The 144179-nt window shown below is 42.9% G+C and overlaps 2 protein-coding genes and 2 non-coding genes across 6 annotated transcripts; all 4 read right to left on the bottom strand.

The window, feature by feature from the left end:
- Window positions 1-46195: 46195 nt before the first annotated feature.
- On the bottom strand, window positions 46196-96611 carry TRIT1 (tRNA isopentenyltransferase 1). Of its 3 annotated transcripts, XM_007527084.3 has the most exons (11): window positions 96423-96611; window positions 72865-73005; window positions 65314-65412; window positions 63547-63692; window positions 59777-59919; window positions 57173-57284; window positions 56394-56506; window positions 56074-56151; window positions 51218-51327; window positions 49625-49742; window positions 46196-47275 (listed from the first exon to the last, which is right to left on the bottom strand). In XM_007527084.3, exons 1-11 carry the CDS (start codon window positions 96594-96596, stop codon window positions 47106-47108), a joined length of 1404 nt encoding a protein of 467 aa, XP_007527146.1. In that variant the 5' UTR covers window positions 96597-96611; the 3' UTR covers window positions 46196-47105. The 3 variants fall into 3 exon arrangements, with proteins under 3 accessions (XP_007527146.1, XP_060062143.1, XP_060062144.1); XM_060206160.1 differs by lacking the exons at window positions 56394-56506; window positions 57173-57284; XM_060206161.1 differs by lacking the exons at window positions 65314-65412; window positions 72865-73005.
- Window positions 96612-105467: 8856 nt separating this feature from the next.
- On the bottom strand, window positions 105468-105574 carry LOC132532477 (U6 spliceosomal RNA). Its single transcript, XR_009544432.1, has one exon. It is a non-coding gene; the product is annotated as a U6 spliceosomal RNA (small nuclear RNA).
- A 2833-nt stretch (window positions 105575-108407) lies between these two features.
- On the bottom strand, window positions 108408-108541 carry LOC132532537 (small nucleolar RNA SNORA70). The gene has a single exon (XR_009544481.1). It is a non-coding gene; the product is annotated as a small nucleolar RNA SNORA70 (small nucleolar RNA).
- An 11773-nt stretch (window positions 108542-120314) lies between these two features.
- MYCL (MYCL proto-oncogene, bHLH transcription factor) lies at window positions 120315-126989 on the bottom strand. The gene is made up of 3 exons (XM_007527083.3): window positions 126432-126989; window positions 125556-126060; window positions 120315-122693 (listed from the first exon to the last, which is right to left on the bottom strand). Exons 1-3 carry the CDS (start codon window positions 126510-126512, stop codon window positions 122095-122097), a joined length of 1185 nt encoding a protein of 394 aa, XP_007527145.1. The 5' UTR covers window positions 126513-126989; the 3' UTR covers window positions 120315-122094.
- Window positions 126990-144179: the final 17190 nt, after the last annotated feature.

The raw sequence follows: 144179 nt of genomic DNA, 5'->3' as shown, positions 1-144179 counted from the left end.
ATGGAGACACATTGATGGCTGGAAGTCTGCATGCACTGCTTTATACACTCCTGAGGGTGAGGTTCCAGTGTCAGACAGGACTTCATACCAAAGCTCCACACCAGCCCTAGGACACTGAACCTCTCTGAAACTCTGACTCCTCTTAACTGCTGGGAGACTCTGAGCTTCACTTCCTCTTTTTCAGAAAGTACATGAAAGACATCTGCCCATCCACTTGTTGGGCAACTTCTTATTAATAATAAAAAGGGCAGCAGTGGCAACAATACAGGCACCAGTTGTTGAGGACTTCCTCTGTGTTGAGTGCTCTGCATGAATCCTCACAGTAGTCCCAGGAGGGAGGTGCACGCCCATTTTACAAAGAGTTTAGTGATTATGAATGTTAGCAGGAAGTCACAGTTGTATGCTTGCTTTCTTTTAAAATTATTTATTCATTAACAAGACTGAGAGAAAGAGAGAGAACTGGAGCATCTGGAATATGCGATGCCCGGGATCAAGTTCACGACCTTATACATTTATTTCTTTATTTATTTTATTGATTTAGTTAAGATCAAGTCCTTTGGATAAGAGGGGTACAAGTCCACACAGTTCCTACCACCAGAGTTCCACATGCTATCCCCTCCATTGGAAGTTTTCTTATTCTTCATCCCTTTGGGAGTATGGACCAAAGATCTTTATAGGGTGCAGAAAGTGGAAGGTCTGGCTTCTGTAATTGCTTCTCCACTGGATATGGGCGTTGGCAGGTCGATCCATACTCCCAACCTGATTCTATGTTTCCCTAGTGGGGTAGGGATTTGGGGAGGTGGGGTTCTAGGACACATTGATGAGGTTGTCTGCCCAGGGAAGTCATGTGGCTGTCATAGTAGCATCTGCAACTTGGTGGCTGAAAAGCACTGATAAAAAGCAGAAAAAAAAAAAGTTTAATAATCTGATAACCTAAAGGTAAGAATATAGCAGATGAGATTTGGAGTCTCCATTTCGGAAAAAGCTAGGAAGTCTATTTTAGGTATATTCTATGACTTTACTAATTTTTTCCTGAGCCCAACAGCTAACATGCAGTTGGGCTAAAGGTATTGTCTGGGGAGATGGTGTCAGAGTTGGAAATAAGAGTAGAAAGCTAGACTTCCGGAGGCGGAGCTACGAGCAGCAGATCGCTTTCTCTCCTCTCCTCTCCTCTCCTCTCCCGGATCAACTAGGAATACCAAAGGAGACCACCCTGACCGAAACAAGACAGGACTAGAATGACCACAGAAACCCAGTAAATCACCCGTGAGTACAAACACGCGTGGCTGGTGACAGAGAGGAGAGAGGGGCCTAAGGAGAGATTAAGTGACTGCTAACAGTTCGACAGTTTGTCAGTGGAGACACCACCTCCAGTCTGCTCCACCAACAAGGGGACAGCTGAAGGGAGGAAAGGACTCCCCAGAGACTCACCAAGTACAACTCTGAGTCTCCATTGCTACTACCCTCAGAATCTGGAGCAGCAACAGGGAGGGACACTAGGGTACAGAGATCTAACCGGGAAACTCAGGAGAAGACCTATACCTCGGTGGCATAGCTGAAGGGCTGTGAAAGTCTCTTTGCATAACCACTGGATTATCTCTGCCACACCCTGCTTTATCTCTTGGTCAGGAGTCATTGATTAAGCCAAGAAACCTATTGATAGTTTAAAAGCCCTCAGGCTACCATAGCCTACAGGGGAAAAAAAAAAAGGCTTTTACACCACTGAACTCCAACTCAGGGATTGAAAAACCTCTTAACTTATATAAAATGGTTAAAACAACAAGAAAAAATAATGGAGACTCGAACCAGGACAAGAGTCCAGCTAAAAGTCCTCCAGAGGGCAAAGCACAAAACAACGAGTTCAACATCCAAACATTAGCTAAGGAAATAATAACAGGAGTGAGTAAAGAATTTGAAAAAATTGTAATCAGAACTGCAGGAACAACAAATGAGAATATGGAAGAAAATTCTAATAATCTCATGGTTATTAGAGAGCTGAAAGCTGAAATTGCTGAGCTAAGAAGGCAACTAGCTGAACAAGCTAAAACAGTATTAGAGCAGGGCAACAAAACAGATGAACTCCAGAAAGCAGTAGAGGGCAGAGAGAACAGAATCAATGAGGCTGAAGACAGAATTAGCAAGACTGAGGATGAATTAGAGACAACTAAAGAAGAAGTAAGAGATCTCAAAAAGAGATTAAGAGATGCTGAAAACAACAACAGAGTCCTATGGGATGACTTCAAAAGAAACAATATACGCATTATTGGCTTACCAGAGGAAGAAAGAGAAGGGGAGGAAGAAAGCGTTCTCCAGGCCATAATAGCTGAAAATTTCTCTAGTCTAGACAACACCAAAGACATAAAGATTCAAGAAGCCCAGAGGGTCCCAAACAGAATTAACCCAGACCTAAAGACACCAAGACATGTCATACTTAGATTGGAAAGGAATAAGGATAAAGAAAGGATCCTCAAGGCTGCAAGAGAAAAACAAAGAGTCACCTACAAAGGAAAACCCATAAGATTAGCAGCAGACTTCTCCATACAAACACTACAGGCCAGAAGAGAATGGCAGGATATCTATCAAGTGCTCAATGAGAAAGGCTTTCAGCCAAGAATACTATATCCTGCTAGACTGTCATTCAGACTAGATGGAAGCATCAAAACCTTCTCAGACAAGCAACAGTTGAAGGAAGCAACCATCACCAAGCCTGCCTTGAAAGAAGTTCTGAAAGGTTTCCTATAAACAACCAGACCACCACAAATAGAACATATATCAAAACACTCTAAAACTCTACAAGAATGGCGTTAAAATATCTTCAATCTTTGATATCAATAAATGTCAATGGCCTGAATTCACCTATTAAAAGACACAGAGTAGGAAGATGGATCAGAAAACACAACCCAACAATATGTTGTCTACAGGAAACTCACCTAACGCAACAAGACAAACACAGACTTAAAGTGAAAGGATGGAAAACTATCATTCAAGCCAATGGCCCACAAAAAAGGGCAGGAACAGCTATTCTCATATCTGACATGATAGACTTTAAAATACATAAGATTTAAAAAGATAGGAATGGACACTACTTAATGCTCAGAGGATCAGTCAATCAAGAGGACTTAACAATTATTAATATCTATGCACCCCATGAGAAGCCATCTAAATACATCAAACTTCTACTGAAAGAGCTACAGCAATATATTAACAGTAACACAATCATAGTAGGGGACTTCAACACCCCACTATCTCAACTTGACAGATCATCCAGGAAGAAAATCAGTAAAGACATAAGGGAGCTAAATGAAGAGATAGATAACCTAGAACTATTGGACATTTTCAGAGTCATTCAGAGCAAGTTGTGGTATATATACACAATGGAATACTACTCAGCTGTAAAAAATGGTGACTTCACCGTTTTCAGCCGATCTTGGATGGACCTTGAAAAAATCATGTTGAGTGAAATAAGTCAGAAACAGAAGGATGAATATGGGATGATCTCACTCTCAGGCCGAAGTTGAAAAACAAGATTAGAAAAGAAAACACAAGTCTAACCTGAAATGGAATTGGAGTATTACACCAAAGTAAAAGACTCTGGGGTGGGTGGGTGGGTGGGGAGAATACAGGTCCATGAAAAATGATGAATGAAATAGTGGGGGTTGTATTGCTAAATGGGAATCTGGGGAATGTTATGCATGTAAAAAAAAAAAAAGAAGTAGAAACGCAAAGCAGAAATTGACTGAGTTTGGAGTATGGCACCAAAGTAAGAAAGCAGAAGTATACTAGAGTTTGCAGTGAGTACCTCCCTAATACTTCCTCTCCACTTTTCCAAGCTTTGGGTCCATGATTGCTCAACAATTTGTTTGGCTTTGTATGTTAACTCTCTTTTCAGTCACCAGGTTCCAGGTATCATCAGGATGCCGACCAGACTTCCCTGGATTGAAGACACCACCAATGTGTCCTGGAGCTCAGCTTCCCCAGAGACCCATCCTACTAGGGAAAGAGAGAGGCAGACTGGGAGTATGGACCGACCAGTCAACGCCCATGTTCAGCGAGGAAGCAATTACAGAAGCCAGACCTTCTACCTTCTGCAACCCTCAATGACCCTGGGTCCATGCTCCCAGAGGGATAGAGAATGGGAAAGCTATTGGGGGAGGGGGTGGGATATGGAGATTGGGCGGTGGGAATTGTGTGGAGTTGTACCCCTCCTACCCTATGGTTTTGTTAATTAATCCTTTCTTAAATAAAAAAAAAAAACAATAATAACTATAACAACAACAACAAAAAAAAAAACAAGGGCAACAAAAGGGAAAAAAATTTTTTAAAGTTGGTGTATTTCACCAAAGTAAAAGACTGGGGGGTGGGGGGGAGAGTACAGCTCCAAAAAGGATGACAGAGGACCTAGTGGGGGTTGTATTGTTATGTGGAAAACTGAGAAATGTTATGTACAAACTATTGTATTTACTGTCTATTGTAAAACATTAATCCCCCAATAAAGAAATTTAAAAATAAAAATAAAAAAAAAAAAGAGTAGAAAGCTGGATCAGGGAAGAGAGTATCTCCCAAATCTGGGAAAAGCATATAAATACCATTAACTGTAATCTCCGTTGAGCTCATCTGGGGCCCATGTTAAGCACAGGAGCCTGTGTAACCTCTGCATCCCTTTAGGTCTGAGCTCGCATTCCGTGATCATAGCTAGGAACAGTCTAGGCTGCACTCATTTCAGGACCAGTCTTTCTTGAGTGGCAGAGTATGTTGACCCAGCTTCTCACCAGAGAGTGGAACAGTCCCTACTATTGTTGTTACACATTGAGGGCAAGGGCTTTATACTTTTTTTTTTTTTGCCTCCAGGGTTATTAATGGGGCTCAATGCCTGCACTATGAATCCACTGCTCCTGGGGCCTACTTTTCCCCTGTTGTTGCCCTTGTTACTTATTGTTGTTGGATAGGGCAGAGAGAAATAGACACATTCAGAGAGAGAAATAGACCCCTGTACAGGTGGGGAGGGGGCTCGAACTGGAATCCTTATGCCAGTCCTTGCGCTTTGCACCACTTGCGCTTAACTTGCTGCATTACCGCCCAGCCCCCTCCTTATTCCAGTGCTTTAGCCACTGTGCCACCTCCTAGGCTGCTTGTTGTTTTACTTGATAGGACAGAGAGAAATGGAGAGAGGAGGGGAAGACAGAGAGGGGGAGAGAAAGATAGACACCTGCAGACCTGCTTCACCACCTGTGAAGCGACTCCCCTCCAGGTAGTGAGGCCGGGGGCTGGAACCGGAATTCTTATGCCAGTCCTTGCTCTTTATGCCATGTGCGTTTAACCCGCTGCGGTACCGCCCGACTCCTTCCTCTCTGCCTTCTTTGATTACTGCAAAGTGAAAGCCAGTGGTCTGATTCCTTGCTTAACATCTCTGACCACAAAGAAAAGCTAAGAGGGAGCTCAGGAAAACCCAGAGCCTGTGTGTGGATTCCTGGCTCCTCTCTGCCCTCTGGTGGACACTAGCAGCCTAGTGCCTTGGGAGAAATAAACCTGAATGCAGTGGCTCCCAGGGACTTCGGGACTCCTTTGTGACCTTACCAAGGCTTCCACACCTCAAAGCTCTAGCCTCATTCTATGTGTTAAATGGAGATAATCATAACAATACCTACTACCACTCTGGACTGCTGTAAATATGCAGAGATAGTACATGAAAAGTGTTTGGCAAGGGACCAAGCATGAGTGTAGCAAGTTGAGCACACACGTTACCATGAGCAAGGACCCAAGTTCATGCCCCTGGTCCTCATCTGAATGGGGAAAGCTTCACAATCAGTGAATCAGTGCTGCAGGTGCCTCTCCTATCTTTCCCCCCTATTTCTCTTTGTCTCTGTCAAAAAAATAAATAAGTAAATAGGAAAAATGGCTGCTGGGATGACAGAGCCCCAGCAATAACCCTGGTGGCAAATATATATATATATTTTAAATATTTATTTTATTTATTCCCTTTTGTTGCCCTTGTTGTTTTATTGTTGTAGTTATTATTGTTGTTGTCATTGTTGGATAGGACAGAGAGAAATGGAGAGAGGAGGGGAAGACAGAGAGGAGGAGAGAAAGATAGACACCTGCAGACCTGCTTCACCGCCTGTGAAGCGACTCCCCTGCAGGTGGGGAGCCAGGGTTCGAACCGGGATCCTTATGCCGGTCCTTGTGCTTTGCGCCACCTGCGCTTAACCCGCTGCGCTACAGCCCGACTCCCGGTGGCAAATATTTTATATATGAAAAAAGAAAAGGGCATGGCAGAGGCAGGTACAGATTGGCCAGTCAACAGAAGCCAGACCTTACAACTGAGACTACAGACTTGGAAGAGTTGTTTGTTATTGGGAACCACAGTTGTCTGCTTATGTCATAAATGGAGTATGTATATATATTAAAATATATATAAACTCTAAACCCATCTGTGTATGAACTCTCTCTATTATGCCTGTATCCAAGTATATATAGGCATTGCAGAAACTAATAGAGTTCTTCAAGTTTATTGAATAATGTAGCTTAGGTGGTTAGCTATATCTTGATGGCTTTTTTTTCTTTCGCTTTTTATAATTTTATGTCTAATCTTTTCAAAATACAGTTCTTCCCCAATTCCTGCCCTGATTTCTGGAAATTTAGGCCTTTTCACAGACTCTAAATATCTTCAGGGGGAATGTGGTGGTCTGCCATGCTCCTCTCCACACACACACCCTCCCCCAGCATCTGTTTCTGCATATCCTTACATGCAGTGTGACAAATTTCAAGGATTATTGTCAAAGGCCATGTCTCGGGGTATGTAGCATCTGATTATCATTTAACTCCCTGAAGAGGAGGGATTGACATTTTTAATGCTTGTTATAAAAGCTACTGGAAAGTTAAAACCGCAGTGAGATAGCACCTTGCTCCAGTGAGAATGGCTAACATCAAAAAGGATGGAAATGACAAGAGTTGTGACCGTGGTGGGACTCTCTTTACACTGTTGTTGGGACTGTAAACTGATGCAGCTCCCAAAGAAAACAGCATGAATAGTCCTGGAAAAATAAAGATGGAAACAGTTTATGACCCAGAAACATGACTCTTAGGCTTATATCCAAAGGACATGAAAAGACTAGTGCAGAAAGACATAATGACCCCTACCCCTATGTTCATAACCATTCGCAATAGCCAAGGTATGGAAGCAACCTAAATGCCTAACAACAAATGACTGGGTAAGGAGGCTAGGGGACATTTCTTTCTTCCTTCCTTCCTTCCTTTCTTTCTTTCTTTCTTTCTTTCTTTCTTTCTTTCTTTCTTTCTTTCTTTCTCTTTTTTGTCTCCAGGGTTAATGCTGGGGCTCAGTGCCTGACCACGAATCCACTGCTCCTGGAGGCTATTTTTCCCCTTTTGTTGCCCTTGTTATTTTATCGTTATTGTGGATATTATTGTTGTTGTTGTTGTTATTGATGTCGTTGTTGTTGGATAGAACAGAGAGAAATGGAGAGAGGAGGGGAAGACAGAGGGGGGAGAGAAAGACAGATACCTGCAGACCTGCTTCACTGCTTATGAAGCGACTCTCCTACACCAGTCCTTGTGTTTTGCACTATGTGTACTTAACCCACTGTGCTACCGCCCGACCCCCAGGGGATATGTATTTAATTAAATACTACTCTGCAATCAATGAAAAAAGACAAAGTGGATGGGACTGGAGGTGTTTATGTAAATAAACTAAGGAGGTAAAAGACAAACACCAGGTGGTGAAGCAGGTCTGCAGGTATCTGTCTTTCTTTCCCCCTCTCTGTCTTCCCCTCCTCTCTCCATTTCTCTTTGTCCTATCTAACAACGACGACAACAATAATAACTAAAACAACAAGGGCAACAAAAGGGAAAAAAAATTTTTTTAAGTAGCAGCAAGGAATAAACTCAAGATATTGCTTATACCAACTTCCATGGCCCTTTTTTTTCTCTATCCTTTCAATATTTATTTATTTATTTATTTATGATAGAGGAAGAAAGAGAGAACCAGAGCATCACTCAAGCACATGTGATGCTGGGAACTGAACTCGGGACTTCATGCTTGAATCCAACAGCTTAACTACTGCACCATCTTCCAGGCCACTTTTTTTTTTTTTAATAAAAAGGAAACATTGACTAAACCATAGGATAAGAGAGGTACAATTTCACACAATTCCCACCACCAGAACTCTGTATCCCATCACTCCCCTGATAGCCTTCCTCTTCTTTAACCCTCTGGGAGTATGGACCCAAAGTCATTGTGGGATGCAGCAAGTGGAAGGTCTGGCTTCTGTAATTGCTTCCCTGATGAACATGGGCGTTGACAGGTTGATCCATACTCCCAGCCTGTCACTCTCTTTCCCTAGTGGGGAAGGGCTCTGGGGAAGCAGAGCTCCAGGACACATTGGTGGGGTTGTCTGTCCAGGGAAGTCTGGTCGGCATCATGCTAGCATCTGGAACCTGGTGGCTGAAAAGAGAGTTAACATACAAAGCCATGCAAATTGTTGACCAATCATGGACCTAAAGGCTGGAATAGTGCAGATGAAGAGTTGTGTGGTCCTCCATTTTGTAGATAGCTAGTAGGCATATTTTAGTTATATTCCAAAGGGCCTGTGGCTATACTAGTGTTTTTTGTTTGTTTGTTTGTTTTGTTTTGTTTTGCTTGAGCTTGAAATCTGATATGCAGGTGAATCCTAATTATTGTCTGGGGAGGTAATGTCATGGCTGGCAGAAGGACCAGAAAGCTGGATCAGGGAAGAGAGTAGCTCCCAAATATGGGAAAGGTATATAAATATTGTTGACTGTAGACCCCATCAATTTGATGTGATCTGGGGCCCATATTCAGCTTAGGAGCCTATGTGACCTCTGCATCCCTGTAGATCTGAGCTCACATTCTGTAGTCATGAGTAGGAACGTTCCAAGCTCAATATCAGGACCCATCTTCCTCAGGAGTAGCATAGAGTATGTTGTCCAGCCTCCCTTTGGAGGATGGAACATTCTCTACCATTGGTGATCCAAGTTGAGGGCAAGGTCCTACAGGGGCCCATAAAGGGGTCTATTGTGTTGCTCCTGATAGAAATGACAGGTAACAATGGAGAGAGGGATTTATTCAAGGTCTAGGCCCATCATGTCTGTTTGGGAATCTCAGGACTCCCCTATAAGGGTCCCAGCTGAAGGAGTGGTCAGGCCACTTTTTATGCTTTGAGAGGGAAACACCAAAGCATCACATACATGGAGTTCTTCTTGTGCTGTCCATGGTACTGGGGACTGAACCCAGGACCTTGTGCATGGTGGGGCAAGCAGTAAGTCACTTCCCAGTCCCCTTATGTCAGCTTTTATAAGAATACCAGTTATGGGAGTCGGGTGGTAGCACAGCGGGTTAAGCGCATGTGGCACAAAGCACAAGGACTGGCGTAAGGATCCTGGTTCGAGCCTCCGGCTCCCCACCTGCAGGGGAGTCACTTCACAGGCGGTGAAGCAGGTCTGCAGGTGTCTATCTTTCTCTCCCCCTCTCTGTCTTCCCCTCCTCTCTCCTCTCATAATAACTATGAAAAACAACAAGGGCAACAAAACAACAACAATGAAAAACAATAAGGGCAACAAAAGGGAAAATAAATAAATAAATAATTTTAAAAAGAATACCAGTTATACAGAAATAAAAATACACTTTACTCCAATGTGGCCATATCTTAATGAACTCTATATATTATTTACTTATTTATTTTTAGCTAGAGCTAGAAAAAAGAGAGAGAGAGAGAGACTACAGCACTGCAGCCAGGAACTAGTTCAGTGGGCAGTGCTCAGGACTTGCATGCATAAGAGACCACAGCACCAAAGCTTCCTTCAGTGCAGTGGGGGCTGGGCTTGAAGCTGGGTTGTGCACAATGCAAAGCAGCACACTAAGTGAGCGGTCTTATCTAACCTCTTAATGGATTATATTTCTAATGATCCTAAATTCAGATGGTACTGAAGAATGTTCTGAAGGACACAATCCAATCCATAATACTTCCCTTTGGTTATTTTCTTTTTCTTTTTCTCTTTCTTTTTTTTTTAGATTCAAACAAATGAGAGGTTTAATCATAAAAGTCACTGTGAATGTGAGAGGAGAAGTCTAGCTAAGAGAAAGCATGGAATCCAAAAGTCCTTAGACTAGCTACCCCAGGCACCAAACATGAAGAGGTCAGGAGGAAGATCAACCAGGATCTACAGCAGCAGGAGAATGCCTCAAAGGAGATGTTCCAAAGAGCCCAAGCTGCTCCAGGTCCTCGCTAATCTAGTCTCTCATACCCACAATCCCTTGTGAGTATGTTCCTTAGTCAAGCTGATACCATCCATATGTCGTGTCCAAATTCCTACTGTGAGCCGGTGTGCTTTGTCACAATTCCCACTTCATATCATAAACATGGACAGGATGCTCAGAGTCTGTATGAATATAGGAGAAATAAGCAAATCTTCAGTGTCTCAAGGTTTTCCTCTGCAAGCCCTTACTTTACTGCCAAAAGTGCAGACACAGAAACTGGGTATCAGATCCAAGCCTTTTTAGCCTAGAGGGCTTTTGGTCTGGGATCTGTGTCTGACCCAGAGATGGCCCAACACTTAAGAAAGCTCAGAGCACTCTTCATTGTAAATGTTAGGCACAACAGAAAGTAGTACCAGCAATTAAAAATAATAGGTCTCTCTCCAAGATGTCCAGAACAAACCTTCCAAAGACCCATTCATCATGTGGATCCTTTCTAGCTAAGGTCAATTTTGAGCTGAGTGCAGAACTAAGTACTCCTTATGTACCTAGAAGAATGACGATTAAAAAGTATTGTGCAGAATTGGGGTTTTCCCATAAATAACCTTCCTACCAGAGAAACATACATACATAGTACATGGCAGGACAAGCAGTGTGTTAAAGAGTCATGTGAGTGCCCCTGTCCTCATCAGGAGAGTCCCCTCCTTTCTCTTTGAGTCCCAGGTTCCTACCCCACTCTTTAGCTCTAGATATAATTCCCCCATAAAAAAAAAAAAAAAAAAAAAAAAAAAAAAAAAAAAAAAAGAAAGCTCAGAGCAGAGATTTACAGAGGTAGCCCCGAGTTCAGGTGGTTCCCAGGTGGCAATCATGGCATATCCAGGGTTTTGGACTACTGCAATCCAGGATTCAGCTTATTGTGTTCTTTTTTTATTATTATTAATTTATTTTTTAAATAAACCAGAGCACTGTTCAGCTCTGGCTTATGGTGGTGCAGGGGATTGAACCTGGGACTTGAGAACCTCAGGCATGAGAGTCTCTTTGCATAACCATTATGCTATCTACCCCTGCCTGCTTCTTGTGTTCTTATCAGGAGTTTGCAGAGGAATAATAAAGTTTCATCTTCAGGGAAGATTCTATCCTTAGCAAGGACATCTTCAGGATGGGGGTGGGGCTTGCCTTTGGCCAACTCAAGAAAGGGTTTCAGTGACGGTAACCATAGTACACCAGACTTTGGCATGGGCTAGTCCAATCTCTCTTAGGCTTGTGGAGTTGGGAAGCATAAATCCAAAGTGGAAGTGAAAAAACAGCAGACAAAAATAAAGGTGATATAAAAATTGGAAAAAAAATGAAAAAAGGACAAGTCAAAAGCTAAGCTGAGGGAGTCGGGCAGCAGCGCAGCGGGTTAAGCGCATGTGGAGCTAAAGCGCGAGGACTGGCTTAAGGATCCCGATTTGAGCCCCCAGCACTCCACCTGCAGGGGAGTCGCTTCACAGGCGGTGAAGCAGGTCTGCAGGTGTCTGCCTTTCTCTCCTCTCCCCCTCTCTGTCTTCCCCTCCTCTCTCCATTTCTCTCTGTCCTATCCAACAATGACGACATCAGTGATAACAATAATAACTACAACAACAATAAAAAACAAAGGCAACAAAAGGGAAAGTAAATAAATAAATAAGTAAATAAACTTTAAAAAAAAAAACTAAGCTGAGCTGCACCAGGCAATAAGGAGTGGGTCCAGAAAGGAAGTGGCACGTGTGGTGCCGATTACTGTAAAATCAACACATGGCTTTGTCTAGGGATAAATAAATGAGAAGTTCATTCATAAAAGTCACTGTGAATGTAAGTGAGAGGAAAAGTCTAGCTAAGAGAAATGGTGGAAACCAAAAGTCCTTAGACTAGTTACCCCAAGGCACCAAACGTGAAGAGGTCAGGAGGAAGATCAATCAGGAGCTATGCTGGCAGGGCAACGCCACAAAGGAGATGTTCCCCCCTTTGGTTATTTTGGTTATTTTCATAGGTTTCTCAGTTCTTTGCTGAAATTCAGGCTTGCCTTTTATCTCTTTGAGTGTAGAAAGTTATTTAATTATCTGCCTTAATAACGATATCTAAACTGCTGGGAATTGCTTTTACAAAACTCATAAAAACATCTCAGGCCTATGCCAGTGTTATCTTCCTCCAGAAAACTTACTTTTTCTTCAGCCTGGCACCTTGAGGGGCTGGAATATTCTCAGTAGAATTTCAGAGTTTGTGGTGGTGCAGAGCTGAGGCACATTCTTTTTTTTTTTTTTTTTTTTTTTGCCTCCTGTCACTGGGGCTTGGTGCCGGCACTTTGAATCCACCTCTTCTGGTGGCCTTTTTTTTTTTTCCTCTTTCCAATAGGGCAGAGAGAAATTGAGAGAGGAGGGGAGACACATAGAGGGAGAGGAAGACACCTGCAGACCTGCTTCACCGCTTGTGAAGCAAACCCCCCCGCAGGTGGGGGGCCAGAGGCTCAAACTGGATCCTTGCGCTTAACCCAGTAAGCAACCAACCAACCCCAGAGCTGAAGCACATTCTTTGTAAAGGTCTTTTTATTTTTAATTTTTATTTTTTTAATTTCTTTATTGGGGATTAATGTTTTACAGTCAATAGTAAATACAATAGTTTGTACATACATAACATTTCTCAGTTTTCCATATAACAATACAACCCCCACTAGGTCCTCTGTCATCCTTTTCCAGGACCTGTAAGGATCTTTTTAAAATTAGAATTCCCAAGGACAGTGGGACATAGTGCACCTGGGAAAGAATCTGCTTTGCCTTGAGTGACCCAATTTCAATTCCCCAGTACTCCACATGGGAGTATTACAGCACCGGGGGGAGCTTTGATGCAGTAGTCTTCCTCTCTCTATTTCACTCTCTATCAGACTAAAAAATTAGGTCTAGAGCAGTGAAATAACGCATAACGCCCCTAAAATGCAAGATGAATAAAATAAAATTGGAATCCTCACTTTAAACTCTTAGAGTTTAATCTTTCAGGGCCTTAACTCACAGTAAGGAAGAGCTCACCAAAGAGCCCTTCTTGAAGAGTCCTTATCTCCAAATTCAGCACCACTTACTTTGCTAATTTGTTAAAGTCCTACTCAGCCTCTTAGCTGCCCCTTGAAGGCAAAAAACAGTCTCAAACACAAGGCTCACCTCCTAGTCAGAGACAGATTAGGCCCACTGCCCTTATGGCATGTTCAGCCCTGGTGTCCCTTATCTATTGACGAATAGCAAGTTACAACTAAAGTTAGCAATTTAAAAGAACAGACACTTATTATGTCATAGTTTCTGGCAATTAGAATTCAAGAACTACTTCTGAGGCTTAGGAAAACTGTCAGCATGACCTGACTCTGTCAGCAAGGCTGGGACAGAGGACTCACTTCCCAGCCAGTGCACTCCCACCTCCAGGACAGTGCTGGCTGCTGGCCAGAGGCCAGGGCCCAGCCACCCTGTACCTCTAGTCATAGGGCTGCCTTACAGCTTGGCTAATTCTCCCAGAGTGAGTTATTGGGGGTGAGGGGTGGGCAATCACAGTCTCTTGAATGGCCCAGCTGCTCACCATCATCTCCACTTTATTCCAGCTATTAAGGGTGAGTCTGGGGGCTGGGCAATGCTGGTTAAAGTGTACATATTAGGGAGTCGGGTGGTAGTGCAGCGGGTTAAGCACACGTGGCGCAAAGCTCAAGGACCGGCATAAGGATCCTGGTTCGAGACCCCCACTCCCCACCTGCAGGGGAGTCGCTTCACAGGTGGTGAAGCAGGTCTGCAGGTGTCTGTCTTTCTCTCCCCGTCTGTCTTCCCCATCTTTCTCCATTTCTCTCTCTCCTGTCCAACAACAACAACAACAATAATAACTACAACAATAAAACAACAAGGGCAACAAAAGGGAATAAATAAATAAATAAATATATTTTTTAAGTGTACATATTGTTCAAGGGCCCAAGTTCAAGCTTCTGGTGCCCACCTGCAGATGGGTGAAGCAGTGCTACACATCTCTCTCCCTCTCTTTCATATGTAAAACTGTTTCCCATGTAGAATAAATATAATAAATTTTTAAAGTTTTTACTGGACAGCTTTAGTTCATAACATTGTATTTCAGGAGTATAACACTATGCTCTGACATCTATGCTATTATCACTTCCAAAAATCTACTTCTATCCACCTATATGAGAAGGTTTTGTTGTTGTTGTTTTATTAATTTTTGGTTTTGCCTCTAGGGTTATCAATGGGGCTCATTGCCTGCACTAGGAATCTACCACTCCCAGCAGCTATTTTTTCTTCTTTTTTTTTTTTCCCTTTCTATTTTATTTGCTAGGACAAAGAGAAATTGAGAGGGGGAGAGGGGTAGAGAGTGAGAGAGAAAGATAGACACCTACATACCTACTTTGCTGCTTGTGGGAAGTGGGAATTTAAACCAGGTCCTTGCACTTAGTACTATGTGCACTTAACTGGGTGCACCACCACCAGGCCCCCACGAGAAGGCTTTTTACATTGTTTTGCCCATATTTTCTAGTTATCCTTGTAAATAGGATTGACCAAAATTACCCAGTCCATCGTAACCTGAAGTGAAAGTGTAAACTGTCTCCCCCCACCCACCACCACCACCACCACTACCAAATATAAGTTATTTTGATATGGCCCTGTTTTTTTGCACACTAGTAAATATTCTAGACTCCCCAGGCTTTAGCACAGTGATAAATTCTATTCCAGGTGGTGATTTGTTATTTTTATTACTTCATCTACCCTCCTAGGAATAGGAGGTTTATATTTAAGCTATTTAAAAGAAGCAGCCAGCATTTCTTTGCTCTTAGTTTTGCTGTTTGTCTTTAATATTCTCTTATAAACCTTAATTTTTTAATATCAAAGCACTGTATTCATCCTACTTAAGACTTAAAATGAGCCAATAAAAGTGCAATAAAAACTAAAGTAGCAACTAGACAATCAGAGGATAATGGTAAGCCAGAGATTTTCCTGAAATACAGAGAGCTCTGTAAAGAATGCTCTGCGCAGTCACAAAGACTGCTCAGCCCAGCATTGGCCACAGCCCCTTGATGGTTCTGATGTTTCTGAGAGTTTGATGCCGCATGGCAGGAGATCCCCTGAATCAAGTCCTGATGTCCTGTAGCCACAGCTTGGAATAGAGTTTATTGCCCCTGCGGGACCCAGACTATGACCCACATAGTCAACAACTGCCACCTCTCCAGATTCAAAGGAGGTCTCGAAACTTGACATCAGGCTCAACCTGACGCTGTTGACTGGCTACGGAAGAAGGGCAAACGCTAGAAGAAGAAGAATTGTAGAATCCACATCACAACATTGTCAGCTGTTACAGTTACAATTATCCTATTTACAAAACGCCATGACAGTATTTTAGTATTTTAACATCATGTACAGCCAGGCTCCTTGACTAATCATACCCTATACACATAAGGGTTCTCATTGCAGTTTTGTTTGTGACAGAAGAGGTCTGGAGATAGCCCGAGTATCCATTGGTAAGGAAGGAACTGGCAAAATAAACTATGGCACCACAAAGGAATACTGGACAGCTGGGTGGAAAAGAAAAGAAATTTCTCTATGGAGGTAGGGCTGTAGCACAGCGGGTTAAGTGCACATGGCGTGAAACTTGAGGGCCAGCATAAGGATCCCAATTCGAGCCCCCGGCTCCCCATCTTTAAGGGGGTCACTTCACAAGCGGTGAAGCAGGTCTGCAGGTGTCTATCTTTCTCTCCCCCTCTGTCTTCCTCTTCCTCTCTCCATTTCTCTCTGTCCTATCTGGCAGCAACAACATCAATAACAACAATAGTAATAACCACAACAATGATAAAAACAACAAGGGCAACAAAAAAGAAAAACAAATAAAATATTAAAAAAATGTTCTGTATGGGCTAAGTCACAAAGACTATGAAGTTAAATCGGTAAATGCCAAACATAGGTGGCCTCTTTTGAATACTAGGGGTGTGGATGAATGAACACGAGAGCTTATTCACATACTTATATGAAAGGGATACATAAAAGAGTAATAAAGTCGATTATTAAAAAGTAAGGGAGTGGGAGTCGGGCTGTAGCACAGCGGGTTAAGCGCAGGTGGCGCAAAGCACAAGGACCAGCATAAGAATCCCGGTTCGAGCCCCGGATCCCCACCTGCAGAGGAGTCGCTTCACAGGCGGTGAAGCAGGTCTGCAGGTGTCTATCTTTCTCTCCCCCTCTCTGTCTTCCCCTCCTCTCTCCATTTCTCTCTGTCCTATCCAACAATGACAACAACAATAATAACTACAACAATAAAATAACAAGGGCAACAAAGGGAATAAATAAATAAAATAAATATTTTAAAAAGAAAATTAAAAAAAAAAGTAAGGGAGTTGGGCGGTAGCACAGCAGGTTAAGCGCAGGTGGTGCAAAGCGCAAGGACTGGCATAAGAATCCCGGTTTGAGGCCCCGGCTCCCCACCTGCAGGGGAGCCGCTTCACAGGTGGTGAAGCAGGTCTGCAGGTGTCTGTCTTTCTCACCCCATCTGTCTTCCCCTCCTCTCTCCATTTCTCTCTGTCCTATCCAACCACAACACAACAATAGTAACTACAACAATAAGACAAGACAACAAAAAAGAATAAATAAATATAAAAAACTTGTAATAAAAAAGTAAATAAATCAAGCTGACTATTTACAGGGACTGGATGAGGCAGATGAAAGATTTCAAATTCCTCCTCCCCCTCCTCCTCCTCTTCCTTCTCCTCCTTCTCCCTCTCCTCCTCCTCCTTCTGTTTCCTCTCTTCCTCCTTCTCCTCTTCCTTCCTCTCCTCCTCCTCCACTTCATCATCAGGGCTTCACCAATCTGGGATGATGTTTTTGAAAGAGACAGAGACACAGAGAGGGAGACACACCATGGTGCCAAAGCTTCGCCCAGTGCAGTAGTACTTCCACAAGACATACCAGGGGCTCAGACCTGGGCCGTGTGCATGGCAAAGCAGGTGCCCTTCCAGGTGGGCTATGTCAGTGACTCCCAGGGAAACTTCATGAAGTCTCCCATGTTCTCTCCATGGCTCCTTGGACACTGTGAATGTATTACTTAGCCAGACATTAAATAGAATAAAATAAAATGGATTGGATTGAAGAATGCTCTGTATAATCCTATGAAACTTATCTTCTTGAAATTTATTTTATCTTTTACAAATGAAAGTTGCACATGAGGCAGAGAGGAGAGAGGGCAGGAGGAGGAGAGAGAGAAAAGCCAGAGGACCACTCCAGTACATAGTGCTGAAGATCAAACTGGGAACCTTAGGCCTATGGATTCCATGCTCTACCATCTAAGCTATTCCTCCAGTTGCTAATTTGTTTTGGATTTTATTTGTTTCACGTGAGAAGCCAGAGCACCACTTGCATACATTGAAGATTGTACCAGAAGCCTCAAATATGCAAGTTCCACATTCTACCAATTGAGCTATCTCTCCAGTTGCAAGGAAATTTTACCTTTTAAAGATTGATTTATCAATTAATGAGAGAGAGAGAGAGAGAGAGGGAGAGAGAGAGAGGGAACGAGAACACCAGAACATAGAGTGAGAGCCAAAGCATCACTCTGGCATATGAGGCACCAAAGTTAGAACTCAGAACCTCATCCTTGTGTGATATGCTACCCAGTGGTCACAGTCCTAGGGAATTTATTTCTCCAATCTTGACCTCAGTTTCCCTAAGTGGACTGGAGCATAGCCCTATCAGTGGTTCCCTTATTTATGCACAGACTCTAAGGTGCTGGCGCACTGATTTGCTCTGGACCTGCAAGTATTAGAAGGGGGTTGCCCCACTTCAAGGATCTCCCTCTCCAATAAGGGCCTAGGGCAGTGCTGCAGGGAGAAGGGATTCTGTTTTTTTAATTATTATTATCTTTATTGGACAGAGACAGCCAGAAATCAAGAGGGTGGTAGAGAGAGAGACAGAGAGAGACAGAGAGACACCTGCAGCCCTGCTTTACCACTTGCAAAGTTTTCCCCCTGCAGGTGGGGTCTGGGGGCTCAAACCCAGGTCCTTGAGCATTGTAATAAGTATGCTCAACCAGGTGTGCCACCACCAGGCCCTAGGAGAAGGAATTCTGGACCTCTGGTCCCTCTTATTCCTGACTGGCTTCTCACCCAGGCCAGTCACTGTCCCTCCCTGCCTCAGCACTTCCTTCTCAGGGCTGCTCCCTGGGGCCACTGAGTCAGGGGCCTCTTTTCTACCTGGTCCTGCAGCAGGTGAGGAGAGCAGATTCCACTGAAGGATCCGCCAAGCTGTGTGCTTTACCTGGGCCTTGTCAGAGCTCAAGTCTAGTTGGGTCTGTGGTGGGAGGGTGCTCAGGGCTCTGGTTTCACCCCACAGCAGGTGTGCCTCCTCGGTACACCTAAGACAGACCTTCCATCCCAGTTACAGGCACCTGGCTTCTCCCAAGTGACTACTGTGGGTCACTTAAAACTATTTATTATCTCTTTTAATCTTTACACAAGAATCTACTGTGGCAGATGAGGAAACAGAGAACTAAGAAGGCTGGGGTTGTGGCAGAGGTGGGGCCAGGGGAAGCAAGCATGGCTGAAGGAACCTTTCAGTTAACTCACTGAGGAGAGAGGAGTACTGGGTTGAGGAAAAAATGGGAAGCTGAGAAAATGGTGTGATGGGAATGTTAGAAACAGACAGGTGTAGAGAGAGGAGACTCTTCGTGTAGGCAGGGCCCCCGAGGCCTAGTCTGAGTAGCCTGGAGGACTGTCTAGGAGACAGCATGTGTAGGCCTAGCCCTGTGGCCTGGGCAGACTGGGTTGTTGAGGAGAGGAGCAGGGGCTGAAGGAGGGAAGGGAAGTGAAGATGGAGGAATCCAAGTGAGGGATGGTGAGGTCTGGCCATGGAGGTGTAGAAGAAGGGCTTGCAAGATGGCTGGATATGGAGGTGGAAAAGAAGGGGGGAGACCCATAATGGTTAGCATTTATTAGGCACAGGGGATGAGTTGAAAATGTTTTTTTGAATTTTATGTTTATTTATTATAGGATAGAGATGGAGAAGTGGAGTGGGGAGACAGGGATAGACAGAGAGACACCTGCAGTCCTGCTTCACTGCTAGTGAAGCTTTCCCCTTGCAGGTGGGGACAGGGGGCTCAAACCTGGGTCCTTGCACACTGTAACATGTGCACTCAATCAGGTGTGCTACCACCCAGTCCTTGAGTTGCAAATGTTTCATATTTGCTATTATACTCAATCCTCACAACATCCTGACGATGCTTGTACTATAATTATCCACATTTAACACATAGAGTGGGTCTGGGCTCTCAAGGCTGAGAGCCTTGGCAAGGTCACAAAACTAGTCCCCAAGTCCCTGGGAGCCACTGCATCCAGGCTTATTTCTCCCAAGGCACTAGGCTGCTAGTGTCCACCAGAGGGCAGAGAGAAACCAGGAATCCACACACAGGCTCTGGGTTTTCCTGAGCTTCCTCTCAGCTTTTCTTGTGGTCAGTTGTTAATCAAGGGATCTGACCCCTGGCTCTCACTTCACAGTAATCAAAGGAGCAAAGGAGGCAGGGAGGGACACTGACTGACCCGGGTGAGGAGCCAGTCAGGAACAAAAGGGACCAGAGGCCCAAAATCCCTTCTCCCTACAGCACTGCCCCAGACCCTGGACTGGGTCCACCTGGAGATGACTGGGTGGGTGTGGATTCTGGGCTGAGACCCAGGCTCTGTCCTCAGATATGAACTCCACAGACAGCCAGAGTGCCACACAGCACCCCAGCCCAGCCTTGCACACAGAAAGGACTGGACTTAAAAATCATGAGGCCCCAAGTTTGATTCTTGGTATCACAAGTACCAGAGTGATGCTCTGGTTCCTCTCTCTCTCTCTCCTCTTCTCCCTCTACCCCCCCCCCCCACCCCTTACTCACTGAGCTCTTGTTCATAAATACTTTTAAAAGAAAGCAAGCATATAACTGTGACTTCCTGCTAACATTCATGACCACTAAACTCTTTGTAAAATGGGCGTTCACCTTCCTCCTGGGACTACTGTGAGGATTCATGCAGAGCACTCAACACAGAGGAAGTCCTCAACAACTGGTGGCTGTATTGTTGCCACTGATGCCCTTTTTATTATTAATAAGAAGTTGCCCAGCAACCAAATGAGGCAGGCATCTTTCATGTCCTGTCTAGGGAAGAGGAGGTGAAGCTCACAGAGTCCCCCAGCCAGTGAGTGGTGGGGCTAGAGCCATGGGCAGTCAGTCCAGCTCTGGTGCCCACACCTGCCTTAGGAGGTCACATTCCTTCAGCTAATTCTCTTACTCACTGATCTCCCCTAGTATCTGTGCAGAAGACATGATGAGTGCCTGCAGTGGGTGTAAGGTGCTGTGCCAGGACCCTGAGGTGAATGACACGAAGTAGAAGGAACAGAAACTGAGGCAGGCCTGATCCTGGCCCTACAGGCTCCCTAGTTCTGGGCACTGACAGTGAGCCATAAGCTCTGGGAGCAGAAAGCCAGGCTGAGAGGTCCAGGCTCAGTTCCTGACCAGGTCTTGCTCATCTTCCACTCAGAAGCACACACTGGAATTCAGAGCGGCTCTAGACAGCATTCTGCCTTCAGCATAGCTTCAGGGCTGTTCCCAGGCTGGGAGCTCCCTCATCAGGGGTGAATCCAGGGTCAGAGGACGACTCCCCACAGTGACACTGGGAGCTGAGGAAAACTCTGGTCTCTCATGAAAATGAATAAATGAATACATCTTAAAAAAAAAAAAAGTAAGGGGCCAGGTGGTAGCACACTCAGTAGAGTGCAAACACTACCATGTACAATGAGCTGTGTTCAAGCTCCCAGTACCCACCTGCAGGGGTGAAGCTTCACACGTGGTAAATCAGTACTGCAGGTGTCTCTCCTTTCTCTCTTTTCTGTTTCTCTCTGGCTCATTCCCTCTGTCAGAAAGAAAGCAAAAGGGGTCAGGTGGTGGTACAACTGGTTGAGCGCACATGTTACAATGCACAAAGACCCAGGTTCGAGCCCCTGGTCCCCACCTGTAGGGGGAAAGCTTTGTGAGTGGTGAAGCAGGGCTGCAGGAATCTCTCTGTCTCTCTCCCTCTCTATCTTCCCACCTTGCTTCTGAATTTCTAGCTGTTTCTATCCAATAAATAAAAAGATGAAATAAAATTAAAATGAAACAAAAAAGTTTTTTTTTAATATTTTAAAAAGAAAGAAAAAGAAAATGGCCACTGGGAACAATGGAGCTATGCAGGCACCAAGCCCCAGTAATAACCCTGGTGGCAATAAGTAAATAAATAAATATAAAACGATAAAGTTGGTTTGAGCCAATGGAGAGAGACAGGCACCTCTAGAATAGCTACCTCTTGTCTAACCTAATGAATATCCCAGTGAAGGAGACAGATAATTGACCCGGGGATCAGCAGTCACAATTTGGGTATTACGGCAGCACAGATTGGGACTGTCAATCTTGAAGAGGAGAAACAATGGTGTTAAGAGTTCAATTCTGGGAGCCAGGTGATGGCGCAGCAGGTTAAGTGCACATGGCATGAAGTGCAGAGACCAGCATAAGGATCCCGGTTCGATCCCCCGGCTCCCCACCTGCAGGGGAGTCGCTTCACAAGCAGTGAAGCAGGTCTGCAGGTGTCTGTCTCTCTCCCCCTCTCTGTCTTCCCCTCCTCTCTCCATTTCTCTGTCCTATCCAACAACAACAGCAATAATAACAATAATAACCACAACAATGATAAACAACAAGGGCAACAAAAGGGGGGGAAAGAGTTCAACTCCACATCCTGCTTTTCTTCGCATTCCTGGGGGGCCTCTGGACCAGGGCTGTGTTTACCTGGAGGAAGCAATTCACCTGGAGGTGAATTTCTTTTCTTGAATTATCACAGGTCCCAAAGGAGCTGGCACTGACCTTGACAGCTGTGATCACTAAATCATGAGGCTGGGGCATGCAGACCTGGGACTAGGGTTTGGGCCTCAGGCTTCAGGGCTAGCCTCTCTGTGAGTTGATTTCTGCCTATCAGAGTGGTCTGAGATGAAGCAAAGACTACCCAGAATAGGGTTGGATTGTGCTTTGCTGCCCTGCCCCTGCTGGTCTTCCTGGACACCTGGTCTTTCTCTCCATATCTCTCTCTCTCTCTCACACACACACACACACACACACACACACACACACACACACACACACACACACACACACATCCCACTGCTGAGAGCATCTGAGGGAGGAGGCACTCTGGGGAGCATCTGCCCTGCTTACATGGGGCTCTGGACGACCCTCCAGGATCTGGATCTTGGAAGTTCCTTTTGTCATACTTAGGTTCTTGGGGCATGACTCTAACTGGGCCATGGGTGCTCCCTCCCATGATTTTGCTGTTGGGAATCAGAGATGCCAGTTCATTTCTGTTGGTCAATGGACCTGAGAGCTCACCATGAGTGGTCATGTGTTAGGGGAAGTGGAGGATGGTGAGGCCCAGAAAAAGAGTCAAGCTTCTTGGATGCTCTGTGGCTTTTTTGTTTTGATAAGGACAGCCAGAAATCAAGAGGGAAGAGGGTGATAGAGAGGGAGAGAAACAGAGAGACACCTGCAGCACTGCTTCACCACTCGCAAAGCTTTCCCCCTGCAGGTGGGGACCGGGGGCTTGAACCCATGTCCTTGTGCACTGTAACATGCGCTCAAGCAGGTGCACCACCACCTGGCCCCTGCTCTATGGCTTTTTAAGATTTGCTTATTTTCTGGAGCTGGGGCCTTGCTCATGATCCATGGCTCCTGTGAATCATTCTTTTTAAAAAATTATTATTATTACTTTATTATCTTTTTTGATAGAAACAGCCAAAAATTGAAGGAAGGGGGATGCAGAGAGGGAGAAAATCAGAGAGACACTTGCAGCACTGCTTCACCACTCATGAAGCTTTCCTCCTACAGGTGGATACTGGGGGCTTGAACCTGGGAACTTGGGCACTGTGCTTTCCTCCTACAGGTGGATACTGGGGGCTTGAACCTGGGAACTTGGGCACTGTAACATGAGCACTTAACATGTGCCACTGTCTGCCTCTCATTCATTCATTCACTCACTCATTCATTCATTCATTCATTCATTCAGAGACCACAGAACTGAAGCTTCCACTGGTGCCACAACAACTCTCATGTGATGTGCAGGCTCAGCTTGGGTCTCCACCTATGGCAGAACATGTGCCCTACCCAGCAAGCTCTCTCTCAGACCCCACCCCATCTGAAAAAAAAAATTATTATTATTTTTTAACCAGAGCACTGCTCAGCTCTGGTTTATGGTGGTGTTGGGGATTGATTTTGGGACCTTTGGTGTCTCAGGCATGAAGTCTTTTTTTTCAATTTCTTTACTGGGGGATTAATGTTTTACAGTTAAGAGTAAATACAATAGTTTGTACATGCATAACATTTCTCAGTTTTCCACATAACACAACCCCCACTAGGTCCTCTGTCATCCTTTTCCAGGGCCTGTACTCTCCTCCCCCACCACCCCAAAGTCTTTTACTTTGGTGCAATACACCAACCATGGAAGTCTTTTTGCATAACCATTCTGCTGTTTCCCAAGCACTACCATTCCAATTTTTTAAATATTTGTTTATTTATTTATTTATTTATTTACTTATTTATTTATAGAGTGAAAGGGGGAGACACACAGAGAGTGAATCAGAAGATCGCTCTGTATTTAGTGCTCTGTACTTCATGTCTGCAAGTCTGTTGCTCTAGCCACTGTACCATCTCCCAGGCCCCATAACTCCCCCCCCCCAAGGGCCCTGAAACGTATATATTTCCCTCCATTTTATGGAAAAACAATCAACATACATCACTGTGTCAGTTTAAGGTAGCAGCATGACGGGTTGATCTTTGTATATTAGGAAATAGTTCCTGCAGTAGATTCAGATCCACGGCATTTAGGATCTTCATTCTTATTTCTCCTGAGGCCTAGTTATCCCTTACCCACGAGTTTTGTGAAATGTCCCTGAAGACACGTGCTAAATTCCTTCCTTTGGCTTCAGCTTGTCCCAGTGCTTTCTGTTTTGTGCAGCCAAGAATTCTGACAAACACTGTCCTCATGGATGTCACCGTCAGAATCACAGCAAACAGTTCCACAGCTCTTACAGTACCCCAGACTTTGTTCTGAGAACTTTACATGTAAGAGCTTGTTCAGTCCCCATGGCATTCCTGTGTGTAGGTGCAACTGTCCTCTCTAGTTTTCAGATGAAGAAACTGAGGTTAAGTAATTTGCCACAGTCATGAAGTAGTAAGCAGTGTTGCTAGTGGAGCTAGATTCATATCTAGACAGAGCCTATGTCTGTCATTAATATTTTCTGAGCAAGAGTTTGGAGATACGTATATGTTTAAAAGACTCAACATTTATATCTCTTTATTAATGAGAAAGACAGGAGGAAAGAAGGAGAGGCAGACATTGAAGATGTATTTGTGCCTTCTGACTGTGATGCACAAGGAATTCAGGAGAGAATTAGGCAGCATGCATCAAAGGTTGTAGGAAATTTATTGGAATAAACAAGTTTTAAAAAGAAAAAGAAAAAAAAAAAAGACACCGTGAGAAGAACGGACAGTAAAAAGGAGCACTCTGCCTCAGAGTTGAGGCCAGAGCCAACTGCCTGCTTGCCAGGCAGGAGTGCACTGGCTATATACATTTCAGTTGAAATTGGGCTTTGTGGGAAAACTTTGTGGGTGGGGTGGAGCAGGAGGGGAGAAGTGTTGGGGGGCTTTCTTGTCCTACTCAGTTGCCAAGTGTGGAGCCTTATCTTTTGATATTCTCATTCAGAATGACAAGAAGCTGACTGATAATTTTTTATTATCTTTATTTATTGGGTAGAGACAACCAGAAATCGAGAGGGTGGGGGTCACAGAAAGGGAGAGAGAGAAAGACACTTGCAGCCCTGATTCACCACTTATGAAGCTTTCCCCCATAGGTGGGGACCAGGGACTTGATTCTGGGTCCTTGTGCACTATAATGTGAGTGCGTAACCAAGTATGCCACCATCTAGCCCCCTGACTGATAATTTTTGCACTTGCAAATGTGTTAAGCCTGGGGGTTTTCACTGGCCTGCCTCTGAACTATTACTATTATCTGCCTAGCAAAAAGCCGTATTTATAATTTTATGCCACACCAGACAATACTCTGGTACATATGATGCTGGGGACTGAACTTGACACCTCATGCTTGAGAGTCCAACACTTTATCCACTGTGCCACTTCCCCGGTCGCACATTTTCTTCTCTTTTATTTTATTTATTTATTTTTCTACCACCAGAACACTGCTCAGCTCTGACTTATGGTGGTGCCTGAACTTGAACCTGGGACCTTTGAGGCCTCTGGGGCTTCAGACATGAATGTCTACTGCCCTACTAATGGGGCTTTCTCTCTAACCCTTGGATTTTTATATATTGGGTTGTTGGAAATTTCATGCCACATTTTTGCATAGAAGTATAGAGACTTAAATTTTTTTTTAATTATCTTATTTATTGGATAGAGACAGCCAGAAATCAGGAAGGAAGGAGGTGGGGGGGGGGGAACACCTGCAACACTGTTTCACCACTACTGAAGCTTTCCCCCTGTAGGCAGGGACTGGGAGCTCAAACCCGGGTCCTTGCATTTTGTAACATGTGCGCTCAACCAGGTGTGCCACTACCTGGCCCCTAGACATTTTTTAAAAAATGTTTTATTTATTTTATTTTATGAGAAAGATAGGAGGAGAGAGAAAGAACCAGACATCACTCTGGCACATGTACTGCGGGGGATCAAACTCGGGACCTCATGCTTGAGAGTCCAAAGCTTTACCACATTTAAAAAAAAAAAGATTTTATTTATTCATGAAGAAGATAGGAGGAGAGACAGAGAAAGAAAGAAGAACCAGCTATCATTCTGGTACATGTGCTGCCAGGGATTGAACTCAGGACCTCACACTTGAGAGTTTAATGCTTTATCCACTGTGCCACCTCCTGGACTACATAGACTTTTCTAACAATCCAATACTAACCCATTTACCTGGAGGAGTTTAGCTCTTAATGCAAGACTCCATGTTAAGCCCTGAGTGACTCCTTTTTGGAAGGAGGCTGGTGGGCTGGGAGCCTCAACCTCTCACTGTGCCCCCAAGATCCTGCCTCTCACTTTACCGGGCCTGGCAGAGCAAGCGCGGGAAAGAGCTGTGGAGCCAGGTCCAGGGCTTGGCGGCAAAGCTGCTTGTGAGGCGGGAGGCCAGAGCCGCGCCCTGGCACCTGGCAGGCAGCCCAGCCCCACCGTTGAGAAAATACCTGGAACAAAGGAGCCCTCCCGCCATGACTGGCTGCCTCTTCTTGTTTCTGCCGCTCCTCAGCTGAGCAATCTGACCTCTGAGCCAGGCCAGGTTGGGTCCTTACACAGCCTCAGGAGGCTGCGGAGAGGTCTCCATGTCCAGCCAACAATTCTTTCTTGGCTGCCTCAGCCCAGCATCCCAGAGAGAGGCCCTCAGCTCACCCTGTGCTGTGTGGCTTCCAGGCCAGTTCCCACACAGGAACTCTGCTGGGCTGCCCACATTACTTTAAAAAATCTTATTTAGATTATTAGGTGCGTAGAGGGAAAGAAAGACAGAACTAACTAGGGTATCGCTAAGCTCTGGAGTAAGGTGGTGCCAGGGATCAAACCTGTAGCCTTCCCTCTGGGGCTTCGGGCATGTAAACTGGTGCTGTAACAAGCAGATCTATCTCCCTAGTCCCCAGCCTGAACTTGTTGTTACTGTCACCCTCCCACACGGTGTCCAGGCCAGGTGGCTTTATAGCTGAAGGACCTCCTAGCAGAACTTGTCAGCTGTGCATACCAGACAGATTTGTGTCTATTATGAATGGCCCTGGAGAAGTCTGGGTTCAATCATTGACAGGCATTTGGAAAATAAACCTGAAATAAAGGCCTGGGAAGATGAAAAGTGAAAACTCAGGAGGCCTGTCGGGTGTTGATCTGATTCTCCATGATATCTGAGCAAAGCACTAGGAGCCATTCAAGCTCTTGAGAAACAATCTTCAGGGTAGGGTGGTGGGTGGGTGGCACACTGGTAATGCACATATGTTACCATGTGCAAGGACAGGGCTCAAGCCCCCAGTCCTGACCTTCAGAGGAAATGCTTTACCTGCAGTGGAACAGTGCTACATGTATCTCTGTCTCTCCCTCTCTCTCTAACTCTCTCTGTTAAAATAAAATAAAATAAATAAAAACTTCACTCAGCACTTTCCAGTTTCAATTATAAATAAATAAATTTGCCTCCCGTGGCTTATCAGATCCCACCTGGTCTAACTCTAGGCTGCTTCTCGGAAGCTAACTCTCATTAAGTTTCTGCTGTTCACTCTGCTGAAACTAACGGCCTTCTCCTTGCTCCTTTGATATGCCAAATTCATTCCTGTCTCAGGCCTTGGACTTCAGGTCTTGACTCAGCTGATATTCTCTGCTCAGAGGGGACTTTCTTGGTGTCCCTTCTTCCACTGTAGGAACATCCACTTCCTTCAACTCACACAAGTCTGAATTACTGTCAGTTTTTTTCTTCATGGGGCTTGCTGACGTTTTTTAAAACAAACCTGAGCTTCCTGCATGTGTGATCTCACCACTCTCAAGCTGCTTTGTCGTTTAGAGGGAAAGACACTATAAAGAAGCAGTTTCCCTTAGTGCCGTGGTACTTCCATGTGGTACTGGGACTTAAACCTGGCAAAGCAGGTTCTCTGCCAATGAGCTAAAACTCACCAAGTATAGGCTTAAAACTTGTTGAAATATCTTATAAGTTAGCTAGAGAGCTGGGGAGAAAGCATACTGGTTATGGGAACAACTTCATGCCTGAGGCTCTGGGGTTCCCAAGTTCAATCCTACACACTACCATAAGCCAGAACTGTGTAATTCTCTGGTTAAAATAATCATAATAAGTTAATTAGTATATTTTCTTTCTCTCTAAATTAGAATATGAGTTCCACTTGATTAAGGACCTACCGTTTCTCTGATATTTTTCCAGCAGGAGAGCTAAGTAGAACTTAGGTGACACCAAAACCAATGGAATTAAGGCTGAATTTCAGTGTTATATCAGGAGTCAGTCCCACTACACTAACTAGTTCAGTTTGTACCAGGACACGAGGCAGTGCAGCACATGTCAGAGCAAAGGCTTTACAGTCCACCCACCAGAGCTTACCAGCTCCCTCACTTCCTGTGTACACTTGCGTAAGTGGTTTGACTTACTTGTTATAGTCTTTCTATGTACAAAAGAATAAGAGAATAGTGGGAGTCGGGCAGGAGTGCAACGGGCTAAGCGCACGTGGCACAAAGCCCAAGGGCTGGTGTAATGATCCCTGTTCGAGATACCAGTTCAAGCCCCTGGCTCCCCACCTGCAGGGGAGTCGCTTCACAAGCGGTGAAGCAGGTCTGCAGGTGTCTCTCTTTCTCTCCCCCTCTCGGTCTTCCCCTCCTCTCTCCATTTCTCTCTGTCCTATCCAACAACAATGACATCAACAACAATAATTACAACAACAATAAAACAACAAGGGCAACAAAAAGGAAATAAATAAATAAAAGAAGAAGATAATACCTATTCCATAGTATTGTTTGAGAACTGAGTTCACACAAATGAAGGACTTACAAAGTGCCTGCTACAGAGTAAACACTTAGCAAGTTTTCACTTATTCATTAATCGAGAGTCCATTCATTTTTCTTCTTTTATGTGGTACCAGGGGATGGACCCAGGGCCTCATGTGTGCACAACACCATCTCCCCACCAGTCCAGTTTTCTATCCATTTTATTTATTTATTTTAAATATTTATGTAATTTTATTAGAGAGAGTGAGAACAAACCAGAGTATCACTCTGGCACATGCAATGCTGGGATTGAACTCAGGGCCTCAAGCTCCCAAGTCCAATACTCTAACCACTATGCCATCTCCCAAGCTGCATTTTTGTTCCATGAGGCAGAGAGAGAGAGGCAGAGAAAAAGTGAGAGAGACAGACAGAGGTCAGAGCAGAACTTTGACATATGCAGTGATGAGGATCAAACTTAGGACCTCATGCTTATTAAGCCCAGCATTCTATTGCTGTGCCACCTTCCAGGCCACCATTCATATTTGTTTGTTTGGTTTTTGGAATTTAAGGCATAATTTTATTTTATTTTTCAAACCATCTTTTATTTGTAAGTAATAGTGGTTTACAAGATAACTAACATAGTTCTTTAAAAAAATTTTTTTTATTACCTTTATTTTATTTACTGGATAGAGACAGCCTGAAATCGAGAGGGAAGGGGGTGATAGACAGGGAGAAACAGAGAGACACCTGCAACACTGCTTCACCACTTGCAAAGCATTTCCCCTGCAGGTGGGGACTGGGGGCTCGAACCTGGGTCCTTGTGCACTATAGCATGTGTGCTCAACCAGGTGCTCCACCACCCGGCCCCACTATCCTAGTTCTTATAAAGTCTTCGTTTCAGTTCTTTAGATCCCATATATGAGTGAAACCATCTGGCAGTTGTCTTTCACCTCTTTGTTTATTTTGCTAAGCATAATCACTCTTCTTCCATTCATTTTGTCCCAAAGGACACAATATCTTTTTCTGATTGCAAAGTAGTATTCTGTAACATATTTTCTTTTTTAGAAAGAGAGGAAATAAAAGGAGAGACAGAGAGGAGAGACACTATAGTACCATTCTAACACCATGGTGCTAGGGCTTGAGCTCGGCGACTCAAAGACAGCAACATATGCACTCTACTGAGTGAGCTATCTCCTGCCCCCAATTAAAAACAATTTTTTAAATTATCTTTATTTATTGGATAGAGACAACCAGAAATCGAGAGGGAAAGAGATAGAGAGAGAGGGAGACAGAGAGACACCTGCAGCCCTGCTTCACCACTTGCAAAGCTTTCCCCCTGTAGGTGGGGACTGGGGCTTGAACCTGGGTCCTTGTGCACTGTAACATGTACACTCAACCAGGTGCACCACCACACGGTCCTCCAATTTTTTATTCTTAAATTCATTTGTCATTGTTTTGACCTTCATAGTTCTTTTCTTTAAAAAAAAAAAAAAAAGGTTTATCAGGAGATAAGAGAGAGAGAGAGATAAGGAAGAGACCAAGAGCATCACTAGGATCTGTAAAGTCAGGAATGCAACTTGGGACCTCATGCTTGAGAGTGCAAATTCTTATCCCCTGTGCTACCTTTGGGCCACATCTTTTATTTTCATATCTATAACAGTTTTCTCTGCGTTCTAGGAGACCAACTGAAATTGTTTTTGTTAACTTAAGATTTTAATTTTATTTCATATGACAAAGAGTTTCATGAGGTATTGCCAACATCCGCCCCTGTTCTTTACCGTGGGTCTTTTTCTGAGGCAAACACTCAGAGGAATGATAAATCATCTTCTCTGCACTTGCAAAGGGAAGACCATGCTTAGGGTAAGCAACCATTCTGGTTTTCTCAGATTCAGGGGATTCCCAGGACATGGGGCTTTTAGAGTCCCAGACAAGACAAGATGGATGGTCACCTACCTCTAGCTGTAGACACCACCAAGGAGATTTCCCTTCCAGTCTTTCACAAAAGGAGAAAACCAAGTTCTAGAACTCAAGAATTACTAGTCCCATCTAAGTAGGCTTAAACATGTGGACATCTCCTAGAAATAAAGAAAAACAACTTTCTTCAGTTGCAAACCTCCCTCTAGCAGCTACCTTTTCCCTTTCCTTTCAGAACACAAGGAGAAACACACATTTACTGTATCAGCTCACTCTCCCCACATACTCTAGCAGTGGAGCTGTGGTTTCCATTTTCCTGACCATTAGTTGAAGTATCACTTACCAAGGTCTTAACTAGTGTCCTTGTCACAACAAAAGCCTCTCATTCCTTATTTTTTATTTCGTTATTATTTTAAAATATTTATTTATTTTCCCTTTTGGTGCCGTTTTTTTTTTTTTTTTACTGTTGTTGTAGTTATTATTGTTGCTGTTATTGATGTCATCATTGTTAGATAGGACAGAGAGAAATGGAGAGAGGAGGGGAAGACAGAGAGGGGGAGAGAAAGACAGACACCTGCAGACCTGCTTCACCGCCTGTGAAGTGACTCGCCTGCAAGTGGGGAGCTGGGGGCTCATCCTTAGCTTTGCACCACATGCGCTTAATCCGCTATGCTACCACCATTTTATTTATTAATTTATTTTCCCTCCAGGGTTATTAATGGGGCTTGGTGCCTGCACCACAAATCCACTGCTCCTGGAGGCTATTTTTTCCCCTTATCGCCCTTGTTGTTTTATCATTGTTGTGGTTATTATTACTGTTGTTATTTATGTCATTGTTGTTGGATAGGACAGAGAGAAATGGAGAGAAGAAGGGAAGATAGAAGGAGAAAGAATAACACTTGCAGACCTGCTTCACCGCTTGTAAAGCGCCCCCCTGCAGGTGTCAAGCTGGGGGCTCGAACTGGCATCTTTACACCAGTCCTTGCACTTTGTACCATGAACACTTAACCCGCTGCAATACCGCCGAACCCCCACGTTATTATTTTTTTAAGAGAGAGAAAGGCAGAGAGAGAGAGTGAAAGAGCCCACAGCACTGAAGCTTCCTTCAATGTGGCAGGGGCTGGGCTATGCACATGGCAAGCAGCAGACTATCCAAGTGACCTATTTCACTTGTCTCCCTTTTTTTTTTTTAATTAGTGACTTCATAATGATTCACATTACTATAAAATAACAGGTAGATAGTTCTATACAACTCCCACCACTAAATTTCTGTGCCCCCAACTACCCAACAATAACCACCACAATTATCCCAATTATCCCAAGGACCTATGGATTGACTTTTTTTTAAGTTCCTGTGTTTCAATTCTCTGTGTTCCACTTAAGAGTGAAATCATCTGGTCCTTCACTTCCTTACTTCACTAAATATAATCACCACCAGTTCCATCCAGTTTGTACCCAAATGATACAATGTAGGCTTTCTTAATTGCTGAGTAATACTCAACTATGTCCCATAACTTATTCTTTTTTTGTGTTTATAAGACTGAAATGAATGCTTTTTATTCCATTCTTAAATGTTTTCCCCTTCTTACTCTCATCAAAGTGTTTCTCTTCGCATCATTCTTTTTGTTTTTTTCAGGTATCTTAAACTTTTAATCAGGAAAATGAAAAGGCACATGCCAGAGAAGTTCACCGACCATTTGGGAAAAGATAGTTGACCCCACGTGGAAGTGATACTCATTTCTATTCACTTTTAAGGCCCTGCTTTTACTTCCTTTCTAAGCCACACCTATACCTATTACAACTTCCAGGTGTCCTTCCTTTTTCCTCTCCTCTCTCAGGTAAGGGAGACAGGGCCTGACTTCCTCAGTGTTCTCCAAATTCTCTTTCTTCTCAGTGATGGGGCAAAAACAAAGGTTTTTAGTCACAAAAGTTCCAGGTCCCATTGGAACTGGGGTTCAGAGCCCTCTGGTCTTCTTCTTCTAACATTTCCCCCTCTGGGAGTAAAATTGTTTTGGGATGCAGGAGGGGGTTTTGCTTCAGTAATTACTTCTCCACTAGACATGATGTTCTGGCCCTCACTCTTTATTTCAGATGGACATGGTTTCTCTATACATAGTTCCCTGCTCCAAGCTCTTTCTCCTTGGCCTTCATCACACCAGCCTCCTGCTTTTTCCCTCCTCAGTGTTTGATGCAAAACTTCTGCAGTTGCTGGTGTTCCTCCAGGTTCTGTTCTATGCTGTTTTTCACTACAGTTCTTATTCAAGTGACCTCACCTTCCACAGCTTCAAATACTATCAATGCTGATAAGTTAGGGATGCCTATCTTTGACTCAGAATTCTCTCTAGGCCCAAACTGAATATTTAGTTCCTGCATTTTCCATTAGGGTTCTCTGTAAGTGCTCCAATCTGATATAAGTCCCAAACTGAACTCATGCCCTGTCCTCAGCTCAGTTCTGCTCTTCTTCCAGTGTCCTTTATCTTAGCCAAAGGACTGAGCACCCTGAGCTGCATTCTCACCTCTGCCTCTCCCTCACCACTAACATTCAACCAACTATAAATTCTACCTGCTACTTACTAGTAGTATCTGTCTATCCCACTGCCTCTGCATTGTCTCCAGTCAGTTCATTCGCTGAACTGCACCAGAGTGATTCTCCAATAAGCAAATCTGATGCCGTTACTGAGGGGAGAATGTTTCATAAGGTCCTCTGTGCCCCAGTTGCTGAAGACCTCTAGCCTTCCTCTTAACACTCCCCTACCTGGTTCAGTTTCCTTACATCCCATTTCCTCAGAAAGTCTTCTCAGACTGGGTCAGGTATAACTGGTACAACTGTGCATTACATTTCCATTATAGCATTATCACATTTTCTGAAATAGCATGGGAGACTTGAACTCTTTGAAGACATGAACTGTCTTGCTCACCGATGTATCTCTAGCACCCAGAACGTTGAATAATAAGCACTCATTAAGTCTGTTGAATAAATTAACACAGACATTCCTAATTATAAAGCTCTTATCTGATTCCCAAAGTCCTCTACTTACCTTCATGTTAGTCCAGGTCAAGTTATTAGGCACCTGAAGCATTTTACAGTTTCTGTCTTGGGTGGTCACTCCAAATAGCAACGCAGCAACAGAATGCGGTACAAAGAGCGTAACTCCTAAACCAGGTCAGGTGCCAGCTAACGTTGTCATTCTGTGTGCTGCTGCAGGTCATTCACTTTCACTTCTCTGTGCTTCAAATTCTCCATCTGCAAAGGAGCTCAGCAGTTTTCAGAGTGTGTCTGGCTCCGGAAGAGACTGGAGGGTCCAGAGGCCTTTGTGACCATCCAGATCCCAAGTCACTCTGCTTGAACCTTTGTTATGTATTTGCTATCAGGTAAAGTTTTGTTTTTTTTTTAAAAAAAAAGATTTTATTCATGAGAAAGAGAAGGAGAGAGAGAGAGAGAGAATCAGACATCACTCTGGTACATGGGCTGCTGGGGATTGAACACAGGACCTCATGCTTGAGAGTCCAATATATATTTTTATTTATTTTTATATTTATTTATTCTCCCTTTTGCTGCCCCCTTTTTAAAAAAAAATATTTTATTTATTTTTTAGGAAAATAGAAGGAGAAAGAGAGAGAAAGAACTAGACATCATTCTGATACATGTGCTGCTGGGAAATCAACTCAGGACCTCATGCTTGAGAATCCAACGCTTTATCCACTATGTCACCTCTCAGACCACAGAGAGTTCAATGTTTTATCCACTGCTCCACCTCCCGGACCTCTCAGATAAAGTTTTACTAGGTGGGGGGAGGCACAAAAAGAAATCCACAGCCGAGACAAGTTTGAAAAGAAGTAAGCGAGGTGATTACTTAATTCGCTGCTTCTTGACACGCAGACAATGAACACAACTGAGAGTCATCATGACTATATTAAACATGCACTTTCTTGTGAAGATTTTGAAAGTCTGTGAATGTTGTTAGAGGATGGGCTGGCACTTCTATTTACCATCCAGAATCCACTGGCCTTCACAAAACTCTACCTCATTATGCAGACCCTGCAGGACAGTAATTTTTTTTAATCCAAAAGCAATACTGACATAAAAGTTTTTATTTCCTTCAAGCCCCTTCATACTAACAAGGAAACTCAAGCAGAAGACCCTTACTTTGGTGACTCAAAGGCAAACCAGCCAAAAATGGGTGATAGAGCAGTGCTTTGGTGTTTCTTTCTCCTCTAAAACTATAGACTAAAACCTGGGTCATTGAGGGGCCAGGTGATAGCACAGGCTTGAGCACACTTGTTACCGTGCTCAAGGACCTGGGTTCAAGCCCCCAGTCCCCAACTGCAGAGGGAGAGCTTTGTGAGTAGTGAAGCCTCACTCCAGGTATCCCTCTTTCTCTCTCCTTCTCTATCTTTCCTTTCCCTTTGTAATTTCTGTCTCTATCCAATACATAAATAAAATGTATTTTTTAAATTGGGTCAGTTGGCATCTCAGTGCTGTCACACATGCTTGAAGCCCAGAGTTTATACCCCAACGCTAGGGGGAAAAAAGGCCTTAAAGAAGTGCCACTGGAAATGAGAGCAGCCTAGAATGTTTCTAACTATAATCATGGAAAGTGACCTCAGACCAGTTGGGATGTAGAGGTTACACAGGCTTCTGTGCTAAATATGAGTAGACATGGGCCTGAGGTCAGATGAGGTTTATATAGTGGTATTTATACACTTTCCCCATATTTGGGAGCTATTCTCTGCCCTGATCCAGCTTTCTAGTCCTATTCCCAATTCTGACACCATCTTCCCAGACAACACTCCTAGTCCACCTGCATATTAGCTATTGGGCTCAGGCAAAAATTAGCAAAGTCACGGACTTCTTGGAATATTCCTATAATAGACTTCCTAGCTTCTTCCAACATGAAGACACCAAACCTCACCTACTATATTCTTACCTTTAGGCTCCTGATTATTAAACAGTTGGTTATACTTTATATTTTACTGCTTTTCAGCCACCAAATTGCAGATGCTACCATGACACCAACCTGACTCCCTGGGCAGACGACCTCACCAGTGTGTCCCGGAGCCCCACCTCCCCAGAGCCCTGCCCCACTAGAGGAAAATAGGAACAGGCTGGGGGTGTGGACTGGCCTGTCAACATCCATGTCCAGCAGAGAAGCAGTTACAGAAGCCAGACCTCCCACCTTATGTATCCCAGAAGATCTCTGGTGCAAACCCTATAGGGATAAAGAGTAGGGAAACTCCCAAGGAAGAGGAAGGGATATGAAACTTTAGTGGTGGGAGTTGTATGGAATTGTACCTCTCTTATCCCAGTCTTGTCAATCATTATTAAATCACTAATAATAAAAACAAGCAAACAAAGATACTACCATTGGATACCAGATGAAAAAAAAAAAGAATAGGTGCCCTTGGAATAGTACCAGTACCACAGTTAGACTATGGGTTTGGAGTTGGCCCAAACTGGTTTTAAATCCCAGTTCAATGAATGTCAGTTGAGTGCTCTCAAAGAAGCAGGCACCTTGCAGGTGCCAGGCTAAACAAAAGACACCAATCTCTGCCCCTTAAGGAGACCCCTTTCTAGTACTCAGTAAGTATTCCTGTGTCTGTTCTGTGCCAGTCACCACTAAGCTATCTGAAATGTATGCTGTTTTTTAAATGGGGATCTACAAATTACCTAGTCCCTTTGTTTTCAGAAATCATCATAAGGTATGTATGTATTTAACACACAATGCTAGGCACATGGCAAACACTTAGCAAAGTGCTTCCAGATATATATTTTTTTCAGGCATAGAGTTCTTTCTGCCTCACAGGAACTAGTTTCAGTACCTACTGGGTACCCATTCACATCCCGTATCAGTGCTTTTTAAGAAGTTTTTTTTTTTCCCCCTTTTCCCTATTTAAACAATTTTTTTTAAACCAGAGCACTGCTCACCTCTAGCATGTGGTGGTCTGGAGGACTGAACCTGGGACTTCAGAGCCTCCGTTGTGAGTCTTTTGCATAACCTCTATGCTATTCCCCCCACGCATTAAGAAAAGGGAACACGGTCTTTGGAGCCACCCACCTAGTTTCAAATCCCAACTTGCTCTCAGGAAGATCACTTAACTGTTCTACTTGGTTTACTTCATTATAAACTGGAGCTAACAACAACGACACGTCTACTTCAGAGGGCTGTTGTGTGCAAAGTACTTAGAACACGCCTAGCTCTGAGGGCCAAGAAGGAAGAGTAACTAAGGCTCCCTAGAGGAGTTTAGGAAGTTTTGCCTTCCTAAAGGAGAGGACATCAGATCTGGGCCTGGAAAGATGTGCAGAAGCTTACCAGGTGAAGAGTCGGGGCAAGGGACTTTCAGAAAGAAACAGTTCAAGCAAATGAACTAATTTATAGAGAAATCATACACATATGGACCTGGGCAGTGGTGCACCTGGTTAAGCACACACATTACAGTGCGCAAGGACCCAGGTTCGGCCCCCGGCCCTCACCTGTATGGGGAAAACTTTACAAATGGTGAAGCAGTATTGAAGGTATCTGTTTATCTCCCTCTCTATCACTCCCTTCCCTCTTGATTTCTGGCTGTCTCTATCCAAAAATAAATATAATTAAAAAATTATATTCATTTTATTTATTTTCCCTTTTGTTGCCTTTTTAAAAAAATTTTTGTAGTTATTATTTTTGTTGTTATTGATGTCGTTGTTAGATAGGGCAGAGAGAAATAGAGAGAGGAGGGGAGACAGGGGGAGAGAAAGACAGACACCTACAGACCTGCTTCATCGCCTGTGAATCGACTCCCCTGCAGGTGAGGAGCCGGGGGCTTGAACTGGGATCCTGATGCTGGTCCTTGCGCTTTGTGCCACATGCACTTAACCCACTGTGCTACTGCCTGACTCCCAAATAAATATAATTTAAAAAATAATGATGGGAGTCGGGCAGTAGCAAAGCGCAAGGACCAGCATAAGGATCCCCACCTGCAGGGGGGTCGCTTCACAAGCAGTGAAGCAGGTTTGCAGGTGTCTTTCTCTCCCTTTCTCTGTCATCCCCTCCTCTCTCCATTTCTCTCTGTCCTATCCAACAATGATAACATCAATAAAAACAACAAATACTACAACAATAAAACAAGGGCAACAAAAGGGAATAAATAAATAAAGTTTAAAAAATTAAAGAAAAGAATGAGGGGAAAATTTGGAAAAAAAAAAAAAAGAGAGAGAGAGAGAGAAATCATACACATTAAACAACAACTAAAAGCTAAAGCCTAGTTGGGTGACAAAGCCTGAATGTTTTAGCCAATAGCACTATGGACCACCACATTAGTTAAAAAAAAAAAAAAAAGAACCCGTAAGTTCAAGAGAAGCTTTATTTATTTATTTGCCACCAGGGTTACTGCTGGAGCTCAGTCTCTGCACAACAAATCTACCACTCCCAGTGGTCATCTTCTTCCTTATTTGCCTCCAGAGTTATCACTGTCAGCACTGGCACTATGAATCCACTGCTCCTGGTAGGCATCTTTTCCATTTATTTGATAGGACAGAGAGAGGCTGAGAGAGAAGGGGGAGGCAGAGAGAGAGAGAGACACTTACAGACCTGCTTCACCACTTATGAAGTTTCTCCGTGCAGGTGGGGAGCAGGGGCTCAAACCCAGATTCTTGTGCAGGGTCTTATGCTTAGTACTATGTGTGCTTAACTGAGTGCACCACTGCCTGGGTCCCCCTTTTTTTCTCTCTCTTTCCTTATTCTTGTCCTTTTTTTTTTTTTGAAAGAGAAAAAGACATTGAGAGAGGGGTGAGAGGAGAGATATTAGCAGTATTGCTTCACCACTTGTGAAGCTTCTCCCTTGCAAGTAGGTATAGGGATTTGAACCTGGGTCTTCGTGCATGGTAACATTCAAGTTCTAAAAGGTGTGCCACAGTGTGGTCCCTCCCTCCCCCAGTTAGTCAGTTTTAAGTTGGTGCTCGTCTTAATAACTTTTGAAAACTAACACCATATTATAAACAATACTTTAGTAGAATTAACACATTTTCTCTAATGAGGCAGGTAAATCCAAGTTATATCTACCATGTATCAGGTGCTTCATTGCCAAGCACTATGCTATTGATATTTTCAGGAGCAAATCATTCAGTCCCTACGATATGGCCTTGTGCAAAAGAAATAGCTCCATTTTATATATCAGGAGACTTGGGCTTCCTGTGCAATTTTCCCAAGGTCACATAGAGCCTATACTACTTGATAAGGAAGTGTCTAGTTACTAGTACACAAATAGCACGGCTCTTTTATTTTCTTTTCCCCTTCTCTCTACATAAAAACAAGTCTGACCTGAACTGGAGTTGGTGTATTACACCAAAGTAAAAGACTCTGGGGGGTGGGCGGTTAAGTACAGGTCCTGGAAAAGGATGACAGAGGACCTAGTGGGGGTTGTGGAAAACTGAGAAATGTTATACATGTATAAACTATTGTATATTTACTGTTGAATGTAAAACAGTAATCCCCCCAATAAACAAAAAATTAAAAAAAAGAAGTCTGGAGATAGCTACAGTCCTTAGTTCAGTTATCTCAGCATCACCAAAATACCTTGTCTTTCCTCCCTCCATCTTTAGAGTGTTAGCTACTGGCCCCTAACACCACATAAAGTATCATGTTCCCGATAATGCCTTCACTATTCTCATTTGAAGATCTTACCAGTAGAGGTATTTTGTAAGCTTTACTTTTTGAAATATTTCAGAGGTCAGTTCAATACAACTCACTGACTTCAGATGGGGAAGGAGATTTGCCCTTAGCAAACTATCAGAGCTAATTAGTTAAACCAGCCTGGAATTCAGAGCTCTTTCCGCGACACTAATTTAGTGGAGACTGCAAGTTGTCCACCAAAATCTGTTCTCTCATTCTTTCTTGGCACAGAGCTTGACTCTGCTTCTCAGCCTCCTTTGTATGTAGGTGTGGCCATATGATTAAGTTCCTGCCAAGGGAAAGTAAGCAGAAGTATGCATGTCACTGCAGGACATAGGCCTTGAGGCAATGGGTGTGACTTCTCCTTGCTTCTTCCCCTTCCCACTGGCTAGTCAGTGATGACCCAGCTTCAACTAAAGCCGAAGGATAGAGAGGCAACATGATATATGGAAGTTGTGTCCTTGAATAACTGGAGCAGAGCTGCCCCACTGACCTGGAACGTTCACTTGAGAAATGCTAACTGGCCTCAGACTTGTTATGTGAGAAACAAACGTCTCAATTCTTTAAACCACTGTACTGTTGACTCTTTGTTACAGCAGCTTACCTTTTTACTTTAATACAACCAAGCAGTTTCCTTTGTACATATTCAGAAAAGCTTTACACATGACCGGTCAGCCATCTTTTTAGAAAGCAACCCTTAACAGTCCATGTAGGTGATACTCAAATAATGAAATGCCTTTCTGTGGTTATTTCTTCATCCTGATTAAAGACTATTTAATGATTAAGGTAAAGACTCACTTAGTTTTCATGCTGTCGTGTAATTAGTTCAACAAATATTTGACTTTGTCTAGAAATTTTCTAAGCCAGGGCTTTCTAGCATTTGTGTGCTGTTTTAAACGAGAAAAAAAGTTTAAAAAGTTCTCTTTACCCAATGTGGAATACAAATAACTACTACAACTGGTAAAAGATCAGACTATAGATGAGCTGTTCTCATGCTGAGCTCTAAAAATTAGTCAATCAGTTTAATGATTAAGAATCTAACTAGTCAAAATATTTCCCAGGGCCAGGTGGTGGCGCACCAGGTTAAGCATATACATTACAGTGCGTAAGGACGCAGGTTCCAGGCCCTGGTCCCCACCTGCAGGGGGAAAGCTTCATGAGTGGTGAAGTAGGACTGCAGGTGTCTCTCTATCTCTCTACCTCCCCCTCCCTTTCAATTCCTCTCTGTCTCTAATAATAAAAAATTAAAAAATATATTCCCCACACTGTTGTATGGGAGATGTAGATTAAGCACTGGACCCTCAGTATGAGGTCTCAAGTTTTATCCCTAGAATCTCATGTGCCAGAGTTGATGCTCTGGCTCTCTCTGTCTTCCTCTCTCATATAAAAAAAGAAATAAATCTATTAAAAAGGAGGAGGAAGAGAACGAGAACAAGAAAGAAAGAAAAGGAAAGAAGCCAGAACACCATCCCAGTATGTGCAGCATACTGGGACATAACCAAGTTTTAGCCATGCAAGTATCAGCTGAGTTATCTCCCCAGTCAAACTCAAAAATAGGGCCTTATGTATGAGTCCTTAGAAGCATACCTAAAATAGGTGCCTTAGCTTTTTTCTATCCTAGGGTCTCCATTCTAATCTGCTCTATTCCTAATCTTTCATTAAACATTTTGTCTGCTTAATATCTTACTCTCAGCCACCAAGTGGCATTCTAATTTTTCTGGGCAAATGACCTCACCAAGAAACTCCAGAACCTCACTTCTCCAGAGCCCTACCCCACTAGAGAAAGATACAACAGGCTGGGGGTATAGATCAACCTGCTAACATCCATGTCCAGCAGAAAAGCAATTGTAGAAGCTCTAACTCCTTCATCCTACGTCCCAAAAAGAATTTTGGTCCATATTCCCAGAGGGGGAATAGAAAGGGGAAGATGACTAGAGGGTTCTGGACCCCAATTCCACCAGAAGCTGAAACACGTGTCACTGGAAATCTTGTTTTTACATTATCAGTGAAAAGGAAGAGAATCTGCAAAACACCAGAGGAAATCAGGCACTGTTTCATTTATCTGCGAGAGAAGAAAAATGAAGGGCACTCAGAAGTAGTGATCAGTGTAGATATGGTTTAGAAAGGAAGTGAAGGCTGTAGAAAAGATGGGCAAAAATATAGAGAGAGGTGGTCCAGAAGATGGTGCAGTGGATAAGCATTGGATTCTCACCATGAGGTCCCGAGTTCAATCTCTAGCAGCACATATACCAGAGTAATGTCTGGTTCTTTCTCTCCTATCTTTCTCATGAATAAATAAATAAATTCTGAAAAAAAAAGTATATAGATATAGATATAAAGTCAACCCACAATCTTGTCAATCATTATTAAATCACTAATAAAAAAAAAAATCCTGATTTTCAACTGCCATATGGATAGTTCAATGAGAAGCTGAGTTTAATGTTGGCGCAGTTACCTATTTGTTTTCTTTTTTTTTTTTAATTTTTTTATATTTATTTTTTTATTCCCTTTTTTTGCCCTTGTTTTATTGTTGTAGTTATTATTGTTGTCGTTGCTGGATAGGACAGAGAGAAATGGAGAGAGGGAGGGGAAGACAGAGAGGAGGAGAGAAAGATAGACACCTGCAGACCTGCTTCACCGCTTGTGAAGCGACTCCCCTGCAGGTGGGGAGCCGGGGTTCAAACCGGGATCCTTATGCCAGTCCTTGTGCTTTGTGCCACCTGCACTTAGCCCGCTGCACTACTGTTTTCTTAAATACTTATTTATTTGTATGTGTGTGAGAGACAGAGAGATACCACCAAGGCACTGCTCTGAGATGCAGTGCTGGAGATCAAATCTGGTGCCCTAAGCATCCAAGTTCTTTTTTTTTTCTTTTTTTTGCCTCCAGGGTTACTGCTTGGGTTCAGTGCCTGCACTATGAATTCACTGCTCCTGGAGGCCATTTTTCCCATTTTGTTGTCCTTGTTGTAGTTGTTATTGTTGTTACAGCTGTTGTTGTTGGATAGGACAGAGAAATCAAGAGGGGAAGACAGAGGGGAGGAAGAAAGATATATCTGCAGATCTGCTTCACCGATTGTGAAGTGAACCCCCTGCAGGTGGGGAGCTGAGGGCTCAAACTGGGATCCTGTGATGGTCCTTGTGCTTAACCCACTGCGCTACTGCCTGCCGTTCCCCCCCATCCAAGTTCTATCTCTATCCGGTGAGCTACCTTCTCTCAGCCTTTGCTCTAGGTATTTCAGATGGACAGATTAAAGGCCTTCTGAGGAAGGATTATTAAAACTAGTTTTTCCTGCTTGTCCACCGAAACATTTTTGTAAGCTTTAAAATGTATTTAACAACTTGAGTAAAGAGCACTTCGGCAACAAAGGTCCCTCCATAAGAGCTGCCAGTAACACAATGCTCATGTCTGAGCTCTGAAATTTGCCACCCTCACCTGGCTGATACATATTAGCTGTATTCTTTTGCTGAGCCTGTTTTCTTACTAGTTAAATGGAGTAGAAACAGTATCTCAAGGCTGTCTGAAAAGGGAATATATTGATATATAAAATGCTTAGCCCTGGTTGGTTCACAGTTAAATACTCATCTCTATTTCCAGTGGGAAGACATGGCTTCTCATCTTATTAACTCCCGAGGTGATTAATAATAAATTGATCGGAAAAATCATAGCATGTAAAGAACTACAAGGCGGGGGGTGGGTAGGGAGGTGGCTCAGTGGAAGTCTTCCCACATGGGAATACCTTGTACAGGGGAAGCCTCACGATGGATCAGTGTGTGTTGTGTCTCCCATCGGTATCTTCCTACTGTCTTTTTTTCTTTCTCTCTCTCTCTCTCTGATATTGAAAGGAAAGTAAGAGTCCAAGGCACATACCATGAAGCAGGTCTGCAGGTGTCTTTCTTTCCCCTTTTTCTTCTCAATTAATTTCTCTCTGTCCTATTCAACAATAGCAGCAGCAGCAATAGGGAAAAAAAGATAGCCTCCTGGAGCAGTGGATTTGTAGTGTAGGCACTGAGCCCCAGCAATAACCTTGGAGGCAAAAAAAAAAAAAAAAAAAAAGTCCAAGGCTGGGAAGACAGCATAATGTTTACACAAAAGACTGAGGCTCCAAGGTCCTAAGTTCAGTCCCCTCACTACCAAATACCAGAGCTGAGCAGTGCTCTGGTTTAAAATGCAAAAAATAAAAAGGGCCCACTGGGAGCAGTACAATTGCACAGATGCAAAAAAGTCACAATAGTTCACTTGGTGATGTATATTCCTTCCCATGCTCAAGGACCCAGGTTTAAGCCCTGGCATCACATGGGAGCAACAGGACAGCAGCAGGGGAAGTTCAACAGATGGTGAGTGGCACTCTGGCATTTCTCCTCTTTTTGCCTACTCCTTTCCTGATCTGAAAGGGGGTGGGGGGCTGCCACACCCAGTTGAGTGCACACATTACCACATCCGAGGACCCAGGTTCAAGTCCCCAGTCTCCACCTATGGTGGGGGGAAGGGGAACTCAAGCAATGAAGCAGTGCTGCAGGTATCTTTTTTTTCTCCCTTTCCTTTCAATTTCTCTGTCCTACCAAAATAAAAAAGAAAGAAAAATAGTCCACAAACAGTGGAATCATGCATGCCTAAGGATTCCAGGTCATCCATCAATCAATCACGTTTAAAGGCTTGGGAGATAGCTCACTGTAAGTAAAGAGCCCACCTTACTCTAGGGTAGGCCCCAGCTTGAGATCTACCATATGGGAGGACCAGGGGGGTAAGCGCCATAGCTGATGGAGTTGGTCTCTTTTTGGAAAAATAGAAAGTTGGCCTGGGGGCAGTGGAATTTCACAAAACCTACCAGATGCCACATAAGAAAAGAAAAATGCTATAAATTAGAGGGCTGTAGGGGAAAATAAAAAGTCTACACATGGTGGGGGAAAATGAAAGGATCTGGCCTATCTACAAATGCGAATTAAGAGTAGGCAAAATAGCTCACCTGGAGAGTGCCATGCACGCAACCAAGATTTGAGTCTAGCCGCTATCATACTGGAGGAAGCTTCAGTACTATGATCTCTGTCTTTGTCCACTCTCCCTATATAAAAAAGTTGTCCTGGAGCAGTTAAGTCCCAGTGATGACCCTCTCCCCATCAAAAAAAAAGTTGAATTAAGTTCGAGTTTCTTTACTTTACCCTCTTCTCATACCTAATAATATATTTACCAAGAAGTACTTTTCAAGGTCCAGCAAACAATCCTCTGGTCTCCCTCCAAAGGGAAATTTTATACAATTCTTTTTTAGTTTTTAATGAATTTATTTATCCATTAGAAAGAGAAAGAACAGGAGTCGGGCAGTAGCGCAGCAGGTTAACACACCTGGTGCAAAGCACAAGGACTGGCATAAGGATCCCAGTTCAAGCCCCCGGCTCCCCACCTGCAGGGGAGTCACTACACAGATGGTGAAGCAGGTCTGCAGGTGCTTATCTTTCTCTCCCCCTCTGCCTTCCCCTCCTCTCTCCATTTCTCTGTCCTATCCAACAACAGTAACAACAACAATAACTACAACAATAAAACAAGGGCAGCAAAAGGAAATAAATCAGAGAGAGAGAGAACCAGTATCACTCTGGCACATATGATGCTAGGGATTGAATTTGGGGTCTCGTGCCTCAGAGTTCAGCACTATCCACTGTACCCACTCTTGGGAGCCAATTCTACACTTTTCTTTCTTTTTACCAGACCTCTGCTCAGCTCTGGTTTCTGATGGTGAGGGGGATTGAACCTGAGACTTAGGAGTCTCAGGCATGAGAGTCTCTTTGCATAACCATTATATTATCTACCACCATCCAATTCTTTCTTTTTTTTTTAATTCATTTTTTTCCTACTTTTTTTATTGGTGGTTTAATTTACACAATTCTTATAGCTTTTGACATTCTTTGACCTAGCAATTGTTATTAACAAGAATCTGTAATTCTATTTATAATACTTCAAGTTCCTTGAAACTAAGAATACCACTTTATCTCTATATCCCTTTAGCCTAGCCCAGGGCCTCTCACATAGCATATTTGGAACAAATAAATTCTTACTTGGGTAGGAAGGTATTGCTGAATGGGTGGAATTTTTGTCTGATATGATAAAAATCTTGGAAATAGCAATGATAGTTGCAGAATACTGGGAATGTAGCGCTACTAAACCAGAAACTTAAAAATGCCTTATTTTGATCTCACTCATAGACAGAAGTTGAAAATCAAGATCAGAAGGGAAAACGCTAAGCAGAACTTGGACTGGAGTTGGTGTATTGCACCAAAGTGAAAGACTCTGGCAGTGGGGGGGTGGGGGTGGGGTGGAGTGTTCAGGTCCTGGAACAGGATGGACCTAGTGGGGGGTTGAATAGTTGTGGAAAACTGAGAAATATTATACATGTACAAACTACTGTATTTACTGTTGACTGTAAAACTTTAATCCCCTATAAAGAAATTTTTAAAAATGCTTTATTTTGCTGGCAGCTTAAATCACTCCAAAAATATTTGCAACTGGAAATAACTTAAAACTCCAATAAAATATCCTCTCCAGAGGTCTTCCAGTAATATAAGTGCTCAATATGCATTTGCTAAACAAAAGAATAGAGCAAATGGGGAGATGCCTCAGAGGTGCAGCACAGGACTTACCTGTATGATACTTGAGTTAGATCCCTGGCAATACATATGCTGAAGAGATGCCCTGATTCTCTCTTTAAAAACAACAACAACAAATTATATATAGTATATATATGTGTATATATATATATATATATATATATATATATATATATTTTTTTTTAAGTAAATGGATAAACTAGCATGAGCACATGAAGAATGTCAAATCTACAGGAAAGCAATCTTGTTGATAACGGTGTATAAACTATAGTAGACAAGAATAAATGTATTTATTTTCATGTTTTTAACAACAGAAGAGAATCTTATAAACATTTATTTCAAGTTCAATAAAAATATAGATTCCTAACTTAATAGAAAGATAGCAAAATAATAATTATCACAGCAGGTGAGCTTAATAAATGCAGTCTTTAGTTGCAAAGTCCCATGTCATAACTATCTGTATCTCTCACTATCTAACCAGTTTGGCTGATTTAATCTCACTGGGCCTGGTTCTTCCCTGTCATCCATGCAAATATAGAACTCCTCATTTCTGGCTCATAATACTCTCATCAAAAAAAAAAAAAAAAAAGCATCTGAAAACTTTGTTTTTAGTCAGAACCAGGGACATAAAACTTAAAAATTTTAAGGGATATGTAGTGAATCCTGGTATTCATCACCTCAAATGTAAAAAAAAAAAAAAAAAGAAAGAAAGAAAAAGAAAAAAGTGCAATCTGTGCCCCTTTTAAAAATAATATTAATCTTTAAGGCTTAAAAAAAGTCCCTTCTAAAAAAAATAAATTAATAAAATAAAAAGTCCCTTCTAGGTGACCGAGGACCTAGTGGGGGTTGTATTCTTATATGGAAAAGTGGGAAATGTTATGCATGTACAAACTATTCTATTTACTGTCGAATATAAAACATTAATTCCCCAATAAAGAAATTTTAAAAAGTCTCTTCTAGAACTCATCAAGATCAGACATACCAGCCATATAAGGAACTGATGAAACCTGCTGTTTCCATGACAGAAAACATGAGACGTTAAAACCATCCCACTGAATGAATGACGGGAGATGGTGGGAGCTTTCTGCATAGCATTCCTTAGCTCAGATGGAAACAGACAGCCCTCCCTCCCTTCAGAACTGGGTCTCTGCAGCCTTTGCAAAAGCCAGTGGACTTGTTTCTTAAATACTGGATTTCAGCTTTCCATTGTTCTCCCCTGGAGATTCCTTCTCTTTAAGTTCTTTGTCTCTGACTGGGGAAAGAGTCTGACTTTCTATGGTGGTGACAACATCAGAGTCCAGTTTTCTTCTTTTCTTTATTTGGTGCAAGTGGGATTTGGACTTTCTATGTGCTGAAATGAAATGAAACAAACAAAAGCAACTATATTAGGATTTTTCTATAATTAATTCTAGAAGTACATAAAATTACTTTGGTTTGTAGCAGTGTTGAGATTGAACCTGGGACCTTGGGGCCCCAGTCATGAAAATCTTTTGCATAATCATTAAGCTGTCTCCCCAGCCCCATAATCCTTTTCTTTTTAACAATAGTAGGATCACATGTATTGATACAACTGCTTGGCATTCTTAAAGAAAGAAAAGATTGTACCTGCTAATCAGCAAACTAGAGCGAGTGACCATGTAAAATCAAGTATACTCTGCTAGGTGCTCTGTATCACAACTCTCTTAACAGTCTCACAGGTTAGTACTACTCAGCTCACTTTATACAGGAGGAAGTGAGCTCTCAGAGGTCTTAGATTTTGTCTAAGATCACACAACAGGTGAGCTCTCTGCTTAGCTGTAACTCTAAAATGAGACCTAAATTTCCAGATCAACGTTCTAGATCCATTTCTAGTATGAGGCATTCTGCTACCAACCAATACATTTCAACTCACACAGCAAAAAGTTCCAAATTCAAATCCTGAATGCTACTATAGGACAGAGATTCTGTCTAGGCTCAGGCCTACAGCACCCAGAGCAGCTTTCCTTACTTCTTCCCAGCCCACGCAGGGACAAAACATATGCCTACAATAGATAAGCCACTTGAGTGACTAACACACAGGACTCACATAGAGATAACAGGAAGCATTCTTTGATGATGATCCGTTTTGAGGGTCCAGAGAAGCAGTTAAAGCTGAAAAGCCACTATTGGCTGATAGCAACTTCTGACCTCTCACCCCACAGAAGGTGCCAGCTCTCTAACAAAACACATACAAGAGGTGTGTGTGTGTTGTTTTGTTTTCTATCCTGTGCCTTTTCATTTCAAGGGAATCTTATTTTGGAGCACTGACACAGACATATGACTAGGTTAAATTCTTTTTTGAGTAATAGTAAAGCATTTAAAAAAGGGTTTTAGATGCAAAAATAAGTATAGAGGAGGCTAGAAATCAAAGAAAAGTTCATGGTGGGGAGGGGGGTAGTCAGCTTTGTTCTCCAGATAGAGCCTGAGGCAAAAATAGGCTTCTGGACTGGCTCCCCATGGCAGCGGGAGATGGGAGCAAGGACTTGACAGATGGCACTATAGAAGGGCTTACACAAACTAAGCTTACAAAGGCTCACAAATGTTGCTTCTCTAAGGCTATCTCTGAAGACATTCGACAAATCAAACCACTAAGTTTCCTTTATAAAAAACAATCAGACACTCTCTTTCTCTTCCCCTTTCATCATTATAAACCAACAACAATTGAGGCTTCTTCTGCTGTATGGGCAATCACAGCCGGCCCCCATCTCTGACAATGAACTTCATTTTACCAGTTACCAGTTATTACAACTAATCATTCTATTGGTGGGCATGAAGAGAAAAATCAACTTCTCTGAGAATCCCATGTAAAGCAGTACTCTTAACAGGAGGAATCCAGCCACTGGGTAAACTACAGTCCTACTGTGCCTAAAATGAATGAGTTTCTAAATGTGAATTCAAGGCCTGCAGGCTAAGGCCTTCTGGGTTTTTACTGAAGGACTATAGAAATCTGACAGGGGAGTGCAGTGCAACTGTGTGACAGAGGCAGATACAGGGTCTAGAACAGGGATCTACACGAGGGCAAGGGCTGAGCTGGCTTAGGGAGCACCTTAGAAAGATGTTACTTCTGACCACCTTCTTTATCCAAATCTTGACAGCTTTGCTTCTAGTTTCCCTTAACACTGTTGATTAGACAGTTTTAGCACCACCATCATTTCATCTTATTATCTTTAAAAATGACAAATGAGACGCCACTTTCAAAGAAAATATTCACTAGGAGTGACAAATTCCTGCTCTCTCACAGCTGTTTCTGCTTCGTTCGTTACTGGCTGACTGGCTTCCCTTACAACCCTACTGTATCCACACTGACTTCTAAACACAAAAGGAAGAAAACAACAATACATTCCTATGAGGTAGGATCAAGACAATCAAAGGAAGTCTGCAGACATCTTAGTATAAAATATCTATTCTAGTTAAATCTTCCTTTGACACAGAAGTAAACTAATTTTCCAATTTACCAGTTACCAGTTATTACAACTAATTCTATTTATTGGTGGGCATGAAGAGAAAAATCTACTTCATATTTGAAATATGAAAGCCTTCATATTTGAGTTCATGTTCCTAGAGGAACCTGGCCATCCCTTTGCAAATAAACAGACTCTTTATTCAACCTAGTAAATACCTTATATTTTATGAAATGAGTGTGACCCTATAATTTCTCTATGGCCCTCTTCAGACACACTACCTGCCCATTCTCGGTCCCCAATGATGATTCGATCACAGATATCACACATGTGATAACTTTTCTTATTCTCTGTTTCACTGCATAACAGCTTGACTGGAGCAGCTTCAGGCTTGTGGCCCTAGAAGAAAAGAGGGAAGACTATTTGATTAAAAGAGATTTGTCCCAAACCATTCCTGTGAGACTCCTCACAGGAATGGGAGAAGATCTTTACATGCCATACATCCTCCTCTTTAAGTTCTTGTCTCTGACTGGGGAAATAGTCTGACTTTCTATGGTGGTGACAACATCAGAGTCCTGCAATTCCTCTCCTGGGGATATATCCTAAGGAACCCAACACATCCATCCAAAAAGATCTGTGTACACATATGTTCTTGGCAGCACAATTTGTAATTGCCAAAACCTGGAAGCAACCCAGGTGTCCAACAACAGATGAGTGGCTGAGCAAGTTGTGGTATATATACACAATGGAATACTACTCAGCTGTAAAAAATGGTGACTTCACCGTTTTCAGCCGATCTTGGATGGACCTTGAAAAATTCATGTTAAGTGAAATAAGTCAGAAACAGAAGGATGAATATGGGATGATCTCACGCTCAGGCAGAAGTTGAAAAACAAGATCAGAAGGAAAAAAAAAACAGAAGTAGAACCTGAAATGGAATTGGCGTATCACACCAAAGTAAAAGACTCTGGGGTGGGGGTGGATGCGTGGGGAGAATACAGGTCCAAAAAGGATGACAGAGGACATAGTGGGGGCTGTATTGTTATATGGGAAACTGAGGAATGTTATGCATGTACAAACTATTGTATTTACTGTTGAATGTAAAACATTAATTCCCCAATAAAGAAATAAAAAAATAAAAATAAAAGAGATTTGTACATCATTCTCTGATATTAAAGAGAAGTGGGGTTTTTCCCAAGATGTATTTTTCAAATCATCCCAGAGAGCAGATGGACTGTGAACATATTTCAGTAACAGTTTTTCTTTTTTTTTAATTTTATTTCTTCACCACTCCCATAACAAAAGGTCTGTACCCCCACCCCCACACTATAGTTCTCCCACAGTCTTGAAAATAGGTTGATATTTTGTTCTTTTTACATTTCTATATTCAACTTGGTAATAATTTTCCTAAATATAAAGTAGAAATACAGTTTCCAAGAATTTAAAAACATTCAGCCTTTCTGCTCTATTTCATGGAAAAAGCAGACTTGGTTCTTTGACACAGTGACAAAGGTGTCAGCTGAGTAAAGCTCTCTGGAAATCAGATAAAAGACTAAATGTTGGGAGTTGGGTGGTAGTGCAATGCACAAAGCACAAGGACCGGCGTCATGATCCCAGTTTGAGCCCCCAGTTTCCCACCTGCAGGGGAGTTGCTTCACAGTCAGTGAAGGAGGTCTGCAGGTGTCTATCTTTCTCTCCCTCTCTCTGTCTTCCCCTCCTCTTTCCATTACTCTCTGTCCTATCTACCAATGACAACATCAATAACAACAACAATAGTAACTGTAACAATAACAACAAAAAAAAGGGCAACAAAAGGGAAAACAAATAAAAAAATTTAATTAAAAAAAGAAGACTGAATTTTGATTAACAATCACCTGGATGAAGCTTTGCACAATTTCGAGAGCAGGTCGCAAAACAGTCTCCTCCCACTTTGAGACATCAGATACCTCTAAGCCATATACTGGGGGGACATTGGTACCAGGACCTGGTGGTGACAAAAAAGTTATGAGAAGTCAACCTCTAAAACTCAATCTATTCTACTCCCAGGACTCCAAAATTTTCAAGGAGGAGCATATAAGGACAAGTGAGCAAACATTCTGACCTTATCATTCATAATCAGAAATGTGAACCAACTAGTTACATATAACCCAATAAAGACCTAGAAGGCTGCTTGGCCTACAGGCAGCAGGCCCAGTTATCTGGAGACACCGGTGTTGATTTTACAGATCAGTTGGGAAGATGGAAGACTGTAAGACCTCTAGTGACCAATGTGTAGGCTATGATATAAAAGTAAGAGGAGGGGGCCGGGCGGTAGCACAGCGGGTTAAGCACACATGGTACAAAGCGCAAGGACTGGCTGAAGGATCCCAGTTCAAGCCTCCAGCTCCCCACCTGCAGGGGGTTGCTTCACAAGCGGTGAAGCAGGTCTGCAGGTGTCTTTCTCTCCCCCTCTCTGCCTTCCCCTCCTCTCTCGATTCCTCTGTCCTATCCAATGATAACGACTACAAGAACAACAACAATAATAACAATAAACAACAAGGGCAACAAAAGGGAAAAAATAGCCCCCAGGAGCAGTGGATTCATAGTGTGGACACAGAGCCCCAGCAATAACCCTGGAGGCAAAAAAAAAAAAAAAAAAAAACTAAGAAGAAAAAAACTGATGACGTGTTTGTTCTAAATTTCTTATTATCTTACAGTGATGTTGCTCTGTAAGAGAGTTCACAGTTTTCTTTAAGAGTAGAAACTATTCTTGGGTTTGTATCTATTCCTTTAAAAACCTGGAATTCATGAAACTCACTGATCCCATGACCAGAGATGGAGAACAGAATAGTATCAGTCAACAAGCCACAGAATCTGAGAACCAGAAAGAAGCAATAGAATTAAACTAGTTGAGCCCCTTCACTTAGGAGAGGAGTTTTTAAGAAGCACCTCTCTTTAAACATGTCTGCATAAAGATGAGACTGGAGATAGCTAAGAGCACTGCTATAGGCATTCCACCCATCTGAACCAACTAAGTTGAGTCTCTGCTGACACATTTCCCAGTCTGCACACATACCAAATTGCCTTCCACAGTTAGGTTAAGTCGGTTGCCCAAAGGCAAAGAGCATCACCCCATGGACAAAAACATCAAAGTCCACAGGATGCCAACGGCTAGCAGGTGCTGTCCTTTTGATTGTGCCAACCACAAACAAGATTCTTCATAAACCGGACTATGTTGCACCTGCCACCACACGGAAAGGTGAGACTGGGAGGTTGCAGGCAGCATCCACAGCACACCTGGCCTTGGCTAAGCTCTGCACCTGTTTCCAGACCACTCTATATTTTCCTTTCCCCTCTAAGTCTTTTGTTGGGCCTCTGTGCCCTGTCTAAGCACCTTTCAACAAGTTCTCGGCTCCCAGCTGCTATTTTTGGCTAGGGTCCAAGGCCAAGCTGGGGTGGGGAAGTCCCTTTGGCTTCTTGCCAGAACCATATCCAGGCAGGCTAGTCCTGTCCAATCACATACAACTCCTGATTTACAGGGCAGCTGTGCCTTTCACTCTTACACCAGGACTGTGCTGGCATACACATGAATGAGGAACAGGCATATGACACAATGTGCCATCAAACCCCTTCTGACTCAAAAATGGTGGAGTTTTTGTGGCTTAACCAAATCATTCCAATATGTACACACAAATCATTCCAATATGTACACACACACACAACAGAATAATAGTTATCTCTGGGGAGAAGAGAGGCTGCATTAAAAATATGTAGGGGTGAACTTCAATTTCAACTGATATGAAGACTTAAAAAAAATTTTTTTTATATATATTTATTTATTTTCCCTTTTGTTGCCCTTGTTTTTCATCATTGTTGTAGTTATTATTGTTGTTGTTACTGATGTTGTTGTTGTTAGATAGGACAGAGAGAAATGGAGAGAGGACGGGAAGACAGAGAGGGTAGAGAAAGATAGACACCTGCAGACCTGCTTCACCACCTGTGAAGCAACAACCCCCCTCCATACAAGTCGGGAGCCAGGGGCTCAAACCAGGATCCTTACCGGTCCTTGTGCTTTGCTCCATGTGCACTTAACCCATTGCACTATCACCCGACTTCCAATATGAAGACTTTTAACAGGATGCCCAGAAGAAGTAAAAGACAGTGTAAAGAGCCTCTTGGCCTCAAAACTACAATGGAGATCTCTGGCAGAGAGTGAGAAGTGGGAGACAGAACTTTAACCCAGTGACCAACAACACAGATCAAGGTATTTGTGGTCAAAGGCACTAGAAACAGTAGTGGACTGTCTTTATCTATAACTCAAAGTAAAAGTCTAACAGCGAAAAGTAAATAGCAGACGATTCAGAAACATCTGAAGGAAGTGCCACAAGATAAAACTAAGGTTTCACTCATGCTTAATCTCTTTTTAAACTAATATCCTTTTAAGTCACAATTACACAGTTTCTTATCTGCAGCCCAATACTGATGCCATGTATACATGGCTACAAAAACAAGAAGAATAGTATAAAGCAAAAAGAATGGACTTCAAAATCAGAATTGCATTCAATGTTCTACTACTGGGAGGCTGGGGACAAATATTTAACTTTTATTTTATTTTTCATTTATCATTAATAGTTTGTTACAAGATTGTAAGATTACACTGTGCTCCATACCACACCCATCACCAAAGTTCTATATTCCACCCTCTCACCTTCCAAAGATAACCACCACAGTTCTCAGAAACAGTTTACTTGCTTCTGTTGTTCTTTTTTTGGAAAGTTCATGTAAATATATTTAACTTTTTTTAAAAGAAATATTTTTTTGGGAGTCGGGCGTAGCTCAGTGGGTTAAGCGCAGGTGGCACTAAGCACAAGGACCAGCATAAGGATCCCGGTTCGAACCCCGGCTCCCCACCTGCAGGGGAGTCACTTCACAGGTGGTGAAGCAGGTCTGCAGGTGTCTATCTTTCTCTCCCCCTCTCTGTCTTCCCCGCCTCTCTCCATTTCTCTCTGTCCTATCCAACAACAATGACAGCAGTAACAACAACAACGATAAACAACAAGGGCAACAAAAGGGAAAATAAATAAATAAATAAATAAATGTAAAAAATTAAAAAAAGAAATATTTTTTAATATTTTTATTTATTTTGATTATTGGGCAAAGAGAGAGAGTACTTGAGAGGGAAGGCGGCGACAGAGAGAGACAGAGACACCTGCAACCCTGCTTTGCCACTTGTGAAACTTTCCTCCTGTAGGTGAGGACCGGAGGCTTGAACCCAGGTCCTTGTGCAGTAATGTGTGTGTTTAACTAGGTGCACCACTGCCTGGCCCCAATATATTTAACTTTCTGAGCAGTGGAACAGAGCTACAGGCATCGTCTCGCCTCTCTCACACCTGATGATAATTTTTTTAAAACATGGTCCCCCTGGTTAGGGGAAAGGGGGAAGGAAAGGAAAAATAAAAGAAACTTGATTGCTCTTTGGATATAAAATTTGAAGCTAAAAATCACCCTTGAACACAAATTCTGTCAAGGAAATCTTGCTATTCCACTCTGATCTAACGTAGTCAGCATCATCTGTTCAAAGGCTAAGGCAACTTCTTCATTAGGAAAATCTAACTTGCTTTTGGAAATATCACAAGAAAAATATCACTGGGAGCAGGGGTAGATAGCATCATGGCTAGGCAAACAGACTCCCATGCCTGAGGATCCAAAGTCCCAGGTTCAATCCCCTGCACCATCATAAACCAGAGCTGAGCAGTGCTCTGGTAAAAAAAAAAAAAAAAAAGAAAAAGAAAAATATCACTGGATAATTATTTATGCAATACTATTCCTTGGGACAGATATGTTGGAACAGGTCCAGAAACTAAAGTTCATTTTCTTTTAAATTTTTTCTATTATATTTATTTATTTATTTTTAATTTATTTTATTTATTTATTCCCTTTGTTGCCCTTGTTGTTTTATTGTTGTAGTTATTATTGTTGTTGTCATTGTTGGATAGGACAGAGAGAAATGGAGAGAGGAGGGGAAGACAGAGAGGGGGAGAGAAAGACAGACACCTGCAGACCTGCTTCACCGCCTGTGAAGCGACTCCCCTGCAGGTGGGGAGCCGGGGCTCGAACCGGGATCCTTATGCCGGTCCTTGTGCTTTGCGCCACCTGCGCTTAACCCGCTGTGCTACAGCCCGACTCCCCTATTATCTTTATTTATTTATTGGATAGAAACATTGAGAAATTGAGACAGAGACACACCTGCAGCACTGCTTCATCACTTGCAAAGCTTTCCCCATGCAGGTGGGGACCAGGGGCTTGAATTCAGGTCCTTGCACACTGTAACATGCATGCTCAATCAGGTGTGCCACCACCTGGCCCTCTAAAGTTCATTTTCTTTTCTTTTTTAATTATTATTTATTTATTCCCTTTTTGTTGCCCTTGTTGTTTTATTATTGTAGTTATTACTGATATCATTGTTGTTGGATAGGACAGAGAGAAATAGAGAGAGGAGGGAAAGACAGAGAGGGGGAGAGAAAGACAGACACGTGAAGACCTGCTTCACCGCTTGTGAAACGACTCCCCTGCAGGTGGAGAGATGGGCTTGAACCAGGATCCTTACGCCGCTCCTCGTGCTTTGTGCCAGGTGCATTTAACCCGCTGCGCTACCGCCCAACTCCTTAAAGTTCATTTTCTTGATGAGCTGAGGACATCTACATTTGACCAAAAACAGACTATGGAGTCAAGGAAAAATAACATGACTTACGGCTTAAAAAACGGTTTTTCACCCATCGATTCTGCTTCCGGGCATACCTCTTTGTCACTTGTTTCAAAGCCTCAACACCTAAAAGATAAGGTAGATATAATGTCCACATATAAACTTCTCACCCTGCCAAAAGGCAGGCCCTCCCAACCCAGGAGAAATTAAACACCGAAGCAAACAGGTGAACACCTAGTAGGTGAAAACCTCAATTCTGAGCTGAAGATCGCTTGGAACTCTTTCTTTCAGTTCTTTCTCAGACCATACCAGCAGGGTACTCTGCAATGAAGGATGTCCAGCACTAGGTTAGATGGAGAAATCCACACCTTTCTTTAGGAGCTGGTTACTAGTCTCTGGTGTACATTTTCCCTCAGAGATCAGGTATTCGTGAAATTCCTTGAAGCCAATTGACTGGAAGATACCATGTTGATAATCCTGGCTGGGAACAGGAGAGCATCAGCAGATGAGCCACTACATCTGAGAGTTACTGGGGACCTTGGAGATGATCTAGCTGAATCATTTCATCTCAGAGATGAGAACACTGAGATCCTTAGCAGTTACTGTCTTCTCTCTGAAATCCTTCTACCACCCCACACCAACTACCAGGTTACTTCCTCAAAGATGAACTCCTGGGAAGGCCCAATAGATTAGAAAGCTGTACTAGTTTGTAACTGTAATAAAAGACCAACCCTTATTCAAACAAGTCTTGCCAACCCCAAGGAAGAGGCTAATAATACACAAGTAGTTTCAAAGTCAGTATTTATTTATGGCCTTTTGACCTTAAGAAGATAAGTAGTGCAGCAGGTTAAGCACACGTGATGCCAAGCACTAGGACCGGCTGGTTCGAGCCCCTGGCTCCCCACCTGCAGAGGAGTCGCTTCGCAAGTGGTGAAGCAGGTCTGCAGGTGTCTTTCTCTCCCCCTCTCTGTCTTCCCCTCCTCTCTCCATTTCTCTCTGTCCTAACAATGACAACATCAATAATAATTACAACAACAATAAAAACAAGGGCAACAAAAGGGAAAATAAATATAATAAAAAAATTTAATTGCTTAAAAATTAAAAAAAGAAGATAAAGAGTAGGACAAAGTAATAGCCAGATCCTCACCTATTTTCTGAAACTTTCTTCTCATTATAACGCCTGTGAAAACCTCTTAGTTCATCCAAAAGCCCAGCAGCAAGCATGGCATCCACCCTCTTTTCCAACCGTTCATCTAGAACTTGAAGCAAATTAGCTCATTAACCAACAAGACTGTCATAGGTGGCTACTATATCTTTAACAAGATAAACAGACAGACTGTGACAAATTAAAAAAAAAAAAAAAAGGTGTTCAAGTGGAAGAAAGCATTCAGAGCCCAAACATTAGAGGCAACTCATGTTATAGATGGTTCTATTTAACTATAACCCCAATAAAAATAGCTATACTAAAGTCCATCATCTTACTGGTACATAGAAAGAGTACAACAAAGATGTTTAGGAAAGGCAAAATTATTTATTTATTTATTTATTTTTGCTTAAAATTAATACTTTTTTTTTTTTGCCAGAGTACTCAGCTCTGGCTTATGGTAGTATTAAGCATTGAACCTGGGTCCTTGGAGTCTCAGGCATAAAAGTCTTTTTGCATAATCATTATGGTATCTCCCTAAGCCATAATTAATTTTCTTATAAAATGTATAATCAGTGCTCACTTAAGAAGCAACTGAGAGGGAGCTGGGTGGTAGTGCCGCAGGTTAAGAGCACGTGGCTCTAAGCGCAAGGACCAGCCTAAGGATCCCGGTTCAAGCCCCTGGCTCCCCACCTGTAGGGAAGTCGCTTCACAGGTGGTGAAGCAGGTCTGCAGGTGTCTCTCTTTCTCTTCCCCTCTCTGTCTTCCCCTCCTCTCTCAATTTCTCTGTCCTATCCAACAACGACATCAAGAACAACAATAATAACTACAACAATAAAACAAGAGCAACAAAAGGGAAGATAGTCATTCAAATGTGCTTGAAAAGTTTATGAATCAGTTAAACTGAATTTTTGGATATGCTTTTATTTTATTGGGACTCAGGAAGTGGCTCAGCAGGTAGAATGTATGTTTTCCATTTGTGGGACCCTCATTTTGATTCCTAGGATCATATCAAAGTACCAGAGGAACTCCACAGATAGTAGAGGGGTACTGTGGTGTCTCTCTCTCAGTCTTTTATTCTAAAAATACAGAATAAAAGTTGAGTCAGGAATGTCATTCAGTACATTCCCTTACAATACATTAAAAAATAAGTCATTATTGGAAAGTTGTTTCTATAAACTTACAATTGAGGTTAATTTAACAAATTTACACAATTTCAATTATGTTCTGCTACACCTCTCTGCCAGCAGTATTTCCTGGTCTACAGCGATAGCAACCTTGTTTTCCTACTTCCCTAAAATGTTTGCATTTATTGAGGACTCACTATGTGTCAGAAACATTCTGAGTCTCTTATATGTATCATTAATACATATGAGGTATGTACTACTATTATTATCTCTATTTTACATACGAGAAAATTTAAACATCAAGAAGTAAACAATTTTGCCTTACAATTCATATAGTGGGGCCAGGTAGTGGTGCACCCAGTTGAGTGCACACGCTACTACTATGTGCAAGGATCCATGTTCAAGCCTCCAGTTCCCACCTGTGGGGGAAAGCTTCAGAAGCGGTGAAGCAGTGCTGCGACAGGTGTCTCTTTTTCCTCTTTTTTACGTCCTCCTTTCCTCTCAATTGCTCTCTGTTCTACTAAGTAAAGAGGGAAGAGTGGAGAGAGGGAGGGAGGGAAGAGTGGAGGGAGGGAAAGGAAGGCAGGCTGCCGGGAGTGGTGGATTCTTCGTGTAGGCACTGAGTCCCATGATATCTTTGGTAGCAATACAAAGCAAGGCAAAGCAAAACAAAACAAAATGGTGCAGAAAATGGAGGAGCAAGACTATAAATCTAGACAGTATGGCTTAGAGACCATGTTCTTAATCATCATACTCTACTCTCCATCTACATAAAAGTCTCATCTTTCCAGACTTGGTTCTAAAGTTACCTTTACAAATTATTCCCTAGAGGTCTGAGAGATAGACCTGGCTGAAGCTTTGGGGCACTATGCATGAGGTCCCGAGTTTGATCCCTGGCAGTGTTATGTGCCTGAGTGATGCTCTGGCTCTCAGTCCCTTTCACTCTTCTTACTGATAAACTGTTTTGTTTTGTTTTGTTTTTCCAATTGCCTCAGAGGATACATACCATCCTTTATTTGTGGCCTCACAGCATTTTTTTAGTCCAACAATATAGCATCTTTCATGATTTGTCACCCCACTAGACTAGGAAAAGCAGGCAATATCTTATAAATTCATCTCTGAAATCCAAGTACTACACAAAATACTTGACACTTCGTGAAATGATTTCTAGATTATCTGTTGAATGAAGAAGTTACTACTATTACAGCGTATAATTATACTTTAACACACCATCAGGCTAGCTACAGCTAGCTAACCATCACACTCATCTTTGCTTTCTTACCCTCGTTCTACACATTCTCCCTCTCTAAACAGTTACCCAGGACAGTGGTATTTTACCTAAGTCAATGAATAAAATGCTGATGAAGTGTATATCAAAACTTATTTAGTGTTTATTATGATTTATTATGTGCTGAGATTTTTACTACAGTTATTATGAGTCATATCTCAAACAGACTCTAGGGCATCAGAGGGTTTTTACCTGTCTGGTCAGCGTAAAGCCAGAAGATGCAAGGATTAGGGAATCTCAGAGGCCCTCCAAGGGGACCACCACCTTCCTCTGCATGTTGACGATGAAGAAATTCACTATGAGAGATTCCTGTTTCTTCAAATACTTGCAAGCTCCTGAGTCATTTAAAAGAGAGAGGGAAGAATCCCCATAAAAATCATTAGAAAATATTAATTCTATTGGTGTACTGCACCAAAGTAGAAGTCTCTGGGGTGGGGGGTGGGTTCAGGTCCTGAGACATGATGGCAGAGGAGGACCTAGAGCGAGCTGAATTGTTATGTGGAAAACTGAGAAATGTTACACATGTACAAACTACTGTATTTTACTATCGACTGTAGACCATTAATCCCCCAATAAAGGGAAAAAAAAACAAGTGAAACAAGGAGAAACTATTAAAGACATTCTCATGTAGACATGAAAAATGTATGGTTACCCCAATCCTATAGCTATTCAGAGAAGAGTCCTAAAAAAAAAAAAGATTTTAGGGATAGTAAGAAGTAACACTAATCTTCTAGACATAAACATTTTTTTCTGAAGTCAGCTAAACAGGTTCAGAAACAAGTTTCTTCTACATTAACAAAGTGTGACTTACTCACTTTCAGGTAAGTAATGAAAGAACTTGTTTGGGACACTTTGTTATAAGCCAACAAGTCTGGTCTCGCTGGAATGCCTTTCCCACAGTACAAAAGTATGCTGTATATCCAGTTCACCAACTTTCTTTTTAAAAATGTCTAAAATGAATGAAGAATGCTTCTGACTAATTTGGTATACTACCAGCACAAAGGTCACTAAAGAAAAAAAGAAACTCACATATTTACTTTTAAGCTACCATCCACTCCCTGTATCTATTATGTTATGCAGCACTAGGTAATTTAACTCTCAAATCTATACTCTACCACTTTGGGTGATTACAATTTATCAGTCTGAAAGCGATCTTTCTCTTCCTGACCCAATTCTACTTGCTGAAACCTTAACTCAAGAGTAAAGACCCCTTGTCTTTCTGTATCACTGAACACTCAGAGAGAACTATGAGGGGAAATGTAGTAATAAAAAGATAACTAGAGGTTAGAATATAGCTTCAAACTGAAAAAAAAAAAAGATGAAAAAATTCTCCCTAAAAGAGATTCTAGAGTTCTTGTTTAGAACCAACTGATTTTACTAAGACCCAATTCTCAACATTTCTCTTTTTAAAATTATTTTATTATTTACTTTACTATTTTATTTATTAGATAGAGATAGAGAGAAACTTAGGGGGGAGGGGAAGATAGAGAGAGGGAAAGAGACAGAGAGACACCTGCGGACCTGCTTCACCACTCATGAAGCTTTCCCCCTGCAGGTGGGGGCCAGAAGCTTAAACCTGGATCCTTGAGCACTGTAATGTGAGTGCTTAACCAGGTACGCCACCGCCTGGTCCTGAGAGAAACATTTATTATTATTTTTTAAATATTTATTTATTTTTCCCCTTTGTTGCCCTTGTTGTTGTTGATGTCGTCATTGTTGGATAGGACAGAGAGAAATGGAGAGAGGAGGGGAAAAAGACAGAGAGGGGGAGAGAAAGATAAACACCTGCAGACCTGCTTCACCACCTGTGAAGCGACGCTTCTTGCAGGTGGGGAGCCAGGGGCTTGAACCGGGATCCTTATGTCGGTCCTTGCGCTTTGCGCCACATGCACTTAACCCGCTGCGCTATACTGACTCCCGAAACATTTCTATTGTAATGTTTAAAATAAATTTTGGATTATTTTATACAGAGCATACATTCTCACAAGTGGTAGTGTCTCTCTTTTTTAAAAAAATATTTATTTATTCCCTTTTGTTACCCTTGTTTTACTGTTGTAGTTATTGTTATTGATGTCGTCGTTGTTGGATAGGACAGAGAGAAATGGAGAGAGGAGGGGAAGACAGAGGGGGAGAGAAAGATAGACACCTTCAAACCTGCTTCATCACTTGTGAAGAGACGCTCCTTGCAGGTGGGGAGCCGGGGGCTCGAACCGGGATCCTTAAGCTGGTCCTTGAGCTTTGCGCCACGTGCGCTAAACCCGCTGCGCTACCGCCCGACTCCCGGTAGTGTCTCTCATGTGGCAAAACAATCAAAACTTAAGATGATGCAATAATGCAGGATCCAAGGGTAATTGTACTTGAAAACATCTTTTTCTTTAGTAATACATTTAGTTTCACTTTATCTGAAGGACAGAAAAGAACTGAAGGAAAGAGTAGGCATTTTTTCCCCCCTAAAGTGGCTTCTGGTTGGTGACAGGGAAGCAACAGAGAAGGGGAAAGGGGAAATTAAAAAAAAAAAAAAAAGGGCAGGGATAGATAGCATAATGGTTATGCAAACAGTCTGTTATGCCTAAGGCTTCGAAGTTCCAGGTTCAATCCCCTGCACCACCATAAACCAGAGCTGATCAGTGCTCTGATAAAAAAAAAAGATTAAGAAACACTGGTTTAGGTGCCAGGAGATAGGTCACCCAACAGGATATACATTTTATCATGTTTGGGGGCCCTGAATTTGAGCCCCGTGACACTGGAGCAGGGCTGTGGTCTCCCTCCCTCCTTTTCACTTTCTAAAGTATAAAGAATGAAAAGGTTGACCTAGACACAGTGGCATTGCACATAAACAAGACTCCAGTATCAAGTTTGTTTTTTTTAAAGACTGACTTATTAGAAGGGGAGGACACACCAGAACATCACTCTGGTACAAGGGGTATCAGGGACTGAATTCAGGACCTCAGTGTTTTATCTACTGCAACACCTCCCAGAGCCCCCTCACGCACACACACTTTTTAAAATCAGTTTATTGACTGCTAGCAGGGCTTTTTCACATGTGCATGATTTCACCATTATCTGCACTTTTTTTTTTTTCAGACAGAGAGAGAGGAGAGTCACCACAACACTGCTCTACCTCTCATGAAGTTTCCCCCTTTGCATGGTGTTCCCATGTGGTGGCTGGGGGCTTGAACTCAGGTCTTCATGCATGAAAAAGAGTGAGCTCTATCCTGTGAGGCATTTTCTGCCCCCCCCCCCCCAATTGTTTCTAAAGAAACACTGATTCCAGTTTCTCTACCCTCTGCTAGGAAAAAGAAAAAAAAAGAAATACTGATTAAACCTGTATAATCATACATATAATAGGTCCTTCGTTAGATCCTCTACTCTACTAGGTAAGGAAGCACTCCCAACACTGCAAATAAATATACCAACCACATGAACTTGCAATTTCAACAGCATCCTAAGAAAACATGACCTTATGAGTTCATTCAGTACCCACTCACCACCTTTCTCTCTTCCCTTCTAGAAAGTCTCCATGAGTAAAGGTGAGCTGATCTACAAGAGTTTATAAAATCTGCCTCCCACTAGGAAAGCTGCTGGGGCAGAACTCAGCATTGCACAAGCAATTGTGAAACCCAAATCACAATGTAAACGAAGTGCATGCCAGAAGAAAATTATATGAAAACTGTTATACAAGCAAAGATCAAATAGAAAATGGAGCAAGATTACCTAAGTCCTAGGGGGAAATGACATTGTATTATGTATTTTAAATATAACAGCAAAGTAGGGTGCAACTGTTTATTGAAGGAATTGGACTAAGGCAGTAACTCCCAACCTGCTGAACTGGAACACATCAATCGCCACCAACTGCTATTAAATCTCGCTCGTCTCTCTCGTCACCCAGAGAAACTGAAGAACTGACTGTCCCCTAACTCTGGAGGAGCTCAGGGGTGGTCAACATGCTCAGGCTTTCTTACCTGGCCACTTTGCGCTTGTCGTGTGGGTGCAGTGTGGCAGCCCTTTCAGGGTCCACCTGGCATAGGCGTTTGTGCAGGGTGTGGCTGTCTTCCTTTTCAAGCTCTACTTTCCGGTCAGTCACTTTCTCAGTGTTCACTTCCTGGGGCTATGAAATGAAAGTTTAGAAGTAAACTAACAATCCCCTGCCCCACCAAAAGCCAGAGCTGAGCAGTGCTCCAGTGAAAGAAATAAGTACAATAAAAGTAAACTTAATTTAACAATCCAGCAAACATTAAGACAATGTATGTACCAGGCACTTTGCTACATGTTAGAAATACAGACTGGGAGCCATCAGAGGACCTTGCTATATAGTACATAACAGACTATAAACAGAAAATTTCAACACACTGTGGTAAGTACTGTGAGGCCATAGTAAACAAAGAGGAAGGAGGACTCAAGTACCCTGCTCCTTAGTCTGAGGTACAAGTAAGTATGGGGAGGGGCCTGGGCAGTGGTACATCTGGTTGAGCACACACGTTACCATCAGCAAGGACCCAGGTTCAAGCCCCTGGTCTCCGCCTGCAAGGAGGAAGGTTCACAAGTGGTGAAGCGGTGTTGCAGATGCTTCTCTTTGTCTCCCTCTCAGTTTCTGTCTCTATCCAATAAGTGAATAAATAAAATATATATTTTTAAAAGTCTGGAAAGGGGCTGAGAGTTGGCACACCCAGTTAAGTGCACATATCACCAAGTTCAAGAACCTGGGTTTGAGCCCCCTCTCCCTACTTACAGGAGGGTCGCTTCACAAACAGTGAAACAGGTCTGCAGGTGTCTATCTTTCTCTCCATCTCCCCATCCTCTCTCAATTTCTCTCTGCCCTATCTACTAAAAATTAGAAAAAATACAGGAGTTAGGCGGTAGCCTAGCGGGTTAAATGCACGTGGCACAAAGCGCAAGGACTGGTGTGAGGAACCCGGTTCGAGCCCCCGGCTCCCCACCTGCAGGGGAGTCGCTTCACAGGCGGTGAAGCAGGTCAGAGGGTGCCTATTTTTCTCTCCCCCCTCTGTCTTCCCTTCCTCTCTCCATTTCTCTCTGTTCTATCCAACAATGACGACATCAACAACAGTAATAACTACAACAACAACAAAAAGGGTAACAAAAAAAAAAAAAAAACAAGGGCAGCAAAAAGGAAATAAATAAATAAATATTTTAAAAAATAGAAAAATAAATAAATAAATAGAAATCCACTATGGTAGATCTGTAGTGCCAGCACAGCACCAAACCCAGCAATAAAAATAAAATAAATAAATATGGGCGATAACGTGTCTGTGTTAGTGTATCTAGCAATCTACTTTTCTTGGGGTGACCGAAAAGTAAACCAAAATTGCCAGCACTTTACAACTTGCAAAGTCCCATCCTATGCAAAATCTCTGTAAGAAAAATTAGTGCTGGACATCTCCCTGACACACAAAGTATCATAGCCAAGAAATGTCGAGTCTGACCAATGTACTGCTAATTTACATGGAGATGCTAATTAATCCAGAGGACCATTTTACACACACACACACACACACACACACACACACACACACACACACAGGCCTGCCCCTGGGCCAGTCTTGAGGACACATTTCACATGTGGAGGTGGTATTTGCTTCAGAATACCAAGTGGGAAAATTATAGTTGCTGACTGTAAGAAATAGACCAGAGTCAATCTTCCTCTCACTAAAATTAAGTTGGTGAGAAAGAGGAACACATTTCTTCAGTGAGTTATAAGTGACCTAATGTACCTTAGTAGTGACAAGAACTTTCCAAAGCAGAGACTCAATGTAGTAGTTGGTTCCTCCCACGACAATAGGAATCTTGTTTCGGGCAAATATATCTTCAATGTGAATATTAAGGAAGACATCAAAATATTTATTTTTAAAAGATTTATTTATTCATTAATGAGAAGGAGGGAGGGAGGGAAGGAGAAAGAGAAAGGAAGAGAGAGAGATGGTATAAATCTGGTGTATATGATGATGATGGAGGTTAAACTTGGGGTTTCCTGCTTGAAAACCCACTGTGCCATGTCCTGAGTTGAGACATCATAATATTTAATATTTAATATTAACAGAATACTGAATCACTTGAGGAAGGTATTAATAAGATAACACATGCATTTCTCTGAAATACAGAGAAAGGGTAGAAACCAAGATAAATTGATTATCAGACTTCACAGCTCCTCATGAATTCTCAAAACCACTTCTTACCAGTTCTGAAGGGATATACATGAAGCAGAAATAAAGGCATGCTAGTAATTCCTCCCAGTTCTAGAGTTCTTGCTGCTTAAACCTCAAAGCTTGAGGGAGCTGGGCGGTAGCGCAGCAGGTTAAGCACAGGTGGCGCAAAGCACAAGGAACGACATAAGGATCCCGGGTTCGAGCCCCTGGCTCCCCACCTGCAGGGAAGTCACTTTACAAGCTGTGAAGCAGGTCTGCAGGTGTCTATCTTTCTCTCCCCCTCTCCGTCTTCCCCTCCTCTCTCCATTTCTCTCTGTCCTATCCAACAAGACATCAATAACAACAATAAAACAAGGGCAACAAAAGGGAATAAATAAATATTTTAAAAAAAAACAACCTCAAAGCTTGCTTAGTATTAATGGCCAAAGCACAAGATCTCTCATAAAATCAACTGCCAACTGCTCAGGAAGCCAGGAAGTGATAGCTATTGTATGACTTTGCCTTGTAAAGCAAAATGTAAACTAGTTTCTCTAAACCATGATTCTTAGACTCATTAAGTCTCTACCATTAAATGTATTGGAAACTATCAATGGAAACTACCAGATCAACTAAAAAGTATGAGTATAGAACACAAATAGATTTTAATTACCCACTCCAACTCTCAGACACATTCTTCAACTGAAGCCTGAGCTTCAGTTTTCTCACCTATAAAGCCCTGAGTTTTTTTTCAACACTACAGTAACAACAGTGCATTATATCCCCGAACACAGCGACACGTGTTTTGACTGAGTGAGCACTCAGTGTACTCTGAAATTAATTTTTATATTCCTGCTACTTTGTGTTTCTTCTCTTTAGAATCTCTAAACAGATAATTATTCCTTTAAGAAGGGCTTTGCTTCTGAGTATAACTGATAAAAAGAGACTTTCAAATCAGATAAAGACACACACTTCATTCTTTTGCCAGCCAGTCTATGGGCAAAAAGCCTACTAAAAATACTTCAGAAGCTAGAATGGGGAGAAACTTGTTCCAATCAGCAATCACAAGATAAAAACATTACACATATATATATATATATATATATATATATATATATATATATATATATAATTACTTGTCCACTTGCTTTTAAAAAAGAAAGTCATATTTAATGTCCCCTCTAACTACAGAGAATATATAAGTATATGGTGATTGTAAAAAAATTTTTAAAAATATATGATAGAAGGGAAAATGATAAAATGCAAGAATGAAAAAGCGGAAGGAACGTGGAAAAGGAGACATTGGTAGAGAAAGGTTTAGCTTGCTTCTCCAACCCAGAAAACAACTGCAATGATGGACAAAATCTTTCATTTCTGAGTGTTAGTATCCAAGTATCTTTACCACTCAAAGCAAGGTTAATTAGATACTTCTTTTTTAATAATTTTTTTCTTATATTTACTTATTTTCCCTTTTGTTGCCCTCGTTGTTTTTTATTGTTGTTGTAGTTACTGTTGTTATTATTGATGTTGTCATTGTTGGATAGGACAGAGAGAAATGGAGAGAGGAGGGGAAGACAGAGAGGGGGAGAGAAAGATAGACACCTGCAGACCTGCTTCACCGCCTGTGAAGCGACTTCCCCTGCAGGTGGGGAGCCTGGGGCTTGAACTGGGATCCTTATGCCGGTCCTTGCGCTTTGCTCCACATGCGCTTATCCCACTGCGCTACCGCCTGACTCCCAATTAGAAATTTCTTACACTTTTACTTTTGATATTCTGATTGTTAATCTAAATTCACAAGTCCTCAATCCTAAAAGTGATGTGACTAAATCCTTTCACTGTTATTGCCCTCTGAACCTTTTAATTAGCACACCGTGTTCTTTTGCTGCTTCCTGAACAATCCTATTGCCATGCAGAAACAACAGCATGTGCACCCGGTAGTGGCACACCTAGTTGAGCACACATGCTCTAGTATGCAAGGATCCAGGTTCAAGCCCCAGCCCCCACCTGTAAGGGGAATCTTCATTCCTTGTCAGTGCTGACAGAACACTTCATTTCCACAAACAGCAAATTTTATACATTCTCCTGTAAGCAAGCATTTGGGTTCATTTCTGGCTGTCAAAAGCAGGACTGTTATGAATGAGATCTACCACATACCTCTCATTTACCTGTGGAACAACTCCTTTAGAGTAGATACCAAGGCATTCTGGAGACAAACATTTTTGCCAGTATAAACTCTTACATATTCAAACTATGCTTTTAAGAACGGTTATGATGGTTCGAGCCTCCGGCTCCCCACCTGCAGGGGAGTTGCTTCACAGGTGGTGAAGCAGGTCTGCAGGTGTCTTATCTTTCTCTCTCCCTGTCTGTCTTCCCCTCCTCTCTCCATTTCTCTCTGTCCTATCCAACAACTATGACATCAACTACAACAATAAAACAACAAAGGCAACAAAAGGGAATAAATAAATATTTTAAAAAATGATTACTATGGACAGAGACAGTGAAGGTGATGTCTACACAAAAATGTAAATGTACAAATCCCTAAATAAATACATGAAATGGTAAAACTAAGCTGTACACTTAAAAAATGGTTTAAGATACCCTATTTTATGTTAAATATATATTTTGACATATTTAAGCAATTCTTTCTTGTGGTCTCATCCATGCATAATTCCACTGCTCCAGACTGCTTTTTTGCTGAGAGAGAGGGAGAGAGAGAGAAATATCGTAGCAATAAAGCTTTCTCTGGTGCCACATGGTCCCAGGGTTTGAACCTGAGTCACATGTATGACAAGGCACATACTCTATCTGGTCACCTACTACTCTGGCCCTCAAAAGTGAAAAATTCTTTGACAAAAAAATTTTTGTATTAGCTTGATTTATTGATTGGTTAGAGACAGTCAAAAATCTAGGGGGGGGGGGAGCTAGAGAAAGAGAGATAGGCCTGCTTCACCACTCACAAAGCTTTCGCCCTGCAGGTGGGGACTAGAGGCTCGAACCCTGGTCCTTGCACATTGTAACATGGGCATTCAACCAGGTACACCACCACCTGGCGCCCCCCCAAAAATAAAATACTGCTCTGGTGTTGGGAATACATGGACCATAAGCAAAAGGAATTATGGGTTTCAAATGTAAATAGCATGGAAAGCACTCACAAGAGGTTATGGCTATAAGAGATTATTTAAGCAATCCACTGGAGGAAATTTGCTCTTTTCTGAACCCTTTTCAACTGTTGCTGTTCTGCCTGATCTTCTCCCCAGACTCAAGCAATGCTGATTCTCCTGAGACCTGAGGGCTATGAAGTTGAAAGCTGGTGAATATTTAAAAGACTCATGGTGCGGGTCAGGTGGTAGCGCAGTAGGTTAAGCGCATATGGTGCAAAGCGCAAGCAGCAGCATAAGGATCCCATTTCAAGCCCACAGCACCCCACCTGCAGGGGGGTCGCCTCACAAGCAGGTCGCAGGTGTCTATCTTTCTCTCCCCCTTTGTCTTCCTCTTCTCTGTCGTATCCAACAACATCAATCACAACAATAATAATAACCACAACAACAATAAAACAAGGGCAAAAAAGGGGGGGGAAGCCTCCAGGAGCAGTGGATTCCTAGTGCAGGCACCGAGTCCCAGCAATAACCCTGCAGGTAAAATAAATAAATAAACAAATAAATAAAAATTAAAAAAAAAAAAAACTCATGGCTCCTGTCACATATCTAGCTAGCTTTTTCTCTCCTGGGTATTTTTCCATCTCTGTCATTATATACCTAAATAAAACTGCTACGTTTTGATAAACCCCAAGCAAAACCCCACAGAAGTTTTTATTTTACTATATGTTTTTATTTTAGTTGTTTATTTTACTATATGCTGAGGAGACAGCATAATGGTTATGCAAAAAACCTTTAATGCTCAAGGCTCCTAGGTCTCAGGGTCAGTCCCCAGCACCACCATAATCCACAGACCAACAGTGCTCTGATGTCTGTCTTTCTCTTCTGTTTCTTTCTCTCTCATTAAAATAAGATCTTTAAAAATACTGTATCTACGATGTTCAAAGTCCTTCCCTACTCGATCAATTTACATAATTTAATCCATTAAATTATACCCTCTTTGTTTCATTAAAAACACATGTATTGGGGAGCTGGGCTGTAGCGCAGCAGGTTAAGCGCATATGGTGCAAAGCTCAAGTACCAGCACGAGGATCACAGTTCAAGGCCCCAGCTCCCCACCTGCAGGGGAGTCGTTTCACAGGCAGTGAAGAAGGCCTGCAGGTGTCTATCTTTCTCTCCCCCTCTCCGTCTTCCTGTCCTCTCTCCATCTCTCTGTCCTATTCAACGATGACAGCAAAAACAAGACCAACAAAAGCTAAAAAATAGCCTCCACCAGTGAGTCGGGCGGTAGCGCAGCGGGTTAAGTGCAGGTGCAGGTGGTGCACAGCATAATGACTGACATAAGGATCCCAGTTCGAATCCCCAGCTGCCCACCTGCAGGGAAGTTTCTTCACTGCCTGTGAAGCAGTTCTGCAGGTGTCTATCTTTTTCTCCCCCTCTGTCTTCCCCTCCTCTCTCCATTTCTCTTAGACCTATCCAACAACGACAACATCAACAGCAACAACAATAACTACAATAATAAAACAACAAGGGCAACAAAAGGAAATAAATAAATATTTTTTAAAATACTAAAAGTGGTATTCTGATCTCTCACACACATACAATAAAAAAAAATTTTTTTTTAAGCCTCCAGGAGGGAGTCGGGTGGTAGCACAGCAAGTTAAGTGCACATGGCGCAAAGCACAAGGACCAAGGACCGAAGTAAGGATCCCAGTTCGAGCTCCGGCTCCCCACCTGCAGGGGAGTAGCTGCACAAGTGGTGAAGCAGGTCTGCAGGTATCTGTCTTTCTCTCCCCCTCTCTGTCTTCCCCTCCTCTCTCCATTTCTCTCTGTCCTATCTAACTAAAACAACAAGGGCAATAAAAGGGAAAAAAAATAAAAATAAAAAATATATATATAAGCCTCCAGGAGAAGTGAGTTCCTACCTAGTGCAGGCACCAAGCCTCAGCAATAACCCTTGTGACATAAAGAAACAAACAAAAAAAAAGTATTGATGTTAAGACAGCTGATAAAGGAAGGTAAATGCATTACTTAAAACTACTGGGGACCAGGTGGTGGTGCACCTGGTTGAACATAGATATTACAATGTGCAAGGACCTGGGTTCAAGCCTCTGCAGCGGGAAAGCTTTGTGAGTGGTGAAGCAGGTCTGCAGGTGTCTCTCTCCCTTTTTATCCCCTCCTCTCCTCTCGATTTCTGGCTGTCTCTATCCAGTAAATAGAGAAAATTGAAATTAAGAAAAAATAAACTACTGTAAGGACACAGGTTCAAGCCCCTGTTCCTACCTGTAGGGCAAAAGCTTCACAAGTGGTGAAGCAGAGATGCAGGGGTCTCTCTGTCTATCCACCACTCCCCCTCAATTTCTGTCTCTATCCAATCATAAATACAAATATTAAATATATATAAAAATAAAAGTAACTACCAAGGGCTTGGCAGTGGAACACTGTCGTATGCTTTACATTGGCTTGTTCTAGCCCTCCCCCGCCAAGAGAATTGGATGAGTCCTGTTAATTTCGCGGGCCTGCTTGGCCCCGCCCCAAGGAACCCCGGGAGAGGGTTCCTGAGTTCGAGAGGGCCAGAGTTCCTGAGTTCCTGAGTTCGAGAGTTTCAGGGTTACAGAGTAAGAGAGAGTTCCAGTGTGTCAGAGTTTCAGAGGGTTCCCCAGTACGAGAGTTCCAGAGTTGCAGAGTTGGAGAGTTCCTGAGTTCGAGAGTAAGAGAGTGCTTGTGCCGCCGCAATGAGACAGCCGAGTTCTGTTTGGTGATTAGTTTGTCTTAGTTTGTGAATCGTTGTTCCTGAATAAAGAAATACAGCTTCCCTGCCCAGCCGTTGTCTCCGCGTCTCTGTTCACCACCGTGAAGCTAACCCGCCCGGCCAGAGCCTCCGAAATTTTAACAACAGAACACCCAGGAGAACGCACAGGTCGAAGCCTCACTCCCACCCACGGGGAAAACTTCAGGAATAGTGAGGCAGTGCTGCAGGTCTCCCTTTGTTTCTCTTTCTCTATCTCTATCTCCCACTTCTCTCTCAACTTCTCTGTCTGTTTCTAGCCAATAAATAAGTTAACTAAAATATCTAAAAATAAACTATCTCTGAGGAAATAGCACAGCAATTTGTGTAAATAGACTATTGTGTAATAGACTTTCACACCTCATAAATCAAGAGGTGCCAAGTTCAACCCCCAAAACCAAGTTCAGCATTTCTTTTTTGGCCTTGGGCTTTACTAATCCCAGGTCAATTTGTCTGTTTGTTTTTGTTTTTGTTTTTTAAGACAGAGAGCATGAAGAAGATCATAGCAGCAAAGCTTCTTCCAGTGCAGTGGCAACCGGGCTCAATCTGGATTACTGCCACGGAAAAGCAGCATACTATCCAAGTGAGCTACTATGCTGGCCTGACAACTTTTTCCAAACAAAAACAGAAGAAAAGACATCACAAAACTAAAACTTCCCCTACTGCAGTGAGGGTTGAGTTTGAACCAGGGCCAAAAGCACAGCAAAGGCAGCCTCCCAAATGAGCTAACTTGCCAAGCCCCCAAATCCAACATTTCCAATAAGCAGTGTTCCAAGACTGAGGACAAGACTTTGAGCAGCAAGGACATGTCTTTCAATCTAACATAGTTGTGATGAGGGGGGTGTGTGCTTATCCGTAGTTAAGTCTACTTAGAAGAAATTGTCACGGGAGTCAGGCGGTAGCACAGGGTTAAGCACAAGTGGACCAGCATAAGGATCCTGGTTTGAGCCCCTCGCTCCCCACCTGCAGGGGAGTCGCTTCACAGGCGATGAAGCAGGTCTGCAGGTGTCTACCATTCTCTCCCCCTTTCTGTCTTCCCCTCCTCTCTCCATTTCTCTCTGTCCTATCCAACAATGATGACATCAATAACAACAACAATAACTACAACAATAAAACAAGGGAAACAAAAGGGAATAAATGAATATATACATATCTTTTAAGAAAGAAGAAATTGTTACTAGGAAAACAAACAAACAGACAACTTGCTTCTCAGTCTGAGATGTCCTGCATCCCCCAAATTGCTATCTTTCCAAAGGATATCAGAACAGATGCCTTGTTCCTAAAGTCCACCACTGTGTAATTTGTCACAAGAGGATCCACAAAGCTGATCATGTGGTGTTTGCACATTTTCTGTTCCTGAGCAGAAACCTTGTTGGTGATGATGTCTAGGCCTTCGTAAACCTGTAAGAAAAAAAATTAGCATGAGAAAATAATTTTCCTCCAAATATACTCACTTGTTGGTATGATCTGCTTTCCCCTCTAACTTAGCACTTAGATGACCACAGAACCAGAGTAAGGGTATTCTAACCAGAGCATAGGCCCACAAAACCCAAGACAATGGGTAGGAAAAGAAAATAGAAATTTTCTTATCAAACTGGGCTACTGGCTAAGATTTATAGAGGAAATGGAGCATAGAAATCAGTGAGAGTGAGACCAACTCTGCAATATTAATGGGAGATTTCTTTTTTTTTTTTTTTGCCTCCAGGGTTATTGCTGGGGCTCAGTGCCTGCACTCCACTGCTCCTGGAGGCTATTTTTTCCCTTTTGTTGCCCTTGTTGTTTATCGTTATTGTTGTTGTTATTGATGTCATTGTTGTTGGACAGGACACAGAGAAATGGAGAAAGGAGGGGAAGATAGAAAAGGGGAGAGAAAGATGCCTGCAGACCTGCAGCCCCCCTGAAGGTGGAGAGTTGGGGGGCTCAAACCTGGATCCTTACGCTGGTCCTACTGCCAGGCCCTACCTCCAGGCCCCCGGGAAAATTTTTTTAAGGCTTGAACTTTGGGTTTTTTTGGGGTTTTGCCTCCAGGGTTATTGCTGGGGCTCATTACAAATCCACTGCTCCTGGAGGCTATTTTTCCCATTTTGTTGCCCTTGCTGTTGCACTTGTTGCAGTTGTTGGATAGGACAGAGAGAAATTCAGAGAGGAGGGGAAGACAGAGAGGACAGAGAGACACCTGCAAAGATGTGCTTCACCACTTGTGAAGTGACCCCCTGCAAGGTGGGGAGTTGGGGTCTCGAACTGGGATCCTTATTCCTGTCCTTGCGCTTTGCGCCATATACGCTTAACCCACTATACTACTGCCCAGCCCCTACTTTAGGCATTTTCTAACCGGTAAGCATTTTATTTATTCTACTTGCCACAAGTTTCCAGATTGGTAACACTTTGCACTACTTCTAATTTTACTTTAACTGTTTAGATATACATTGGATATTGATGGTTCTCAGCAATTTTTAGAATCTGTATAAGATTGGTCATTTGTAAAACAACCTACCTACAAAGATATATCAAAATATAAAACATGTATGCTCTTTGAAGTCAGAACCTCTAATACTGTGGTATTCTAGTAGAAACACTGTGGTCTATGCAAATTACTGCTTCAGGGGGTCAGTACATACAGTCTAAATACTCAAAGGCAATATCCTGTCTGTAAGTTCTTGAGCTGCCATTTTAAATAAAAAGTTCAAGTGTACTTTTTCTAAATGCAAGGTCTCAGATGGAGAACAGATCTGAAAATACTAGTTTGAAAACAGAGATGAATGCTTTGAGATTAAATGTTCTCTCTGTAATCACTAATTCTACTGATTCTCCTGGAAACACTGAATGAACAAATAATAAGTTCCATAGAGCCCACAAAGATGTTAAAAGCATTTTTTCATCTCACGTTTCCCTTTACTTATATGGGTGTCAAATAAGTACAGTGTAATGGTTAAGAGGAAAGGCCGTGGCGCCAGGCTGCCTCAGATCAATTCTTAACTCTGCCATTTACTAGTTATTTGTACACAGAACAGTCAGTCACTAACATCTCTGGTAGCTCAAATCTCTCATCAGTAAGATGAGGATAATGTCTAGTTCATTAGATTGTTGTGTGGATTGAATAAATTAATACATGTAAAGCACTTAGTTTTTGCTTGGCACATTGTAATGCTATATAATGGTCAAGATATCACTACCTACATTATAATCACTTCTCCTGTTACCACACAGCACAAGGAAAACTGGAAAGAATTTTAATGTCACTATCACTGTGAAGTCTCTCTACTCTGTAAGTCACTTTCATTATTTACCAAACATAGATGTATTAATAATACGGTATATGGGAAATAAATAAATAGATCAGAGTAAGGGAAAGAACCAGCTCTCTGTCTTTAGCTCATTAAATCTGTGCCTGACCACAGAACTGCATTCTTCTACCTGAATATTGATGGAACTTTAAATCATCATGTTCTAGTCTGTGTATCTTGAACTCTGACATTATAAAGTCCTGTGGAATATACTGTACTACTGGGATCTTCTTTGCAAATTAAGAACACTAAGGGGGGGGGAGGTAAAAAATGTACAGACTTCTTTTTCCACAACCCTTAGTTGGCTCATTTGTAACAGAATTCCAAAGGAAGCCAATGTTAAAGACTTACATAACCACAGTTTGATTTTGCCAACAAAGTATTTCTGAACTCTGTAAATGTATTCCCATTTTTGACACTGAGAAAAATGCATAGGTGAAAACATGTAATAGCCACCCTCCACCTTCAAAAGAGCCAAAATGTACGCATTTCTATCAGCATAGTCTGCCACAAACCTTCAGGGGGGGGTTACATAAAATTTCACCCTATAAAATGCCTTTAAGTGCATCTCCTACAGCACCTTAAAAAGGCAACCACAGGGGGTGAGGCAGTAGCACAGTGGGTTAAGCTCACGTGGCACAAAGTGCAAGGACCGGTGTAAGGATCCTGGCTCCCCACCTTCAGGGGGTCGCTTCACAAAACGGTGAAGCAGGTCTGTAGGTGTCTGTCTTTCTCTCCCCCTCTCTACATTTCTCTCTGTCCTATCCAGCAATGACGACATCAACAACAATAATTATAACAACAATACAACAAGTGGGACCAGGTAGTGGCACACCTGGTTGAGTGCACCAGGTGGTGGCACACCTGGGATTGAGCCCCAGTCCCCACCTGCAGAGAGAAAACTTTGCAAGTGGTGAAGCAGGGCTGCATTACTCTTGGTCCTATCCAACAAAAATGACATCAATAATACCAAGGGGAACAAAAAGGGGGGGGAGCCACCTGGAGCAGCGGATTCATGATGCAGACATCAAGCTCCAACAATAACCCTGGAGGCAAAAAAAAACTATTTTCACTGAGGTAATGTTTTCTAATATTATACATTAAAAAAAATTTTTTTAATTATATTTATTGGATAGAAACAGCCAGAAATCAAGAGGGTAGGAGGAGACAGAGAGGTACCTGCAGCATTGCTTTACCATTCGTGAAGCTTTCCCCTTGCAGGTGGGGACCAGGGGCTTGAACCTGGGTTCTTGTGCATTATAATGTATGCATTTAACCAGGTGTGCCACCACCTGGCCCCTTGTAAATTTTTTTTGTTTTGCCTGTCTAGTCATGGCTGGGGCTTCACTGCTCCAGGAAGGACTCTTAAAAAGGATGTTATAGCACCATGCCCACAAGCAAAATACTTTCCCTCTACCTGTCTCCATCTCAACCCTCGAAGTTGGAGTACAAAGGTATTTTTGTTTATTTGCCTGTCTTTATACCTTCATTTCTCTCGTGCCTTGAGTACAAGGATTTGATTTTATTTGGCTTAGTTCTCTTGCTTAAGTTTATATCCTACTACATGTCAGTGAAGTCATCCAGATTTGTCTTTCTTCTGACTTATTTCTCTTAGCATCTTGACCCCCCCTCATTTCACTTATGCTGCCATAAAAGGCAAAGTTTCATAGAGTTGAGTAGTAGTCCAGGTAAACCACATCTCTTCTCCACTCATCTGTCTTTGCGCATTTGAGTCCTTTCATATTTTGGCCATTGTAAATAGTACCACAGTGACCACAGACATACATCTTTCTTCTTGGTAGATTGTTCTGGTGTTCTCTGAACAGACAGCTAGGAGTGGAGTTGCTGGATCAGATGGTAGATTTATTTTTAATATTTTGAGAAAACTACATACTGTGTTCCAAAGAGGCAAGACCAATTTATGTTCCCGACAGTGTACCAGTGCTTTTCTGTCATTGTTGTTTTCTTTATATATTTTTTTAATTTTCATTTTTTAAATATTTATTTATTTATATATTCCATTTTATTGCCCTTGTTGTTTTTACTATTGTAGTTATTACTGTTGTCGTCATTGTTGGATAGGACAGAGAGAAATGGAGAGAGGAGGGGAAGACAGAGGGGGGAGAGAAAGACAGACACCTGCAGACCTGCTTCACAACCTGTGAAGCGACTCCCCTGCAGGTGGAGAGCCGGGGGGCTCGAACCGGATCCTTATGCTGGTCCTTGCAGCACTTTGCGCCATGTGCGCTTAACCCGCTGCGCTACCACCCGACTCCCTTTAATTTTCATTTTTATTTACTTGTTCGTTTATTGGAAAAGACAGAGAAACTGAGATGGATGAGGGGCAGAGGGAGAGTGAGTGCACACATGCTCTCTCATGTGGTGCTGGGATTCCAACCTGGGCTATGTGCAAGGTACACACCCTCACCCAATGAGCTATCTCCTTGGCCCACTACTGGTTTTATTTTGAGCCTTTAGATTCCTTGTTCAAACTATTTTATTTTATGTTATTTTATTTTAGGAGGGGAGAGAAAGAGGTCAGGACACCACTCTGCTACACACAGTGCTGAGGGACTAAACTCAGGATTTCTTACATGTAAATCCAGCACTCTATACTTCCTACAACCCCTCCCAGCTGCCAAATCAAAATTCCTGAAGTAATCTCTTCCCTACTCCCACACCCACCCCTGTGTAATTTCCAATTTGTCTCACCTTCTATCTGGGTTAGATCCTAAATTTATGTCAAGGCTCACCACACCACGGCCACATTTCCCACTGCTGTTACATCAACTGAAAGTTTCATGATTTCTCAACTCTTCTATCAGCTTCCCCAATTTTCTTCTTACTTTTAGAGTATATCCCTTCAAATTTACCCACACTGTGATCAGTAATCATCACAAAATGAACATCTGATTTCATCTAGCCCAGATGTTTAGCATCACTTCCTAATGAAAGACTTCCTAAAGATCGCTCCCCAGTGCTCGGGCCCTCCATGCTCCTACCTCCATTTAACTTATCACAGACCTTATGCATGTAACTTCAAAACATTTTCTAATTTGGGGGTCGGTCAGTAGCGCAGCGGATTAAATGCACGTGGTGCAAAGTGCAAGGACCGGTGTGAGAATCCCAGTATGAGCCCAGGGCTCCCCACCTGCACAAGTTAGCTAAGCACAAGGACCTGCGTAAGAAGCCTGGTTTGAGCCCCCTCCACACCTATGGGGGGGGTCGCTTCACAAGCTGTGAAGCAGATCTGCAGGTGTCTGTCTTTCTCTCCCCCTCGGTCTTTCCCCTCTCAATTTCTCTGTCCTATCCAACAACAACGACCACAATAATAATAACAATGATAACAAGGGCAACAAGAGGGGAAAAATAGCCTCCAGGAGCAGGCACCAAGCCCCAGCAATAACCCTGGAGACAAATAAAAAAGATTGACTCATTTTTTATATTTCCAGTGGTATTATCCTGGAATACCTATGATAAAAGTAGGTTGTGCGCACAGCTATATACAAGATACTGGGTACTATACAGCAAACCCTAACAAAAGGACTTTTCAAAGTTAACCTAATTACCAAATAATGTGATAACAATTACTATCCATTGTCTTTTTGAACCCTAAGACAGCAGGAACCTCGCATTTCCACTATAGAGCCTATATTTCCCCCAGTCCTGGAACCTTAGGATAGGACCCACTTTCCCACATGCTTCTCCCAACTCATATCAAATAATATTGCATCTGCCGATCACAACCTAATCAACGCAACGAGTGTCACCTCAACATGCTTCAGCTCAGACTGTGTCCAGAGACTTCAGGTGTGGAATAACAACCCTTCAGCTTCATCACTCAGGTGAGACCTTTCCTTTCATAATATTCTCTAATTCCATCCCAGGTGGTTCACTTTCTAACAAAGTCCCAAAACCTAGATATAGACCAGGTTCTGTGAGAGAGAGCATATATGTTCACATGTACCCATAAACTAGTGCAAAATATATACCTGAAAGCAGAAGTACACTAGAGTTTGCAGTGAGTAACCCCCCAACACTTCATCTCCACTATTCCAACCTTTGGGTCCATAATTGCTCAACAATTTGTTTGGGTTTGTTATGTTAACTCTCTTTTCAGCCACCAAGTTCCAGATACCATCAGGATGCCAGCCAGGCTTCTCTGGACTGAAGACCCCACCAATGTGTCCTGGAGCTCCGCTTCCCCAGAGACACACCCTACTATGGAAAGAGAGAAGCAGACTGGGAGTATGGACCGACCAGTCAACGTCCATGTTCAGCGGGGAAGCAATTACACAAGCCAGACCTTCCACCTTCTGCAACCAACAATGACCCTGGGTCCATGCTCCCAGAGGGATAGAGAATGGGAAGGCTATCAGGGGAGGGGATGGGATATGGAAATCGGGTGGTGGGAATTGTGTGGAGTTGTACCCCTCCTATCCTATGTTTTTGTTAGTGTATCCTTTCTTAAATAAAAAATAAATTAAGGGGGTCGGGCGGTGGCGCAGTGGGTTAAGCGCATGTGGCACAAAGCGCAAGGACCGGTGTAAGGACCCCGGTTCGAGCCCCCGGATCCCCACCTGCAGGGGAGTCGCTTCACAGGCAGTGAAGCAGGTCTGCAGATGTCTATCTTTCTCTCCCCCTCTCTGTCTTCCCCTTCTCTCTCCATTTCTCTCTGTCCTATCCAACAACGAACAACATCAACAATGGCAATAATAATAACCACAATGAGGCTACAAGCACAAGGGCAACAAAAGGGGGAAAAAATGGCCTCCAGGAGCGGTGGGTTCATGGTGCAGGCACCGAGCCCAGCAATAACCCTGGAGGAAAAAAAATTAAAAAATAAATAAATTAAAAAAAAATTTTTTAAAGAGCAGGTTGTGCCTCAGCTAAGTAAGAGTAGCTGGCACGCTGCAGTATTTGTAGGGAAAAAAGCACAAAGTAACTAGAGTGCTTGAGTTCTGCTCTAGCCTCCATTTGACAGGTTATGCAAATATCTAATTTTCTTTGTCTCAAGCTTCTTCGTTTGTAAATAACAGTGATATGACCTATTCTCACTGGGCTTTCTGAGGATTGGATTTCGTATGTGTAAAATGTCTGGAATAGTACAAGAAAATACTTACAAATAACATATCTGATCAAGGATGTGCACCCAGAAATATAAGGGAGTCTTAAAACTCAACCAGACAAACATTCCCCTCCCTTTCAGACAAAAGATCTGACAGTCACTTCACCAGACACACAGATGGCAAATGAGCATATGAAAAGAAAACCTTTAGGGATATGTAAATGAACAACCAAGAGATACCAGCACATATCTATTAGATGAGCTAAGTATATGACAATAATAAGCAGAAGTGCCTACTCAGTGCTAGTAGAAATGCAAAATGACAGTTATTTAAAAAAAAAAAGTTTAGAAGAAATTCCCTCCCAAAAGTTAAACGACTTCTATTTAAAAAAAGGGGGGGATACTAGGGGGTGACATATCTGGCTGAGCACACGTTATAATATGCAGGGAACCAGGTTTGAGCCCTAGTCCCCACCTGCAAGGAAAAAGTTTCACGAGTGGTGGTAAAGCAGTATTGCAGGTGTCTCTCTCTCACCCTATCTGTCTCTCCCTTCCCTCTCAATTGTCTGTCTCTATTCAGTAAGTAAAATTAAAACAAACAAAAACCCCATAAATATAAATGCCCTGGAAGGTGGTATAGTAGCTAAAATGATGGACTTATAGACATAAGGTCCTGAATTCAATTCTGAGTGTGTATGCTAGTGATACAGTGACTCAATATGTAACACAAATAAAAACAAACAAACATAATGTGAATTGGGGCCAGAAGGCAGCACACCTAGCAAGGCAGGGCTTTGCCAAATGTGTGGCACAGGTTTAAGCCACAACACCACATGGGAGTGTCATGGTGATACCTGGGGATGGTCTAGTGTCTGGTATCTCCCATTCTATATCTGAGTTTTGTTGTTGTTGTTTTTTAATGAAGGAGTCAGCCCAGGGAACAGAAAAATCACACGTCTGAGATCCCTATGCCTTTAAAAAAAAATGCAGCTATTAAGAACAATGAACCCACCTTCTCTGACCCGTCTTGGACAGAGCTAGAAGGAATTATGTTAAGTGAGCTAAGTCAGAAAGATAAAGATGAGTATGGGATGATCCCACTCATCAACAGTAGTTGAGAAAGAAGAACAAGAAAGGGAAACTAAAAGCAGGATCTGACTAAATCTGGAGATAGGCACCAAAGTAAAAACCCTGGGGTGAGGGTGAATGTTCGGCTTCCCATGGCGGCAGGGGGGGGGGGATGGGATGGGATAGCAAACAGTCCTTTGGTGGTGGGAATGGTGTTTATGTACACTCCTATTAATTTGTAGTCATATAAATCACTATTAATTAATATGAGAGGGGGAAAATTGATTGTATGTCTCAAACTTTTTAAAGCACAAACTGAGTCTTTTTAATACATAGGCTGAGTCTTGATATGTTGACTCTCTTAAAAGCCTAGACCAGGGAGAACAGAAGCAACCGGTAGCATAGCTATATACAAATAATGTCAAAGGACATAAATTATGGGGATGTTGTGTATGATACAGCAAATCCTAACAAAGGGATATTTCAAAGTTAACCCAATTACCAAATACTGTGATTATAGCAATAACTATCTTTACTGTCTTCTTTACTCTAAGACAGCAGGAACATCCCTCTTCCTCTATAAAGCCTGTATTTCCCCCAGTCCTGAAACCTCTAGGGTGGGGCTCACTTTCCTGCATGCTTCTCTCAATTCATACCAAATAATATTGCATCCACTGATCCCAACCTAATCAAGGCAATGAATACCACCTCAGCATGCTTCACTTCAGACTGTGTCCAGAGACATCAGGCGTGGAATGTCAACCCTTCAACCTAATCACTTGGGGAGACCTTTCCTTTCATAGTATTCTCTAATTCCATTCCAGGTGGTCTACTTCCTAAAAAGTCCCAAAACCTAGATATAGACCAGGTCCTGTGAGATAGAGCATATGTTCACATGTATCCACAAATTAGGGCAAAATATATACCTGAAAGCAAAAGTACACAATAATCTACAGTGAGTCAGTATAAAGTTCCTAATGAAATAGTATCTAATTAGACTTAGATACGCTCCTCACCTACTTCCTATTACAGTTCTCTTACTCAGTCCAAAGCTAACCTTATCAAAGCAAGGACTGCAAAAGCTGAATAAGGGCAAAAGACTGGCATACTTTAATGATGACTCTTTAGTCACTATCAGGCCACCCCATCAGCTGGGGCCCAATTCGGGGAGTCCTGAGATTCCCAAATGAACAGACATGATGAACCTAGACCTCAAATAAATTCCTCTCTCCACTGTTACCGCTCATCTCTATCAGGAACAACAAAATAGACCCCTTTGTGGGCCCCCATAGGACCTTGGCCTCAACTTGGATCAATAGTAGAGAATGTTCCATCCTCTGAAGGAAGGCTGGGCAATATACTCTATGCTATACCTAAGGAAGATGGGTCCTGATATTGGGGTAGCTTGGAACATTCCTACTCATGACCACAGAATGTGAGCTCAGATCTACAGGGATGCAGTGGTCACACAGGCTCTTAAGCTGAATATGGTCCCCAGACCAAATCAAATCAATGGGGTTTACAGTCAACAATATTTATACCCCTTTCCCATATTTGGGAGCTACTCTCTTCCCTGATCCAGCTTTCTGTTTCATTTCTAGCCATGACATCATCTCCCTAGACAATAACTTGGATCCACCTGCATATCAGATTTCAGGCTCAGGGGGGAAAAGAAAAAAAAAAACAACTAGTATAGCCACAGGCCCTTTGGAATATAACTAAAATATGCCTACTAGCTATATACAAAATGGAGGTCTCCCCCAAGTCTTCATCTGCACTATTCCAGCCATGATTGTTCAACAATTTGTTTGGCTTTGTATGTTAACTCTCTTTTCAGCCACCAGGTTCCAGATGCTAGCATGACGCCAACCAGACTTCCCTGGACAGACAACCCCACCAATATGTCACGGGACTCTGCTTCCCCAGAGCCCCACCATACTAGGGAAAGAGGGAGGCATGCTGGGAGTATGGATTGACCAGTCAATGGCCATGTTCATCGGGGAAGCAATTACAGAAGCCAGACCTTCCACCTTCTGCACCCCACAATGACCTTGGGTCCATACTCCCAGAGGGATAAAGAAAAGGAAAGCTATCAGGGGAATGGATAGGATACAGAGATCTGGTGGTGGAAGTTGTGTGGAGTTGTACCCCTCTTATCCCATGGTTTTGTCAATGTTTCCTTTTTATAAATAAGAAAAAGAAAAAAAATTCAACCCAATTATTCCGTTTCTAAGTATTCAGCTAAATAAACTGAAAGCTGCACAAAAACCTATACATATTTAAAGAGTTTAATAAGTGCTAAAAATTGAAAACTCATATGTCCTGAAGTAGAATAAATGAACTATGGTACGTGGAAATAATGGGATAATACCAAGCAATAAAGAATGATGGCTTCATGCAAGATCATGGAAAAGTTTGAGTGTTATATGAAAGAAGTCAGAAACCAAGGCCTGGGAACGTGGCACAGTGAATAAAGTACTGGACTCTCAAACATGAGGTCCTGAGTTTAATCCCCACCACCACCATCTGTCAGAGTGATGCAGAGCCACTATAATAAAAACTGCCCGGTACTGGAACTAAAATAGACACACACAGACACCAGTGAAACAGAAGTGAGAGTCCAGAAATAAGCCCACATACATGGAAACACCCAATTTCTGACAAGGGAGCAAAAAACATCAAATGGAGAAGTATTTATTCAACAAATGGTGTTGGGAAAATAGTGTCAGAGTGATGTTCTGGTTCTCTATAGAGAATAAAAGCAGCCTAAATGCCCATCAACAGATGACTGCTAAAGAGGTGATGGGATAGATACTTCATGTACTACTCCTCTATAATCAAAACAGAGGACACTGTGCCCTTTGGGACAAAATGTATGAAACTGGAGGTAATCATGCCAAGCAAAATAAGTAAAGAGATGAAAGACAACTACCAGATGGTTTCACTCACATGTGGAATCTAGAGATGTCATACACACGAATTTTTTTTTTTTGGGGGGGGGAACAGAAGTAAATGGTTTCTAAGACTTTGTGAGAACTACAGTAGTTATCTTTGGGAGGTGTGAGGCTGGGGACAGAGAACTTGGATGACGGGTGCAGTGTGGAGCTACACCCTATAGTCTTATAATCTCATAGCCCACTATTAATCACAAATAAAAAAATTAATTTTTTAAAAGAAAGACATCTTAAGGGGAAAGTGATCTACAAACTGTAGGAGAATCTGAGTGGTGACACACCTGATTGAGTACACACATTACAGTGCATAAGGACCCAGGTTCAAACTCCCAGTCCTCACCTGCATGGGGAAAGCTTTTATGAGTGGTGAAGCAATATTGCAGGTGCCTCTCCCACTCCCTCTCCCTCTATCTTCTCCTCTCTCCTTCCCTCCATCTCCCCATTCCTTCTCAACTTCTCTGTATCCAAAATAACAGAAAGAAAGAAAAAAGAAAAGAAAAAAAAATCACTGTGAAACAATGTTAAAACTAAATGATTAAGACTAAACAATAGGGAGCTGGTAGTGCAGTGGGTTAATCATACATGGTGCGAAGAGGGACCCGCATAAGGATCCTGGTTCGAGCCCCGTCTCCCCACCTACAGGGGGGTCGCTTCACAAGTGGTGAAGCAGGTCTGCAGTTATCTATCCTTCTCTCCCCCTCTGTCTTCCCCTCCTCTCTCCATTTCTCTCTGTCCTATCCAACAATGACAGCAATAACAACAACAATAAGCAAGTGCAACAAAAGGGAAAAAAATAAAAATAATAGTTTCTTTAAAAAAGAAAAGACTAAAGTGTAAAAATAATTTTACATAAACATTAAACTCTAGTTAGCAAATCTGTTTCTCACAGAAGTAATTACTGAAACTACAGGTTGCACAAATGAGTAGGTATATTGTAGACAGTAAGAGCTACATGGCTTACAAATAAGCAAAATGGCAAGACTCCCTGAACTGTTTGATACCGGAGTATAGTCAGAGATCCTGGTATAAATCTGTGTTTAGTGTATTTACAGAGAGAAGCAGAAATAAATAGATACTTGTGTGTATGTTCATGCACTGCCTAATAGCATCTCAGGCCACATCAAATATGGTGGTCTCAACAGGCTATACTATCTAGCCTCAGGTGTACAGTAAGCTGTACCATCTAGGTTGGTGTAATTACATTCTATAAAGTTTACACAATAAAAAAACTACGTAACAATAGACTTTTCAAATCACACCTCCATTGTTTAGTGATGCATGACCGTACATGGAATAGTGTGTATCCTAGAGCTTGCCAATGAATGGGTGAGAAGCCATGAAACCCCAGTGGCAAAAAGCAGACATAACACCCAGACCTCAGTTTCTCCACACCTTTCTTCAGTAAAGGAACTAGGGCTTCTTGGAAAGACGACTGATTCTAGGTTGAGGCAGGACAAATAGAAGCCAGGATCAATCACGTCATAGTGCCATAGGAAGTGCTGAACAGAGACACAGGAGTCATTGTAAAAATGCACCCATTGGCTGGGGAGACAGCATAGTGGTTATTCAAAAGACTGAGGACTCAGGTTCAATACCCAGCACCATCATAAGCCAGAACTGAGCAGTGCTCTGATTAAAAATAAATAATAGGGGAATCAGGTGGTAGCACAGTGGGTTAAGCGCAGGTGGCGCAAAGCGCAAGGACCGACATAAGGATCCTGGTTCCAGCCCCCAGCTCCCCACCTGTAGGGGAATCATTTCACAAACGGTGAAGCAGATCTGCAGGTGTCTAGCCTTCTCTCTTCCCCTCCTCTCTCCATTTCTCTCTGTCTTATCTAACAACAATGGCATCAATTGCAGCAAAAATAAAACAACAAGGGCAACAAAAGGGAGTAAATATTTAAAATAAAAATAAAATGATAAAAAATAAACTCATAACTAAAATCTTAATAATATAAACAATAGTTCTGTCTATCTAGAGACTCCACAGCCCCAGAGACAGACATATCTGAGAAAGTTAGTTTAGAGTGGTAAAGACCAAGTAATAACAAAAAAAAAAAAATTTTTAAGCCAGAAGCCCAAGGAATAAATCACCAGACTGGACACCTGCCTTGTCATGCTTACAGTCTAGATTCAAGTTCCAGTGCCACAAGTAGTAGTACAGCACGAGGGGCAGCTTGGATACTGTGGTATCTCAGTCTCTATGTGTGTGTGTCCATATATAAATGAAAAGTACTTCTATTATAGTGAAATTGTACACGTACAGGGTCCCAGCTCCAACTCATTAAAAGGAAAAAAAATTGGACTTGCCCCTCCCACAAAACACACACACATACATAAAACAGATTCTTGCTTACACACCACCCATCAATCAGAGTTTTCTTATGAAGTTGATTTACTATTCACTTCCCTATTCAAAACCTTAACCAAACTTCACAGCATGCCTTTCAAGAGGCTCTAAAATTTCTTCCTAGGGTATATATGCATTTTTAGTTTCATCTCCTACGGTCTTTCAAGTATTCTCCCTATGCCAGATAGTTGGTCATTAAAACAAAACAAAACAAAAAAAAACATACCATACTCAAGGCAAGGTGGTGGTACACACAGTAAAGTGCTCACATTACAAGGACCTGGGTTCAAGCCCCCAGTCTCCACCTGCAGGAGGAAGTTTCACAAGTGTTGAAGCAGTGCTACATACAGGTGTCTCCTTCCTCTACCCCCACTCCCTCTCAGTTTCTAGCTCTGTAAAAATTTTAAAAATTAAAAGGACTCCAGAAACAGTAAATTTGTCATGCAGGCCTGAAGCTCCAACGATAACCCTGGTGACAATAAAAAAAAATAATAATTTTTTAAAACACCATGCTCTTTTAACTCCTCCTTTAATTTTTCCACACTATTCTTCTCTCAGGAATAACCCTTTCACTCTGCCTGGTAAACAAAACAAAATAAAACACAAAGACTAGCAGGAATACGAAGATTCAAGAAAGTAAATTTTGGAAATCAAGAGATCGCTCACTGGATAGAGTGAGTTCCTTGCCTGCTGGCCCAGGTTCAAACCCTGGCACCACACAGGAGTTTGAAGGCATTAGGGGAAGCTCCAGTACTGTGGTCTCCCTGCCCCCTCCCTTTTTTTTTTAACCAGAGCACTGATCAGCTCTGGTTTGTGGTAGTACAGGGGATTGAACCTGGGTCTCTGGAGCTTCGTGCATGAGAATCTCTCTGTGTAACCATTATGTCATCTACCCAGGCTCTCACCCTCTCTGTATATATGAAAAAGTCTAGCTACACACACACACACACACACACACACACACACACACACACAAACACCCACGCCCTAGTAGGAGGTCCTTAAGACACACACACACACACACACACACAAACACACACACCCTAGTAGGAGGTCCTTAAGACACACACACACACCCTAGTAGGAGGTCCTTAAGACACACACACACACACACACAAACACCCACACCCTAGTAGGAGGTCCTTAAGACACACACACACACATACACACACAAACACCCACACCCTAGTAGGAGGTCCTTAAGACACACACACACATACACACACATACACACACAAACACCCACACCCTAGTAGGAGGTCCTTAAGACACACACACACACACACACACACACACACACACACAAACACCCACACCCTAGTAGGAGGTCCTTAAGACACACATATACACACACATACACACACACACACAAACATACACACCCTAGTAGGAGGTCCTTAAGAAGTGGGCTGTTGCTGCAGTATCTCTCCTCTCTCCTTTCCCCTCCTCTCCCCTCCCCACTCTCTTTCCCTGTTCTCTCTTAAGAGAAAGTGAGATGGATTCTAAGCAGTATCATGCATGTGCAAGACCCTGAGCTCATCCCCAGATAGCACATAAGGGAAGAATAATGAGGGGCTGGGCAGTAGCTCACTCAGCACAGTGTACACTCAACAATGTGTGGACCTGGGTTGAAGCCCCCAGTCACCACATGGGAGTACTATGCAAAGGGAAAGCTTCAAAAGCAGTGGAGTGATGCTGTGGTATTTCTCCTTCCCTCTGGCCCTTTCACTTTCTGTCTCTCATCATCCATCTGGAAAAAGCAAAAAGAAAGAGAGAGAAAAAAGAAGCCCTGTGTGTGTGTGATGAGTTCGAGCTCCACCCCCACTGCACTGAAGGAAGCTTCGGTGCTGTGGTCTTATCTATCTATCTATCTAAAAAGATAAATAGATAGACAAACAGACAGACAGGGGGTAGGAAGATCACATAAAGGCTATGCAAAGAGATTCTAATGCCTGAGGCTCCGTGAAGTCCCAGGTTCAATCCCCCACACTACCATATGCCAGAACTGAGCAGTGCTCTGGTGAAAGAAAAAGAGGAAGGAAGAAGGATGTAAAGAAGGAAAGAAAGAAGGAATAAATCACAGAGATATAGAGACCAAACAAAGCACAAAGCCCTTTCAACATCTTGCTGCAGACACTGAAGCATCAAAGAAGCACTACACCCTAATAAATCTGAATTCACAAGTCCAATCTGTGCTGTCCTATGGTTTACCACTTGGCCAGTCATAGCTTCTCTTTTCTTACATGACACAGGAAGTCTGACTCCAAAGTACTTCCCATAACTGCAAAAATGTGAATATATACATCTGCCCCAACTAAATTCACTCACAATCATAGCTTGGCCAGTCATAGCTTCTCTTTTCTTACATGCCACAGGTGAAGTCTGACTCCAAAGTACTTCCCATAACTGCAAAAATGTGAATATATACATCTGCCCCAACTAAATTCACTCACAATGCACGTGAACCAAGGGACCTACACACAGACACATAACAGATGAGTCAAAAATTTGTAATTTCCATCTTACCTCTTTCCAGGCTCAGTCCTTTTAAAAGACTGCAAATAGGTTCTAGATAGCATCCTACCCCCTACTTAATAGGCTTCTGACTTATTTCATGCCCCACTAAGCTACTGTGATCCATATCACATCTCTCCTTTTCTATGCCTTCTCCATGCATCCTAGTCCCTTGAGCACTATCAGTCGGTCAATCCTTTTGGGGTGAAGGGAAGAAATATTCAACAGTTGTTTCAAAGTAGACAAAAATGAATGCAGAATATCACATTAGATAATATATAGCCTATATATTAGTCAGCCTGCCAAAAACCATTTGCTCCTCCTCTTAAAGGTTTAAACACAAAAGGAACAGTGCTCCTATGGATGTCCTCTGCCTCTCCCATAGGACTTGAAAATTGGGCCATTAGAGATATTTCCTGTCTAGAACCCAAATAGAACACTTTGGTTATTTTCTCTTGGCATATAGTTGAAAGTCTGTATTTCCAGACAGCCATTGTACATCTTTTGGCAAATGCTTTCTAGTTTCTCAGTACAATGTGTCATCCAGTCACCAAAGGCAATGCATTGTACCTTGAATTTATGCCAAGAAATAGACTCAGACTGAAAAGAAGATCTTCAGTATCAGCTTCCTGCAATATATCAGACACTACACATGAGGTAGAAGATCCAGATCCAATTCTCAGGCATACAAATGTCTTACAGTGCAATCTCTAGTCTACTCTTTAATCTTTCTGTACCTCAATTTTCCACCCTGGAAAACAAGGATCACATTACCTAGCTCTTCTTAAATTTAGACTCTTACTACTGACAGTAATTTGTGAAACAAGGAGGTTGAATGATTCAGAAAACTAAGTACAAGTGTTGTTTCTCACTCTTGTCAGACCCACAGTGCAGAAATTCACAGTAGAGGCCAGTAGAAATTCCTATGCAAGTTCTGACTTCCCTGTCAATAAACAACATACAGTAAAAATGAAAAGCAAGAAGCAGGACCTTCATATGCTATATGGTAACACAAGCAAGTCACTGTCTGTTACACTCCATGACAATACTCTCACCCTTGACATAGTACCCTTAATACTCCACTGTGGTTTTACCTCTAAGAATCTACCTTAACACTGAAAGCACTTATTCCACGTTCACAAAAATAAATACTTTTCCTAAATGGGAAATGTCCTAGTTGGGGTTACTGTGTGGTAACCCTCCAGTAAAAGGATGACAAAACCACCTTGACGTGTAAGACAATTTAACATTTAAGGCAATGTTTTACAGTACTTTTTAAGCTAGCAGTACACCTCTAGGGGGAAAATCTGGGTAGCATTCAAGCAGGCGAGAATTCTACCACTGAACCACCCACGCCTAGGTAGTATTCTGAAGGGAAGTATTAAAATGCAAAAACTGTTTATTTCTGTATATTGCCAGGGTTATCACTGCAGCTCCATACCTGCACTTAACAGGCATCACTGTAAATTCACACTATGATTCACATATAAATCCTAAAGCACATTTTATATGCTAGTCAAAATAGCACACTCCTCTGCAAAAGTGTGGCATACAAGTCAAGAAACACTTTTTTTTTAAGGATATATATATTTTTTTCCACTTTATTCGATAGGATAGAGAGAAACTGAGAGGGGAGGGGTAGATACAGAGGGAGAGAAAGACAGAAAACTGCAGGCATGCTTTAATGCTTGTGAAGCATCCCCCTGTAAGTGGAGATTGAGGGCTCAAACCTGGGTCCTTTTACAGAGTACTATGTGAGCTTAACCAGGTGCACCACCAACCAGTCCCCAAGAAACACTCTCTACTGATCTGATCCCATAGCTCCTATACCTCATGGAAAGGAGATAATGGTTTTGTGTGAGGAATAAGGCCCTGGATGTGGAAAGTTAGAAATATGTATAACTCTAAGTACCCTGGGGGCCGGGCGGTAGCACAGCGGGTTAGGTGCACGTGGTGCAAAGTGCAAGGACCAGTAGAAGAATCCCGGTTCGAGCCCCTGGCTCCCCACCTGCAGGGGAGTTGTTTCACAGGCAGTGAAGCAGGTCTGCAGGTATCTATCATTCTCTCCCCCTCTATCATCCCCTACTCTCTCCATTTCTCTCTGTCCTATCCAACAACAACAACAATAATAGTAACAACACCACCGATAAACAACAAGTGCAACAAAAAGGAAAAAATAGCCTCCAGGAGCGAATGGATTCGTAGTGCAGGCACTGAGAATCCTGGAAGCAAAAAAAAAAGTATCATTTCCTTCTACTGACCAAACAATAAGCAGAGCGCAGAGTAGTACCACATGGGCATCGTGAGCAAAAGTAGCTACAACCATTAATTGTGTAAACCCAGGCTGGACACTTGGACAGTGTGCTGCTTTGTCATGTGTGCAACTCAAGTTTGAGACCAGGCCCCACGACACTAAAGGGCACTTTTTCACTCTGCCTCTCTGTTTCATGTGAAACTCTCTCTTACAGGTAACAAATAAAATAAACACTTATAAGAAAAAAAGAAAGGAAGAAGGAAAAGAAAAGAAAAAGTTGATTTTTGCCAGCCAGTGAAATAGTGCTTCTGGTAGCAAAAAAGACTTTATGCCTGAGTTCCCAGGTTCAGTCAACAACGTTTCCACAAGACAGGGCTGAGCAGTGCTGTGGTGAGGGGGAAAAAAAAAACTAAATATAGATATTGTTGCATAAGTTGGAACATGTGATTAAGGACTTATTCAAGGCCAAGTTCAAGTTCCTTGGCTACCAGAAAATCATCTCCAAGAAGCAGGGCTTTACTAAGTTTAACACAATGAATTTGAATACATGGCGGCTAAAAGTGCCTCATTCCAGGTGGCTGTGAGGTCAAGTAAATCCCTAACCACCGTCCCCTGGAGAAGTGGTGGGCCCTGTCCACTTCCGATAGCCTCAGAGTTACAACTCCTTAATCACACCCAATAAATCTATATCCTTTCATACACACACACACACGACAACTATATATATACACATATATACTGTGACTCAGGAGGAGGCACAATGTCTAAAGCAGTAAGCTTCGGAGCGTGAGTTCCCAAGTCAATCCTCAGCATTACGTAAACCAGAGTCATGCTCTCCTATGTGTACCATTCCCCTCCACGCCAATTGTCTCTCTCTCTCCCATCTCCTATTCACAGAAGTATCTTTAAAAACTAATTAATTAAAGACCTAGCAGTCAGGCAGGGGAGACAGCATAATGGTTATGCCAAAAGACTCTCATGCCTGAGGCTCCTAAATCCCAGGTTCCATCTCCCGCACCACCATAAGCCAGAGCTGAGCAGTGCTCTGGTGTCCCTCTGTGTGTGTGTCTCTCTCTGCATTTCTCTCAAAAATAAAATAAATAAAATATTAAAAAAAAAAAAAAAAACACCTAGCAGTCGAGGAGGTGGTGCAGTGGATAAAGCATTATGACTCTTAGGCATGAGACCAAGTCTAATCCTCAGCATCACAAGTACCAATGATGCTGTCCCCCCCTCCTCTTCCTCCTTTTACTCCCTCTCTTCTCCCATTAATAAACAAAGACATATTTTATTTAATTTATTTAAAAAACAGACAAAAAAACTAGTAGCCCAAGAGGTGGGGCAGTAGGTAGTACGGAATTCTCAGAAATGAGATTCTGAGTTTGATCTCTGATGTCATATGGGCCAGAATGATACTCTGGTTCTTTCTCCCTCTCTAACTTAAAAAATAAATCTTGTGTGTGTGTGTGTGTGTGTGTGTGGTGGGGGTGTTACTTTGCACAACCACTATACTATATCTCCAGCCCTACTTTTTCTCCCCACCCCCCAGCATTGCACAGTTCTAGTTTACAGTGGTGAAAAGACTGAACCTGTGACTTCAGAGTCTCAGGCAGGAAGGTCTTTTGCATAACCATTGTGCTATCTTCTCTACCCTCTTAATTATTTTTAACGTGTGCTGTATGGGAGGAGAGGAAAATAAAGGGGATTAATTTTTTCCCTTTCTTTGCTGCCAGGTCTTCACTGGGGCTTTGTTCGAGAGCAATTCCAATGTTCTCAGTAACTCTTCCTCCCCTCCCCCAGGTGAGGTGAGAGACAGAAAAGGAGAAAGAGACAGAAGGGAGATACCGGGAGTCAGGCTGTAGTACAGAGGGTTAAGCGCACGTGGCACAAAGCACAAGGACCGACTTAAGGATCTTGGTTTGAGCCCCTGGCTCCCCACCTGTAGAGAAGTCGCTTCACAGGCAGTGACGCAGGTCTACAGGTGTCTATCTTTTTTTTCCCATCTCTGTCTCCACTCCTCTCTCTATTTCTCTGTCCTATCCAACAACAATGACATCAATGACAACAGTAATAACTACAACAATAAAACAACAAGGGCAAAAAAAAGGGAATAATAAAATTCAAAAAATTAAAATATATAGTTCTTAAAAAAAAGAAAAGATGGGAGTCGGGCGGTAGCATAGCAGGTTAGTGCACCTGGCACAAAGTGCAAGGACCAGCTTAAGTATCCGGTTCAAACCTCCAGCTCCCCACCTGCAGGGGAGTCGCTTCACCGTCCAGGTGTCTATCTTTCTCTCTCCTCTCTGTCTTCCCCTCCTCTCACAATTTCTCTCTATCCTATCCAACAATGACAATATCAATAACAACAATAATAACTACAACAATAATACAACAAGGGCAACAAAAGGGAATAAATAAATATAAAAAATATTTTTAAAAAATTAAAAAAGAGTGGTCCGGGAGGTGGTGCAGTGGTAAAGCTTTGGACTCTCAAGCATGGAGTCGAGAGTTTGATCCCCCGCAGCACATGTGCCAGAGTGATGTCTGGTTCTTTCTCTCTCCTCCTAACTTTCTCATCAATAAATAAAATCTTTAAAAAAAATTTAAAAAGAAAGAAAAGAGGGCAGGGGTAGATAGCATAATGGTTATGCAAAGAGACACTTGTGCCTGAGGCTCCAAAGTCCCAGGTTCAATCTCCTGCACCACCATAAACCAGAGCTGAGCAGTGCTCTGGTAAAAATTAACAAAATAAATAAATAAAGTTTAAAAAAAGAAAGAAATTATACAACATTAAGAGTGGGATAGGGTCTGAGAGACAGTACACCAGGCAGACTGTGCCTTGGCATGCATGTGGATCCCAACACGATGTTAAGAGCATTATAGCACTAGGGGAAGCTCTGGTGTTGTTTCTGTCATCTCTCTCCATATCTCCACCTGAATGAGAAAGTCAAACCAGGCAGGAGCAGGAAAATGGTTCATGTACAAGATCTCATCTCCATAAGCAAGCAAACAAATAAGAACTGGGACAATCCTTAGATAGCCAATCAATGAACCCAATCTTACCAAAGCATCAGGCCAAATATCTATTGTTAGACCCTAGTTGGGTTTTTTGTGAATGTACAGCCAGATCCAAGTCACCATGCAAACTGCTTACAAACAAGCAAATGCTTCTTATACATTGCCTTCATCATGTTACTTGGTCTCCATCCATAGTACCTGAGATACCTGTTGACCAGTCTCCTTTCTTTATTCTACATGCACACCATCCCTACCTCAACTTCAAAATTTTTTATCATTTACCCTCCTTTGATGCTTTCTTTCTTATTAAAATATAACCAAGTTTTCAAGTCCTTTTTCAGAAAGCTTTCATTAATTACACCAGCCATATAAATATATCAGTAATTTCTCCCTTCTCAGAAATCACTGTATCATCATTAAATCTAGTCTATTGGGTTGATAAAACAGCTCACTTGAATAGTGTTTTACTTTGCCATGTGTGTGACCCACATTAAAGCCCAGTCCCCACTCCACGGAAGGAAGCTTTGGTGCTGTGGTCTTTTCTTTGCTTCTATCTAAATAAATAAATACTGCCTATAATCTCCCCATTTTGCTCACCTTGCTAAGTTATTACTCATAACTCAGTTCAAATACTTACTAATTCTCTTCATTTCATATTTAGCTAGAGTAAAGCTTCTTGAGGACTAGAATTATGGTCTTGTCTCACCAAAACTGCCTGGCAGAAAATAGCACATAACATGCTTTAAGCTCTATGTAACAGGTATTACATTAAATGTGTTGCATACAACATAGCAAATTATTTAATCATTACAATAATGTGTTGTTGACATTATTCTTCCTTTACAGAAGAAGGCACAAAGAAGTCAGGCTGAAGTCACATGATCTCTAAAAAAAAATGACAGAGCTGAGATTTCAGCTAAAGTTGTCTCCTAATGTTGGGGCAAAGTAGGCTGCAAACAAATATGTGTTAAGTTGTTGCAAAACATTTCTTGTATGTGTATGATTTAGCCACCCAAACGAATTGGCAAGTGTGGAAGGCATATGTTTATGGGTAGAGTGGAAAGGACTGCCCTTCCTCGCTGAGTATCTCCATCAAGTGCTAGGTTCAGTGGCAGGTATTAAGTATCTCATTTACTATGCAAAAACTCCTAAGTGTATAAACTCTCCAATACACAGAACTTGTAGTCCCTCTATCAGAGATACACCCAAACATCATCCATTCTCAATCCAAATACTAATGCACCCGATGGCAATATGTTCTTGAGAACAGCATCCCCTCCACACCCCTCTTCCACCACCTCACCCCCAGTCCCCACTCAAAGCCTCCTTAACTCTCCTTAGCCAAGTGAAAACAAAAATCTTAACTTCTACAAGCGTGTGTCCTTCCAGGATAGGCCAGGCAGGCACCCTGTTCTTTATACTAACACTCATGATTTCATCCCCTGTGAGGTATATGGCATTTCTCTACTTTATATATACATATATATTTCTTAAATGTGTTGGAGAGTGAGTGAGCTAGAAGCAAAAAGCACAGGGCTCAGGTTAATATCGGGAACCCCATATAGCTGAGCAGTGTTCTGGCCTCTCGTTGTTTCTGGTCACTTTCTCTCCCAAAATAAATAAATCTTTACAGCATTAACTATAGAGCTGGCAAAACAGCTCAGCTGAAAGATGTGCTGCTTTGCCATGGGCGTGATCCAGGTTCGAATCCACCTCCCACTGCACTGAAGTGTTACAATTCCTTTTACTCTTTGCCTCTGCTTCTCTGTCTCTAAGAAATAAATGGGGGAGGGGGGAACAATGTTACTATCACGTGGTAATGGCAAATTTGGGGCTAGAACTGTCTCTAGGCTACGCACCATTCCTATCCGACTCCATTTCCTTAGCAGATGGTAAACGATTTATCTAACAGAGCTGAAGCACTCAAAAATAGTAATAGCTGAGGAATAATTCATTTTTGGAAAACTAACATTGGACGCCTGTTAAGTCAACCTTGTGGGGTCATAGGTCATTTCCTCCTTTTCTTCGTTATGTGATGATGAGAAAACCCTTTCACCTCCTTAGGTGAATTCCCGCATCAGTAAATGAAGATAATAACAGTACCTACTCAACAGTCAAGGTCACAAGAAGTAAATGAGATGATGAAAGTGAAACACCTGCCAGTGTCTGGCGCAGGTGGGCGCCTAGTAATTGCAGGCTCCCTTCACCCACCCTTCCGCCCTACATGCCTCGGGGCTCAGCCACCAGCACCACCCTCCGGGGTATCCACTCGCGCGCTGGAGCCCCAGGGTCAGCCTCAGTGTCGTACCTGCATGGAATCAGCGCTGACGATCTCGCCACCGAGACTTTGGCCTAGCTGCAACGCCAAAGTAGATTTGCCTGTACCGGTGGCTCCGAGAATCACGACAAGCGGGAGCGCCGGCTGCAGGACCCGGAGCCCAGAGGCCCCAGAAACTGCTCGTGCAGCCGCCGCCGCTGCCATCTTGAAGATTTTTGCGCTTGCGCAGGAGCAGCTGTCCCCATGGCAACCGTCAGTGCGCCTGCGCAGACCTTGGGTTGCGTAAAGAGGATGCGAAGGCGGAGCTGCGCGAGCTACGGAGCAAGGTGTCTCCAACCTTGAGAGGCTACCATTGTTCCTACCATCCACTGGCTTGTCATGAAATAGGCCTAGTTCTATTATTATTTCTGTTCCGACCCTCAATTCTTTTTCTTCACAGCACAAATTTCAGTACAAAATTATGTGTTGACTTCTTGTCTGTTGTTTGGCTTTCACGTTGCCAGACCCATAATGACAAGAGACAGATCTGTCCAGGTTATTATTGTATCTGCAATGTCTAGCACAGTTCCTGTTATCAAATGGAGTAATTGTGCAGTTCGGGAGGTGGCACAGTGGATAATGCATTGGATTCTCAACCGTGAGTTCGGCCCCCGGCAGCACATGTACCAGAGTGATGTCTGCTTCTTTCTCTCCTCCTATCTTTGTCATGAATAAACAAATTAAAAGGAGAGAAAGAGAGAGATTGAGTAATTGTTAAATGTAGAGAACAGCTTGCCTATCTAGAATGACAGTGAATTCAGAAGTGTGACTTTCTTCAGGCTCATATCTGTCCAGTTCTCAGGCAACGTCGGCTGCTGTAGTCTTCATCCCACAACATACACTCTGACACAACAAGGCAAGACAAAATTTCCATCTTTTTATTTAAAATAATAAAAAATGTGAGACCGGGTGGTGGCGCACTTGGTTAAATGCACATGCTACAATGCACAAGGGTCTGGGTTCAAACCTTGGCCCCCCCACCTGCAGGGAGAAAGCTTCACAAGTGGTGAAGCAGTTCTGTAGGTGTCTCTTGATCTTTCTCCCTCTCTATCTTCCCACTCCCCTCTCGATTTCTGTCTCTACCCAAATAAATTAAAATATGTATCTTAAATGCAGTAAATGGGGTGAGAATAGAGAAAAGTGAGAAAATAACCCTCCACCAAACATACAGAAGAAAAATAAGAAAGACATACAGGATAAAGCAGTGAATCAGAGAAGCTAAGTATTAACTTCTTAGTTGACAAGAAATGCAGTTGATGGCAATCTTCCCCCTCCTTTCGGCATAAACAGGGCTTTCTACTGCTGTAATCAAAATGGTCTTGGTCAGTAGCTTTAGAATCTGCTACTTCCACCCAATAGTCTGCTGACAACCCAAATAAGTTGTATTCTATAAAGCAAAGGAAAAAAGAAAAAAACTTGTCATTATGAGTTACTATAAGAAAGTTGAGGGAGTCAGGCGGTGGCGCAGCTGGTTAAGCGAGGTGGCGCAAAGCTCAAGGACCTCCGTAACAATCACGGTTCGAGCCCCCAGCTCCCCACCTGCAGGGGAGTCGCTTCACAAGCGGTGAAGCAGGTCTGCAGGTGTCTGTCTTTCTCTCCCCCTGTCTGTCTTCCCCTCCTCTCTCCAATTCTCTCTGTCCTATCCAACGACATCAATAACCACAAGAATGCTAAACAACAAGGGCAACAAAAGGGAAAATAAATAAATAAAAATAAAAAAGAGTTGAGGGGGCTTGGTGGTGGCACACTGGGTTAAGTCCACATAGTACCCACATAAGTATCCTGGTTACAGCCCCCAGCTCCCCATCTGTAGGGGGGCAGCACTTCACAACTGGAGAAACAAATCTGCAGGTGACTATCTTTCTCTATTACCCCTTCTCTCTCAATTTCTCTGTCCTATCCAAGAAAATAATAATAAAGGCAAACATGGCCACCAGGAACAGTGGATTCTTTTTTAAAAATTTTTTAATATTTATTTTCCCTTGTTTTTTGTTGTTGTTGTTATTGATGTCGTCATTGTTGGATAGGACAGAGAGAAATGGAAAGAAGAGGGGAAGACAGAGAGGACGAGAGAAAGAAAGACACCTGTAGACCTGCTTCACCGCCTGTGAAGCGACTCCTCTGCAGGTGGGGAATCGGGGGCTTCAACCAGGGTCCTTACGCGGGTCCTTGCGCTTGGCGCCCTGTGCACTTAACCCGCTGCGGTACTGTTCGACTCCCAGCAGCGGATTCTTAGTGCCGACACCCAGCCCCTGGAGGGAAAGAAAGAGAGAGGGAGAATTGATAACTATGAAAGGACAGAAGCCATTGTGCACAGGGCTCAGTTTCTTTTTTGGACATGAACCCGCTAAGCCTGCTGGTATTAAAAACACTGCTGCTTCCTGCATTAAAGCCTCTGTTTGTCCCATCTCTCTCCCTGAGAATTCGGTAAGAGTTATTAAGCTTCAGGGCTGTGTGATGATACACCAGGTTGAATATACATATTATATTACAATATGCTAGAACCCAGGTTCAAGCCTCCAGTCCTCACTTATAGGGGGAAAGCTTCACGAGCAGTGAAGCTGTGTTGTAGGTGTCTCTATCTCCCCTTCCCTCTCAATTTCTCTGTTTCTATCCAATGAACTAATTATTTTTTAAAAGTAAGTTTCAGGCTGAAAAAGGGAGTAGGGAAAATTAGGACCAGCAGGATAAAAATTCAGGAGAACTGACTACATTGAAAAAGGTCTTTGGGTGACGCGGGAGGTGACACAGTGGAGTATGTTGAAACCATGAGGTCCTAAGTTCGATTCCTGATGTCACATATGCCAGAGTGATGCTCTGGCTCTCCTTTCCTCTCTCCTTGACAAATAAGTCTTAAAGAAAAAATAAGGGGGAAGGAACACCCCCAGGGAAATAACTGAGAACCTGTCTCTTGTGCTTGATAGCTGGTTGGACCCCTGACTCCATATGCACCCAAGTGGTGCTCTGGCCTCCCCACACCGCATACCCATGCCCACGCCCACCTCATGCAATAAATAGAAAATGGTGGGGGGTAGGGCACCAAAGTAAAAACCCAGTGGTGAGGGGTAGACATGTAGCTTCCTGGGCCAGTGGGGGGTGGGAGTGGGCGGGAGGGATGGGTCACAGTCCTTTGGTGGTGGGAATGGTGTTTATGTACACTCCTAGCAAAATGTAGACATATAAATCAGTAGTTAATTAATATGAGAGGGGGAAATCAATTGTATGTCTCAAAGTTTCTCAAAAGACAAACTGAATCTTTTTAATATATAGGCTATGTATTTGATATGCGGACTCTCTCAAAAGCCTAGACCAAGTAGATTAGAAGCTTCCAATAGCACAGCTATATACAAGATACTGGGTACTGTACAGCAAACCATAACAAAGGGACTTTTCAAAGTTAACCCAATTAACAAATAATGTGATGATAATATTAGCTATTGATTGTCTTTTTGAACCCTAAGACAGCAGGAACCTCACATCTTCACTATAGAGCCCCTACTTCCCCCAGTCCTGGAACCCTTGGGATAGGGCCCACTTTCCCGTATGCATCTCCCAATCCAAACCAAATAATATTGCATCCGCCGATCACAACCTAACCAAAGCAACGATTGCCATCTCAACATGCTTCACCTCAGACTGTATCCAGAGACTTCACGTGTGGAATGACAACCCTTCAGCTTCATTACTCGGGTTCCAGATGCCACCAGGATGCTGGCTAGGCTTCCCTGGATTGAAGACCCCACCAATGTGTCCTGGAGCTCAGCTTCCCCAGAGACACACCTTACTAGGGAAAGAGAGAGGCAGACTGGGGGTATGGACCGACCAGTCAACGCCCATGTTCAGCGGGGAAGCAATTACAGAAGCCAGACCTTCTACCTTCTGCAACCCTCAACGACCCTGGGTCCATGCTCCCAGAGGGATAGAGAATGGGAAAGCTACCATGGGAGGGGGTGGGTTATGGGGATTGGGTGGTGGGAATTGTGTGGAGTTGTACCCCTCCTACCTTATGCTTTTGTTCACTAATCCTTTCTTAAATAAAAAATTAAAAAAAAAAAATGGTGGGGGATTCAAATCCCACCCCATATCATGGAAGGAAGTTTTACTGCTATGGTTTCTTTCGTTCTTTCTGCTTCTGCCTCAGTCTTGCTTTTTCTGAAAAAAGTTAGCCTCTGCAGTGAAGTCCTGAAGAAGAAAAACAAAGCAAACAAAAAAAGCAGGGAGAAGGGAGATGAGGGTTGAATACAGATGGACCTGGGTTCAAATCTCAGCTTTGTCACCTAGCTGTATGACCTCATAAAATTAACTTTACCCCTTGGTCTCAATTTTCTTATCTTTAAATTTCTCTCAGGATTGCCATAAGGAGAAAATGAAGTAATGCCTATAAAGTGCTTGCTACAATGCCCTGGAGCATAACAACCACCATTTATTGAACACTTTGTATTATTATAGTAATAACACCCCATCTGCCTCACTAAGAAGGTAAGAGCAGCAGCCTAAGGGCAAAGACATTTTCAGTAATGTGTAAAAGTGCCTAAATATCTATTCTACTAACCCATTGTTAGCCAACCTAACAGTTGTAATTGCTTGCTCCCAGAGACTACTGGAGTCTCTTTACTTCTTAGGACATGAAAATAAGACTACTCAGGTCAGAAGAGTCACCCCTGTAGTTTAGAGCATCTGATAGGTCTAAAGCACTGCTAAAGCATTTCTCTTTTTTATTATTTTTTTATTAATTTTTTTATTTTTGAGAGAGATGCAGAGAGAGAGACACACATAGAAACACCAGACCACTGCTCAGCTCTGGCTTATGGCATTTCTCAATCATTTTCATCACGATCAGCGTAATAGCAACTCTTGCCAATCCAGTCTAAATCTTACAGCCACATGTATTGCTTAGAAAACACTAGGTCCCAATTCTGAGTCCCCTGTACCTTTTCTCAATCCAGCCAGCTTTGATCAAATGCCTTGTTCACTCCAGTTTGTGGTACCCGCCTGGGCCTGGGTTTTACATCAAGACGTGTGGCAACATATTGGCAGACACTCTCACATGATGGTTGTTAACTGTAGAGCCTTTGCCTGGAGACTTTCGGAGGGTACGGTTCCCATGACAACCACCAGAAAGATGGCAGGCCAGAGAAATGATGCAAATAAAGCAAAAGAGAGGCTAATTTCACAATGATAATCTGACCATGACAGACAATGCTTATTCACAAATAGGAAAGCACTGTCCAAGTCATGACCAGATGACTTTTACTAGAAAGAGAAAAAAAAATGGGGGTGGGGGATAGAATTTACTACTGAGAGACTAGAAGAGGGAGAGGCTGGTTACCATGGCAACTGGGAGAAAGGAATGAAAAAATGGGGCTTCACCACAGCAGCAGAAAATTGCTTCTAGCCAAGCAACACGGGACTGTTGCTATAGAAACAAAGAGAACAGGGATCCTGTAGACCATGGGGAGAATTATCACTGAAATGCTGAGCAGGAAAGACTTCTAAATTAGAATGGAGCCTGTGGTTCAAAACAAATGAGGAGAAGTGAGAAAAATACCATTTCTATTCACTGTATTGCAACACACCTTACCAAAAGAGTTTATAAACATATTTTAAAAATATCTTCAATCTATTTTATTTTTTTACTTCTGTTTGTCTCTCTAATGATTTTCAGAACTCCAAATTATGCTAATAATAGTTCCTGAGAGATAATCTGTAACCTGAAATCCTAATTGGAGAGATTAAGTTCAAGGGAGAATTAAGAAACTGAAGTCTATGAGCAAGAGTTAATAAGTATTTCTTAAAAAGAAGGAGTGGGAAGAGGAAGAGGAGGAGGGAAGAAAGAAACCTTTAATGGAAAGCTTTGCGTGGCGATAGGGAGACAAAAGTAGCAATGGGGAGTCAGGAAAGTTATTTGTAGTCATGTGCAGGTATTAGCCCTGACCCACTCTCCAGCCCATGAGGGAGGCTAGATGGGCAGTAACTCAAGTTATCCTGAAAGATAGCTCAAGAGGAATGAGAGTCTTTCATTTGAAGTATATGTTTATGTCTAGAGGTGGAAGATGCAGAAGTTCATCTTCAATATACTCTGCTGCTTACAGAGTGTTTGGGGGAAAGGAATCCTACTTTAAATGTCAAGAATTCTGCGATAGGTTCAGTCTAGAAAAGCATAATGAAAACACAAAAATGGGGAGACCAGGTGCACCTGGTTGAGTGACACATTACAGTGCATAAGGACCTGGGTTGAAGCACTCCTCCCCACCTCGACCCCCATCCCCACCTGCACAGGGGCGACTTCACGAGTAGTAAATCAGGGTTGCAGGTAGGCATCTTGCGGTCTCCCTTTCTACCTCCCCTTCCCTCTCAATTTCTCTGTCTCTATGCAAAAAGAAATAAGAAATTACAAAAATGAGATACTAGAATACACATATTACATAGAAGTTAATAATCCTTTCTTGACCTTGTGAAAGACCAATCACCTAATCTTTTATTTATTTATTTGTTTATTTTTACTGCCACAGGGTTTATCATTGGGGCATGGTGCTGGCACTACAAATCCACTATTCCCAGTGACCCTTTTTTTTTTTTCTTCTTCTTCTTTCTTTTCTATTCTATTCTATTTTATTTTTTTAAACATAGTTTTCTTTTTTAAAAAAGATTTATTTTATTTTTATTTATTCCCTTTTGTTGCCTTTTTTTTTATTGTTGTAGTTAGTATTGTTGTTGTTACTGATGTCGTTGTTGCTGGATAGGACAGAGGGAAATGGAGAGAGAATGGGCAGGGGTAGATAGCATAATGGTTATGCAAACAGACTCTCATGCCTGAGGCTCCAAAGTCCCAGGTTCAATCCCCTGCACCACCATAAACCAGAGCTAAGCAGAAGGGGAAGGCAGAGAGGGGGAGAGAAAGACAGACACCTGCAGACCTGCTTCACCACCTGTGAAGTGACTCCCCTGCAGGAGGGGCGCTGGAGGCTCAAATCAGGATCCTTAAGCAGGTCCTTGCACTTTGTGCCACCTGTGCTTAACCCGCTGTGCTATCGCCCCACTCCCAGTTTTTTTTTAAAGATTTTATTTATTTTATTAATAGAAAGATAAGAGGAGAGAGAGAGAAAGGACCAGACATCAATCACTCTTGTACATGTGCTGCCGGGGACTGAACTCAGGACCTCATGGTTGAGAGTCTAGTTCCTTAACCACTGCGCCACCTCCCGGACCACTTTTTTTTTTTTTTTTTTAAGATTTTATTTATCTATTCATGAGAAATGTTAGAAGAAGAGAGAGAAAGAACCAGACATCTGTCTGGTACATGTACTGCCGGGGATTGAACTCAGGACTTTATCTGTAGCATCATCTCCTGGACCACATTTCTGTTATAATTTCTTTGATAGGGCAAAGAAATTGAGAAGGATGGGGAAGATAGAAGGAATATAGACACTTGCTGACCTGCTTCACTTCTTGTGACTTGTCCCCCCATAAGTGGAGAGCGGAAGCTCAAACTTGAGTCCTTGTAATGTAATGTACATGCTCAACCCGGTGTGCCACTGCCTGGCCTCCCCAATATATTGTTTTAAAGATTTATTTATTCATAAGAGAGAAAAAGGAGAGGAAGAGAGACAGACAGATACCAGAACACCAGAGCATCACTTGGCACAGTCAGTGCTGGAGCTTAAACTCAGTACCTCATGTCAGAGAGCCAAACACTTTATCTACTGCAACCACCTAATTCTTGGTCCCCAGTCTGTTCCTACAGGCAGATGTGTAATCAGGCTTGGCAACTTCTGCACCTACCTCACCTTCTTTATAAAACTGAATATTGGATGCAGAGTAACCATCATAACATGACAGAAAAGGAGAAGTGTATAAAGGTAGAGGGTAAGTTTGTATGGTGACCCACTAGTACTTACTATAGTTTTCTCTTGAGATCTAAAAGTAGAATGTTCCAATTTGCTCTGAGTTGGTCGGTTATGTTTTTTGTTTGTTTTTTTACCAGAGCACTGCTCAGCTCTGGTTTGTGGTGGTGCAGGGGATTGAACCTGGGACTTTGGAGCCTCAAGCATGAGAGATTCTTTGCATAACCATTACATTATGCTATCTACCCTCCACCCAGTTGGTTATGTTTTGAGTGGGAGAATACTCAAAATATTTCTGTATAGGGTCAGAAGACGTGGCTCAGTGGTAGAGATAATGCTTTGCATGCATGAGGCCCTGAGTTCAACTCCTAGTGCCACATAAAATGATGGACTGGTGCTTTTGTCTCTCTGTACAAAGAGCATTATTAATATTTCCCAAATAATGAATAATAAAAGAAAACCCCAGACACAAAATACACCTACCATATCAAAACAAATAGGTTCATTCTACTTTCATTCTTTCTTGTCCTGTATATATATTTTTATTAATGTACTGATTTTTTCCTTTTTTTGCTTTTTGCCTCCAGGGTTATTTGCACTACAAATCCACTGCTCCTGGAAGCCATTTTTTCCCATTTTGTTGCCGTTTCGTCATTATTGTTATTGTTGCCATTGATATTGTTGTTGTTGGATAGGACAGAGAGAAATAAAGAGAGTAGGGGAAGGCAGAGAGGAGAAGAGAAAGATAGACACCTGCAGACCTGCTTCACCACTTGTCAGGGGCTCAAACCAGGATTCTTATGCCAGTCCTTTTGCTTTGCACCACATATGCTTAACCCGCTGCGCTACCACCCAGCCCCCAACTTACTGATTTTTTAAAAGATCTACTTATTTATTAATGAGAAAGAGAGAGAACTAAAGCATCACTTTAGCACACATAACCCTGGAGATCTTGCTCAGAACCTCATGCTTATCCACTGTGCCACCTCCTGGACTGCAATTTCTTTCTTTTTTAAAAAATATTTTATTTATTTATGAGAAAGATAGGAAGAGAGAGAAAGAACCAGACATCACTCTGGCACACGTGCTGCTGGGGATCAGAATCAGGACCTCATGCTTGAGAGTCCAAAACTTTTCCACTGTATCACCTCCCGGACCACATGGACTGCAATTTCTGATTTTTTTTTCAGACAAAAATATGGAACGCTTCTCGAATTTGCGTGTCATTCTTGCACAGGGGCCATGCTAATCTTCTCTGTATTGTTCCAATTTTAGTATATGTGCTGCCGAAGTAAGCACTCTGATTTTTTTTTTTTTTTAATAAATTTTCTCTTGTCATCTGCAGGACTTCACTGTCTCAGGCTGACTTAAAAAAATTTTTTTTTGGGGGGAGGGTCCGGCGGTAGTGCAGCAGGTTAAGAGCACATGGCACGAAGCACAAGGACCAGTGTAGGATCCTGGTTCGAACCCCAGCTCCCCACCTTTAGGGGAGTCACTTCACAGGTGGTGAAGCAGGTCCGCAGGTGTCTATCTTTCTCTCCCCCTCTGTCTTCCCCTCCTTTCTCCATTTCTCTCTGACCTATCCAACAACAATGACAGCAACAACAACAACAATAATATTAACAGCAACGATAAAACAACAAGGGCAACAAAAGGGGAAAAATAGCCTCTAGGAGCACGTGGATTCATAGTGCAGGCACCGAGCCCCAGCAATAACCCTGGAGGCAAAAAAGAAAAAAAAAAATCAGTGTTTTTCAGGCTGGGGTATGGATCAACCTGCTAATGCCTATGTCCAGCAGAAAAGGCAATTACAGAAGCCAGAACTCCCATCTTCTGTACCCCCAAAATAATTGTGATCCATACTCCCAGTGGGGGAGAAATGATAGGGGAAAGATAATCAGAGGGCTCTGAACTCCAAGTCCAGCAGGACCTAGAGAGAAGAGGCAAAAGGGAGGGACATTTGTAGGTATATGTGTGACTTGGAAAGGAAGAGAAGATGAGACCTTAAGTGTGTGTGTGTGGGAGCAAATATATACAAATATATACAGATGGTTGTAGAAATAATAGTTAACCCATATCTGCAACCTTGGGAGAACTGCTGTAGCTTACAATAGAGGGTTGGGGACCCAGAATTCTGGTCGTGAGAACGGTGTGGAGTTGTATCCCTTATCTTATAATTTATAAATCAATATTAAATAACTAATAAAAAAGAAAAGAAAAAAATGTAAAAAAAAAAAAAAAAAACCTCAGTGCTATTCCTTCACCCAATTTTAATTCTTACCTTGGAAGCAGCTGTATCAGGTCATCCATGATATATCCCTTCTTTTGTCCTAAATGTCACAAGTCCTCTAGAATTCTCTCTTGAATGTACGAGTTTTCTCGATGCTCTACTTTGAATGGCTCTACAACATCTAAATGTCCCTCCCTTTTGCCTCTTCTCTCTAGGTCCTGCTGGACTTGGAGTTCAGCCTCTGATTGTCTTTCCCCTATCATTTCTCTCCCACTGGGAGTATGGATCACAATTATTTTGGGGGTACAGAAGGTGGGAGTTCTGGCTTCTGTAACTGCCTTTTCTGCTGGACATAGGCATTAGCAGGTTGATCCATACCCCAGCCTGAAAAACACTGATTTTTTTTTTCTTTTTTGCCTCCAGGGTTATTGCTGGGGCTCGGTGCCTGCACTATGAATCCACGTGCTCCTGGAGGCTACTTTCCCCTTTTGTTGCCCTTGCTGCTTTATCGTTGTTGTTAATATTATTGTTGTTGTTGCTGCTGTCATTGTTGTTGGATAGGTCAGAGAGAAATGGAGAGAGGAGGGGAAGACAGAGAGGGGGAGAGAAAGATAGACACCTGCGGACCTGCTTCACCACCTGTGAAGTGACTCCCCTGCAGGTAGGGAGCCGGGGCCTGGAGCCAGAATCCTTAGGCCAGTCCCTGCGCTTTGCGCCATGTGTGCTTAATCTGCTGCACTATCGCCCGACTTCCCTGATTTTTTTTTTATACAACCAAAGTCATCTTTCAGTCTGATCCCCATACTAATTATATACTACAAATAAAGAAGTGTCTCCTGCAGTATTTCCTGATAATACTGCCTGTGTTCATTTCCTAAAGCTACTGTAACAAAGCACCACCAACTGTGTGACTTAACATTTAAAATTTAGTGGCTGAGGAAATGGCTCAACTGTATTTTTTTTTTTTTTTTGTCTCCAGGGTTATTGCTGGTGCTCGGTGCCTGCACTACAAATCTCCTGGAGGTTATTTTTCCCTTTTGTTGCCCTTGTTGTTTATCGTTGTTGTTGTTATTGCTGTCATTGTTGTTGAGGGGGAGAGAAGGACACCTGCAAACCTGCTTCACTGCTTGTGAAGCAACCCTCCTGCACGTGGGGAGCCAGGTACGCGAACCGGGATCCTTGAGCCAGTCCTTGAGCTTTGTGCCATGTGCACTTAACTCACCATGCTACCACCCAGCCCCCTCAACTGTACTTTTATGCTTGAGGTTCTTGGTTTGATCCCCATCGCTGCATGTACTATTCTGCCATTCTTTTCTTTCTGCTTCATATGAATTTTTTTTTTTGATAGATTCCCTCTTGAGAAGAATCCTTCTTTGCTTCTAGCTTCTGTTAGCTGCAGGCAATCATCTTTAGTATCCCTTGGTTAGTGGCAGTATGATTCCAATCCTTTATGTCTTTTTCTTTTCTCCCAGTGTTATTTCTAGGTCTTTCTTCCTTTTTTTTTTTTTAAGCAGGATCTTGATTTACTGTAATTGATTAAGGGACACCTCTGAGGCTCTCAGGTGTGCAGGGCCTGCCACTTGTCCAGGGAACCGCGGTTGGGGATGTATTTGACTCCACAGCCACCACATCTTCAAATTAATCTGCGTTAAACTTGGTGAAGCCCCATTTCTTGGAGATGTGGTTATTCTGGTGTCCAGGGAATTTGAACTTGGCCCTGCGCAGAACCTCGATCACATGTTCTTTGTTCTGCAGCTTGGTTTGGATGGACATGATGACCTGGCCAATGTGGACTCTGGTCATGGTGCCCTGGGGATTCCCAAAAGCACCTCACATCCCTGTATGGAGCCTAAGGTTAGGGGCAGCAGGAGGTCAGGCATAAAATGAACACAGAGTAGGATGGGCTGTCTCCAGGGTCCCTTAGGGCAGCCTATACAAGCAACAGGCTGCATATACTACCCAGGAGGCTGCTGTTTGCAGCCACTGCACACCGGGTGCCATGGGGAGGGTGGCATGGTCAGCTTAATTGGTTGCAGGTCTTCCTTCCTTTCTCTCTTTCTTGTCTTGTGCCTGCGTGACAAATCCACTTTCCCAGTGGCCCTATTTTTCATTATTATTATAATTATTTGACAGGACAAAGAGAAATTGAGATGGGAAGGCAGAGACAGAGAGGAAGAGAGACATGTACAAAACTACTTTATTGCTTGTGAAGCTTTCCCCCTGCAGGTGAGGACCTAGGGCTTACGCATTAGGTAACTTGTGTGCTCAACTGGGTATGCCACTACCCGGCCCCTCCACCCTCCCCATCTTTACACAGCCATCTTCTGTGTGTGTGAATGGTCAGTATGCATCTGTGTGTATAGATTTCCACCTCCTTACCATGCTAGTCATTACATTAGGACTCACCCTAATCCAAAATGGCCTTGTTTTAACTTGATTACATCAACCAAGACCTCATTCCGAAATAAGGTCATATTCACTAATTTTGAATGGACATGTATTTGAATGAAACAGCATACAACTCAGTGAACAAAACACTTTTGATTGCTTTGATAAAATGCTGTTTACATTATTGTTTACTTTGATGACTGGCCAACCCAAATTTGGAAGTGTCAGAATTTTTCTAAACAAGTGAACGGAAGGAGAAAATAGCACTTTATGTTTGTTGTAGGGTTTATAGTATATCTAAAACTGAGTTACAGGGTTTGCTTCCAAAGTTTACCAGAATGTTATCAATTCTTTTTTCTTTTCTCTCTCTCTCTCTTTTTTTTTTTTTTTTTTTGTGAATTAGGGAGACCAAGGTACTCTGCCCTTTTTACTATGTTCTATTTACTTTTGTCTTTCTTGTTTCTACTGCAGTGCCAAGTATCAGTTTGAAGCCAGGACCTCATTCATGCAAGGCATGCACTCTGTCACTGAGTCACCAAGTCTTCTCAACTCCTTTTTTTTTTTCCCTTTGCTACCAGGGTTATTACTTGGGCTCAGTATATGCACAGCTCCACCATTCCGGTGGCATTTTCTTTTTCCCTCCCTCCCTTCCTTCCATTCTTCCTTCCTTCCTTCCTTCTTTCCTTCGTTCCTTCCTTTCTCTCTCTCTCTCTTTATTTCTTTCTTTCTTTTCTCTTTCTTATTGATGGAGAGTGAGAGACAGAGAGAAGGAGAAACTCTGCTTCACCACTTGTGAAGCTTCCCCACTGCAAGTGGGGACCAGGGACTTGAACTTGGGTCCTTGTGTATGGCAATGTGTATAATCTAGCCAGTGCACCACCACCTTGCCCTGCCTTCTCAACTCTTTAAGAGGATTTACACACCCACACGGGAATCCCTGACGGTTGCAAAATTAGAGTGGGGAAGCTGCAAAAGAAGAAAAAAAGCTGAGACTTTCTAGTACTAATTTCATGGCTATTTCAAGACCTCTACTTCTCTAACCTCTCATCTTTCTCCTTCTCACAGCTTGCCAACTTGAGCCTTTACCATCTTTGTATCATGAGTCTCATGAGTCTCAAACATATACTTTAATTTCATACCCCTTTCTAAGTGTCAGTGTCACATGTCCAACTTCCTTATGTGCTTTATTTTGCATGACCCTACCACCTTAATCTCATTGTGTCCCAAACCATATTCAGTTTCTTTCTCTGACTTCCCTATTTCAACGGATCATTGAAAGTGTTTACTATTGAATGGACCCTCTTAGAAATCTAGTGCTACTCTTCTTGTTTGGTAAAAATGAGATGACCCAGTCAGTAAATTTGATCAGATTCCTCCCTTTTCCCTACATTCCAGACAACCTTCTGAATCCTTTCTCCCCCTTGGCTTATTATTCCTTTATCTTGGGCCACCTTCCTCTTCTTCACTTTGGCCAAATGCTACTGATAGTTCTAGTTCCAGTTTAAGTCACACTGTTTCCAGAAAGAACTTTCTTGATGACTCCAAAGTGTTCTCTTCCTCTTCAGCATCTTGTAACCCTTGTCTGATGCACAAATTGCCTTGTTTTATGGTCATGCTCGCAAGTTCATAAGCTCCTCGTAAAGAAGTAGAGCTTCATATGGCCTCTTACTCTGTGGCAGTCACTATTCTAAGTGCTTTATTTATAACCCATTTACTCTTGACAACAGTTCAGTGAGGTGGGGGGGGGTCATCATCATGTTATTTTATTTTTTATTTACTTATAAAAGAGAGAACAGCAGAGTATCACTAAAAAAACATACAATGTCCAGGATCAAGCTTGAAACCTTATGCCTGAGAGGCTGGCACTTTTATGTACTGTGCCAGCTCCCAGGTTGTTACTGTTTTTCTTTTGAAGTCTTCTAGGATTCAGCAAGGTTGAATTATTTGCCCAATATTACACAGGTGTCACCACCCTGTTCTGTGTCATCATATTATGACATTTGTACCACCTTTTATGTTTTTATATCTCGGCACAACCTGACCCCAACCCTTATTAAATGTTTTTCTTTTTTTATATATATTTATTTATTTATTTTCCCTTTTGTTGCCCTTGTTGTTTTTTATTGTGGTTGTAGTTATTATTGCTTTTTAAAATATTTATTTATTCCCTTTTGTTGCCCTTGTTGTTTTATTGTTGTAGTTATTATTGTTGTTATTGATGTTGTCATTGTTGGATAGGACAGAGAGAAATAGACAGAGGAGGGGAAGACAGAGAGGAGGAGAGAAAGATAGACACCTGCAGACCTGCTTCACCACCTGTGAAGCAACTTCCCTGCAGGTGGGGAGCCGGGGGCTCAAACCGGGATCCTTATGCTGGTCCTTGCGCTTCACACTTCACGTCGCGTGCACTTAACCCGCTGCCCTATCGCCCACTCCCTAAATGTTTTTCTTAAGTATGGCTTCAGGACTCCATCTTCCTACTTGGTTGTTAGCAGTGTAGGTGTCTGGTCCTCACCTATTACACCAGGGACATGTAAGTAGTTTTTAAATGCATTCAGGTTTGAGAATTGTTGCCTGGAAAAAAAAGTTGGAGAGTTTTATGATTGAATAGTATTGAGTGACTCCTCTGCTAGGAAGCACTGCTCATTGAAGACAAATAGAAGGCCTAATTGTATGATAATATCAGAGACTCACAGATCCTACCTATTAAAGTCATGGACTATTGTGGCCCAGTCACAGGCTCAGACCTTTGCCCGCTTTTCTTCCCTTACCTATATCAGAATTCCAAAACTTTGACTACTTCTTCCTTGATGATTTACCACCTCTTCAGTACTCTAGATTAAATCTCCCTTCTAGAAAGGGTTATTTATACCAGTCCCTTCTTTTTTTTATATTTACTTATTTATTCCCTTTTGTTGCCCTTGTAGTTTTATTGTTGTAGTTATTATTGTTGTTGTTATTGATGTCATTGTTGTTGGATAGGACAGAGAGAAATGGAGAGAGGAGGAGAAGACAGAGAGAGGGGAGAGAAAGACAGACACCTGCAGACCTGCTTCACCGCTTGTGAAGCAACTCCCCTGCAGGTGGGAAACTGGAGCTCGAACCGGGATCCTTATGCTGGTCCTTGCACTTGGTGCCACCTGTACTTGACCCACTGCACTACCACCTAACTCCCTTACCAGTCCCTTCTATCTCCTTTCAAATAGGGCTAATTTGTATTCCAAGGTGTGGCTTGTTAAATGATTTAAATAGCATTAATAATTTAGTGAGCATGGAACCGTTCCACCCCGGTTCCATGGCTGCCAGTTCTTAGCAACATCGCCCCGCCAGATATTCGTCGGGATGCGGCATCATCTAAGTTCATTTCCCATGTCTACGCTCGACCGGACCTGCCAATATACGCGGATATCTTCGCCCACCCTGTCCAACGCTTGACGTCTCGTCACCCAATCTGGTCCCCTACGCCTACACTGAACTTCTCTGTTCCAGACTCTTGGAAACAGAGTTGGCAGTCAGCTGAGGTAAAGAACAAACACCTCATCACAGACCCCTGCAAGCGTCAACCCGGCTTTGACCTAGCACGTTATGATTGGGCCCTCCTCAATCGCTATCGAACAGGCCATGGCTGGTGCTCCGCTATGTTCCATCGCTGGGGAGCCAGAGACGACCCGAACTGCCCCTGCGGCTCCAGACAGACTATGACCCACATAGTCAACGACTGCCACCTCTCCAGATTCAAAGGAGGTCTCGAAACTTTACATCAGGCTCAACCTGACGCTGTTGACTGGCTACGGAAGAAGGGCAAACGCTAGAAGAAGAAGCTAGAACCAGCTGCCAGATTCCAAGCTTCAGTTACTGGGAATTCCAACTCTGCTGAGAAAGGAGCGGGAATAAAACCATCTCCTGGGGGAAGGGAGGGTGTTTTCTGGAATGTGAAGTATTTTAAATTCCTTACTAGCAGTTTCCACAAACCCCTAACTCTATCTTTGTCCGAAAATAGTTGGGAGCTTATTCCTGGATTTCAGAGAACAATTTCTACAAATTAGGTTTACTTCTGAAGAGTATATCTGAGGGAGTATGTGCCCAACTCTGGGAGATGGATACAGACTATAAGAGGCAACCTAGAAGCCACAGGGTGCAAAGAAAAAGGTGAACTGTGTTGGCCAAAGGGCTAATGTGTGCTTAACTCCTGTCCCTATCGGCAATTGTTTTGAGAGAATAAGACAGACTGAACTCTCCTAAACATACTATTTGTCTAAAATGCTCCGTGTTAAAATATTCCAAAATATTCACTTAAATTTTTTTTTAAATTTTCATCACTCCAGAACAACTTTAGACAAAAGAAAGATACTATTGTACCAAAGCTTCCTCAGGTGTGGTGGCGGCTAGGTTTGAACCTGGGTTCTGAACATGACAGACCAGGTGCACTAAGCAGCTGAGCTCTCTTGCCTGCCGAGAATATTTACTTTAGAAGAAGGGCAATTGGGGTAGAACAATAGTACAGGTTATTCATGCGTGAGGCTCCAAAGTCCTAGGTTCAGTCTTCTAGACCACCATAAACCAGAGCTGAGCAGTGCTTTGGGGAAGAAACAGAAAAGGGGGGGGGGGTGGAACAGCGGATAAAGCCTTGGACTTTCAAAGATGAGGTCTTGTGTTTGATTACTTGCATCACATGTGCCAGAGTGACTCTCTACTTTTCTCTCTCTTTAATCAATCTTTAAAATGGAGGAATAGGGGGCTGATGGTAGATGGGGGCACTTGGTAGAGCACATTACAATGTGCAAGAACCCAAGTTTATGGCCCATGTTCAAGCCCTGGGAAGCTTCATGAGTGGTGAAGCAGTGCTGAAGGTCTCTCTCCCTCTCCCTCTCCCTCTCTCTCTCTCTCTCTCTCTCTTCCTCTTCCCTCTCAATTGCTGCCTATCTCTATTAAATAAGCAAGTAAAATATTTTTTAAATGAAGGAGGAAGAGCAGGAAGGGAAAGGAGATAGAAGAGGAAGAGGAGGAGGACAAGGAGGAGGGGAAAGAAAAGGCAAATAAATTAAGCTGGTAGGTGATAGGAGAAGAGAGACTTCTTTCTAAAGATAAGATAAAGCAGTTGGGAGATGACTGATGACTAAGGGATGGAGGAAGGGGAGGTGTCCAAATGTGTCAGCTAAAGTTCCCCTGGGGCCTAAGCATTCCTACTTTAAGCCTAGTGGGCAGCTCTTGTTAACGCCTTTATTTAGAACTGCTCCTGCCAAAAGGATCAGCTATATAAATGTTGCCATTCTTTTACTGAGGCAATGTAAATATGTTCTTAAAGTCTATAATCAGGTAATTTATTAAACAATTAGACTTAGTGCCTGGAGTCCAGTAAGCATCCAGGAAATGTTGGGTTGCTTTAAACTTGTGGGAAGTGGTATGGTTAAGTGGTCTCCCAATCCCCCAAAAAATCTCAATTCTAAATCTTGACTCTGCATTACCTAGCTATGAGTCCTTGGGCAAGATATTAGCCTTTCCCAGCCTCAGTTTCCTCATCTGTAAAAAGAGGTATAAATAACACTGGGTTGTTGTAAGCAACAACTAAAGTGCTTTGTTATTCCAGAAATTATCCTCATGGAGGACTATAATTTGGAATCGACCAAGTGGACATGGGGCCTACGGAACCATACTGGGGCTAGCTGTGTGGGTTTTGACAAATAACTTTAATGCAACTAGCTTCAGTTTGCTTTTCTATGACATGGGACTGACACCAGCCTGTTCTCCACACTATTGTGGGAATGGAGATATATAAAATTTGCATTACTGCCTGTGCCTAGGTGTCCCTACTACTTTATTATGTGCCTTTGAAGTCTTTCACAGTCTCTTAAAGGGAGAGAAGTCCTACAAAGTACTCTCAACAAAAGACCTAAAAAACAAACAAACAAGAAGTGGTGGTGGTATGGGCCAGGGAGTGACACATCTGGTAAAGTGCACACACTGAAGAATGAAAAAATTGGGACAGGGGGCCAGGTGGTGGCACACCTGGTTGAGTGCACATGTTACAATGTGCAAGGATCCAGGTTTGAGCCCCTGGTCCCCACTTGCAGGGGGAAAGCTTCACAAGTGGTAAAGCAGGGCTGCAGGTGTCTCTCTGTCTCTCTCCCTATCTCTCCCTTCCCTCTCAATTTCTGGCTGTCTCTATTATCTAATAAGCAAATAAAGATAATAATTAGGGTGTTGGGCTGTAGCGCAGCGAGTTAAGCGCACATGATGTGAAACTTGACTTGTGTAAGGATCCCAGTTCGAGACCCCGGCTCCCCACCTGCAGGGGAGTCACTTCACAAGTGGTGAAGCAGGTCTGCAGGTGTCTTTCTCCCCCTCTGTCTTCCCCTCCTTTCTCCATTTCTCTGTCCTATCTGGCAACAACATCAATAACAACAATAATAACCACAACAATGATGAAAACAACAAGGGCAACAAAAAAGGAAAATAAATATTTTTTTTAATTGTTGTAGTTGTTGTTGTTGATATCGTCGATGTTGGATAGGACAGAGAGAAATGTAGAGAGGAGGGGAAGACAGAGATGGGGAGAGAAAGATAGACACCTGCAGACCTGCTTCACTGCCTGTGAGGCGACTCCCCTGCAGGTGGGGAGCTGGGGGCTCGAATCGGGATCCTTATTCTGGTCCTTGCACTTTGTGTCACATGTGCTTAACCCACTGCGCTACCGCCTGACTCCCATAAATACTTTTTAAAAAAAAGATAATAATTAAAAGGAAAAGAAAAAATTGGGCCAGGAGTGATTTGAGCACAGGCAAGGCTCCAGTGACTAAGGAAATAACTCTGCTGGTAGGGCTCAGGACTTCCTTAGAGATACTGAAATGGTGTTCTGACCTTTCTCTCTCTCTCTCTCTCATGTAAAACTATCTCCTATAAAGTAAATTAAAAAGTTTTTTTTCTAAGAAAATAGCCTGGGAGGCAGGCAGCACAGTGGGAAAGGTGATGGACTTGATGTTTGAAGTCCCTGAGTTCAATCCTCAGGATCACATATGCCAGAGTGATGCTCTGGTTCTCTCTTTCCTTCTCATGTTAATGAATAAATAAGGAATACCAAAAATTTTGTTATTGCCACTAGGATTATCACTGGGGCTTGGCTGCAGGAAGAATCTACTGGTCCTGGTGGCCATTTTTTCTTCTCATTCTTTAAAAAAAATTACATATATTATAAATATATATATTTATTTCATAGGACAGAGAGGAATGGGGGGGTGATACAGAGGGAGAAAGACACCTGAATCACTGTCTCACCCAACTCTAGCTTTCCCTCTGCAGGTGGGGACTAGGGCTAGAGTTGGGGTCCTTGTACATGGTTAAAAAAATAAATTTTGGGGGTTGGGAGGTAGCACAGCGGGTTAAGCGCACGTAGTGCAAAGCACAGGACAGGAGTAAGGATCCCGGTTTGAGCCCTGGCTCCCCACCTGCAGGGGAGTCACTTCACAAGTGGTGAAGCAGGTCTGCAGGTGTCTTTCTTTCTCTCCCCCTCTGTCTTCCCCTCCTCTCTCCATTTCTCTCTGTCCTATCCAACAACGACGACATCAACTACAACAATAATAAAAACAACAAGGGCAACAAAAGGGAAAATAAATAATAAAAAAAATTTTTTTTTAATATTAACAAGAAGTCTCAGTAATAAAAGTGCTCTACTGAACAGCTATTTCTGAACTGGACTTGGTGACTTAGAAGCAGTTGGTCCACAAGTAGTAAGTTTACTTAACAAGGTTTGAGGTTCCTATTTTGTTAAATTACCTTGAGTAAGATTCTTCTGGGCTCTAGTACCACATTGCTTGTTTACTAGGCTGTAATTAGGGTCATTTCATAGATGTGAAGAATTTACAGTAGGTTTCTGACTCTTCAGGCTCCACAGAAGTGCAGGCAGGCAACAAGGACTCAGGTTTTGGCTATAAGACATGATTAGCTGCGACAAAGTAGTCTTCTACCATGATGAGACTCATGATGTTTTCAAATAGCAACTGTTTCCCTTTCACAGTGCCAGAACACATCCCTTTGGGACAAGACTAACCTACCCAGTCCACAAATTCCCTGAGTAACTGGTTATGGGACATCTGTTCCACTTCATCCCAATAAGTAAGCCAGCACAGTGACCCCAAGGAGAAGCCATTCTAGCAAGCAGTGAAGTGATGGAATTCCATGTTTACCTTCTCACAGAACCCACACTAACAAAACAAGTTCATCATTATTATGGAGTGGTTAAGACCTCTGGCTCTGGAGATAGGAAAAACGTACTTATTAGTTATGTAACCCGGGTAGTTTTGCTTCATTCTTAGAACATTGGTTTCCTCTTCTGTAGCTCTGGCAGATGATAAGTCAGTCTCTCTCTCCCCACCTCTCTCCATTCCTTTGTTATCTTCTTCTCAGATAAAGGGGGGCGGGGTTAGTAAATGGCTTACCCGGTAGAACACAAATATTGATGGGCTGTGTATATTTCTTTCTTTTTCTCTTTCTTTGCTTCCTTCTTTCTTCTTACTAGAGCAATGCTCAGTTTTAGATTATGGTAGATTATGGTGTTGATGGGTGTTGAACCTAGGTGCTCAGAGCCTCAAGCATGAAAGTCACCTGGATAACCACTATGTTGTATCCCCAGACCCAGACTGGTGTGTCTTCACATGCAGAATCAAGCAGGGTAGTTTGTCAGGGAAAGCGATTAGATTCTCTCCTCCTACATTTTCTTTCTTTTTAAAAAAATTTTTATTTATAAAATGGAAATATTGACAAGACCATAGGATAAGAGGGGTACAATTCTCCTCCTGCACTTATGGCAAGTTTGTGAGGAATATGGCAGGGAAAAGGAGTTTTCATTTTCTTAACAATCATAGAAGGGAAAAATATATCACAAATTCTCAAAAAAAAAAAAAAAAAAAAAAGCTTGCAATGGGTTATCATCCCACTAAGAACATGCCACTCTGCTCTGGAGGTATTAGACATAGAGACCCCCAGAGTTGGCAATGTGCCAGTCTTGCCCATAGCTCTCCTCCATTTCTATCAAGAATTTTTTTTAAAATCAGACTCTTATTCTAATGATTTATTTACTTGTTGGTCTCCCCCTCTGAACTCTGAACTCCCATTTGGAGACTCTCTTGACATAGACACAGGGCTCAGTCAATGCTCATGTGATCGAGGGAATCCTGGCTTACTCCCTACATCCTGGAGCTCCCACTTTAACTGGGGAGACAGAATGAACAAGCATGAAACATGTCAAGAACTGAGCACGATCGGGAGGGCTGTAGTCTTGCATGTTTCAAATGGAGGCTTTCTCTTTTGAATTGCTCCTCTCAGGAGTGGGAAGAAATTCAGCCTTGAATCAAAGGTGGAGATCAGGATTATAGCACTGCACATGGAAGTGTGCTCTGCCTTTCTTGCTCAAGGCTCTCCCCACCCCTCCCCTCTCTTTTAAAAATTTTTTAAAAATATTTATTTATTCCCTTTTGTTGCCCTTGTTGTTTTATTGTTGTAGTTATTGTTATAGATGTCATTGTTGGATAGAGCAGAGAGAAATGGAGAGAGGAGGGGAAGACAGAGAGGGGCAGAGAAAGACAGACACCTGCAGACCTGCTTCACCACTTGTGAAGCGACTTCCCGGCAGGTGGGGAGTCGGGGGCTCGAACTGGGATCCTTGTGCCAGTCCTTGCGCTTTGTGCCACCTGCACTTAACCTGCTGCACTACCGCCCAACTCCCCCCACCCCTCTTAAACAACTTTTTTTCTTTTTTTAAATCTTTATTTATTTATTGGATAGACACAGCCAGAAATTGAGAGGGAAGAAGGTGATATAGAGAGCGAGACAGAGAGACACCTGCAGCACTGCTTCACCACTTGTGAAGCTTTTCCCTGCAGGTGGGGACCGGGGACTCGAACTTGGGTCCTTGTCCATTGTAACATGTGCACTCAACCAGGTGCGCCACCACCCGGCCACTTAAGCAACTATTTTAAAGAGCCAGAGAGCTAGATCACCAGGCAGGGTGCATGCCTTGCCATATGCACAGCTCAGGTTTGAGCCCAGGCACCACGCTAGTACTGTGGCCCAAGAGAACACTCCAGTACTACTGTCTCTCTCCATCTATCTGAATGAAAAACTACTGCAGGTGGCCCAGGAGCTGACACTGTGAACTGACTACCTAACTTGCATGCATGAGGTCCTGAATGTAGTATCTAACATCACATGTGCCAGTGATCTCTGTTCACTCTGTGCTAACAAATTTGTTTTAATTTAGCACATTTCCCCCCTTCCTTGCCTTCTCTCCAGGAACCCTCCATTTGGGAGGAGGTATTGTTCCCTACATAAACTATCAATTTCTCTCCCTTAATTCTAATATTCTTCCTTCTTTCCTTTTTTTTTTTTTTTTTGCCTCCAGGGTTATCGCTGGTGCTTAGTGCCTGCACTACAAATCCACTGCTCCTGGAGGCCATTTTCCCCCACATTTTTGTTATTACTATTGTTATTGCTGTTGTTGAATAGGACAGAGAGAAATCAAGAGAGGGGGGGAAGACAAGAGAGGAGAGAAAGACAGATACTTGCAGACCTGCTTCATCACTTGTGAAGCGACACCCCTGCAGGTGGGGAGCCAAGGGCTGAAACCGGGATCTCTGAGCCAGTCCTTAAGCTTCACTCCATGTGCACATAACCTGCTGTGCTACTGCCCAACCTCCCCCCCTTCCTTTTTTACCAGAGCATTGCTCAGCTCTGGCTTATGCTGGGAACTGAACCTGGGACATCAGAGCCTTAGGCATGGTAGTTTTTTTTTTTTTTTTGCATAACAACTATGCTACCTCCTCCATCCTCTTAATGTTTTCTCAAGACACACACACACACACACACACACAGTAGTCCAGGGCAGAGAAATCACATATGCATGAAGCCCTGGTTGCACTGGTGAGGGAAAAAAAAAAAAGTCTATTCATGTAGTATCACCTCTGTGCAGTGGCATTTATCCCCATTTTACAGATAAGGAATCTGGGGCTCAGAGAAGTAAAGCACAGGATAAGTTAGTGGTAGAACCGGGATTTCAAGCCTTCTAAAGTACAAATTCAGCACTCTTTGCAATTCACAAGAGAATTTCATGTTCACCAGGCACTGAGAGTATACTGTTCAGACATGTCTGAAATGGCATTTCAGAAGCCTAAAGTAGAATGACCAGGTTAGCAACATGGTTAGAGAAATGCAGCTTTCTGGATCACTTGTGACTTCCCTGAAAGATTTCTCTCTGGTTCAGGGGGACTTCACTGGGATAAGCTACCTTCACATTGACATATTGGAGAAATCTTTTATTAGAAGATGTCTCAGAAGGCAGCATTTTGAAATCAGGCAATCAATAATCACACCTAAATACAAAATGTCAGGTAAACTTGCCTTTCAAAATAAAGCAGACTCTTGCAACAGGAGAATTGCTCAAGAGTTTTCTTTTTTTCTTATACAAAAACAACACCACGTTGCAAAAGGCATACAAAAATACAGTATATAAAAAAAAGACTGCTCCCAGTTAAATATCCAGCAGCAGCTGATAAAACACAAGCCATTGAGGTGAGCATCAGTAACCTTTGTCCCATATGTTCTCCAAAGACAGTTCCTGAAATCAGTTGTTTCGGGAAAACCATGTTCTAGAAGGTAGGCAGGTTCTTTCCAAACTTCCGCTGGGGTTCTCTGAGATCAGGAAACAACCTCCAAAACAGATCCTCATGCACAATAGGCTTGGAAGTAGCAGCTGACTTTCCAGAGTCATTCATAGTGCTGAATCCCACCCACACCCCCCCTTTGCAAACCCACAGCCAGCAGGCACCTGCTGTCATGGGCAGAGTTCTGGAGGAGCTGATCCTTCTCTGGCTTAGGGGTGCCTGAAGTTGCCCACATGACACCTGTTGGGATGGGTGCCTTTCCCAGACTGGAGGCTGCACCTGGAATCCACTTGGAGGTGCCAAGTCTAGCTAGGTAGGGTGCAATCCATCATGGTCCACCAAGCAGAGCTCCTTCTAGAGCTAGTGCACCTTCTGGAGCACTGGATGAGTTCCAGTAGCTCTCCTAGTAAGAACTTCACTAAGGCTCAGATTCTGGGAAAGGGATCTGACTCATATTAAGCTGGCAGGGGGCCTAAGAGTGACTGCAGAGCCAGTAAGCTCCATGGAGTTGTATGAGAAAGACAGGTTTGCCTGGTGCTGGTAGAACTTTAAAAGTCCTAGAGAGAAAGTCAGGGATTGAGATGAGAGGGAGGTGGGAAAGAGGAACTGGTACAGTTCTCATTCCGGAGGTGCCTAACACCTGCCTTGGAAAACACCTGGACAGGAAACAAGTTCATTGATCAGGATCCTTTTCCCTCTTTCCTGTGTGTTGGGGGAGTATTTTCTGACCTATGAGAAAGGGTGCTGTAGAGCCCATTGAATAACAAAGGCAGAAGGAAACAAAAAAGTCCCTTGTGAGGACAGAAAGGCCTCTCTCTCTCAGAGGAAAGGTCCCAGGGGGGCTCTGAGACAAAGAATCTGGAGGCCAGGCTCTTTAAATGTTCTCAAGGTCACAGCATTGAGAGTGGGAGGAGGGGTATTATCTAACATTATTATAGATATATGTATATATATTTATATATATTAAAGGTTTCCAACTCCTCAGCTACTGTAAAGTGTCTGACAGTGAGGTAATGGTCCATGTTGATCAAGTCTGTGAGCTCGTCTTCACCAGACAGCTCGTATGTCTCCTGGAAAAAGGAGCCTCAGGGAGAGCATTCAGGCCCAGCTGTCCTAGCATCACCCCAGAGACACCAATGGGAGCATCCTTTGCAGCCTAAAGCTCATCCAGAGTGTGAGATTTCATGCAGGCTGGAGCACCCCACAAGTCTACCACCTGTTGCACAGCATCTGTCAGGCTTTTCTTCAGAGCGAGTGAGCTAGGCAAACACAAGTGCTCCTCAGGCAGCTGCCTGCCTGAGAAACCAAAGGCGTCAGAGAAGATACCATGCTCCCATGAGTCAGGAAAGAGGCTGAGCTGGGTTTCGGGGTTTCCAAGAATGCAAAAGCCCTTATTGTGTGTGCACTGGCTGCAATGCATTCTGGGATCTACTGTCCAGGCTGTCTCACCATAACCAAAAATGTGCAAATTACTAAGGACGAGAGGAAAGGTTAAAAAATAAACTTGGGTCTTTGTTAAGTCAGAGCAGAGCAGTCAGGCTTCTGGTCAGTTAGCAGCCACTGAGGTATGCAATTCTTTTCTGCAGCTGCTGCTGCCGGCAACGGAGCTGCCTTTTCTCTGTCACCATCCTCTTCTCAGCCCCTACCAAGGATTGCAAGTATTCCAAGGCCTTGCTCAGGATCACGACTTTTGGGGCCTTGGAGCAGCTAGCCAGAGTGGGTACCTGGTCCCTCAGAGCTAAGAACCGTGAACGGAGGTCATTCCGCCTTTTGCGCTCCAGGAAGTTGTGGTTCTTTCTCTTGGTCACATCCTCAGTGTCAGAGCTGACAGGTTTGGGGTGGCAAGACTGGAGAGGCTCACTTTCTACAGGTGGGGGACTCACAACCTCATCATCTGCCTCATCTTCCTTTTCCTCTGGAGCATCTCTCTCTAAAGGCTCTTCTTGGGAACCTCTGTCTACAGCCCCTCCTTGGGAACAGTTTTCTGGAGGGAAACGGGCAGCATAGTTGTGTTGTTGCTGATGGATGGAGATGTGGAAGTGCTTCATGCAGGGGTCCAAAGGGTCTGCTCGCACTGTGATGGTGACGGGTTTCCGTACATCAAGGGACTGTCTCTTCTCCACTGTCACAACATCGATTTCTTCACCCTCTGTCCAAGGAGAAATACAAAAGAAACATCCCATGAGGAACACATACACAGACCCTCTCCTGAGATTTGGGAAAGGAGAGGACATGTTCCCAATTTCAATCTAAATAAAGTAAGGAGCAAACCAGCTGATTCATTTGAAGTGAAGAGGTAAGAGCAGTGTGAAGGAAAGGAAGGGAAACTAACAAGAAGGAAAATATTCTCCAATTTCCTTTTGCTCAGCAAGGCTTAGATAAGAACAAAAGGCAGACCCAAGCCAACAGCCCCCAGTAGGCACTGGCTCTCCCCTCCCCCACTGAGGGGTTGGAGAGAAAGAGCTATCCGATTGGGACAAAGTTTAGCTATAAAGATCTTCCCTAGTCGGGCTCTTTCATGCCCCATCAGAATTGTAAATGAGGGGTCTGTGGGCAGAGCTGCCCTTTGTTCCTGCCCAGCACAGCCTGCACTTGGGGAATTGTTACTTTTCACAAGTTATAAATCCTATTATTCCTCCACCTCTCTATTCTACCATCCTTTTCAGTTGAAGATTCAGAGCAGGGAGGGCTACAACCCATCCTTCCTTACCCAAAGAGGGGAGGGAAAGGGTTTCTCTTAGGAGCATTTTGCTCCTGGGTTCAATGGGTTTCTAGAGTCATCCATCATTTATAGGTCCTCTGCCCCACCCCCTTCTCTGGACCAGAAGAGAACTGGCTTTGTAACTGCAAGCTAGCAAAAACTGCAGGAACTTCACAAAGGTACAAATGACCATTTCCAAGCTACCTGTGAGGGAGGCAGGAACTGAGTGGAATATTCCGATCCAAGGGCTGAGACACCTGGATACGTTCTCATCATTCCTGGGCTTGAAAGTCTCTTGGGTTACCCCAACCAGGAGAGGTGCAATTAGGGGGTAAATTTTGCTCCACATATTCTGCAGCCCCCCACAGAGAAAGCTACTTTCAAGGACTTCAGTCTGGCAACAGAGGAGCTCAGTTCTGGCCTCGTTTGCATATCAGAATGCTTGAGCCCCTTTGTCAGGAAGGCTTCCATTGTGTGGACAATCGCATTATTTCTCCATTAATAAAACCTGACCATTCAGCCCTCCTGGCTCTAAGGCCTGTGATTGGCTAGCCAAGCTGTGTTTGGAATGCTGCTTTACCCAGCCCCTAGACCCTATTGGTCGAGGTTTGCTGTCAGTCACTTTCCCCACCCCCCCTCATTGTTTGCAATCTGTTGCATTTTCTCCTGGGCCATGTGGCCTGTGAGTGAACCAGGAGCTTGCAAACAGGTTCAGGTTAAAGGGCAGGTCAGAAAACCACTCAAGAGGCTTTCATGTCCCAAACCTTTAATATTTCATTGTTAAACCTCATGACTGGGAAGTCTCTGCCTAAGGGAAGAAATATCCTAAGACCCTATTCTTTTCAGAGAGTAGTGTCTAACTCTACCCAGACAAGGGCATGTCCTCAGTAAGACAATCAAGTCCAATCCCTTTCTGTGCAAAATAAGAAACTGAGACCCAGGAGCATACACATGACATTTGTAACATTCTGGATCTCAAACTTAGATTTCTAAACTCCTAAACACAGTGCTCCATCCACTCTACCACTCCATCAGCCTTTGTAGAGACACTCCTTTATTGGTTTTCTCCATCTCAACAGTCCCACTAAGCACACACAAGTTCATATAAAAAGCAAACGGTGAAAATGACTCTAACACAGTGGACTAAAATAAGTGACTTTTCATTTTTCTTGTTGTTCTATTTCTCCCCCAAGTATTTAACAACAGACCCCACCCCCCCACTCCCTAGTTTCCTTTCAACTGGCCATGCAAAAGTTATTCTTGTTCTGCTTTACTCAGTGCTAGCCTAAGTCTATAAAAACACCCTCTGTTTTTCCCCATTGGTACCGAGGTCTAAGAAGAGTGCAGGCTAAGAACAATGTAGTATGATGGCACAGGGTGCTGAAAATCTGTCCCGAGTGAGGTTTAAGTTGCATTCAAGGATGAGGGAGGGAAGCCTGAAGCTTCATATCCTTGACCAGCATCTAGCTCAGAACTTGGCACATGGTTCATAACCAGGGCCGGTGAACATTTGTGGAATGCAGGGAAGCACCGAAAACACTCAAGAGTTTGAGATGGGACACCTTTCTGCTTCAGGCCAAAACAAGGTAAGGGCTAGCCCTTCTTGGATAAGCTATCATGTAGATCTTCTAAATATTGAGGAAGAAGTGCCTGGTTGGGATAATGGTTTGGAAAACAGAGGCTGGCTAGATGGAAGGAAGCTTTTAGTGACTTCTTATTTTGAAGTCAGTTGTTTTCATCTATGGGGAGTGTTCACTCCTCCATTACCCATGTCATGGGTACACCTGGTAAGGTTGAGGTACAGGGGTAGGGCAATATGGCATTCTAAAGTAAAGTGGGCAGACCACCAGTTTTTTTTTTAAAAGATGAAGGCTTTGGCTTTACACAAAAGGCACATCAACTTCTTTTCTCCCTAGGGGAGTCTGAGTTTCCCAGGGAAAAAGGGAGCCACAAAAAAACTTCCAGCCAGGAATGACCCTTAGGGAGCCCTGCCAGTCTCCCCAAGGACAGAAAAAGCTCTACAGTCCAATCCCAGCATTGCCCTGTCCCAGCGCGGAGCCTCACCCCGGCTCCCTTGTCCCCCTGGGCTCCAATCACCGTCAAAAGGACACTGGCTCCCACGCCACTTCTTCAAACTGTTTACTAACACTCCCACGTGCCAGACAGACACCGCTGGGGGCTACACCGGCAGCTTCAGCCAAAGGGGGAGGTGGCCGTAAGGCTTGCGAAGACCCAAGCAACCCTGGAAGGTGCCAGAGCTCGGCCACCCCTGGGGTGCCCCCCTTTTGTATAGCCAGGGGAGGTCCTTACCCGAGTCGCTAGGGCTTTCGGACCCCGAGCAGGCCTGGGTCTTGGGCTCGCCCAGCGGACAGGGGGCAGCGGGCGCCGGATTGCCGGCTTCGAGGCTGGGGGCGCAGTCCGGGGCGGCGGGCGCCTTGGGCGGGTTTCCCCGCGGCGCGCCGGCGGCCAGGCGATCGCTCACTGCTCTCTCCAGTCTTTCCCGGGCGGAGAAGCCGCTCCACATGCAGTCACGACGGATGATGGAGGCGTAGTTCCTGCCCCAAGCCTTCGAATGGCCCCGGGATTCCGTCTCATCCCCGGCACCCCCTCCGGGCCACGGCTCCGGGGGACCAATTCCGGGGAATGGGTCCCCGGCGCCGAGACCTGAGCCCCAGGGCGGCGACGTGGGGGGCGACGGCACCAACTCGAATTTCTTCCAGATGTCCTCGCTGGGCGCCGTGGAGCGGTAGAAATCCTCCCCGCAGTCATAGTCGTAGAAATAGTGCTGGTACGAGTCGAAGTCCATGTCCGCTCCCTGCGGGAGGCAAGGGGGTGCACTGACCTGGGTTGGGGGTGAGGACCCAGAAAGGGGGTGCCCTGGGGTCCCCCGGCACAGCCGGCTGTCTGGCTCCCGTCCCGCTCTAGCCGCCCGACTTGCAGCCCGCGCCTTCCCTCGCGCCCGGGGAAGCCCGGTCCTGGCTCGGACGAGCCCTAGGAAGCGGCTGCGGACGCCGGGACCAGGCTGCGGGGAGCGAGTTCAAAGCAAACTTTGCCAGCGCCGCCCGAAGCGCCGCTCCCAGGGCCGGGCCGGGCCTGCGCGGGCGCGCTGAGCCCAGACCGCAGCCCCCGCCCGCCGCCCGCCCGCCCCGAGCCCCCAGCCCCTCCCCAGGCAGCCCGTAGCCTCACCTCGTCCAGGCCGTCAGCCACCTGGAGCGGTCCGGCTCCCCGCCGGCTCGGGGCAGCCGGGCAGCCCGCACACAGGCACATGCGCGCCGCCGAGCGCGCGCGGCCCGGACTCAAGAGCGCGCTCTCGGCGCGCGCGCTCCCCCCCTGGCTCGCGCACGGCGGCGCGGACGATCCCGAGACGGGCGCGGGAGCGCGAGATGAAGGCGCATTGTTTCCCGTCCGCCTTATATCTCGTCGCGCGCCCGGGGGTCTGGGGGGGGGGCGGGTCCTGCGGGACAAATCCCGCCCCCTCCTGCCCGCTCCCGCCCCCTCAGGCCAGCAGACAGGTGGGGGCGATGGCTTCCGCGCCTCGTTTCCTCCAGCCTGCCTCCTGCTCCGCGCTGGCCCCGGAGCCTCTTCCTCCCCGAGGGCTGCGCTCTGGGCTGCGCTCCGTAGCGCCGGGCAGACGGCGAGCTGCTGCAGCCCCGCAAGCCTACTGCAGGCGAGACAGCTAGGACCCGACCCCAGCAGGCCGCACTGAAGCCGCGCTCCGAGCACACCCTGGGCTGGGGAGTAGGGCGACTCACCCGCCACCTAAGAGCCCCTGCTTCCCCTAGGCTTGTCTCCCCCCAGCTCAGGTGCAGCTGGCCCCCGGCTGGAGATGGACGACAGCCACACCTCCACCGCGCCACCTGGCGGCCCTGAAGTGGTGCTGAACCTGGGCATCCTCATCTTCACCCATTAGCTGGTCTCTTAAGCGCGGTGGTCCAAACCCAGAGGGCAGAGAAATGAGGTGGGAAGATCCGGACACTCGGAGGCTTTAAACTTAACCGTCTGAGCCTCCGTTTCATTTGCAAAATGAAGAGATGGCCACCCGGGAGGTGGCACAGAGAGTAGCGCGACTTGAGTTCAGTCACCCGTACTGCATATGCCAGAGTGATGTTCTGATGCTCTGATTCTTGCTTTCTCTCTTTCTCATTAATAAATGAATAAGCAGATTTTTGTTGTTTTGTGTTATCACAAGGACTTTCTGCCTGCCTGATTCCACGACTCCTAGTGCTCTTTTGTTTCAATCTCAGAAACAGATGAAAGAGACAGTGTGAGAGACACACAGAGAAGAGACACCAGTGCATTGTTCTACCATTCACTGAGCTTCCTTTGATGGCAAGCAGGTTGCTTCCATGTTCTAGGGGCTCAGACTCCCGGGTCATGCACAAGGCAAAGTGTATACTTCACTTTGAGGCTATCTTCTGACCCTAAATAAATCTTTTACTTTCATGCCTGAGGCACCAGAAGTTCCAGATTCAATTCCCAGCAATGCTCTGGTGAAATAAGTTAATGAATAGATAAGTACATATTTAAAAATAAATAGAAGGAAGGAATGAGGAGCCAGGGAGGTATCTCACCTTGGAAGACACCTGTTTTGCCATGGGACAACCCAGGTTTAGCTCCCAGTACTCCACATGGTACTAGGACACTGTGGGGGAGCTTAGGTGCTGTGTTGTCTCTCCCTCCCTCTCTGAAAAAGCAAGTCAGCCAGAAGTGAAGCTTTGCCCCAACAAGAGAAAGAGGGAAGAGGAAGGGGAGTTGAGAGGGAGGAGTCATGGTAATACCTCATGAAGAGAACAGTATCTAGGGTTAGGAAGAGAAGTAAGAACAAACTTAGTCCCTGGTGCCAGTGTTAAGTAGGAGAATCCAGTCATGCCAGGACTGAAAGAACCCTCCTCCCCCAACACCACACACTAAACACTCTGTTGGAACTATGATAATAGAGAAAAGAGTGGGATTTGAAATCTGGAAATTCAAAGTCCTTGCCTTGCTAATTGTGGGATCAAGTCAATGGAATCCTCTGTTTGCTTTTCTGTGAAGTGGGAGTATTGCTTGCAACTGTATCTCTGACCAAGATGCTGGTTGTATTAGCCTTTAAAAAATTCTTTTATGAGGGGGAGGCAGGTAGTGGCACACAATACAGTGCACAAGGACCCAGGTTCAAGCCACCAGTCCCCACCGGCAAAAGGAAAGCTTCATGAACTGCACATCTCTTTCCCTCTCTATCTCTTCTGTCCCTCTCAATTTCTTTCTGTATCTATCCAAAATGCATACATAAATAAGATATTTAAAAATAAATATGTATTTAAAAATATTTATTTATTCCCTTTTGTTGCCCTTGTTGCTTTATTGTTGTAGTTATCATTGATGTCGTCGTTGTTGGCTAGGACAGAGAGAGGAGGGGAAGACAGAGAGGAGGAGAGAAAGACAGACACCTGCAGACCTGCTTCACCGCCTGTGAAGCGACTCCCCTGCAGGTGGGGAGCCGGGGGCTTGAACCAGGATCCTTATGCCGGTCCTTGCTCTTGCACCAGGTGCACTTAACCCACTGCGCTAATGTCCTACACCTGTAAATAAGTATTTTTAAAATCAATTTTCCCACCAGACCAGTGTTCAGATCTGCCTTCTGGATCTGAGCCATGGAGGCTCAGGTATGCTCTCCAAACTGGCTTTTCTTAGCTTTTATTTCATCTATGCTAACTGCCTTAGGCTGAAGAGAAAAAGCTAGACTATATAGTCATTCTGTTTATTTATTTAGTTAAAACTTGCATGATCCCCTCGTGAGGCTGGGGATCAACTCTCCACCTATAGCACCACCTTACACAATTATTCTATTTAGGTCAAAGAAAGCAATTCTGAACATCCAATACATCTTGGCACTACTTGGTATTCAAGGTCTGATCACTGTCTACTCTAGCCTCACTGCCTGCTATTTTTTCTCCCCTCCCATCCCTGTGGTCTAAGAATACCAAATGCTTGAGCCTCCCAACAGAAAAAAAGTTGAGAAGTGTAAGCAGTTTAGTTTAAGTGGAACATGAGACACAAACTCTGAGTTGATATAGGGGATGGGGTGGGGAAGATGACACTTTCATGGATTTGTTGGGTCAAAAGTACATGTGGGACCTTTTTTTTGGTGGGGGTAGGGGTGTCAGAGATCATATTCAGAGCCTCATATATGCTAAGAATGTTTTTTACATCCAGATCCAATGTGGGGTACCTTTGAAGACAGAAGCTAGTTTTTTTTTCTTTTTCTTTCTTTTTTCTTTTTTACCCCCTCTAGTGCTGTTGCTATGGCTCAGTGCCTACATGATGAATCCATGCCTCCTGGAAACCATTTTGCTCCTGGAAACCATTTTTCTTTATTTGATAAGACAGAGCAACATTGAGAGGGGAGGAGAGATAGAAAAGGACACAGAGAAAGAGACAACTGCTATATTTGCTTCACTGCTCATGAAGCCCCCACCCCCACCCCCAAGTGGGGAGCAGGGGCTCAAACCCAAGTCCTTGCACATGGTAATGTATGTAGTTAACCAGGTGTGCCACTGGCCAGCACCCCCTTTTTATATTTATTTAATTTATTTACTCCCTTTTGTTGCCCTTGTTTTTTATTGCTGTAGTTATTATTGTTGTTATTTATGTCGTTGTTAGATAGGACAGAGAGAAATGGAGAGAGGAGGGGAAGACAGAGAGGGGGAGAGAAAGACACCTGCAGACCTGTTTCACCGCCTGTGAAGACGGCCCTGCAGGTGCGGAGCCGGGGCTCAAACCGGGATCCTTACGCTGGTCCTTGTGCTTTGCGTCATGTGCGCTTAACCCGCTGCGCTACAGCCCGACTCACCCCCTCCCTTATTATTTTAGCCAGAGCACTGCTCAGCTCTGTCTTATAGTGGTGATAAGGATTGAACCTGGGAATTCTGAGCCTTAGGGACAAAAAGTTTGCTGCATGATTTTTTTGTGCTATCTTCCTGGTCCAACTAGCTATTAAGAGAAGAAAGTGGAGGAAGAGGAGAGAGAGAAGGAGAAGGAGGAGACCTAATATTGGTTTACAAAATTAAATGCTTTCAAGAATACAGTTTCAGACCTATAGGTATGTGTGTACAACTCACCTCACCTACCACCAAAGTTCCTATGCCCCTTCACCTATTCCCCCACTCTCCACTTCCCTGTGATAACTGCTATAGCTTTCAGTCTGAGAGACAGCATAGTTACTGTTTTTTTTTTCCAAATTCATTTGCTTTATTTTGCTATATTCCACATATGAATGAAACCATACTGCAGTTGTTATTCAGCTCTTTTTCACTTAGCATAACCACCTTCAATTTCATTAATTTTGTCTCAAATGGTACAATGCTATATTTTTAATGGTAAAGTTAAAATCCATTGAATATATTCTTTTTTTAGTTTTTATATTTTTAATTTAAAAAATATATTCTTTACTTTTTAAAATATTTATTTATTCCTTTTTGTTGCCCTTGTTTTATTGTTTTAGTTATTATTGTTGTTGTATTGATGTCGTCGTTGTTGGATAGGACAGAGAGAAATGGAGACAGGAGGAGAGAAAGACAGACACCTGCAGACCTGCTTCACTGCTGGTGAAGGGACGTCCCTGTAGGTGGGGAGAGCCGGGGCTCGAACTGGGATCCTTATGCCGGTCCTTGCACTTTGTGCCACGCATGCTTAACCAGCTGTGCTACCGCCCAACTCCCTACTTTTTTAAAGATCTATTTACTGTGGTCTGGGAGGTGTCTCAAGCATGAGGTCCCGAGTTCAATCCCAAGTCCTCATATACCAGGGTGATATCTGGTTCTTTCTCCCTCTGCCTATCTTTCTCATGAATAAATAAATAAATAAAATATTAAAAGAAAATTTTTGAAAAAGATTTATTTATTAACATGAATGAGAATCAGAGCATTACTCCGGCACCTGCAACGCTGGGGATCAAGCTCAAGAACTCTTTCTTTCTTTTTTAAGGTAGGGTCAGAGAGGTATGGAGAGAGAGTAAAAGAGACGGCAGCACTGAAGCTTCCTCCAATATTATGTGGTCCAGGCTATAGCCTGGGTCATGGACAGAGCAAAGCAGATCACTTTTCAAGTGAGTATTTAAAAAAAGACTTTATTTATTTATTGAACAGTTGAGATATCATAGTGGCTATGCAAAAACTTTTATGCTTAATGTTCTGAGGGCCTAGGTTCAACTCCACCATAAGCCAAAGATGAGCAGTGCTCTGGTAAAAAAAAAATTACATATATGTTATGAATATTTAATAAAATAAATAGTTATAGACATTATTGATATAAGAGAGAACCAAAGCACCAACCTGGCATATGTGATGTTAGGGATCTGAACTGATGACCTTGTGCTCCTAAGGCCAAGATTTTATTCACTGTGTTATCTCTCAGACAACTTCATGCTTTTTTTAAAAAATTATTTATTTGTGGAAGAGAGAGAGAACCAGAGCACTCCTCTGGCTCATGTGATGCGAGGGATCAATGATGCTTGAGAGCACAACACTTTATCTTTTGTGCTACCCTGTGGGCCATGAACCTCATTTCTGGTTTATTTATTTATTTATTTTTCCCTCCAGGATTATTGCTGGGGCTTGGTGCTTGCACTACAAATCCACTGCTCCTGGAGGTCATTTTTTTCCCATTTTTGTTGTCCTTGTTGTTTATTGTTGTTGTTGTTATTATTGTTGTTGTTGTTGGAGATAGGACTGAGAGAAATCAAGAGAGGACAGGAAGACAGAGAGGGGGAGAGAAAGACATCTGCAGACCCGCTTCACCCCCTGTAATTCCCCTGCAGGTGGGGAGCTGGGGGCTCGAACTAAGATCCTTATGTCAGTCCTTGTGCTTTGCGCCATGTGTGCTTAACCCGCTTAGCTACTACCCGGCCTCCTCTGTTTGTTTTCGTTTTGCCATCAGGGTTATCACTCCACAGTTCTAGTAGCTAGTTTTAATTAATAATTAATAAATTAATTTTTGTAGGAGAGTAAGAGATAGAAGGGGAAGGAAGGGGGAGGAAGAGAGAGAGAGATGAGAAGAGACACTGCAGCACTGTTCCACCACTAGTGAAGCGTTTCCTACATGTATGGTAATGTGATCTACTGGATGTTCTACCCACTGACTCCACAAATCCTCATGCTTTAAGTCTAACTTTCCAGCCAGCACCTCCCAGGCTGCTCCCACAACTCCTTCTTTTTGTTTTTTAAATAAATATTTTATTTATTCATGAGAAATGATAGGAGAGAGAAAGAAAGAACCAGATATCACTCTGGTACCTGTGCTTCCAGGAATTGAACTCGGAACCTCATGCTTGAGAGTCTAAAGCCTTATCTACAGCACCACCTCCTGGACCACGTTTCCATAACTTCTTTATTTTATTACCTGTCATTGCAGCTATGAACACAGGGGTTCATGTTTTTTTTTAAAATATTTATTTTATTTATTTATTCCCTTTTGTTGCCCTTGTTTTTTTTTTTTTTTTATTGTTGTAGTTATTATTGTTGTTATCGTTGTTGGATAGGACAGAGAGAAATAGAGAGAGGAGGGGAAGACAGAGAGGAGGAGAGAAAGACAGACACCTGCAGACCTGCTCACCACCTGTGAAGCGACTCCCCTGCAGGTGGGGAGCCGGGGTTCGAACCGGGATCCTTATGCCGTTCCTTGTGCTTTGCGCCACCTGCGCTTAACCCGCTGTGCTACAGCCCGACTCCCACAGGGGTTCATGTTTACTAATGAGAAAGATAGGATAAGAGAGAGAAAGAACCAGACATCACTCTGGTACATGTGCTGCCAGGGATTGAACTCAGGGCCTCATGCATGAGGGTCCAATGATTTATCCACTGTGCCACCTCCCACACCACTCTTACTGGCTTTGTAACTTCACTATCAGGAACAGCTTTGGTAGATCTGTGAACTCACTCAGTAACTCAACCAGCTCAATTTGACTGAGATGGTCTATTTGACTTGCTTTGTGCACAGATCAGAAAGATCCCAGGTTTGATTGCAGTACCAAAGCAGAGGGATTGAAACTACCTTTTGGTGGTTTTCTCTTTCCTCTACAGATACCTAACATAGTTGTGCCAGTTAGGGTTCTTGGTTACAAGCGACAGAAACCATCCCTAGACAAATTTAAACAGAAAAAAAAAAAAAAGTACTGGTCGATTTGTGATATAAAGTGCACAAGAGACTGGGAATCGATACTTAGAAAATCGGTCTTTATCAAGCTGAGAGTACTTCCTCAATAATTTTTCCCACGGTTCATTGTAGTAAGTGACATATGAGAGCAACTGGGAGGTAAGACCACCTTACAAACTTAGAATTAAACTGTCCTCTGAGATACTTTATATGCTTTGGTTTATTTATTTTAAAAATAGTTATTTTTGAGAGAGAAAGGGAAAAAGAAAGTCAGGAAACCAGAGCATTCACTCTGGTACATATGATACTGTGGACTGAATGAATTCAGGACGTCATGCTTGCTGGTCCAACTGTGCCACCTCCTGGGACACTGCATGTTTTTCTTTAAAATGTTTGTTAAAGAGCCAAGGGGAGGGGCCAGGTGGTGGCACACCTGGTTAAGCACACACATTACAGTGTGCAAGGACTCAGGTTCAAACTCCCAGTCCCTACCTGCAGGGGGAAAGTTTCACAAGTGGTGAAGCAGGGATGCAGGTATCTCTCTGTCTTTTTCCCTCTTTATCTCCCCACCCACTTTTTTTTTTTTTTTTTTTTTTGCCTGCAGGGTTATTGCTGGGGCTTGGTGCCTGCATTTCTAATCTAATGCTCCTGGAGGCCATTTTTCCATTTTGTTGCCCTTGTTGTTGCTGTCATTTTCTTATTGTTGTTACTGCTGCTGTTGTTGCTGGATAGGACAGAAAGAAATGGAGAGAGGAGGGGAAGACAGAGAGGGGGAGAGAAAGATACCTACAGACCTGCTTCACCGCTTGTGAAGTGACCCACCTGCAGGTGGGGAGCCTGGGGCTGGAACTGGGGTCCTTACACCAGTCCTTGTGCTTTGCGCTATATGCACTTAACCCACTGAGCTACCACCTGGCCCCCTCCCCATCCTCTTTTAAGTTCTGTTTCTATATAATAATAATAATAATAATAATAATAATAATAATAATAATAATAAAGCCAAGGGAGACAGCATAGTAGTTAGCAAAAAGACCTTCGTGCCTGAGGCTTCAGAGTCACAGGGTCAGTTCTCAGCACCACCATAAACTAGAAATAAGCAATGCTCTGATAGATAAAAACAAAACAAAATAAAATAAGCCTGTGGGGTTAGTCGGTGGCACGCTTGGCAGAGTGCACATATTACTATGTACCGGGACCCAGGTTTAAGCCCCTGGGCCTCCACCAGCTGGGGGGAAGCTTCATAAGTGGTGAAGCACTGCTTCAGCTATCTCTCTCTCCTTCTTTTCCTCTTAAGTTTTGTCTCTATCAGAAAGAAAAAAAGAAAATTAGAAAGAAAAAAAGGATAGGGAGAACTGCTTCCAGGAGCGGTGGATTAATTGTGCAGGTACCAAACCCCATGGATAACCCTGGTAACAATAGAAATAATTATAATGTGAAATAAAGCTTGTTAAGCAGCCTGGGAGGTGGCACAGTGGTTGGAGCACCAGACTGGCAAGTATGAGGTCACTAGTTCAATCCTCTGCACTACATGTACCAGAGTGCTCTAATTCTCCTCTCTGTCATCAATAGATAAATATTAAAAATTTTTTTGCATTATATTTATTTATTTACTGGATAGAGGCAGTCAGAAATCGAGAGAGAAGGGGGTGATAGAGAGGGGGAGGAAGAGAGACACCTGCAGCACTGCTTCACTACTTGCAAAGCTTTCCCCCTGCAGGTGGGGACCAGAGGCTCGAACCTGGGTTCTTGAGCACTATAACTTGTGCACTCAATCAGGTGTGCCACCACCTGGTCCCTGATAAATATATATATATATATTAATATTTATTTATTTATTCATTTTCCTTTTGCTGCCCTTGTTGTTTTATTGTTGTAGTCATTATTGTTGTTGTTATTGATGTCGTTGTTGGATAGGACAGAGAGAAATGGAGAGAGGAGGGGAAGACAGAGAGGGGGAGAGAAAGATAGACACCTGCAGACCTGCTTCACCGTTTTTGAAGTGATGCCCCTGCAGGTGGGGAGCCGGAGGCTCGAACCAGGATTCTTAGGCGGGTCCTTGCGCTTTGTGCCACCTGCGCTTAACCTGCTGTGCTACCACCCGACTCCCCGTGATAAATATTTTTTAAAAAATTGTTAAGAGTTGAAGAGAGAGGGCTCTCTACCTGCAGGGGAGTCGCTTCATAAGAGGTGAAGCAGTTCTGCAGGTGTCTATCTTTCTCTCCTCTTCTCTGTCTTCCCCTCCTCTTTCCATTTCTCTCTGTCCTATCCAACAACGACGACATCAATAGCAGCAACAATAATAACTACATCAATAAAACAACAAGGGCAACAAAAGGGAAAATAAATAAATATAAAAAAATAAAGATTTGTCTAAAAAAAAGGTTGGAGAGAGAGCTCACTGGGCAGGGGACCTGAATTATCATGCATGTGGCCCAGGTTCAGCCCTAACATAACATGGGAGGAAATATGGAAATGGAGCAAGCTCTTATTTGTGGTGTCTCTCCTTTGTTCTCTTATCCTGAAGGAAAAACCTGCCCTGAAGTCCTGGAGTGGTGAAATCACTTATACTCAAGTTCCTAGCTTTCTCTCTTTCTCTCTCTCTTTTACCCCTCTCTCTATTGTAAAATATGTGTTAATGTCTGTCTTCCTCACTAGACTCTAAGTTTAATGAAGTCAAGGACAAATGCCTGTCTTTTAAAAAAACATTTATTTATTTATTTATTCCCTTTTGTTGCCCTTGTTGTTTTATTGTTGTAGTTATTATTGTTGTTGTTATTGATGTCGTCGTTGTTGGATAGGACAGAGAGAAATGGAGAGAAGAGGGGAAGACGGAGAGGGGGAGAGAAAGACACTACCATAATGCCAGTGCCTAGAGCCAAGCCTGGAATATCGTGAGTTCTCTGTAAACATGTTGCCCTTTTAACCAGACACACACCTCTGCAGCTTTAAAAGCAGAGATGTGCCTACCTATCTGGCTGAGGTGGAATAACTGCCAGACCAAATCTAGACTATAAACTGAACTAATGTATTCATGCAGTAAAGAAAGAAGTTGCCAGTTAGGAGGGATCTGGGTAACTAATGAAGTAGATCGGGGGAATTATCAGAGCAACTGCCAATGTCCATCTGTGTTTGTAGATGAAGGTGCTAGTTCAGGAACAAGAGAGACAGAGAAGTCTTTCTTTGAAAACATTTGGTTCAGCCCCCCACCCCCAACGCATCTCCCACTCCCCCATAGATCTCCAAGCAAGCACTTTGTTCCCTATACAGATCTGCCTGCTGGGAGAGCACGCACACATCAGCAAACAAGACAATCCAGTCTGCTTCAGAGCCCTGCTTCCCCTTATAAATTAATGAATTGGCATCTGATTTGAAATATCAGTCTCATGAGTCTGGTTAATGTGTATCTGCTCCATAGAGAGGCTGCCACATTTAGGGCTAACAACTCTAGTTTCTGAAGTGATGTCTGTTTCCAGGATGGTGATGAATTCACCAAGGTAACAAATGCTACCCCAGGGACACTCAATTTTCCTGCAATATGCTCTTCCCCTTATTTATCTTAAAACATACTTTAAACCAGTGCGAGATATATACAGAATTTAAAAATATCAACTAAAGGTATGACATGTTTTTAAAAAAATAAAGACAAATCTTTTACTCTTCCCTCACCTGCCCTGATTCCCATCCCTCAAAGGCAATTACTTTACTTTTTTTTTTAAAGGTATTTATTTGTTTATGAGACAGATAAAGAAGAAGAGAGCAAACCAGAGTACTACTCTGACACAGGCAACAGAGGTGATTGAACTTGGTACCTCATGTTTGCAATTTGGACACTGCACCTACTGTGCTACCTCCTAAGCTGCAAGGGTATTTATGTATGTATGTATGTATGTATGTATGTATGCATGTATGTAGCTACCTATCTATCTATCTCTATATCTATCATTGCCACCAGGGTAATCTCTGGGTCTCAGTGCCAGCATTTTGAACCCATCCATCCCAGAGGCCATTTTTCCCTTTTTCTTTCAATTTTACTTGATAGGACAGAGAGAAATGGACAAGTGAAGGAGAGATTGAGAGGGAGAGATAAGGACAGACACCTACAGACCTGCTTCATCACTTGTGAAGCTTCCCGCTGCAAGTGGGGATATGGGGCTCCAATCACGGTCTTCGCACATGTCAATGTGTGCACTCTTCCACTACTTCTTACTAGGGTGATAGCTGGGGTTTAGTGCCTGAGTGACACAACTGTTTCCGGTGGCCATTTTTCCCCTCTTCAATTTTTATTTATTTCTATTTCCACCAAAGTTACTGCTGGGGCTTTGTGCCTGCACAATGACTCCACTGCTTCTGGTGGCCAGTTTTTCTTTTTCTGATAGAGACAGAAAGAAATAGACACCTACAGCACTGCTTCCCTGTTTGTGAAGCTTCCCCCCTGCAGGTGGGTGCTGGGGGTTGAACCTGGGTCCTCGAGCATGGTAAAGTATTCCCCCTCTTCTTCCCTTTTGAGAGGAAAGAGGTAAGGAGAGACACCACATCGCACTCCTCCACAGTGCATGGAACTCCTCCCTTGCTGTCTATGTGCTCCCATGTGGTGCTAAGACTCAAACCTAAGGCCTTGTGCACAGTAAAACATATGTTCTACCAGGTAATTAATCTTTGACTACTTGTAATTATTTTCTAAAAGATTTATTTTATTTAATGACAGGAAGAGAGACAGAACATCACTCTGCCGTATATGGTGATCAAACTTGACTTCATGCATGCAAGTGCTCTGCTTTACCCCTGAACCATTTCCCCAATAACCTCTTAGCTAATTTTTTGGTCCCAAATATTTAAATTAAATTTTTTATTATTATTGGATAGAAAGAGAGAGCAATTGGGGGGGGGTGAGAGAAAGGGAGAGAGACAAAGAGATATCTGCAGCACTGCTTCACTATCTGTGAAACTTTTCCCCTGCAGGTGGGGACCAGAGGCTTGAACTTGAGTCCTTGTGCACTGTAATGTGTGCATCTAACTCTAGTCCCAAATATTTACCTACAGTTTTGACTAATGCAAGTAATCTATTTTTTTCCTCCTGGTTTGAAGTTTTCTATTGACAATTTTCAATAGTAGGACATGTAACTCTTACATTTCCCTTCTGATTTTAACATACTGGCTCTTATCTATTTCCCAATAGAATTATAGTTCAATATATAAATAAATATCTAGGCCCAGGAAACAGCTCATCAGAGAAAGTGCACATTCCTTGCTATGTGTAAAGCCCTGGGTTTGAGCACTGATACTACATGGGAACACCACAACACCAGTGGAGAGGAATCTCCACTGATGGTAGAGTAATGCTGTGCTCTCCTCTGTCTTTCTATCTGAAGTAAAAGGAATGGAAAATTGGCTAAAAATAAATATTTATTATTACATTATTTAACTATATGTTTATAAGGTGCTCTGTCTCTTTTATTGTATATTTTTCAGATACATTATCTCTGTAAAAAATGATTTTTTTCTTTTGCTTAGATTTCTACTTATGTATTATGGATCCAGTCCTATTCTTCATTTCTTTCCTTTTTTTTTTTTTTTTTTTTTTGTGTGTGTGTGTGTCTGTGTGTGTTCAGGGTTATCGCTGGGGCTTGGTGCCTGCACTATGAATCCACTGCTCCTGGAGGCCCTTTTTCCCCCATTTTTGTTGCATTATTTATTGCCCTTGTTGTTGTTGTTATCGCTGTTGTTGTTGGATAGGACAGAGAGAAATGGAGAGAGGAGGGGAAGACAGAGAGGGGGAGAGAAAGATAGACACCTGCAGACCTGCTTCACCGCCTGTGAAGCGACCGCCCTAAAGATGGGGCGCCAGGGGCTCGAACTGGGATTCTTGCCCAGGTTCTTGCACTTTTGTGCCATGTGCACTTAACCTGCTGTGCTACCACTTTGATCCAATCATATTCTAACCAGAATTTAATTCCCACCAAAGCTCAAAGATTACTTCAGTGGTCAAAATATGTCTTTTCTGCCCTCAACAAGATAATCATTCTATCAGGTTTTTGTTGTTTTTTTTCCTGGAAACATTCCTCTTGGGGTCTTTCGTCTTCCTGTTCTAATCTGAAGTTATTGTTCTCTAGGCCTGCTTCATACTTGTGGTTCTGAAACTTCCCTTGATCATTATCTTCAGAATTTTTTTTTGTTGTTGTTGCTTCTGTCCTTTGTTTGCTCCCCTGCTTAAGGAGCTCCTTGCTCTTTCTCTCTGGATTTACTTCCTCACATTAGTGGAGTGAACCCGAGAAAGGGTACTTAGGAAGTAAAAAAAAAAAAAAAAAATTAAGACACCAGTTCTGAAATTGTCTTTATTATGTTTTCACCTTTGGTTGATAGTATGGGCACAGGATAGTACATTACAAACAATTCTTTCAGAATTTTAAAGGTATGGCTTTCCTGCATCTTAACAAATAGTGTTACTGTTAAGAATACTGATACTGTGTGGCCCAGGAGGTGATGTAGTGGGTAGACATGTCATTGTCAAGCATGAGCACCTGAATTTGATCCCCAGTAATGCATGTACCAGAGTGATGTCTGGTTCTCTTTCTCCTCAATAAGTAAATAAAATATATTTTTTAAAAAAGTATAATGATATCATTTCATCTACAGACTTTTGTGTGTGACCGGTTATTCTCTGGAAGCTTTTAGGATCCTCTTTTTCTCTGACATTCTCAAGCTGCGCCTTGCTGTTGATCTGCTGTATAATAAAGGCCCTGACCGCTAGTCCCTAGGAAGTAGCATCTAAATCTTTTGAATTCCCCAGAGCAAAAAAGACCTTCTTTGTTATTCATGGTGGTCCCTGAAAGTCTATGCTAATGAGGTTATTAATGTGGGTCCCTAGATAGTTTGAGACAACTCAGGATAGGAGTTGACCAGACCAGAAAAGATAGGATTCCAGACCAGCCTTGGAATCAGAGGTTTGGGACTAAGTCAGCTGACCCCTGGGAAGGGAAAGGGGGCTGGAGACTGAGTTCAGTTTTGTGTATAGCATCAATCAGTTGTGTCTACACACTGAAATCCCAATAAAATCTCTGAGCACTCACCCCATCACCTGGGGCCCTAGTCAGGGAGTCCTAAGATTCCCTAATAGATCCAATGGGCCTAGACCTCTAGTAGATCCCTCTCTCCACCATCACTGGTCATTTCCATCAGGAACATCAGATAAGCTCTCTTGTTGGCTTCTTCAGGATCATACCCTGACTATGAAGTAGAAATGGTAAGGACTGCTCCACTTTTTGAAGTGAGGTTGGGTTATCCTGCTCTGCCACTTGAGGAAGACTGGTCCTTAAGTGAATGCAGCACAGAACGTTCCCAGTTGTGATGATGGACCGTGAGCTTAGGCTAACAGAACTTGGAGGTTTTGCAGGCTCCTGTGCTACATATGAATAGATATGGGCCCAGGTCAGATTGACGTGGTAAATAGTTAAATGTAGTTACATATTTTCTTTAAGTTTGGGAGCTATTCTCTGCCCTGATCCAATTTTGTAGTCCTATTCTCAACTCTGACACCATCTCCCCAGGCAGTATTTTTAGTACACTTGCAGGTTAGCTACTGCCTCCAGCAAAAATACCATACCACAATCATGGGCCCCTAGGAACATACCTTAAATAGACTTCCTAGCTTCTATCCACCCTAAAATCCCTATCCCCATCTGCCTTATTTCTACTTTATGATTCCTGTTTATTAAACCTTTTGTTCTGCTTTATGTCTTACTATATTCAGCCAAGCCTTATGGTGGTGCGGTGGATTGAACCTAGGACTTTGGAGCCTCAGGCATGAGAGTCTCTTTGCATAACCATTATGCTATCTACCCACCACCACTTTTTATATTTCTTTATTTACTTATTGTGGTGGTGCTGGGGTGGGGGAGATGAACCACAGTATCACTCTGGTGCATGTAATTCTGGGGACTGAACTTGGGCTCTAATGCTTGAGAGTCCAGTACTTGTGCTATCTCCCATGATGGCTACTACTAGTAACAACAGTATCAACATTCATGTACAAATTTTTGTTCGAATATATATATTCAAACAAAATATTCATATATGTATATATGTGATCCTGGGTATTTACCTTTAATGGAATTTCTAGTTCATATGACAGTTCACTAACTTTTTGAGAAATTCTCAAAAAACTTTACTACTCATTTAATTAATAAATTTATTTATTGAGTACCATTTTATACTCCTACAAATAATGTCCTTTGCTTAAAATCCCAAGGAATATAGTGAGACAGGAATACTAGAGACTTTGTACCTTACTCTGGAGACGACTTGGGGGAGTAATCAGGCCTTGAGAGACAAAATCAGCTTTCAAAAAAACAGAGATGGCTGGTGGTGCTGCACCTGTAAAAGCACACATTACTTCCTTTCTTTCTTTTTTGTTTTTTTGGTTTCTGTTCTTTTTTATTTTATTTTATTTTTTAATTTATTTATTGGGGAATTAATGTTTTACATTCGACAGTAAGTACAATAGTTTGTACGTGTATAACATTTCCCAGTTTTCCATATAACAATACAACCCCCACTAGGTCTTCTGTCATCCTTTTTGGACCTGTACTCTTCCCTGCATCCACCCATCCCAGAGTACACCAACTCCAGTTTAGGTTCTACTTGTGTTTTCTCTTCTGATCTTGTTTTTCAACTTTTGCCTAAGAGTGAGATCATCCCATATTCATCCTTCTGTTTCTGACTTATTTTACTTAACATGAATTTTTCTTTTCTTTTTTTAAATGTCTTTATTGGGGAATTAATGTTTTACATTTGACAGTAAATACAATAGTTGTATATGCATAACATTTCTCAGTTTTCCATGTAACATTACAACCCCCACTAGGACCTCTGTCATCCTTCTTGGATCTGTATTCTCCCCACCCACCCATCCCAGAGTCTTTTACTTTGGTGCAATATGCCAATTCCAGTTGAGGTTCTACTTGTGTTTTCTCTTCTGATCTTGTTTTTCAACTTCTGCCTGAGAGTGAGATCATCCCATATTCATCCTTCTGTTTCTGACTTATTTCACTTAACATGAATTTCTCAAAGTCCATTCAAGATGGGCTAAAATGGTTAAGTCACCGTTTTTAATAGCTGAGTAGTATTCCAATGAGTACATATACCACAACTTGCTCAGCCACTCATCTGTTGTTGGACACCTGGGTTGCTTCCAGATTTTGGCTATTACAAATTGTGCTGCTAAGAACATATGTGTACACAATCTTTTTGGATGGGTGTGTTGGGTTCCTTACAGTATATCACCAGGAGAGGAATTGCAGGATCATAGGGGAGGTCCATTTCTAGCCTTCTGAGAATTCTCCAGACTGTGCTCCACAGAGGCTGGACCAATTGACATTCCCACCAGCAGTGCAGGAGGGTCCCTTTGACTCCACAACCTTTCCAGCATTAGCTGCTGTTACCTTTTCTGATGTATGACAATCTCACAGGAGTGAAGTGGTATCTCATTGTTGTCTTTATTTGCATTTCTCTGATAATCAGAGACTTGGAGCATTTTTCCTTGTGTTTCTTGGCCTTTTGGATCTCTTCTGTGGTGAATATTCTGTTCATGCCCTTTCCCCATTTTTGGATGGGCTTATTTGTTTTCTTGTTGTTAAGTTTGGCAAGCTCTTATATTCTGGTTACTATATATATTCTATATATATAATATATGTTATATATATTATATATTCTGGTTACTAGCCTCTTGTCTAATGTATGGCATGTAAAGATCTTCTCCCATTCTGTGAGGGGTCTTTTGGTTTGGGTAGTGGTTTCTTTTGCTATGAAGAAGCTTTTAAATTTGATGTAGTCCCATAGGTTTATGCTTGCCTTAGTTTTCTTTGTAATTGGATTTGTTTCATTGAAGATGTCTTTGAATTTATGCAGGATAGAGTTTTGCCAATATTTTCCTCTAAGTATCTGATGGTTTGTGGTCTAACACCCAAGTCCTTGATCCACCTGGAATTTACTTTTGTATTTGGTAAAATATAATGGTTCAGTTTCATTCTTCTGCATGTTTCAACCCATTTTTTCCAACACCATTTGTTGAAGAGACTCTGCTTTCCCCATTTAGTAGTCTGGGCCCCATTGTCAAAGATTAGATGTCCATAGGTGTGGGAGCTTACTTCTGGGCTCTCTATTCTATTCCACTGGTCAGTGTGTCTATTCATGTTCTAGTACCAAGCAGTTTTGATGCCAATGGCCCTATGATATAATTTGAGATCTGGGAATGCCTCGAGTTCTGTTCTTTCTTCTCAAGATTCTTTTGGCAATTCTAGGTCTTTTCTGGTTCCAGGTAAACATTTGTAGCATTTGTTCTATTCTCCTAACAAATGTGCTTGGGATCTTGATGGGAATAGCATTAAATGTATATATGGTTCTGGGTAGTAGATTCATTTTGATGATGTTAATTCTTCCAACCCATGAACATGGAATATCTTTCCACTTCTTTGTGTCTTTTTCAATTTCCTTGAGTAGTGACTCATAACTTTCAGTATACAAGTCTTTCCCTTCTTTGGTTAGGTTTACTCCTAGATATTTTATTGTTTTTGTTGCTATAGTAAAAGGAATTGATTTCTGGATTTCAACTTCTTCTAACTTAGTGTTTGCATAGAGGAATGCCACTGACTTTTGAATGTTAATTTTGTAGCCTGACACCTTACTGTATTGCCTGATGATTTCCAAAAGCTTCTTGCTGGATTCCTTAGGTTTTTCTATGTAAACTATCATGTCACCTGCAAATAGGGAGAGTTTGACTTCTTCTCTTCCAATCCGTATGCCTTTAAT

This window comes from Erinaceus europaeus, chromosome 13 (assembly GCF_950295315.1).
Source record: "Erinaceus europaeus chromosome 13, mEriEur2.1, whole genome shotgun sequence".
Taxonomy (NCBI): Eukaryota; Metazoa; Chordata; class Mammalia; order Eulipotyphla; family Erinaceidae; genus Erinaceus; species Erinaceus europaeus.
This window is presented reverse-complemented; position numbering and strand designations above follow the sequence as displayed.

Bases quoted from the DNA above. Each gene is read 5' to 3' on its own strand.
- MYCL (XM_007527083.3), bottom strand. From the start codon at position 126,512: ATGTGCCTGTGTGCGGGCTGCCCGGCTGCCCCGAGCCGGCGGGGAGCC. The intron at 126,061-126,431 runs GTGAGGCTACGG...TGCCTCCCGCAG, and splicing joins TGGCTGACGGCCTGGACGAG to GGAGCGGACATGGACTTCGA. The intron at 122,694-125,555 runs GTAAGGACCTCC...CTCCTTGGACAG, and splicing joins CGAAAGCCCTAGCGACTCGG to AGGGTGAAGAAATCGATGTT.
- TRIT1 (XM_007527084.3), bottom strand. From the start codon at position 96,596: ATGGCAGCGGCGGCGGCTGCACGAGCAGTTTCTGGGGCCTCTGGGCTC. The intron at 49,743-51,217 runs GTGATTGTTAAT...CTTTTCTTCTAG, and splicing joins TTGTGCAAAGCTTCATCCAG to GGCCACAAGCCTGAAGCTGC. The intron at 47,276-49,624 runs GTAGTGTGTCTG...ATTTCATTTCAG, and splicing joins TGGGGACCGAGAATGGGCAG to CACATAGAAAGTCCAAATCC.